At 38.2% G+C, this 125,911-nt stretch overlaps 1 protein-coding gene across 1 annotated transcript; it reads left to right on the plus strand.

The window, feature by feature from the left end:
• The first annotated feature begins 51,707 nt into the window (after positions 1-51,707).
• Positions 51,708-103,611, plus strand: GALNT3 (polypeptide N-acetylgalactosaminyltransferase 3). Its single transcript, XM_080799579.1, has 11 exons — positions 51,708-51,897; positions 79,765-80,385; positions 84,264-84,436; positions 88,965-89,114; positions 91,009-91,243; positions 91,742-91,859; positions 93,324-93,524; positions 96,161-96,292; positions 96,507-96,608; positions 101,503-101,655; positions 102,521-103,611. The coding sequence occupies exons 2-11, from the start codon at positions 79,874-79,876 to the stop codon at positions 102,641-102,643; spliced, it is 1,899 nt and encodes a 632-aa protein (XP_080655705.1). The 5' UTR covers positions 51,708-51,897; positions 79,765-79,873; the 3' UTR covers positions 102,644-103,611.
• The last annotated feature ends 22,300 nt before the right edge of the window (positions 103,612-125,911 follow it).

Here is a 125,911-nt window from a genome sequence, read left to right on the forward strand (position 1 = left end):
ATTTATTTAACACACAGAGAGCTATCACAAGTAGGCAGAGAGGCAGGCAGAGAGAGAGGGGGAAGCAGGATCCCTGCTGAGCAGACAGCCCGATGTGGGGCTCGATCCCAGGACCCCCGAGACCATGACCTGAGCTGAAGGCAGAGGCTTTAACCCTCTGAGCCACCCAGGTGCCCCACTCGTTGGTAATCTTGATTTGAATGTTACTACTCAGAAATATGCCCAAATGCTTTGTCACTTTTTTAAGGAATGAAGTTCTTTCTTTGGGGACTATGCATCACATGTAAATTTGTGATAGAGTCTTATTTGTGACTTGAGAGTGTAATAAAAATATGAGATTTATACAGAAGTATTGTCTCAGCATGACATCAGAGTTCACTGTACATTATTATTTAATAGTATTAAAGAAACAAAGATAGGAATTAGAGGATAGTCTTCTAATGTATTTTGTTCCTTTCACAAAAATAGCTTGTGAGCCCCTGAGAAAGGACCTTTCATTAATACTGATTGAAGACATTATTGACTTGGAGGGTGACTGTGGGAGTCCAGTGTATTGCAGTTTATGCTTTTTAGACCTTTAAAGTGTTGCTTTCCTGTGTACACTCTGACTGTGCTTTCAGACCCAGATTTGCTCATGTAGGCATTCAGTTTGTCCTCACGCTGCTCTGATGGCCATTTGATTTACTTGGTGGTGCCTGACATGGTGCACAACCCAGACCACCCAACCCTTCCTCAACTCTAGCAATTACAGTCCTGCAAAGAGGGAATGTGGCTGATACTTCTGGAAGCCCCTAAGTTGAAAGAATGCAGACCAATTCAGAAACAGTTTTACCACTGAGCTTCTGGAACCAGCCTAGTTAGTTAGATGTACCTTCTTTTATTCTAAGTAGGGCCAACTGGTTATTGTTATTTTTAATTTCCATTCTGAAAAATGAGGTTGAAATGTTTACTGGTTAAAGTTATTTTAAGGAGTAAGGGAAGGGGAATGGTTCTCTACTATTTATAAAGTACCTACTACCAACAGGGCATTGTATTTAGTGTTTGAAAAGCTTATGTTTGTAGGTCACAGTTTATGTGCTGTCCGCCATGATAAAACCTCAACTTTAGAGGGCCTCCAGTGAAAAGATATTCACTGAAATTTTATTACAGTTCTACTGCTGTAAGCATATATGTCTATAAGCTTATAGACATAGAGAGCTTCATTCATGAGGCTTACTCTGTGTATCTGGAGAGTAGCATCCTAATGAGAAAAAAAATGCCTGGGAAGTTTTATTCATATCTCTTCAGCTATGCTAAATTTTGCTGTTGCTATAGCTAAGACTTATGAAAATTCAGGTTTTATTAGCCTCTGGAAAAATTTGGAGTTAGCAGAAGAGAACAAAGGAAAAAAAAAAAAACACCTTATTTTGAACTCACTAGTATAATGCAGGGGTAGCACAATAAAATAGGTACCAATAAAATTTTATCTGGTGTTTTGGTTGATCACCTTGTAGAATGAAATGAACCATAAATTCCAAATGGGACACATTTACCTATTAGTGGTCAGGAAAACCCTAATAAAAATAGTGACAGTTTGATTTAAAATAATTTCAATCAGAAGGGATTTTCTAATCTGGGTAGCACTACTCTTTCAGAATTTGCCTTGGCTATTCGAGTTGGATATGCACACCAGGAAGTAAGAAAAAATAACTACTCTACATGGTTGTCACAAAGTCCGTGGATTCTATTCCGATGTAAAAGATGTGAACGTCGTAGGCATGGGGATGGCCAAGATAGTTCAGAAGAGCTAAAACAATCATAGCAGGAGGAAATGACAGACTGAGAAGGAAGATACCAATAAAAAACAGATAAGGATGGTAAACATGTGGAATTCAGGGCTATTTGTGTGATGTTAAGCCTTTACGCCCCAAAGGCCCTTACGGACATTGCTGGGTTACATCAGAATTGGTGGATACCTGGAGATCTTATGCCTAAAGTTGTATTATTAATTTCTACCATTGTACAAACTAGAAAATTCTACAGAAAGTGTTTACATTAAGAAAAAGATACGGGCGAACTAAAAAAAAGTAGTCATTGGGCTAAGTGACCCATCACTTACATAAAACATTTCATCATTCTCCAAAGGTATAGATAAATGGAGTAATTTCCTTTTTTTTTTTTAATATGGAATGCTTTGTGAATTTCCGTGTCATCCTTGCACAGGGTCCATGATAATGTTCTCTGTGACATTATATTTCTTACTCACCTTTTCTTTATCCCCCATCTATCGGCTGCTATTCAAAATAGGCAAAAATCATTTTCAGCCAAATGATAACATTTATTGTGGGACATAATCTCTCAAATTCATAGCCAACGGTGATCATTATATTTATAGCAAAGACATGTACCTTGTATTTTCTATTTTCATTTGCCTTGCTTTCATTGGTTTATTTGTTTATTCATTCATTCATTTATAATTTGTGACTTCCTAAGTGAGTTCTAAAACACCAGATTGAAAATGTATTCTGAACTACATGTCTAAACAATGTCAAATATGTGTAATGGTTTGGAAAAGACATACTTCAACTATGCCTTGTAATTTCTTCCCTGTGAGCTCAGACTGACTGGGATTAAAAAAAAAAAAAAAAAATCCACTGGAGTGTCCTGCCTTTTTGAGCTGGATATTCACATAGACCTCAGTATGATCCCACAGTTATTGGTTAGAGAATATAAGTGGGATGCACCGTGAAACGCAAGCTGAAAGTCTCTTTTGGCTGTTTATACATAGATAGAGTGTTATCTACTCTTAAGATTGCTCTGCTCGAATGTAATGATTTCATCAGATTCTCTTCCATTAAGACAAGACGAATGTGTAAGCTCTAACACCTTGCCAAAATATTTGTCATTGTGTTTTCCCCAAGTACAAATCTAAGAAATTACCCACTTTATTTTTAGGAAAAAAAATATCTCTCTTCCCCTCAGCATTTCAGTGTGCATTATCCTGATGTGATTCTTCTTTCCAGTAAAAAGTTGGCTATCCAGGGCACCTGGGTGGCTCAGTCTTTAAGTGTTTGCCTTTGGCTCAGGTCAAGATCCCAGGGTCCTGGGATTGAGTCCCGCATCAGGATCCCTGCTCAGCGGGAAGCCTGCTTCTCCCTCTCCTGCTCCCCCTGCTTGCGTTCCTTCTCTCGCTGTGTCTCTCTGTGTCAAATAATAAATAAAATCTTAAAAAAAAAAAAAAGTCGGGTACCCATATTTTAAATTCAAATATCCAAGATTCACATAAGGTCTTTAGCCAATAATAATAAAGCTTCATTCCACAGCATTTTTAGTTGTCTTTTGGGGGATCTCAAATGCTGAGAGATGTATTAATTAGTTCATAATTAACAATTATTAGTCTGGTCAAGACCCCACCTTTATTTTCCTTCATATTTTTTTTTCTTTCAATCTATTCCCTATCCCTCCCCTGCCACCTACCATCTATCTTTCTCTCCCCTACAGGCAGCCATTTTTAATGAGTTCAACACAGGTTATTGTAAATGTCTTCTAAAACTATATAAACTGGTTGTATGTATCCGTGTCTTAATATACTTAAGTGGTACTGTACTGTAGATCACATTCTCTCCTGTGCTTTTTATTCATTCAACACTATATTTTAAAAATGATGCTATATGTACTAATTCATTGCTTCTAACCACTGCATGTTATTTCATAGGAGATCTAACACATTTTAATTATCCATTCTTCCAATGATAGATCTAGGTTGACACCAGCTACTAGCTTCTACAAACTAGGTCGCAGACCCTAGTGTTAAGTCTTAAAGCTACGCATGGTGAATCTCTCTCCAAATACAGCAAATTGATCTAATCAGACTCACCAACACTTGCTATTACTGAATGTTTTAATTTTTACCAACCTGATGAGTATAAATGTTTCTCTGACTGCTAGTGAGGGGGTACTATTGAACTGTATACTTATAAGTCATTTGCAGTTCTCTTCTGTGAATTGCTTTTTTTTTTTTTTTTTTTTTGCATCTGTAGCAACCTTGCATTTAAAATATGGCATGAAAGTTAGAAATCACATTGTTTGGGGAAATTTCCAGGTAGTGAGAACTGTTAATTATGTATTTGAATCACAGTTTCACAACTTAATTGCTCATTGACTTGGAGTAAAGCACTCTCTCTCTGTGTCTCTTTGCATACATGCCAAGCATGTGAGCACACGTGTGTGCATAAAATGGGGGAAAATACTTATGTCTTATTGTGAAAAACTTATTGTTATTTAATATAAGATTATTTATATAAAGTTCACAGTACAATACATGAACAATTTTAAGTGCTCTGTAGAAGTCAATTGCTTCCTATTCTGTGTGACGTGTATGAGGAACTCAATAAATGGAACCTCATAATATTCATGTCATCATCATCATTGTCAGTGTATGTTTGGGAAGGTTTAGGGGCAACCTTACCTGAAGACAAACACAAATCACCTGTCTTAAGTTCTTAAGATCCTCTTCAGTCCTATATATTCACAGAATTCACCCATAAAAATTTGCCTATACCTCCCAAATCAGATAGATATTTGATGTTTGTTATTTTCTTAAAATCTCTTAAGGTAACTTCTTTGGGTGTTTCCTAAACTGATTTTAAAGTGACCAAATAAATCCTCTAAAAAAATCTAAGAACTTTAACTGAAGCTATATCCTTCCTCCCTCCCCCACATCTTTCCTCCCTCCCTTCTTCCCTTTCTTCCTTCCTTCCAATGGAGACCTAGTGATTTATGCAGCATCTTTACAAACTAATACTTTCTACTAGTTATCTCTTACCATGTGATGAATTACCACAAATTTGGTGGCTGAAAGCAGTGCGCATTTATTATCTCACAATTTCTGTGAGTCTGGAGTCTAGGCATGAGCTAGTTGGGTCCTTTTCTTTGGTTTTACAAAGCTGCAAGCAAGGTGTCAGCTGGGCTATATTCTTTTTTTTTTTTTTTTTTTTTTAACGTATAGTGCATTACTTGTTTCGGGGATACAGGTCTGTGATTCATCAGTCTTACTAAATTCACAGCAGTCATCATAGCACATACCCTCCCCAATGTGGGCTGTATTCTTATCTGGAAGCTTAAATAGGGAAGAATCTTCTTCCAAGTTTATTCATGTTGTTGGTAGAACTCATTTCCTTGTGGTTGTAGGACTGAAGATCCTGGCTTCTTGTTGAGTGTCCGCTGGAGCTGCCCTCAGTTCCCAGCAGCCACCCTCATTTCCTAGAGGCCACCTGCAGCTCCTTGACATACAGGCTTTCCCACGGCTTCCATCTTGGAACCAGCAAGGACAGCCTCTAGAGTAGTCTGCTTGCCAGGCAGTCTTATATAAGGTAACATAATCTCAAGAGTAACACCTCCTTACCTCTGCCATATTCTTTGGTTCAAAGAAGGTCAAAGGTCCTGGCCCCATGCAAGGGGAGAGAATTAGAGAAAGACGTGAACCTCAGGAGGCAGGGAACATGGAGGGTCCCCTAGATGGTGTCAGCCACATATCTCCAACATCACCACATGTAAATAGGCACATAAAGGCAAAGACAGAAAACTCTGTTAACAGTATTATGTTCTGTCCTACTTACTTGGAAATCCTAAAACTTTGTAAATTAATTTTTGTAATTATAAGTTTTAAATTATAATTGTAAATTTTATAAACTTGTAACTATTTAATTCTTTACAGTTTTTGTACCTCTCTTATTTGGCTCCTTCATTTGATAGAGCTCAGGTTATAGGGAATCAAAATTTAAATGACAACTATAATATAATGTTACAAATGTTATCAGAGAGAAAGCCAAGGAGATGGATAGGCACATGGGAAGGATACTCAACCTATTCTGGAGAGGAAAGGAAAGATTTCTCAGAGGAAGTGACTACAACATTTTAAACTGGAAATCTTGAATACTAGTAAAATAGCAGACTAAGAAAGTTTATACCGAGAACCAACATTTTTTATGACCTAAGCAGTAAGAAGAATTGCCTTTATTTTCACCTGTCTACTTGACGTCACAGCTTAAACCTCAATAAACACACAGTAAAGTTTTAGTGATACATTATTAAAAATGGGACTTTAAACAAACTCATAAAAGATTATATTATAATGTCCTTGAATAAAATTATTATTAGGTATCTAAACTTAGGCAAAAGTCTTCTCCATGGCTCAGTTACTTCCTCTATAAAATGAATTCAAATTGGTAATTTCTAAGATACTTAACAAGTTATAAGTGATTCTATGAGTTTATTGGACTGATTTATTGGATTGAGAATGGCTTTATATGAACAAGAATGATGGTGGTGGCATGCACTTCCACTGAGATCCAAAACTGTGTCTTTCAGCCTGTCCAAGCAAGACCTCCACCAGCAAAGACTTTGTGGGGATTATCAAAAGGCTTCCCATCCCTGGTGGATACATTACAGAAAGACATTCCTTCTTTAAGACCCAGAGTTTTTCAAGAGCAATGAGAGATGAATTTCAGGTCCTCGAATGCCACAATAACAAAAAAGTCTATGATGGTACTGAGTCCACTGTTATTTCTCATCCAGGTAGGACCATTCAAGGCTCCAGCTTCACAAGAAATCAGAAATGGTCTGAGAAAACCAACCTCAGATACATACGAATTCCTGAACACTCCAGTTTTAGAAAAATGAGGTGCTCTTGGATTTATTTTTAATTATTATTTACCTGGGCACCTAACATCTTTGAAGGCAGAATGGTCTGTTTGTTCGAAATAATTTGATTTCATCCCCCCCCCCCAATTCAGTCTGTTTTTCAAGCTCTGGTATAATTATACTTAAAACATTTGGGAGAATGGCAAAATTATGAGATTTATAAGGTGAAGGCTACCATCTTTCAAGGTGGTTTTCCCATTTGCCCCTTCTGAGTGATAGCTCCTGCCACAGCCCTCTCCCTCTGCCCCGAAGCCATCAGTCCACATCATCAGGCCCCTTCCAGGGAGCAGACACCCCCAGTTGGCTCCTCCCAGGGACTTGCTACCCACTGCACACTGTGACTCATCTCCCCAGGGGAGTCTGAGTCACTGGTTGCCTGGTAGCTATTCAGGAGCCATTAGGTCCATTTAATCCCCACTGGTCCCAAAGGCCCAACCCAGCAGGCATCTCTTCTTCCAACAAGGGATCATTTAGGTTCCCAAATGCCCTAGAAACTAAATGCCTTCTTTGCTGCCTCAGCAGCTGGCAGATGGGTGGACTATATTTTTTGTTCAGTTTTGGCACCAAGCTGGATAGTCAAAGGCGGAGCAGCTCCTGGAGAGAACCAAGCTCAGGCTGGAAGTCTTCCAGGATATGACACCCACCTCTGCCATTTAACAGAGCCCAAGGAGGGTCTAAACTGAAAATATGAGGAATACTATACATATTGAGTAATGTTTTATAGATGTAGGGGATAAGAAACCATTTCTTTGAAATAGCAATTTATTGAGTTTTAGCTCAGAGGAATGGTCAACTTTAACTATCATTATTATCAATACCATAATAACTAATATTTATACCTAGTAATCATTTACTATGTGCAGACTTTAGGCTAAGCACTCTCCTGAATCATCTAATGAAATCCTCACAGTGCACAGAGCTCCACCTGCTATTATTTTATTTCAAGGGCAATCTCCTCTGATTCACAAATAATTTTACAATAACTCATAAGTAAAAAGTTTAAATGGCTCCCTAGAAAGTGTTTAAAAATGAGATAGATGGATATGTACTGACACAGAAAGATGTTCAGAGGATATTTTAAATTGGAAAACAAAATGAAACAGAACCCGAAAGCTATTGCAAAAGTTTCTTTTCTGCAATTTTGAACTTTCTGCAAAAATGATTGCATTTATTTTGTAAAGAGAAAATGTATATCTATGTTACTATATAAACAAATAAATATTTACTTACAAGGAATTATGAATTAAACTGCTAACATAGTTAATTCTAAAGAATGGGGTGGGGAGGATGCCTGGGTGGCTCAGTGGGTTGAGCGTCTGCCTTCAGCTCAGGTCATGAACCCAGAGTCCTGGGATCAAGTCCCACATTGGGTTCCCTGCTTCTTTCTCTGCCCCTTCTCCCTGCTTGTGATCTCTCTCTCTCTCTCTCTCTCTCATAAATAAATAAATAAATAAATATCTTAAAGAAAAGAAAGAACGGTGTGGGGATGAGAAGGAAGGAGACGGACTCTCATTTTATTTAAGATTTTGTAATTGTACTTTAACTACAAACACTACATTGATTTTTGTAATGGAGAACTTTTTAAAGGTAAAAGTAAATAAGTAAATGAGGTCATAATTTCGTTAATATTTCCTTTATATTACTCAAACAAGCATTTCATCAGTTTTAAAGCATCGATATAATGACAAGCCTCTAAACATTCATAATTGACTAAAATTAAGTAAACCTAAAGAAAGTAATGAAGTCTGCATCTGTATTTTTATTGGCCTAGATAAACTGATCCAAGTAGATTGTGCTATCAGTTAGCTAATTCCTTATAATAACTAAATAATGATGATAATAATTATGACCAATATTTAGATTTTTAGATTTACAGATTAAGATTGTAATTTTCATTTGACCCTTAGAGTGGTCTTGTCGAGCTATTTTATCCTAATAATAATAGCAGCAATCAGATATTGACACTGACATTCCCTTGTGCCGGGAACTGTACAAAGTACTCGACATACACTATCTCATTTAATATTTAAAACCACCTTATAGATAAGGCATGCATTCGGTTCAGCAGCAAGTAACAGAAAATAAATACCTCAAACAAAATAGAAATATGCATTTTTTTTTTCTTCTCTAGGAGCCTGGGCAAATGATCTAGGGTGTGGGCAGTGATTTTGTAATCCTAAGTGACCTCGGTTCCTGTTCTTGTTCCGCTATGCCCCACACTTTGCTTACCTCTCATTTTTCAAAACCGGTGATTCAGCCCACCCGCTGTGTCTAAATCCCAGCCCGCAGAAGGGAAGAAAACGGGAAGCCAAAAGTCAATCTCCTTCTTTTTATGGAAACTTCCTGGAAGCTGCAGACACCACCTCCATTTTCACCTCTTTGGGGAGAAATTAATCACATAAACACATCTAACTGCAAGGGAGGTTGGGACTGTGGCCTTAACTTTGGGCATCCTAGTGTCTAGCTAACTTTTGGGGAGTTTTGGCTGATAAAGAAAGGAAGAATGGATATTGGGATAAAACTCACAGTCTCTATCATGGTATGTTGTCATTCTAGTTCTACAAGTACAGAAACTGAGATGAAGAGGAGTTAACAAAATATGCCCAGTGTCACACAGCTCATAAGCAGTATCACCAAGTTGTCTTGGCTGATGGCCACGCTCTTTTCACTGTGGCAGAGTCCCTTGGACACTCAGTTCATCTCCTTCTCGGGATAGTAAAGCAAACTTTACTTTGTTTGCTACATTAGCTATTTTGTTTATCATGAATAAACAGACACTTTAGACATATTTACTTTTGGTTGATGCATAGTTTAAAAGTAGGGTTCCTAGGATGAATTATAACATTCCATCTAATAGCTGTAAAACTAACATTCAGTCACTTTTTGAAATAAAGAATATAATCTCTCTATACATATATATATGAGTGTGTATATATATATATGTATATATATTCTATGTAATGTAATATGTATTATAAGGACTAATAAGGAAATCCTTGGATAAAGATAAATGACTTCCCTTATATCTATGGGGAAGACTGGCTTGTTCACTTACTATTAGAAACTATGACACACAGGGTGCTGGCTGGCTCAGTTGGTAGAGCCTGTGACTCTTGATCTCAGAGTCATGAGTTCATGTTGGACATGGAGCCTACTTAATAACAAAACAAAACAAAATCTATGACACACGTAAGACTGCATTAAATCAGATAAAAGGATGGACAGACAGTAGTCTGAAGATGATTGCAATAATAAGGTAATGCAGCTACCTGGTCAGATGTTATAGATCTATGTGTCTTAGACTGTAACAGAAGTAAAGATTTGTGTTCAACCTCAACTGCACTGCTGGGCACTTAAAATGCGACTAGTCCAAATTGAGGAGTGCTAGAAATGTAAAATAAGATTTCACAGATATTCAAAGACTTAGTGCAAAAATAAGAATGCAAAATAACGATAATTTCATATTGAAAAAATAATTTTCTATTGACTACATGTTGAAGTGATATTTTAGATATAATGGATTTAAAAATATATCATTAAATTTAAATTCACCTGTTTTCTCTTTACTTTTTAAAATATGGCTACTAGGAAATTTCCCTGCTCACATTTGAGGCTCATGTTATTATCATCTTTTTTTAACCCTGATGGTCTATATACACAGCAGTTAAGATGAAGACAAGGACAAAGGTCTCTACCATTGTCCAAGAGGAAAGAAGAGTCTTGCTCTGGAGTCTACTGAATTTCCCAGGCACTAGAGAGGTGCTCTCTGTTTCTGAATAGCAATATTTCAACAGGGATTCTAGACTGAGTTTACATCCTCTGGAAAACTATCCCATAATTAACCCATTCCCTTTAAAAAGACTCTATCTCAAGAAGGAGAAAGAGAGAAAGAGGAAGAGAAAGAAAAAGAGAAAGAGAAGAAGATAGAGGTAGAGAGGGAGAAAGATATGGAGGTTGGGTGGGGGGAAGGGAGAACCGTCTGATGACTAATCTGGCTCCCTAGATCTTCCAACATAAAAAAGGGGTGTCTAGAATAGGAGATAAATGCACTTCTGGTGCATAAAAGGAATTTGCTCCAGTGGAAGTAAATGCACTGATGTTGAACCAGCTGTGATGCTTTTAACTACAAATAATAGAAAAATAGATTGGAGCAATAAGGAAACACTTTGTCTTAACATGAAGGCCAGAGATAAGGCAGACTCTGGGTGATAAGGCTACTGCTCCATTTCTCTGCAGATTTCTCCAGATCTGCCTTCTCGGCATACTCGCTTTATCTTCAAATTATGTGGAATAACATAATAAATTAAAGACTGCATTTCTTCTTATTATTCCATCTAATTCTTGCCACATTCCTCATCATTAAAAGTCCCCAAAATAGAACTACATAAATCTTTTCACAGGTTTTTGCTGGCATTTATGTACTTACTTGCTTCCTTATTTATTTGGAACCTGCCGTATGCCACGGAGGCACAACTCGAGCTCTAATGGAGCTTGCTGTCTCTTTCTTATTAGGTAAAATAGACACTTGCAAACAAAGCATATCCTCAATGTTGTCAAAACAATCGGGTTCTTCCATATGCTTAAAGCTACCCATGACCTAAACACACCTCTAGAAGTTCATGTCTTTGAGAACCAGTGGCCAAATTGAGTGCAAGAGCCAGATTGGTCAGTCCAAAATTTTCCTGACAAGAAACTTGTATCAACAGGTTTTTCTGTTCTTCAGTGATGTAGATCTCTCAATGACTAATTCTTGTGGAATTACAAGGTGATTCCTGCGGGATGTCTTTATCAAAAGAGGAGAGTGAGGCTTTAATGCTCCATCAACTTTCTTGTCTCTTTCTACCCAGGAAAAAACATAGAGGTGTGCATCTCTCCAGGGCACACCTCTAGGATAAAGGCCAGGTGGGGCCATTTGATTTTACTGGGATAGCACCATTTCTCAAAGCACATCCAATAGCAGGGGGTCCATGCAGAAACAAATCATCCCCCCTTTTGAACTGGTGAAGCATTTTGTCTGACACTCTTACATGGTGTTTTAGATCCCTTGCCACTTGAAGCAGACCACCCTGGTTCAAATTCCTATTTTAGATGGGATATCTCACATTTGATGATCATGTTTCCTGTGGAAGTTCTTTCTTTAATTCGATGTAGTTTTGGTTTTGTCTTAAAGTTCATTTAAAACCTGGTGGTGGGGGGAACCCTAGAAAACCAAAGCCCAAAGAATGGATGACTCTCTGACCTTCCCAACTCAAGCTCTTTACCAAAAGCGTTTGGGAGGCACAGTGGTCCGTGACCTTGATCACCTCTCCTAGACATCCAAGGATCCAGGAATTCCCCGGTCATTGAACAATAAATCTTATACCTTCACCAGGAAGTTCAGTTGGCAGGAGGTTTCTAAAAATATTAGGAGGAAACAAAAACCAAGCCCGACCTCCATTTCCCAATTTTTCAACGTCAGGCACTAGAATATGAAGGTTAGGCTGCCACTCATTTTCTGCTTTAACCCCCAACAAGAAAACATGGGAATGCTGTGCCACCCACAAGTCAGCCAGTAAATATTTCTTGAAAGAATAAATGAATGAGCAAGTCCCCACTTTCTCATTCTGGAGATTGTTATGAAGTTTTATCTTCAAAGACTGTTTACTTCAGGCCAGTCTCAGGAAGAAAAACCAGTCGATACAAGGGCGTTAACAAGTTTTCAGATGAGGGATTTTTCTTCAAGCCCTGATTAAGTTTCATAACCATTTCTCCATAGCAGATGATTTTATCCAAAGACAAGGAGAAAACAAAATGTCTTTAGTGCTCCTCAATTTTACCACTACCTTGGCCAGGAAATGAGAAAATAGAAGGTAGTAAGGATGACTGGCTCACTCTTCAGTTCCAGAAGGAAGGTATTTCTTGTGATTTAGAACAGTTCTTTGGGCTCTACACAGATGAGTGAAATATGGGGCCATTCTTCTTGGCATTCTAAGTTGAATTGGCCATTGAAGCTGCTCAACCTTGAACGGAATACTTGAAGACTTCTTCCACTCAATTGAGTGTGGTTGTGTTATAGGAACGTTGACTTAGCTTTGAACCCTTCATCAATCATGGAAGTTCTCTCCTTGTGGTAGTTCATGAGGCCACCTGGCTCCATTTCCCAGCACTCTAGGCCCTTTGCCTGGACAGATGGATCTTACCTCATGATACAGATAACTGTCCCCATTGATGTTTAATGTTTTTAGTGGTAAATTTATAACACACATGCACACACACACACACAATGTTTACAGCAGTGAATTCATAACACACACACATATATGATGGTTAATACATAAAGACTAATACCTTTCTATTTTATCACTTGTAACAGTCCACAATTATTAACAATTTTTCCACAAGACTCTTGATCCTGAGGTGGACTCATTATAAATAAAGTGAGGGCCTCACCACAAAAGAGCATCTCTTTTCCTCCAAATGACTCTCTATCACACATCCTGCCATTCTATCTCTGTCTCCTTTCCCTGCTCTACAAAGGAGAAATACATAAAAGTTCTTCTAGAGATCCTTGTCAAGGATTAAAATTCACCATCCAGCATTTATTCCTTTGATACTATATGTTCTTACTTGATGATAATACATCTAGAGAGAACTTATAGGTTTGACCTTGTCATCTTAGCTTTTTATATGATTGTGAAGAATGCAAAGACTATGAAGAGACTAAATAAACCTTCACAGTGCTATCAGAGGCAGATAAGGTTTTAACAGGCAATCTGGGGTATCAAGGAAAACCTTTGCTTATTATGGGCAGGCTTGGCACTAAGACATTATCTTTTGCCTATTGCATATGGCTAGTGAGGAATATAAAAGTGTAATACAACCATGGGAAGCTCTTGGAATAGCATCAGGTCCCAACAAACTTTGTTGAAATTTTTAATAACTTGATATTAAGTGAGCCAAAATTTAATTGTTAAAATATATGTTACCAGAATTATTTTGCAGTAAGATTTTGGAGTCAGAAGCACTAGGATTCACATACCACCTTTGCCACTTGTTACATGTCAAGTCTCAGAGCCTTCTTTTCAGTTAAAATGGATTTAGTAGACCTATCTTACAGTGTTGCCTTTAAGTAAGACAATGTATGTTAATTATTTAGCACAATTCAAATTCATTTAAATAATACAGATAGTGATGATAATGAGTACAATGATGATGATGATGATGATGATGTTTTCTATTTGAGAGACACTTGTCAAGATTTTACCCTTTTCAGTGACTCTATTTGTGTTAAAATAAAACCCCTTAATCCCCCAGTTATGACATCTATGATGTCATAGCACTGAGTTATTTGAATATTAATTTCTTTTGACTTAATTTGTTAAGTCCAAATCTATACACAGTCTCAAGGCCCAACTTGGATCTAGTATTACTGATGACCTTCCCAACTTCATGCATGCTTTGAGCTCTTTTCGATATAAGAAGTTGAAGGATACATGTCATATTTATTTCCTCAGCACTCTGTCAGCCCTTTGGGTTCCACCTTGAGGACTTGGCTAGTCTGTGCTTTCTTCTTAACATTGATGATTTCCAAAGAATCAGCTAAGATGGATTCCTCGCCCAGGATAATTTGATTACACACACACACACACACACACACACGCACGCACTCGTATGCACGCACGCATGCACACACCACTTATGGGTCCTCATAATGGTTTTGATGGCTCTGTTTCAGTGGTTCTCAAAGTGTGGTCCCTGACCAGCAGCAGCAGCACCTGGGAACTGGTTGAAATATAAATTCTCAGGCTCCCCTCAAGACTGACTGAATCAAAAACCACGGTGGGGCCCAGAAATCTGTGTTTTACCCAGCCCTCCCGGTGATACTGATTAGTGTGCTCAAGTTAGAAACCACTGCTCTGTTCCACAGTTTACAATTGCTTTGACCACAACCCATAGCCGACACCCACTTCAAAAGGAGATCAAAGTGGTTGAATCATTTCTGAGGCAGTTTAAGATTTTAAAAGGTATAAATCTGTTTATCTTTGACTCTAAGTCTCTTACAGGATAGATACTCATCCTCCACGTATTCATACATCTAGCACTTAACAGCCGAAGGGTAAGGTTCAACCAGGGAATGGTGATGACAGTTTCAGTAAATGTCTTCCAGGCAACTTACACTAGCTCCCCATAGTTCACTATAACTGAGTAAAATGAGAATAGGGAAAATGTCCCCCACGAAACTAGTATGCTATTCATCTTAAACTTAAGAGTTTTGAAACATTCCAAATTAACACCAAGTAAAATTTTCAGTAAGTGTGGTTGAATTTGACAGTTACGTTCTGAATGGCCGATTTCATGGTTAGCAACTGTTTAAGTGTTTCAATTTGGATGCTTGGTTACCTTCTCCCCTGTGAGATCTCCTTGACTACTGTCTGCCTTTACCTATCCTTGTAGCTGTGAGTTCTTTAGGCGAAGATTAATCTCATTCTCAGTGGAGGAAATAAAATAGACAGTGAAATGTAAGTAACATCTATTGACTTGAAATAAATGTGTTTTAGACCCAAGGTCTCTCTCAAGATGTTCGAAGTCCAAAAATCCCTCTCACAGGGTAATAACTGCACTATAGCTTAAACAAATAGACTCCTGGCACTTACACTGCACATCATTTCATGCTGAATTATCGGCTTCTAAAAGTCAAGCCTTAATTCTTGTGGTCATCTCTTTTCAAAGAATTGTTTTAGCTTCTGAGAAGCCTTCTTTGACACTCTCACCTCATTTTCCCCCCTTAATTTGAAGTGCTCTTTTGAGTTTGCAAAGGAATCTCTTTTCTGAAATCCTGTTTCTGGCACAGGAATGAATTTAGATGAGTGAGAGAAGTGATGAGATGCAAAGGAAAAAAGAGTGTTATCGATCAAGATAAAAATGACATTGTGTTTGTTGTAGGTGGTTTATTATTATGCATTATCTCAATACTTAGGGAACAAGTGATTACAGTGCCTTAGAGGGACTTGTCTTCCTATACCTCACAGCTGTGATTCTACAATTGACTTTGAACGGAGGAGAGAGAAACATTTTTAATGTCTTTGGAGAATCAAACAAGGATGTTCTTTAGTAGACCTCTAGGAATAGAGATCCAGGAGGGGGTTTCTGGACAACTAAATTGTCTAGTCATCTGATACTAGCTGGGGTCCGTGCTCATCTTGGAACTCATTCTTCTTCTCTGTATTATTTCTCTGCTGTTGCATAGCTTAGTGGCATAAATCAACAGCACTCATTTGTTACTGTTATGACCTCTCATGGCTTTGGGGGTTGACTTGATTTGGTGAGGTGGGTGTCTTGTGGCTGCGGTAGTGATTACAACAGCTGGCCCTCCTCAAGCCCCTCTCTGGACCCTCAGTGTGGTCTCTTCAGCATGATAGCCTCAGGGAATTGCGTTTCCAACATGGCAACTAAGGGGTCCAAAAGTACACAGAGCTTCCATCGGTTTTTTAGTTCTTTACCCACAAATGTGAGCGAGCACACAGCCAAGGATCATCAGTTATCGGAGGATAACTGATGATAACAAAAGATGAAGACTAAGTCAAACAAAACCAGGGAAAAAAGGAACTCAGAGGAAATGGATACAATAACATATTATCTAGGTTTACCATTTTCCAGGGACCCTTCTAATTGCATAGTACCTACTAATGTCATTTGTACCTTCCAACAACCCTATCCAATGGGTAGTCTTATTATGTATATTTTACTAAGAAAATTGATAAGCAGAAGTCAGGTAACTTGCTTAAGGTCATCGGTCATAATCAATGGCACTACTGGCATTTTAATTGATTGTGGAGTCTAAGCTCCTTACCATTATACTGTATGTTATAAGCCATTCCATGGAGCCGTAGAAGTGTAAATGTCTCTCTATAACATCTTCAGAGACAAAAGTGGATATTGCATCCATGAAACGAGAACAAAATCCTTTTTAAAAGAAACATTAAAAAAAAGAGTTCTTAAAATTAAAAAGAATGTAACAGTACAAATAAAAACAGAAGAATTATTTTGAGGAACTCTTTCAGAAACTAAATACAAAGCAAAGAGATGCAAAATAGAACAGAAAAAAACAAGAACATCAGAGGCTTCATAGCCAATGAACAAGAGCTCCACAATCAGAGAAGAGATAAAGCAGAGGAGACAAAATTATCAAAGCAATAGAATAAAAAAGTTTGGAATTGAAGGACACATTTTTCAGATCAAAGAGGCACACGAAGGGTCTAGCACAAGAAAGGAAGAAAAGCCCATATTAAGGCTCATCATCAGGAAGCTTTAAAAGTTTTCCAGAGAGGGGCGCCTGGGTGGCTCAGTGGGTTAAAGCCGCTGCCTTCGGCTCAGGTCATGATCCCGGCGTCCTGGGATGGAGCCCCGCATCAGGCTCTCTGCTCAGCGGGGAGCCTGCTTCCTCCCTTCTCTCTCTGCCTGCCTCTCTGCCTACTTGTGATCTGTCTGTCAAATAAATAAATAAAATCCTTAAAAAAAAAAATGTTTTCCAGAGAGAAAAATCAGCTCTCAGGACAAGGATGTACGAATTGGGCTCAGATTCACTGAACTTCTCAACAACAACACAGGCCACGTTCCAGATGGAGCACTACGTTCAACATTCTGAGGGAAACTGATTTCCAACCTTGCGTTCTGTACTGTGCCAAACCACAATCTGACCTGAGGACAAAATAGAGTTTCTGATTTGTAGTACTTCAACATATGTACCTCTGACGTTCTCATTCTCAAAGGCCACTGAACCATGTGTTTCTTCAAAATGAGGGAGTTGATAAAAAAGAGGAGGGCATGAAATCCAAACTATTAAAATGGGTAGATTACAAATAAGCAGGATGGGGATATTCAGGGTACGGGCAGAGGAACTTTCCAGGACTGCCTCTGTGTAGCAGCCGTGAGTGCAAAAAAGACAAACATCCCCAGGAAGACTGTGTCCTTGAAAAAGCAGTACTGATAGTTCACTGATATGTCTAATTTCACGAAGGGTTTAACAACCGTGTCAGAATATTGACGGCGTGTGAAGGATTGGTATGTAGGAAACTAAGGAAACAAAACAGCACAGGGCCATTTGACGTCCACGTAAAACAAAAATAAACACAAGAAAAGAGATACAAGTTATAAAACGTGATGTGGTTCAGCTGTGAGTGATAGGCACAGTTATTTAATATAAATCTTAAACATGGACTTAACCCCAAAGTATGTTCTAACTATAGTGGGAAGACAGAAAGAGGGGACATGTATTTGTGGTGTGTGATGGGAGGGGTGCATTAGACTACTTGATCTTCATTTTTCATGCAGGGAAATCAATCAATAATGATATTTCAAATAGCCAAGATGGTGAGCAGATAGTTGAAAAATTGGGGGGGGTACATATCATGAACAAATATAATACTGCTTTTGAGAATGGGGTCATGGAGCAGGAGCTGGCTATTTTTATTAAAGGTCCTATGTACTCTTCTCCATATTAAAAGTATGCATACATGTATTACTTCGATAAAATTGAAAATTAAATAAAATGAAAGTTTTGTTGAAATATTTGTCAGTATTTCTCCACCAGTATCTGTAATTGTGAATAAAAACCAAGAACTGTTCTCTCACTTGGTGTGATTTCAGGTTTACCTGAAAACATCTTGTTGGAAGAAACCTGATTTCCCTTTATAGAAGGAATCTTTTTCCCACTGAGACATTGGAGGCCACTCTTTAATTGCTGTTGTTATCAGAAGTAGTAACACACTGAACTACCACCAGTCATTAATTTTCAAAGCAGTTCATCAGATAAGTCAGTACCATTTAGGAGTGCCTGAAGGAAACAAAGACTAAAGCATTTAGTCCTTGCAGAGTGAAAGCAATATGATCTTTGACTCACCCCACCGCCCCAACCCCGAGGAAGTCCTATCTTGAAAGGACAGAGCTGGACTGGAGGAGGAGAGACCTGCTGGGACAAAGTGGTGGCAGCTGGGGAGGTCTGGCACCTGAGAGAGGGTGAGCGGATTGAACAACAGTATCCAGAAGAAGACGTTTTTCTATTTCCCAGGTTTGCAAAACTATTAATGGTTTTAACCATTTATTTTTTAATTTTTTTTAATTTATTTATTTGTTAGAGAGAGAGCGAGCGAGCACAGGCAGACAGAGTGGCAGGCAGAGGCAGAGGGAGAAGCAGGCTCCCCGCCGAGCAAGGAGCCCGATGTGGGACTCAGTCCCAGGACGCTGGGATCATGACCTGAGCCGAAGGCAGCTGCTTAACCAACTGAGCCACCCAGGTGTCCCTGATTTTAACCATTTAAATCAACACACCTGGATTTAAGTATTTGTAGAAGTGTAAAAGGTATCTTAATTCACCTTGGAAACACTTCTAAATAATGACTTCCATTTGTAAAATTATTTTCTCCTCAAGGACGTTTGTTAACCAGATCTCTAACCTAGTCGGTTCTGGTCCAAACTGAAGATATATGGGGAAAAAGAAAACAACACATCTTTTAAGTACAGTAAGAGAAGGAGGGCTTGTTTTTCCAGCCCGTTGAAAAGTTGGGAGTATTATATTTGAAAACAGATTTAGGCACTATCTCTTGCTATCTGGTACAATCTCCTGAACAAAACAGTAACTTTCCAGCTCATTTGAGCTAAAAGTTCTGGGTTTCTCTCCTTTAGATAACTTGTCTCACATGAGTGGTCTCTCAGCAACTGCTTTAAATTGGTGTCTGACTTCATGTAATACCTAACCTTTTCCATTATTTTCATTATTTTTCAAAATTTTCAAAATTTTTCATTATTTTCATTATTTTTTTAAATCGCCAGTCTGCACTCATTTTTTTCTACCTTCTCACGGATGACTTTTACTTTAGGAAATACGTCTAGTGTCATCCCCATCTCCTGGTCCTCCACCTTTCCTCACCACTTCCTTTCATCGGAAGGCTCCTTCCAGGTAACTTTCCCGTGAAGTAGAAATTACCCTTTCACGATTTTGAAACAATACTATGCGCTTTTAACATTTTTGGAGGGCAAGTTGAGAATATATTTCAAACAGTTTACGTATTCATAGTCAGTAACCTTGAGGTATAAAATCTAAAGAGTCAAACAAACACGCATGGATGTTTGCCTTATATAACATTTGAATTGAAATTACTTAAATGTTCATTAATTGTGGGTTGGTGAAGTAACTACAATAGAATTCCTATACTATGTAGCATTATAAACAGTAAAGTGGAGACTATCTCCCTACACACTTACCTGATTATCTGTGTGTCTTAATGTTTTTTAAAGGGCTCAAGGGCATGTTGTTAAGAGTATGGTACTCCATTTTTGTCTTAAAAATGTGTGTGTTCCTAATGTCTACTCACATAAATGTCTGGAAAGAGGTATACACAAATGTTCATAGTGATTATCTTTGGGTGCTGAAGAAATGGTTGGATTTCTCTTTCTTTTCTTTTCTTTCTTTTTAACATTTTAAAGAATTGTCTTGAGTTTGCTTTACCACAAACAGGTATTATTTCTCTTAAAGATTTTATTTATTTATTTGAGAGAGAGCGTGAGACAGAGAGAACATGAACAAGGGGTGGGGTAGAGGGAGAAGCAGGCTCCCGCTGAACAGGGACCCGGGTGAGGGACTCAGACCCAGGACCCTGGGATCATGACCTGAGCCCAAGGTAAACACTTAACCGACTGAGCCACCCAGGTGGCCCTTGGTATTATTTTTTAATCACAGAAAGAATAAATGCTTTTCATAAAAAAATACATACTCCAACAAATTATTCTTTAAGTTCTTTTTTTTTTCTTTTATTTAAGTTCTTTACAAATCCTTCCTCCTTCCGGCAACGTTTGTTCCATTCTCTCATATATGCAGATTAATCTATGGGGAAAATAGCTACGCAACTTTTTGCATCAAAAAATAATAGTCCTGGAAGCAACTCCAAGAAATTGTCCCAATCTCTGAGCAAGATATTAACCAAGTTAAATACTGTTAAAAAAAAAAAAAAAAAACAGAATTCAACAGAATAACTTTGAAGAACTAACTGGCTTCGTTATGGTTCGTGAATCAGGCAGCATTCCGGCAGCAGATAGAAGGGTGCTTCCAGGAGTTGCAAAAAATGGAAGGTTTCTAGAGGCACCTGGGTGGCTCAGTCAGTTGAGCATCTGACTGTTGGTTTCAGCTCAGGTCCTCATCTCAGGGTCCTGAGATAGAGCCCTACGTCTGCTGCCCACTCAGTGAAGAGAGTACTTGAGATTCTCTCTCTCTCCCTCTCCTTATGTCCCTCCCCCTACTTGCGCTTTCTCTTGTTCTCTCTCTCTCTCACACACACACAAATAAATAAATAAATCTTAAAAAAAAAAAAAGGAAGGTTTTTATAGGAAGGAGGGTGGAGTATGAAAGTTATTAGCAGAAGAAGAGGATTGTTTCGACAAAGTCACCTTCCTGTAGGGGTGAGGAGGGATTCTTATCATGCAGTTTACCTCATCTTCCTTTGGGGGTTGAATAGGGTCCCTATGGCAGACTCCTTTGGGTTGATCAGAAAATGCCTGACTGACTGGTTAAAATACACTTAGGTGGGGGGAGTGGAAACTGAAATTAGAGTTGGTATTAAGCCCTGGTTTGGGGACATGGCCTAAGTGATGCCATTTGGGGCCTATGGTTTTCTTTTTAACAATGATTTTATCCATTTTCCTTGGGGACTATATTTAGGAGCAGTGTTGGGAGTGTAATGAAAAGGCCAGCCACGAATCTTAAATAGGGCAGCAATGCCCTTTAAACAGAAGCACTAACAACCACAACAAAAGCAGAGGCTGTAACTGCTTTCGTAAGCATGGTGAAGATCAGTGATAAGAGCATTTATTATATGGGCATAATGGAAGTCAACATCTCACTGTTTCTTTAACGAACTGGGGAAAAAACTGCCTACTTACCTGGAAGCTTGGAAATAACAGGTGTGAGTTTTATAAGTTTCCAGACTAAAACAGAGGTTTGTGCAAAAGTTTTGATGATACCACATAAATATTTTGTGCTCATCACCATAAGACGGAATAACTTGATTAGGAGCATTGGCCACAGGGAAACGAGCCTCTAGAACACAAAGAAAGGTTCCACTGACCTGCAAACCTCAAACCCATTGAAATGGAAATGAAGCAGATCTTCTTAGAGCTTTCAGGGCAATCAGTGACACTTTCTAGTTTTAGCCAAATTTCCTTTCCTGGCAATAAATATGTATTACCTTTGCAAAAATGTTTACTTCTATACTTGGGCTCATCGTTAACCGCTCTTATTACCGCTAAGGACAAGGAGCTTGGTTTAGGTCCAATTTAAGGTCTGTGAAAATTGGTTTGGTTTCCTTCCAGACCAAGCCAATGAAAATAACTGGTTCCATTCATTTATTAGTCCAGATAAACAAAGCCAGTTTTATTCTGGGCATAATGCTTATCTGTGTGACTGACCTGCACTGAAGCCGAGGGGAAGACAGAAACCATGAAAAGCAGAAACTGAAAAGTTGGCTTCTTTCCCCAAGAGCCAACCATGTTCCAGAGCAAAGAGAAATGTTACTCAAATGAGCTAAAGTTAAGTACGATAGGCTCTCTGGTGTCTTTGACCTTTAAATATAGGAAAATTAAAGCAGTTCTACTCTGGAGTCCACAAGAACACTGAGTTTGTGTTGGGTTTGAAGATCCACGGGAATGCAAATGGATTGCTCACTAGAACACTGCTCCTGTTTTGCAAACACCTCTCTCTTTCCCGGAAGTGTTTCCCTTTAAAACTAAGTTATCATTTATTCTCATTCTCACTCCTATGCATATTTGAGCTATTTGAAAATACCCTTATAAAAAACCAGGGCTGGGAAATACTGGCTTATTAATAGGGGAATTAATTTCAAAACAAAACTGGCTTCTCTCCATTACTTTTCTTTCTTCAATTAAATAATTTTTAATAAAACATACATTAGCGTGGTGAAAAATGTACAATACAAAGGATATATGATGCAAAGTATGCTTGTTGCCTAGTCCGGATTCCCAACCAGAAGTTTTATTTATTTACTCTTTCTTTCTTTCTTTCTTTCTTTCATCTTTTTAAAAATTTTCTGTGCATGCACAGCATTCACATGTAAGAAATGAATATATAAAACAAAGAGATAAATATTTATATGTCTTACAAATGGGAATTTTCTTCCTTATGCCTATTCTGTAGTTTTATTTTTCTCTTCCTTTATCTTTCATGGGTTTTTTTTTTTTTACTTAAAAATATGTCCCTGCGATCATTCCAAATAAGCCCATATAAATCTACATTATTCTTTCTAATGTCGATGTAATATCTAATTATATGGATAACCATAATTTATTTAATCAGTTTCCTATTGAAGGATAGCTGGGTTGTTACCTGATTCTTTCTTTTTTTTTTATTAAAAGATTTTATTTATTTATTTGACAGACAGAGATCACAAGTAGGCAGAGAGGCAGGCAGAGAGGGGTGGGGAGGAAGCAGGCTCCCTGCTGAGCAGAGAGCCTGATGCGGGGCTTGATCCCAGGACCCTGAGATCATGACCTGAGCCAAAGGCAGAGGCTTTAACCCACTGAGCCACCCAGGCGCCCCCTGATTCTTTCTTTTTCCTACAAACAATGCTTCAATAAATAATAAACTTTGAGATATATGTTTTCCCATGTACGTATAAGTATATGTAAGCAGGATAACATTCTAGAAATAGAATTGCCAGGTCAAAGTCTCTACCTCCTTTAAAAATCTCACTGCTTGGTAGATTTGACAGAATTTTGTTTTTTCAATAATTTCACAATGAAAGTATGAAAAAACAAAAAATTCATTATATGAAACAGAAACAGTGATGGACATTGATTTAAGGTTAATAAAATACTCATTTTTGAATGTCCAATGCCAAAAAATAAAAAATCAGCATTTAGCAGACAGAAAGGATCTCCACAGGCGTATGCTCTCTTAAGAAACACCCAATTTTCATTTCCTAAAAGAATTTGCTACCAAGTTGTGAAGAGGATACCTTCTAGAGCATTTAAGATCTCAAAGCAATTCAATTCTGCAATTCTTTATTGCCTGCCTCCTCTGTACCAAGCCCCCAGGGACTGTAGCAAGAATTATAAGCTGTTCCAGCCCTCCAGCGACATGGTGGTCAGAGGAGACCTCTGTACCAATACGGTATTCTGTGAAAGAACTCTGTTTGGGATCTCACTGTAACTTGGAAAAAAAATCTCGATTTGATAAATCTACGTCATAAGGAAAGGCTCATTTCTCTAACACGTTATAGCTATAAATACATATATTTTGAAGGAAGAAAAAAATGGGAGTAAGAGGAAGGCAAGGGAGAAAGGACACGAGAAACAGGAAACAGTCTTCAGGATGCGTCATCCAAAAAGACTTCTTACCATGTCTTATTTATCTCTGTGCCTCCAACAGTCAAGTGATGGCCCCAAGTTTACACCTCATGATCAGTCTACTTTGAATGACTGAGTTTTCTCTGCAACATTCAGAGCCCTCCCATGCTTCTCTGCCTTTGAACATACATGGTTTTGCCAGTTCATCTAGCAACAGTCCGCTTATCTTAGCATTGCTGACTCAAGGATCATTATTTCTCCTTCCACCCAGGAAGAAACACCCACTCCTTCCCCTAGGCTCTCAATTATAGTTTTACTTTCTTTTCCTGACCTCTTGTTCTCCTGTACAATCAATAGGACATATCTGTTCTTTTTTGCAACATTTATCACACACTGTCTTGAATATTACTTACAACTAGGGTATAATTTCTTTCATTGTCTTCTCTAAAAATACACGTTTATATTTCTCACAATGGTTAGCACAGTGGACTATATTTGATTCAAAAAACAAAACAAAACACCTTACTGCACAACTGCTATCCAGGCAGTATATGAATTTAACTGCTTATATTGTATCAAACTCTTGGTTACAATAGCAAATGATTATAAGGCTTACTATGTGTGGGCACTCTTTCAATTACATAATTAACTTATTTAATTCTCACGACCATGGGATGTAGGTGTACTTTTATTATCATTTCCATTTTCAGATGTGGAAACTGAGGCACTGAGAGCTTCAATAATTTTCCCAAGTTTAATAGCTCAGTGTTGGCACCAGACATGGAGCTATTGTGTGAGACCACCAGCGGCTTAAGCTGATGTTTACTTTAACACTTAGGGCGAGGCCTCACAATTCCGATTTCAGCAACAAGGCTCAGAGAGGCAAAATAACTTGTTCAAGGTCATACAGCTTGTTGGCAAAGCCAGGTCTGAAATCACATTTAGCTCTCACATCCATATTTTCTACTGCCTAGGCTTCAACTCCAATAAAAGTCCTACCTCTCCCTAAGGCATGACTAAAGTCTCAGTTTGCATTTTTCAGCAGTAGTTTCTACTCTCCCAGCATCCATCTCCCCTTCTTTTAATAGCACCCAGTTATCTCTTCAAGGATCTACCCCCCACCCCCCTGGCCTCAGCAACCCACCCCCCAACTCTCAGTCCACGGAGGTAACACACAATTTGTTATTCCATTATGTTCTCATGTCTTCTCCGTGGGAAGCTTTGAAGTTCCTTGAGAGCAGGGATTTCTCCTCCTCCTCCTCCTCCTCCTCCTCCTCCCCAACTCTTTCTCTTCTTTTTCTTGTAGGTGAATCTCCCATGCATGAATATGCAACTGAAGTTAAAAATATTTATTGAATGAATGTCCTGCACACGGTACTTGCTTACTCAATATTTGTGGGATTGAACTGTTTGTTGAATAAGATAGCAACTAAAATGCGCCTCATCAAAGTCTTAGAATCTCAGTGGGCAGAGAAAGGTCAAGTGTATGCCCCAGGAATAGTCTACTTCCTCATACCATTCAAAGACAGAGTATTTGACCCCCTGAAGATTTCTTTCTTTCTCTCTCTCCCTTTCCTTCGTTCCCCCTTCCTTCCTTCCTTCCTTTTTTTTTTTTTTTTAAGATCTTATTTATTTATTTGGCAGAGAAAGAGACAGCTAGAGAGGGTCCACAAGAAGGAGGAGAAGGAGAGAGAAGGAGTCTCCCTGCTGAGCAGGGAGCCTGACTCTGGGCTCTATCCCAAGACTCTGGGATCATGACCTGAGCTGAAGGCTTAACAGACCGAGCCACCTAGGTGCCCCCCCGCAATGAAGATTTCTGAGGTAATTTTCTCCCATGGGAGGGCCTGTATGGAATACCTGGACATAATCCAACCTGTTAGATATAAAGGAGCAACAATTCCACATCTTAGAGGAAAAACAAATCAGCATTTTCCAGATGGAGGAGTAAAGCAATTATGATACCTGTCTCAACAGCAAAAGGCAAGCCATCCAAATATACACTATTCATCTACATTTGATTAAGACATTTGGAGTTTCTAGCAGTAAAAACAATGGTAATGTCTACCGATTTCCACTTTTCCAAAAGTAGAATTTAAAAAAAAGGGTGGGGGGGACAAACCAAACCAAGCCCACAGACTGTACTCTATCTCATCCTCCAGGGATATCACACTATCACACTGCCTGTTATCATATAAAGACCCTAATGGGAAAAGAAGATGAACATAGCAATAATGTTGTTCCAGACAGCTGGCTCTCAGACACCACAATTACTAGGGAACAAAGGAAAACTGAAGGAGGTTAGTATAAATGCAGAAGGTAGACAAGATGCAAGCATTTGGTACTACACTTTAGTCCCTGCATTTGACTGAAGACCTTACTATTTCAATTAGTTCTTCTCCAGACTGTTGAGTCCAGTTCAGGAGAACTAAAACTGTTACTGTACAGAGAAATAAAGTGCTGAGAATAAAGGGTGGGGAATGGTATGAAAGAGGAAGTGTTTGCTAAGAGAAAAATGAGCCTAGATCACCATTACCTCCTTTTGCCGCCATCCGTACTTCTCTTTTTGCTAGTTTTGGCCTAGATTTCCCATGTTTTGCCTTTGCTGAAAGACAGCACTGAGAAGGATGGGGCCTGAAGACGATGTAGCCCAGAGGGCAGCTTTCACAATGGCGAACATTTCTGAAGTGCTTCCAAAGTGCCGTCACGGAGACCCAGACTGTCTGATTAAATCCAATGCCTCATGACATAGGTACTCCTAGTAACCTAAGTTTACAAATGAGGAATTGGAAGTTTAGAAAGGTTAAAAAAAAAACAACAAAACTTGCCCAAAGTCACACAGCTGTGTTTTAATCACTATCCTAAATGACAGATGAACAACGTAAATGTAATAAGCTGAGGTGAAGCAATGGCTGAGTGAAAAGGGTCTGCTCTAGGAATAAAACCCATCAGACTGAAGTCTTGCTGTTGCTTACACTTTCTGAGCCCTGGCACTGTAACATAACCACTGCTTATGTGATAGGGGTTTTGTGAAAATCCACTAGATAAAGTTTATTTTAAGGACTCTGTAAATGCGCACGAACCAAACACAACACATTACTATATTACATATAAAAATGAAGAGTTATGAGTTAAGAAGTTGCCATCAGAGGACTGAAATTGAGGGAGACCAGGTTGGATATTAAGTGAATGATGGCCATGTGGCAGAGTATTCTGATATCTGGAAGGTGGGGCAGACAGAGGAAGACCCACCCAGTATGTCTTCTGGGAGAGCAAAAGAGGAAGTGCCAAATGGAAGATGAGTAGATGACAACCAACATAGGGATATTAGACCAAAAAGAAAGGAGGGAGGGAGGGAGGGAAGGAAGGAAGGAAAAAATGAAGGAAGGAAAGAGAAAGAAAGAAAAAGAGAGAAACAAAAAGAGAGAGAGAGAAAGAAAGAGAAAGAAAGAAAAAGAGAAGCAGAAAGAAAGATCAGTCTGAGAAAGATAAATACCATATGATTTTACTCATACGTGAGATTTTAAGAAACAAAACATATGATCATAGGAGGAACATAGAGAAGCAAACCAAGAAACAGACTCATAACTATAGAGAACACACTGATGGTTACCAGAGAGGAGGTGGGGGTGGTGGTGAAATAGGTGATGGAGATGGAGGAATGCACTTGTGCTGAGCATCGAGTGTTGTGTGGAAATGTTGAATTGCTATATTGTACACCTGAAACTAATATTGCACTGTATAGTAACTAACTGGAATTTAAATAAAAACTAAGAAAAAAAAAACAAAAGCAAAAAAAAGGGCAAGGCCTTCAAAATACCATAACCCCAAGGGAAACAAAGCAAAACCAAAGACAGTAGGTTATAAATGAAAAAGATGGGCAAAGGCGAGTAACTGTAGAAGCTGGGTGATGGGTATGTGAGGGTTCCTTGCACTTGTCTCTTTGTTTGTGTGTACGCTGGAGAAAATTCTGTAATAAAAGTGAAAACAAAAACAAAAACAGAGTAAAGAAATAAAGCGGAAGAAAAAAAGGAAGGAAGGTAGGAAAAGAAAGAGAGAAAGAAAGAAAGAAGAAAAGAAAAGAAAAGAAAAGAAAAGAGAAAAAGATGGGCAAACACAGAGGAAATGGCTTAGCCCAAGCCAAAGCTACACACAGACTCACTCGCATGAGAGAAATAAGGACGTGGATTCTTCTCTGGCTACTGGATTGTTTACTTTTGCTGTTGCGGCTACTGGAACAAAAGCTAAACTATTCTGAAAAAAAGACAACTGCACCCTTGCTCTTCTGCATATTTGTTTTGGGGACTCACAAGTTATGTAGGTTATTTCTGTAGTTTTTTTTTTTTCTTTTTTTTTTCCTTGAGAGGAAACTCATGAAGTTGGATTTGACATTTTTGCCAAATCTTTTATATCAGCGGTTCTCAAATTTAGTAGGCATCACAAATCTGGGACAGGTTTGCCAAATTCAGCAATTAAAAAGGTAGGATGCAATGTGTCAACTGTACTTCAATAAAAAAATAAATACACAACACACAGCGAAATTTAAAATTCAAGATAAATAACAAATTATTTTTTAGCACAAGTATGTCCCAAATATTGCATGGCACATACTTACACTAAAAATATGCTTTATGTGAAAATCAAAGTTAACTGGAAATCCCGTATTTTATCTGGCAACTCTACACAGAGAGCCTGTTACAATGCAGACTAACCAGTCCGTACTCTGTAAATCTGAAATAGGGCCAAGTAGTCCACCAGGTGATTTCAATGCTGGCTTGTTCTTTTTTTTAAGATTGATTTATTTGAGCGAGAGAGAGGGAGTGCGTGTGCGCATTGCAGGGGGGAGGGGCAGAGGGAGAGGAAGAGAGAGAATTTTTTTTTTTAAAGATTTTTATTTATTTATTTGACAGACAGAGGTCACAAGTAGGCAGAGAGAGAGGGAGGAGGAAGCAGGCTCCCTGCTGAGCAGAGAGCCCGATGTGGGGCTTGATCCCAGGACCCTGAGATCATGACCCGAGCCGAAGGCAGAGGCTTTAACCCACCGAGCCACCCAGGCGCCCAAGAGAGAGAATCTTAAGCAGACTCCCATGTGGGCCTGGAAACAGACGTGGGGCTCAGACTCACAACCGTGACATCATGACCTGAGCGGAAATTAAGAGTCGGCCCTTAATTGACTGAGCCACCTGGGCATCCCTCAGTACAGCTTGTTCTTAGAGAACACTTTGAGAGATACTGGTTGAGCTTGGATAATGCCAACTTTGTGTTAAAGAACAGAAATTCAGCTGAGTAAATTTGAAGATGTGATTGGCTTGATTAAGCAGTTCACGAGTCAGGCAGCATCCCGTCTAACAAACAGGAAGGAGCTCTGAGGAAATTTACAAAATGCAAGATTTTTATAGGAATAAGGGTGGGGCAGGGATGTTAATAGCAAAAGAAAAAAAAGGATTCTTTCAGGCAAGGTCACCTTTCCCTGGGGGGAAGGGCAGGGGGTCTCATTAAGTGGATCACCTCATCTTCCTTTGGGGGATGGAGACGCTGATGTGATAGATTACCCCATTGGTGCCGATCAGGAAACTCCAGAATGCTAGTCTTAAAGTCCACTCTTGGAGAGGCTGAAACTGCAATTAGGTCTTGGCTGACTGTCCAGGGGTAAGTGACTCTACCTTGGCCTCTAGTTCTCTTTTTAACATTGGGAATGAAAGATGTCATAAGGCCAGAAGGGCGTCTTGGGGAGAGAAGGTGTGTGCACAGCTATGGAGAGCCTAGGGGATGCTAGAGGACCTGTTCCCTAAGTGACAGCAGACACAGGTTTGACCTTTACCCCAATATGGTAACAAGAGAATACATTCATTGAGCTCCACTGTCCTGCCATCTAGTCCTCTCAAAAGTCACATGAAGAAAACAACTATTATTATTTCAATCTCATTAGGTGAGGAAATAAAAGCTCATGGTTAAGTCACTTGCCCAAGGTCACATAGGTAGTATTTAGTGGAGTCAGGTTTGATCTGAGACCATCTGTTTGCGAAGTCCACACTGTGCACCAGTCCTATACAACAACAGGAGGCTTAGGCGATTTTGCCAGTACAACTACTTTTTCCCATTCACATCCCTTCTCAAATTGCTAATAAGCTAATTAAAGTATAGGCAGGGATATAACATCTGCATCTCATCTCACAAGAATTCCACATTCTGATGGGTAGGAGTCAAGGGACCTGGAAGTTTGTGGAAAGCTGAAGGATCTGAGCTGATGAAAAATATGGAGAGCTTTAGGTAGGATAGGGTATTTTTTTTAAGAAAAGCTTTTTTTGGGGGGGGGGTCTTGTACACTCAGTATCAGACAAAACCCATCATCCCAAAAGGGATGATGTGTGTCAAGAAATGCCCTCCTCTGGAGAATAAGCCAACAATTTTCTCACCAGGGGGCCTAAGATGGCTGAGCAGGCTTTAAAAGAGGGTGTTAGGTGAGAGCACTAAATATAGGGAACAGTTTGATGAAAGAATTGGAGCTGATTAGACTGGAAAGGAAACAGCTCAAAGAGAACATGACTGCAGTTTTCTAATACTTATAGAACTGGTAGGAAGAAAAGATGATGAACAAGAACCACAGGTGGGATGTTAGTTGAAAAAGGATTTTGACTCAATAAATACGTGGTAGATTGTATTATCATTCAAAATATTTGCTTTTTTGCTCTAGGGTGTTTCTCCCCTTTCCTTGTTCCACCCTGGGTTGGGATTTCATGGGACTTTTGCTGGCTAATGAAATGTAGACACTTAAAGTACAGCATGGGATTTGCCATGAACCCGTTTCCTCTTTACCTCCTTTCCCAGAGGGAAGTCAAAGTGGGGCGGAGCCAAGCTGACCTGGGGGAGGCACATACTGTAAGTAAGAAATAAGTATGTAAGTAATGTAAGTAATGTAAGTAAATGTAAGTAAGAAACAGCCTCTGCTGTTAAAAAGTTGCTGACAATTTAGGGCCTTTGTTTTTGTGGAATATCTCAGTTATCCTGACTGGCAAAGAACCAAACCAACAAACAAAAAAAGCTGTCTCCGGAAGAGTCGTCCAAAGTTGGAAAAGACTGTCTGCAGAAGTGGTGAACCCCCTGGACAGGAAGCATTCAAATATAGCTACAAGACCACTTTGGAGGATGTTAAGGAGGGATGAGTAGATGGCAATCCTGGCTGAGTGGTTAGGACCTTGAGCTCCTTTCCATCTAGGAGATTCTATGCTACATTAATAGTGAAGTAAAAGGAGGGGCAAATTGAGCAAGGCTTTTCCCACATCATTCTTTAAACTCCCTTGAAGAGGAGGAACACAGTGACATTAGGGCAGATTAATCTCAGCTTGTGGTTACTGAAGCTTAGAGCATTAACTCATGCTTGTTTGAGAACAGCCTTCTGGAATGTAACTAAAAGGAGAGTTAAATATGTATGTGGTTTGAGATTAACCATAAATGACCTTCAAGGGAGAACTGGAACACAAGAATAGCTAGGGAAAGTGTAATTCAGTCACTACCACGAGCCTCTCCCAGAATCTTGCTGTTAGAGGGACAATGCCAAGCCACATGCATGGCCAGAGATCAGAGAGAGCAGGGGCACCGAGTGGGATCCTGCCATTCCGTGGACCCACAGCCTGGAGAAATACCCCGTCGGTTTTCATTCCCTTCTCTCCCCTTTCCTGTTTGCTCCCTTCAGAATTCCATGGGATCTCTCTCGGCTCTCCTTCCACCGGTCCACTCACCTCTCGCTCTTAGCGTTCTCTCTTCATGATCTCATCCCTCATCATTTTATCATCTCCATAATCTGACCTTGTTCCCCTCTGCCCATTGATCTAAGTCACCGTGAAAAAGTTGGGAACGAAGAAGGGTAAAACAAAGCAACATTATGAGGGAGGCTTCTAGTCACAGAACAAAGCAAGCAGCCTGTGGTGGTGTGTGTGTGCTATGTGCAGGCATAGTTTTGGGAGAAGAGAGAGCTATTCCAAACTTCAGATCCATTGCTTATGACTTGGAGGACCTGGAACAAGTTGCTTAAACTCTCAGGGTCCTCAGTTTCCTAATCTCTTTTCTTTTTCAAGTGTTTTATTTTTTTTTATTTATTTAAGCAATCTCTACACCCAACTTGGGGCTCAGACTCAGGACACTGAGACCAAAAGTCACATGCTCTTCTGACTCAGCCAGCTGGGTGCCCCTCAGTTTCCTAATCCCTTAAGATGAGGTCAGTGACTACTTCACAGCATTGTTGGGAAATTCCAATAAAATAAAAACATGTTATATTGCTAATACATAATGGATATCAAGTAAAAAGGCTGACGTTATTATATAGATTCTATAACATTTTAGTTCAGCTTCGATTTGTATTTAGCTTTTATGTCTTGGCTTTGATGCCTTAAAAGCTAGAACTATTTTCTGTTAGTGTTTTTCAGTGGCTACAATTTTTTGGTCACAGGAATGTACAATAAGTATTCAAAGACTTGGGGACGCTTGGGTGGCTCGGTGGGTTAAGCCTCTGCCTTCGGCTCAGGTCATGATCCCAGGGTCTTGGGATCGAGTCCCGCATCGGGCTCCTTGCTCAGCGGGGAGCCTGCTTCTCCCTCTGCCTCTGTCTGCCTCTCTGTCTGCCTGTGCTCACTCTCTCTGACAAATGAATAAATAAAATCTTTAAAAAAAAAGTATTCAAAGACTTGGAATCAAAGTCTGCATATATATGTGTCATTATACATATTTATATATGTAAAATTGGATATTACTTATATATGTTATAGGTTAAATGTTTTTGTCCCTCCCCAAATTCCTATGTTGAGCTCTAACTCCTAATGTGATGGTATTTGAAAGTAGGACCCTTAAGAGGTAATTATGTTTAGATGACGTCATGGAATGGGGTCCTTATGTTGGGATTTGTGTCCTTTTAAGAAGAGTACTGTCTTTGCATCATATGAGGACACAGCAAGAAGGTGGTCAGCCGTCTGTAAGCCAGGATAGGTGCTTTCATCAGAAACTGGATCTGGTGGCATCTTGAGCTTGGACTTTCCACTTTCAGAACTGGGAGAAATAAATACCTGCTATGTAAGCCACCCAGTGCATGGTATTTTGTTACAGAAGTCTGAGCTAAGTTCTGTATAGTACCTCTCTTATTGGTACAATGCCATGAAATTCAGTGATACTGCCTTAATACATAGAATATAGTCCAGGGGCGCTTGGGTGGCTCGGTTGATTGAGTAACTGATTGTTGGTTTCAGCTCAGGTGATGATCTCAGGGTCCCGAGATAGAGTCCTGCATCGGGTTCTGAGCTCAGCAGGGAGTCTGCTTGTCCCTCTCCTTCTGCTCCTCCTCTCTTTCTCTTTTTCTCTCATAAATAAATAAATCTTTTTTAAAAATAAAAGATATAGTCCATATATCTCTATCTAATACAGGATTTATACCATCAACAATTTTTGTTATGACTTAAGTCCTGTATGTAAGAAAAGGATGAGACACAATCCCAGTCTTTACGAATTTTGCCTTCCAAATGATTAGGGCATTTAAACAGACCCTTTTTTGCTCCCAATCAAATATCCGTTCCCCACCTTCTTTGCTGAGAATTTATAGTTGTATATATTGACATTTATAGAAATTTTTATAGAAATAGTTGTATATATATTGTGTGTATGTGTGTATATATACACACATATATATATAGTATATATATAGAAATAGTTGTATATATTGACATTTATAGAAATGTCAATGTACCTACCCCTGGGCAATATCTCACAGTAATCCAAATCATGAGAATCTTGCTTCCTGCTTTCCCAGCCTTCTTTGAAACCTGTGGTGGCCCTAAGATGTAAGAAGTTGCTAAGGAGGTTTCTGGAAAAGCTTCTGCCTTTCTGACAAGAGACAGAAGTAGCTGAGAGCCCCTGCCTCCCTCTCACCTTAGCCTGAGCATGCATGTTTTGGTGGCCAATAGCAGTCATTTTGTGGCCCTGAGATGGTAACCAGAGGGAAGGAAAACCAACATCCTAATGACAGTGGGGCAGAAAAATAAATGTTATTGATTATATTACTGAGTAAACCAAAGGCAGCAACCACCTACTTCTAGACATGTTATGTAAGAAAACAGCCCTCTGTTTTTTTTTCTTCCAAATCCTTATTTAAATTTTAGTTAGCTAACATATAGTGTGATATTGGTTTCAGGAGTGGAATTTAGTGATCCAAAACTTACATATAATACTTAGTGCTCATCATAACAAGTGCCCTCCTTAATACCCATCACCCATTTAGCTCATCCACTACCCACCTCCCTCCATCAACCCTCCTTGTTTTCTGTAGTTAAGAGGTTCTTTTAAAAAAAAAAAAAGATTTTATTTATTTATTTGTCAAAGAAAGAGAAAGATTGAAAGAGAGAGAGCACAAGCAGGGGGAGCAGCTGGTAGAGGGAGACGCTCCCTGCTCAGCAGGGGCCCGATGCAGGACTCCATCCCAGGACCCTGGGATCATGACCTGAGCAGACGCTTAACCAGCTGGGGCACCCAGGTGTCCCTCATTAAGATGTTCTTATGATTCACTTCCCTCACTCTTTTTTTTCCCTTCCCATATGTTCATCTGTTTTGTTTCCTAAATTCCACATATAAGTGAAATCTTACGGTGTTTATATGACTGACTTATTTCGCTTAGCCTAATACACTCTAGCTTTATCCACATCATTGCATGTAGAAAGATATCATTTTTGATGGCTAGTAATATTCGATTATATTTATATATATACACATAAGTATATATTTGTATAATGTATATGTATATATGTACAATATATGTATAATGTGTGTGTGTATATACACACACAATATATGTATAATGTATATGTATATACCACATCTTCTTTATCCATTCATCTATTGATGGACACTTGGGCTCTTTCCATAGTTTGGCTATTGTTGATAATGCTGCTATAAACATCGGGGTGTATGTATTCCTTTGAATCATTATTTTTGTATTCTTTGGGTAAATACCTCGTACTGCAATTGCCAGGTCATAGGGTAGTTCTATTTTTAACTTTGTGAGGAACCTCCATACTGTTCTCCAGAGTGGCTGTACCAGTTTTCATTTCCACCAAGACCATAAGAGTCTTCCCCCTTTCTCTGCATCCTCACCAACATCTGTTGTTTCCTGTTATTGATTTTAGCCATTCTCACAGGTGTGAGGTGGTATCTCATCATGGTTTTGGCTGGTATTTCCCTGACGATGAGTGACGTTGAATATCTTTTCATGTGCCTTTGAGTCATCTGGATGTCTTCTTTGCAAAAATGTCTATTCATGTCTTCTGCCCATTTCTTAACTGAACTATTTGTTTGTTGGGCGTTGAGTTTGAAAAGTTCTTTATAGATTTTGGTTACTACCCCTTTATCAGACATGTTGTTTGCAAATATTGTCTCCCGTTCTGGGGGCTGCTTTTTAGTTTTGTTGATTATTTTCTTCACTGTGCAGTTTTTTATCTTGATGAAATCCCCATAGTTCATTTTTGCTTTTGTTTCCCTCACCTCTGGTTATGTGTCTAAGAAGAAATTGCTGTGGCCAAGGTCAAAGAGGTTGCTGCCTGTGTTCTTCTCTGGGATTCTGATGGTTTCCTGCCTCACATTTAGGTCTTTCATCCATTTTGACTTTATTTTTGTGTATGATACAAGAAAGTGATTCTGTTTCATTCTTCTGCATGTTGCTGTATCGTTTTCCAGAAAATAAACCTCTATTTGTTAAGTCACTACTGGTCAGATTTTTTCCCATAAATTGCAGTCAAACACATTCTTAATAGATACCAGATAAAAACATAATATATAGTAGGATTTTTGTTGCTGTGAAATTTCACATCAGGTAAATACTAGAGTGAAATATCACTAGTATGGAAACATTGAGGAGTTCTTTCTGTCATAACACAATTTATTTGAGCAAATAATATCTTTAATATTTAGAATATTCTTAAGGTAGTTATAGTAGAGAACATAAAACTTTGTTTTAATCCTGAAAGAAGAAAGAAAAATATAATATATACAGATTTTAAAGCATAAACAAAGAACACCTAATGTATATGGATATCTGATGATGACAAAATTATTTGGGAGAAATATTTTAGAGTAAATATTAGTTATGTAATGTTGGCAATTAATACACACCATTTTACCACATTCATATCCACATTTGTCAGCATCAGGTATGGAGTTGTTTAAAGGAAACTAAACATCAGTATATTTAAATTCTTTTTAAAGTTTGGCTGCAATCTGGTTTCCTATTCCTAACTTATCCTCGCTAACCACCACCTATCAGTTTGTGTCTCCATGTGGATTAGATTGTTTTGCTGTACTTACCTTAAAGTATTATTTTCTACTGAGACACTGTTATTGTAGAATAAATTCAGTAACCTTCTTTAGTTTTTCATTTCCAGACATCTCTGAGTTTTACGGTCCCAAGCCTCTAAAAAGTTTTACTACAAGCAGGTCTTACCACGAACATTTTTTTCATAAAGGTGATTGATTGTAGTCAGGTAATTAGTTTATATGCCTTTCCTACGGACCTCTTTGGAACTGGCTTTCCCCTATTTGTGATACTTCATTGGTCACTACAGAATTCTCCAACTCAAATAGAACTTCGTGATTTGTTATAGTTAGAGAAATTAGAGTCAAATTCAAAAGGTCCAAAGACATCCCCCCAACATGGGTATCGATTTAGTGACAGGAACAGCTTGTATTGTGCCAGGAACCAACCTGTAAAAAGTAGCCTTTGTCTTTTTGGGATTTATTCCACAGAACTCTGAGATGGAATGATAGGCCTTAAATCATCAATTAGCAGTTTTAATAGTGATTGAGATGAATTTTGTAAATCACCTGTGCTAGAAACTACTATCAAGAAAATGTTTTGCAGGGGTACCTGGGTGGCTCAGTGGGTAAAGCCTCTGCTTTCAGCTCAGGTCATGATCTCAGGGTCCTGGGATCGAGCCCCAGGATCGAGCCCCAGCAGTGAGCAGGCTCACTGCTCAGCGGGATACCTCTTCTCCCTCTCTCTCTCTGCCTGCCTCTCTGCCTACTTGTGATCTCTGTCAAATAAATAAATAAAATCTTTAAAAAAAGAATGTTTTGCAGATCTATAAACATAATCCCTGAAGTTCAGATTATGTACTTTTTTAAATAGAAAAAAGTTATTATTTAATACTATCTTAAAATAACTTTTAATAGAATCTCAAATTATTCTAAAGCAAAACCTTTATTTCTGAAAAAAAATCAGAGAAACCAAAGCATCGAATTCTTTTCTACACAGTTTTTGCCCCTGTTCTGAGCACAATCATCACTTTGTCACTGGTGATGACAATTGGTTTCTTTCTCTGCCATCAACCTGTAAGAGCTATGAGGGCAGGGAATGGACTGGCCTTTTTTCACTCCAGCATCTAACACAGTGCCTGGCACACACTGACACACTACAAATATTTGTTGAATGAATGGTGTCACTCCACACTTCAAAACCTTCAGTGCCTCCCCTCTGTCTAATAATTAAACACAAATTCTTCATCCCTGGCATCTAGATCTTCTTTATACATAATCTGTCCTAGCTCAACCAGGTTGAAATAGAACAAGTCATGCCCAGCATGCCTCGAGCTTTTGGCTGCAGGGCAGACTTTGTGCAAAGTCCTGATTTTCCCTTTCACCATCCTCAGAAGATTCATATTACCTATTTAACAAAGAAAGGCTCTTCACGTCCCTCTAGCCAAAAGGATTTCTTTGCTTCATGCATCACCACAATATATCTCATATGGCACTTGTCATATTTTGCTTTTATGTGTTTTTGTATTTTATCCCCCCACCCTGTCCCATCTACACTTGTTCACACTGAATGAGTCCTTGTATCACTCCCCACCTTGTAATATTCCCCATAGCACAACGTACACAGTAGTCATTTCATTCACACTTAAGTATATATATCTGTTTTGGACCATCAAAGTTCTTAGATGTGAGAAGGTAGCTACCAATGGAGAACTCCTACCATTATCTGGAATTACTCAGTGTGATTAAGGACACAAGCTTCTGTGTTAGCCTGCGTGGGGTTAGCCTCACTTTGCTCTTCAAGAGCTTTCTAGTCTGAGTAATTTACATAATTTTCTAAATCTCACTTTCCTCATCTGTAACATGGTAATACCGTTACCAGCATCATAGGGGTTTTGTGCAAATTAAATGAAATATGGTAGGTAAAATGCTTAGTATACATAATAAGCATTCGTTAATATTCACTCTTTTCTTAAAAAAAAGACTTATGCATTTATTTGAGAGAGAGAGTGTGTGCATGGTGGGGAGGCACAAAGGAAGAGGGAGAGAGAAAGAATCCCAAGCAGACTCCTGGCAGAGCACAGAGACTGCCTCAGGGATCTCAGGACCCTGAGATCACAAACCGAACTGAAACAAAAGTCAGACATGCTAAGCTGACTGCACTACCCAGGAACCCCTCATTAATATTCACTCTTAATATCATTATTATTTGAGTTTAAAATGTTTGATTTTTTGAGTGGCTGACAGATACGTTTGTTTTGCAATTTTGGATTGTAGATTAGAAAGCATCTCTGCACTGAGTAGCCCTCTATCAAAAAAGCAATTTAATAATGAGCAAATAATTTAGGACCCATATATATTTTGTTTGGAAATCTTAGAACATTTCTGTGATTCTCCATTTAATTTTTAACAGAGACATGTGATATATTTCTTACCATAGTATTCAATGTCCAATCATTCTTTATGAGCTTAGTAACAATGATTTCTTATAAATAACTCAGGTTACTCATTTAGTATTTACAAAACATTATTAGTGAATGCACTACCCCATTGGAATGAACACATCATGAAATATCTAAGCCACTGTGCCACTAATTGCGAGATAGGATTTTATAGCTTTCTGGTCCTAGTGTAAGAGATCATTAGGGTGCACACCTTAATCAGCTGAACAGATGAGCTGGGAGGGTACCACTCAAGGAATTTTCAAGATAATATCATTTCCTTGATTCTAATTTAAATAATTTGGAGTTCTTGGGGCGCCTGGGTGGCTCAGTGGGTTAAAGCCTCTGCCTTCAGCTCAGGTCCTAATCCCAGGGTCCTGGGATCGAGCCCCGCATCGGGCTCTCTGCTCGGCAGGGAGCCTGCTTCCCCCTCTCTCTATCTGCCTGCCTCTCTGCCTACTTGTGATCTCTGTCAAATAAATAAATAAAATATTTAAAAAAAAAAAAAATAAATAAATAATTTGGAGTTCTTTTTTTTTTTTTTTTTTTAAGATTTTATCCTTTGTTTACTTGACAGACAGAGATCACAGGTAAGCAGAGAGGCAGGCAGAGAGGGGGGGAAGCAGGCTCCTCGCCGAGCAGAAAGCCCGATGTGGGGCTTGATTCCAGGATGCTGGGATCATGACCTGAGCCGAAGACAGAGGCTTTAACTCACTGAGCCACCGAGGCACCCAATTTGGAGTTCTTATAGCATTAGGAAGCTTTGGAAAAGTAGGCTGTTTACACAAAGGCAGGTTTGGTTTTTTTTAAAGCCCCCCTTTTTTTAGCATTTTACAAAATGTTTCTTCTAAAGAACAACTCATTTTTATAGGCCTGCACTGATTAAGGAAATCTTATTAGATATAAATGAGAAGCATGTGCTTCTGGTGGTATTGTACCCAGAGGATTTTAGTTAAGTAAAGTCTAAACTTTTAGAATATTTGAAATACACCCAGTTGGACAGTTGAAGAACCCTCTTCAACTTAAAGTGGAGGATTATTACAAGAGAAAATAAAAAAAAGTACAAAAAAATTATGGAGGAGACAAAAAGACTTTAAAATCTTTTCCAGTACTCCCATTCTGATGATTTTTAGGAGTTATAGCTCAAGGAGAGCAGCTTTCCCTCCATGCCTGAAATTGGTTTCTTGCATAACACATTATTTTGAATGTCAGCAGTCAGCCCTTGTACTTCTGTAGCAGACCAAAGACCAAGAATGAGAATGGAGTGAATGCCTATTTCAGTCCTAGAAATGAAGACATCAGTAGTGTAATGGAAGGCAAATGAAAAATAAATACATTTGTTTTTCCATCTGTTAAGACATAACTAAAACATTCTTCTCATTTTTTTCATTAATATTTTGTTTCCTGGCAACAAATAACAAAAATTCCCAATCAACCACATCTTTCATAATTCTTGGTTCTTTGAAAAAGCAGCACTAATACTATTATTTAGATTTCTGGCATATAAAATTATTTTCAGAAAAGAAATGGTAGTTTAAAAGGAGTAATATATATAATTATATGTCTGTGTACATATATGTGTTTATATATAAACACATATATAGTATAGTTTAGTAAAGGAGCATGCCGTCTAAACCATAAGGATGTGTTATATAACCACTCTGGAAAATAACTGGGCATTATCTGGTAAATTTGCTATAACCTAGCAATTTCACTCCTAGATATTTATCCAAGAGAAGCTCTTTCATATGTACCAGAAGGCAAGTATAAGAATGTTCTTAGCAATATTGTTCGTAATCTCTCTCTCATACATGCACCTGGAAATTTTTCAAATGTTGATCAAGAGCAGAATGGATAAACCCAACACAGTGTGAAATTAAGTAGTAACAGTTACATGAGAAAACATGTATAAATGCCATCTAAATAGTGAGCAAAAAAAATCAAGCAGCAGAATATCATACATACATTTCTATAATATATAAAATGTAAAAATGTTGCAGGGATGCCTGGGTGGCTCAGCCAGTTAATCTGACTCTTGATTTCAGCTCAAGTCATGATCTCAGGGTCATGAGATCAAGGGCTCAGCAAGGAGTCTCCCTCAGATTCTTTCCATCTCCCTCTGCCCCTCCCCTACTAGTGCTTGCTCTTTAAAATAAATCAATCTTTCCAAAAAAATGTAAAAATGTATGAAAGGTGGTGGGTGGGGAGATGGATGAAATAGATAAAGAGGACTTAGAGTACACTTATTGCGATGAGTACAATGTAATATGTAAAATTGTTGAATTATTATATTGTACACCTGAAACTAATGTAACACTGTAGGTTATTCATACTTCAATTAAAAAAAAAAAAAAGAACTGACCTAGGGGGAAAAAGTACACAATTAACCAGTATTTTGTCTAGGCATACAAACATGTGTGGCAAACTCTAAAGAAAAGCAAAGGAACAATTAATACAAAATTCAAAGTTAGGAAAGGGTAGGATCTGAGAGGGTCCCACAGAAGGTATGAGTAATATTCTTTCTCTTTAAGTGGTAGGTACACAGCTGTTTGTTGCATTATCATTCTTTGTGTATTATATGTATTCAATACATATAATATGTATTGAAACTTTTGAAACTGCTCAGTATTTGGTAAAAACAATAAAAAGCAAAGACTGCTGTACAACCATTACCATTATTATATTTAAGAGAAATGTTTTGAGAATATAATGTTCAGTCGTTTGTAACTCATCTACTTGTGTGTGGCCTGGAACATTATTTCCTGATTTTTGTGAGATTATGATAAGGTTTAATTGCTGCTAAAAAAAAAAAAAAAAAGGCAAAACTAGTCAGTCCAGTTTGTTATGGCCTGTGATGCTACCAAAGGTCAAATTCCATGAAACAAACTGACAGGCTGTCTTAGGTGTTTTGTGTTTGGCAATCTTTAGAAATGAAGAGTTATTTTAAAAGCTCTCTCACTGAGATGTTGTAAAACATACTAATGTGTGATGATTCTTACTTTAGTCTACCTTTTTACTGAAGAGCTGTGTATTATATGCTTCTTGAATGATTTCTTGAGTACAGCCCACACACTGCAATTCCATAGATCTATCTGTTGTGTTGTATGGGCTCTAATACAATTAAATTACAAAACTCACAAAATTCCATTTTTTATATTAACGAATTTTACTGTATCTTCTCAATTCACATTTTTGCTTCTGTCAAGAGATTGATTTAATTAAGAATTATTGGCCCCAAATTCTTCACAAGTGCTTCACTTTTACCTGAAATTTGTATATTACTTAAAAATAAGAGAGACCTGTATTTTTATGTCAAAATACCAATTTGGAGATATTTTATTTACATTTTTCTAGTTATAACTAGATGGTCAAAATTATACTATTAAATAGTACAAAGCAGTACTTTGGAGGATTTTGTGATTTTAAATGTAACATTACCAATTATTATACAATCATACCAGAATTTTAACCACTTTTGGGGAATCTTTGTTATACTTAAAGTTATACTTAAAGTGCCCAAATAAACAACTTGTGTATCTATTGTTAAAATGGAAAGCTGTATTAGCTAGCTTTGGCCCTCTTTTATCCGCCTGTGTTATCTAGAGATTCCTGTGATCCTCAGTGCTCTGACTGTAGACAGAAATCAGTGGCTCTGTTTTGTGGTATGACATTGTTTCACAGCATCTTATATTTAAAGGAATCTCTATATGAAACAAAATTGACAACTTTGGATTTAACATATTTGAAGATATTGTAAGATATATATGTGGGAAAAACCCGTATATTGCTTAACTCTTCCATATGTCATCATTTACAAATGAAATAGAAACTGTGAAAATAGAATTTGTCAATGAATGCTTTAAAGATAAGCTGAAGATACAAAATCACTTACCCTTTGGTTCAGGGCAAAATAATCTCATAACTTTTATGACATGATGGGCTTGACAGAGCATGGGTTTTAGGTCTGACAGACCTGCTTTCCCAGTCCAACTCGATTAGCCATGCATCTTTGATTGAGCTCCTCTTGAGGTCTCCTCACCCTAGAGATTATACAGGGGTTTTGTGGAAGCTAAATGAGATAATGTACGGAGAATTTCTGGGACAAAGTGAGTACTCGGTAAACATTCTCCCTGCCCCACATCCCAGCTCAAAGCAGGAAGTAAAATTTTCTCAGTAAAAGAACATAAAGTCATCTCAACAGGTTAGAAGCAACTTCCTTTTCATTCAAAGCTCTCACCAGTTTTTTTGTGACATAAACCACAGACCTCAGAATGCCTGCCCCACTGTCTCTTCCCACTCACTTAATATATGTTTCCCAACCACCATTCTCTTTCACTTTTGAGGCTGGGAATAAGAGAATGGTTGTCTCAGGGAATTTAAAGAAAGAAAGAAAGAAAGAAAGAAAGAAAGAAAGAAAGAAAGAAAGAAAGAAGGGAAAAAAAGAAAAAAACTTACAATGGGGGGAAGGAATGGAACTAGAAAGGAATGTGCATCAGCATCATCAGAGAAAGCTTATATAAGACATGAGTTGTGAATACACACTTCCTATACAAAAAGACAATGCTGTTATGAAGTTTTGTAAGGTAAGAGATCAAAGGAAATCCTACTGAGGCTGAACCTTCAACATAGATTTCTTGCATCAATGCTGTGCTTGTTACTATGGAAGGCCTTGTAGTGGGTGCTAGTTTCTGAAGACAGAATCAGATACATAAGAAACTCAATGTAAAATTATTTTTTGATGTCTATACCTATGTCTAATTTCTCTTTCAAATCCCTTTAACACCCAGTGGTAGTAACTAACTATCAGTAGTTCTGGGACTTCTCCTGTTTCATGAGGAACACAACTGCATTCCATAGGTTCTTCCTAGAATGTTCCAAGGTATGGGATGGGAGTCAGAAAATGCACTTGTGTGAGACAACTGGCATTAGGCCATCATAGGTATCCAAGCTGTCATCTGCTGATACTACATCCTGGTCTCAATGCACCTTTTAGTCATGGTTAGAATTTCATTTTTGTTATGTGTCATTGCAGAAAATTTAGCTTTTCCTAGCTCTCTGTGCTTAATCTAAAATAGGAATTGGCAATTTTTTTTCTATAAAAGGCCAGGTAGTAAGTATCTTGGGCTTTACAGATCATGCAGTTTCTGTCACAACCACTCAACTCTGACTTGGTAGCATCAAAGCAGTCACAGATGATAGGTAAAGGAATAAGCATGCCTCTCTTCTGACAAAATTTAATTTACAAAGATATCCAGATCTAAATCATTCTCTCCTGCATTGGGAAACATTTGGGGGGCTCTCTGAATCTTCCTGGGGCATAAGAGGTCTTGGGGCTGTCCAATACCCCATTTAGAAAAGTTTTCTGTTCTTACCATTCTTCAACATTGGCCAAGAAATAAACCCTGGGGTCTTACTCTTCTCCAGTGTAGCTTCTTTTTTGCTCTCAGAGTCCCTTCATGGCCGGTTTTTTAGGGTCAGGTGCGCATTCCTGCACATCTTCTTCTATGAATGGTGGCCCAGGTAGTTATGAAATACGGCGTTCCTCCATGGTGACATTCCAGAGTTTCTGCTCAGGCATGCTGGCAATGCCCACTATCTCCAATCCCCCCTGACTCTCTTCTCTTTCCCCATTCTGCACAAATTTTATCAAGATTTAGGGTGGGGATAGAAAGCTGATTCAGACTGAGCACATATTCTTTAAAATATTTGGTTTATACCACATATTTTGTGCAGTCATTCAAGGCTTAGACTTTCAAAATTCTAATAAATCCAAGCTTTTGCATCTCAAAACCTTTCTCTGGAGAGTACAGAAGGTGCACAAATGTAAATGGTGCTTACATTCTTGTTCTTATTTAGACACCGAGTTTAGATGAAATAGTTAAATAAATTTTTTAAAATTCCCCCTTAACTTAGTGGCTTAAAACAGCAATGAATTAATATTTCTTATGGTTTTGTGGGTTGACCAGGTGGTCCTTCTGCTGGTATTTCCCTGGGATCAGTCACAAAGTTGCATTTAGCTGGTGGTTGGCTGGGCTCTGAGCTCAGCTTGAACATCTGGGACAGCTGGACTTCTCTCTACATGGTCTTTCACTCCAGGCTTCTTCACACCATGGCAACATTCCAAGAGAGTACAGGCAGAGGGTAAAAAAATCACTCAACGGGTAGCCATGGAAGTGGCATAACACCACTTCTACCATATTCTGTTGGTTAATGCAAGTGGCACAGACACTCCAGTTACAAAAGATGAGGAAACGGATTTCACCTGATTGGACACCAGGTTGTTATGCTGTGCCCTGCATAAAAATATCCTGCCAAAGGTCAAGTAGGGTTCACATACAGCCTGGGTTCCATTCAGATCATTGGGTGCCCTGAAATAGATTTGCATCTACTTCGAGGAAGAGGTCATCCACTTGCCAAGCCATGTACTCACGGACTCTCTCTGCTCGTGGATGACATTTTCTACACACAGGACACTGTTTAGGCTAGTAGAGGTCCTGCTGGATATCATCTTACTGTTGAGTCAAATACACACTCTATCTCAGTGAATGCTAAGATCTTTACCACAGAGTTTAGCTAATCATTCCAAAGCTGTACATAGTTTGCAGTGGTGGGGAGGAAGGAAGGGGATAGGGAAGAAACTGGATGATATTCCTTGTTTATTTCCTCTCCCTATTCACTCCCAAGAGTGAAGCCACATTACCAGGCCTTGGGGGAATATGTCCCCAAAGATTCTCCTTAAGCCTTGAAAGGATGTCCCACAAGGGAGATTCCTCTGTCCTCTACTCTTCTCCTTCCCTGCCATTTCTAAGCCATTTAACTTCTTTCTATAATATCTCCATTTCCACTCCCTTTTCTCCCTTATTCACAAACTGCTCCAAACGTCTTTCCCTAACAGTGATTTTTTTGTGTGCAGCCCCAAATGTCTGTTACATGTCAGGAATCCCTCACTTTGCAGAAGTGAGGAATTCACCGTGGTCTTAGAGTCTGCTGAAAGCTCTGGGAGTGGAGAACAGGTACATTTTGATTTTTTGATTAAATTAGAGAAGGAGGAGGGTGCCTGGGTAGCTCATTTGGTTAAGAATACAAATCTTGATTCCAGCTCAGATTATGGTCTAGGGTAGGGGGATCAAGCTCCAAGTTGGGCTTCGTAGTCAGCGGGGAGTCTGCTGGAGACCTTCTCCCTCTCCCACTCATGTGCAGTGCATGTGCATGCTCTCTCTCTCTCTCTAATTAAAAAAAAAAAAAGGAGTAGAGAAGGAGGTATTATGATAAGACACTACCTTGGGCAGCAAATTACTTTTCTGTTAATAGATTAAAAACCAAGACACTACCTGGTGCCTGGGTGGCTTAGTCAGTTGAACTTCTGACTCTTGAATTCAACTCAGGTCATGATCTCATGGTCATGAGATCAAGCCTGACATTGGGCTTCACGTTCAGCCAGGAGTCTGCTTGAGATTCTCTCCCTCTCTTTCTGTCCCTCCCTCTGCTCTCTCTCTCAAATAAATAAATCTTTAAAAAAATCAAAGACACTGAAAAACATAATTTCTTTCAAAATTCCCCTTCTAATATGCATGAAAAATCAATATTTCTCTCTTGATTTAGTCACAATGATGCTATTTCTTTTGATATAATACCTGAAAACTATTATGCTAAAAGAACATTCCTATCTTCTGTGGCTTAAGTTATTTAACAAATTATCATAACTTATTTGGCAACAAATGATATCATGGCCAGGTAGTGTCTCTCCACAATTCTCGCTTCTTGATACTGGAGAAAGAGGGAGGCAAGGACCAAGGGAGGAGGGAAGTTTACTTTATGACACTGCACTGGAATTAAGAAATACCAAGGTGATTTGGGCTGGTCTAGGAGGTTCCGTAGGAGCCTAGAGCCTTCAGTGGGCTGGGCTGGAGGGGATTTGAAGTGAAGAGAGACACACAGATTTTCAGAAACTAAGTGTGCTATGATCAGGAGAAGGTAAGAGATCTGACTTTTCCATATTAAGGCACACTCTACTTTCCTATTTCTAAAATGATAAAGTTTTTAAAAAAATATTTATTTATTTAAGTAATCTTTATACCCAAGTGGGACTGGAACTCATGACTCTGAGACCAAGAGTCTCACCTTCTTCCAACTAAGCCAGCCAAACATCCTTCTGATAAGGTTTTAATTATAATAAGCATGCTTTACATAAAGTTTAGGTAACTAGAATTAATATTTTTACAAGTAAGTAGTGCTAAATCATTAATATACTTTCTATGATTTGCCTTTGTGATGTGATTCTTCTAATATCATTATTGTTTAGGCTCTTGGGTGGCTGATACGAAGTGGCTTAATAGAGTCAGAAGAAAAGCAGTGTAAATGTTTCCACAGATGAAGATAGTGAGCACTAAAGAATGTGAACATCACAGCACTGTTTGCAACAGCAAAATTTAAAACAATCTTCACTGTCCAATAAGTGACTGATTAAATACATTCATACAAAAAGAAACCATGCAATAATTAAAAACAATGCTGTAAAAAAATGAATTCATTGACATGGAAAGCTATGTTAAGTAGAAAACACTGGCTACAAAACAAGATCCCAATACGACCCAGTTTTTATTTTAAAAACATGTCTCTGTCTCCTTCTATATCTTCCATTCCACTCTCCTTAGTTTTTCAAAAATATCTGGAGAGATAAACAGTAGAAACGGGTCTGGTAGTTAGCACTGATTCATCTACATGGGAGGAATTTGGGGTGTTTCCAACTGGTTTCTTTTATCTGTATTTTCTGATTTTTCTAAAATAAATATGAATTGACTTAGAATATAAAAAGCCATTTTACAGAAAAAGAGAGATCAGTTTAGGAAAGAGTGAGTCAGGGACACCTGGAGTACATATCTGAGGTCAATATCATGCAAGACTATCACCATCTTTTCCCAGAAGAAAGCATTTGATGCCACTGTCAGAATTTAGAGCTAGCTAGATTGAATATTAGCCTGACTCAGCATGGTATTTCTTTTTGCTCTTATGCTAATGCTTAAAAGCTTGAAACACTGCAGTCTACTCAATCCATTTCATCAAATATTAATTGAGCACCTACTATGCACCAAGCATTAAGGATACGAGATTAACAAGACATAGATCTGTTGCCTTTTAAGTCAATAAGCACACTCACAGAAATCTGTACCTCTTTGAAAGTCACAGATGGTTGTTCTATTGATATTCTTGGGGGGGGAACCCTAATAAGCAATCTTCATGTAAGACACTGGCCAAAAAAGTTCATACTAAAAATAATCTATTCATGTTTTTTCTGTTTTAACTCTTAATATTTTAAACACAATGTAGCATTATGCTGGATAGTTACAAAAAATACCCACATATTTGTGGCTCTTCACTATGATACCAACACTATTCTCCTTTTAAATCAATAGCCTTTCAATTCTTTTCGTAGAAATTATTTCAATCTGTTTAGTCTTTGAGCCAAACTCTCAATTCGACTTTGAGATCTGACTGGAGGCTCCAGTTTCCACATAAGACAAAATTGTTTTTTAATGCTAAGCCAGGGAGGCAGTAAGTTTCAAGCTAAAGTTGCTAAGCTCTGGATAACCAACAACTAAACAATTAACAAACTAAAAACATTTAAAGTTGGACGTAGTGAATCTGGATAATTTAACTAGTTACATTATATGTTATAATTGATTTTATGAATTAGAGTTTCTATCTTAGTTAATAATTCCCATTCCTTCATCCTTGTTTTCTATTAGTTGCTATTCCTATATCCAGAGGATGTTTTTTGCATGACCATTATCTCATCATGGAGTTTACATGAATCAGTGTGTAAAGGAACTTGGTGATCACCTTGTAGCAGTATTATATTTTGGGGAAGAGGAAATTTAAGCCCCAAAGTAAAGTAACTTGTGGGAGTGTAAGTTGTTTTGCATAGTGCCTTTTGAAATATCAGTATATGATAACTGATAGCTGTTATTATTAGATGCTTGTCCCTCAAATTCTTAGTTTATGACTCTTACTTGCCTTACATTATTTCTCCATATTATTTGGTAAAAACCATTCTTTGAATTTGTATTCGGCCTAAGACATTATGCATAATGGTTTTTTCATGGTACTTATGCATCAACTTATTAATTCAACAAATATTTATTGAGTACTTACTAAGTGTTAGATACTGGTCTTGGCATTAATTTAAATGTTAACAAATATTATTAAATAGTGAACATTATTTTAAATTTATATAAATAAGCTTTTTTTTTGGCTAGTTCTCTCTGTGTGTCTCTCTCCCCCCTCTCTGTGTGTAGATAGTTAAGTTTCTTCTTTCCTGTGTGAAATCTTCTTAATTTTCTATTTTAGCTGCCATTTCATGCCAAACAGGCAGTATTGAAATAGGCTTGTTTCTGAGAAGCATGTCTAAACTAAGACTCCTGGGTTTTATTTTTATTTCATAAAGAAATACTAATTTCCCCTTTATAACACAAATTCTTTATTTCATAATCTCGAATAGGATGATACTTCCAAAAACTCTTTAGCTCATTGGATTTAGGGCATTAAAGATTGTAGCATAATACTTTTCTTCTGGGCCTGCAGCATTTTGATTTTACTGTTAAGTAAAAACTTTTATTAATTTTAAGACTTTGCTTTCAAAAAAAAAAAACAAAACTTTGCTTTCAGAATGAAATGCTGGTAGGTATGCCAGACCCCAAAATACTGTTTTCCTTGTTTAAATGATCTGTCTCTATTGTAAAACTGGCAATTTTTAGTAACTTCTGATTCTTATATTTCCTCTGTTCTTTTTTCACCCTTCATGCACCATTTTGGTCCTATTTGCTTGCTCTCTTTTTGTACTCTGTCCTAGCTTCTTTTTCCAGTTATTATTTGACTTTACTTGTCTTGCTGCCAGTGCATCTCAGTCCTTGGATGCCAAATTGCTATTCTATATCCATTTGCTCTGTTCTGCTCTTGTCAGCAAAAATTGTTGTTCTTTGCCTGGTGGGACCTCAAAACTGATAATCTTTGGTTCCTGCCTCATTCAGAGATGAGTGACGCAAGACATGGGATACAGATTCTGTGGTTATACATTTAGGATTTCTCCCAAATTTCCCAAAGACTGAGACTCTAATCTCCATCTAGAGGCAAACAACAAAGAAAGCAGCAGAACCTCAAAAAAAGGAGGGGGTGGTAGGTGGATTTAGGTAGGTGGTATTTTCAGTTCTGGACCTAAGAACAAATATTATCAAGTTAGTATGGTTATACACATAAGTAGGTCCTGAACTTTTTGCAGGGGAGGAGAGAGGGAAAGCTTAAAAATTGTTTGTGGGTAGTGATATTAAAATGTCACAAACACAAAAAAGGTTCCTTGATGCTTGCAAAACAAATACAATACAAAAAACTAACTGAAATTTTAAAGCTGATACATAGGTGTGGTATGAAAGAGCTGTGGTAGGGGGCACCTGGGTGGCTCAGTCAGTTAAGTGTCTGCCTTTGGCTCAGGTCTTGATCTCAGAGTCCTGAGATGGAGCCCTGTAGCAGGCTCCCTTCAGCACAAGTCTGCTTGTCCCTCTCCCTCTGCCTTTCTCCTCCACTTGTGCTCTTTCTCTCAAATAAATAAATAAAATCTTTTTTAAAAAAGGAATATTATTGCAGATGCTAAAACCAATGTCAGACTAGCCAAGTTCTAAAGTTACACCTATTGATACTATACTAACCATATTTTCAAATTTCAGTTTTAGGTGTCACATAACACTAATCTACCAATAAAAAGAAACCATAAGTGTATGTGTCAAAATACAGGAGGAAGACCACAGCTAAACTTTATAGAAAAACCTACCATCATGTAATTAAGCATGCTACTAAAACATTTTCGGCTATTTTTCTATTTATATTTCTATATACACTGAAGATAGAGCCAAATAGTGAATGAGTTTATAGGAAGGTATAAAGGTCATTTTTAAGTCCTGGTTTTGGGTGTGTCAGTATTTGTCATAACAGAAGGAAGGCCGAAACAAGGTTGTAAATATCATAAAAGGAAAAAAATACTGTTGAAAAAAATCTGTCTTTAAAATCAGTGGCAAAACCCCCTGTCTCCCTAGAGTCTGCATTGTCAGCCTCCCAATGGATGGGGAGCTTTCAAGCAAACCTACAGTAGAAGGAAAACCTCTCCAGGATGCCAGTGTCTTTCCAAACAAGGACAGCAGGTTTCTTTCTATTGTCGCTGCTTTCTCTCTCGTCTGGGAATTGGTTTCCCTTCCGATAGCAACCCAGGAAGGGGTGGTGCGCCCCAAGTTAGCAGGGCTCTGCCAAATACCAGAGGCTCTTCTCTGGAAGAGGGAGGCTCCTCCTTTGGACGTGAGGCGCCCCTACCAGAGCGCGCGCTTACAGAAACGGAAACCACTAGCTGTGCCGAAGTGAGTCAAGTGATGAAATCAAGACTAGTACAAGGGAAGGAAGCTCACCCAATAGCTCACGAACCTAACTGGTGACAGAAGCTGCTGAACCTTGCTCGAGGAAACCATACGAGCTAACAGTTGCAGCCGTCATGAGGTGGTTCTCGGGGGCATTGGGCCCCCCAGTCTCCGGGCAGCGCACTCCTTCATTTTGGAGAACCGCAGAGAAAGGCAGAAGTGTGTGAGGGAAATACAGACTTCTGGTTCCCCAAGGACCCAGACTGAGTTCTGGTTACAAGGCGACCACTGCCACCAGGTCAGTGCAGGACTCCTCAAATGTAGACGGGCGGAGGCGCGCCTTGCTTGGAGAACCAGCCTCCCTGTCCGCGGAGACAGAGCGGCGGCTGCGCTCCGCCCGGACGGCGCCCCTACCCAGCGCGCGGCGCGCTCTGTCCTCACCTGGAGCGCTCAGGTAGGGCTTGGGCGGGGCAGGAGGCTGGCGCGCAGGCGCGGGACGGGGGCCTCGCCCCTGCCGACGTCGCAGGCTGGAGCTCACCTGGGAGACTCCAAGAGGAAGCGGAGCCTCGGTTCGGCCTCTCCTGGCAACGCAGGAGGCCCAGCGGGAAGGCAGGAGGCGGCGGCGGCGGAGGAGGAGCTGGACTGAGCGGCAACTGTAGCGACAGCAACCAGAGGCGCCGCCGCCGCCACCACCTGCACCTGGCTCCCGGCCCAAGTCCAGCGCCCGCCCGGCCGCTGCTTCCCGCCGTCCTGCCGTGCCCACCCGCCAGGTAAGCGGGCGGGCCGGCGCTCGGGCCAGGGGAGGGGGGCCAGTAGACCCTGGGCAGCGTCGGAGGGGGCGGTAGGACGGACTCCGAGGTTCACGTGGTGGGGAGAGGGGTACGGTTCCAGCGGCCGGTTGGAGGTGGTCTCGAGAGCAGTGTATCAGTTGGCCCTCCCGAGACGCGGAAAGGGGCGCCCGAGGCCGGGGCAGGTAGCGCTCCGGGGGTAGCCCTGTCGCCCCTGACAGTCTCTGTAGGGAGGCCCCCGAGGAGCCGGACCCAGGCAGAAGTCCCGGTGGTCCGCAGCTTGACCCTGGGAGAGTCTCAGAGTGGGGGTCTCGGGGGCTGGGTAGGCGCGGGACGGCCGCGTTTCCACGCGTGCTAACAGGTTGCTGGTCTCCTCTCGTCCCTGTGCCGGGGCGGGCGGGGAGGTTTGGAGAGGGGAGCAAGTCCGCGACGGGAAAGGGCATGGCTTTGCCAGGCAACTTTCCCAGCCGGACCCCAGACAGTCCTAGGCTGGAAACCGCGGCCGCCTGAGCCATTTAAATGGTTTCCGAGTGGTTTGGAAAGCGCTCTGTGGTCGGGACGCGGACATCTCTCTCTCTCTCTCTCCCCCCCTCTCCCTCCCTCCCTCCCTCTCCTTCTTTCTGGTCTCTACACTTTTCCGGGTGCACTCCCTAAACCAGAGCTGCGCCCACTTTCCGGTTTGATCGAGAAGAGTTATTTTCTTCGTGGCAGGAAGAAATCCAACTGCCACTCACCAACCGCACACCATCTCGTTAAAGGACCTGTTGACTTAACGACCTGTATATCGCGGCTCTGGTTTGCCCGTGGCATATGACTCAAAGGTTCAGAAAAACTTTTGTTTCGGGATCCTGCCACGACTGAACCTGGGTGTGCCAGGCCCAAATTCCTTTCCCTGCCTAATTAGGCTTTTGAAGCTTAAGAAATGAGGATGAAACTGGTCCTTACCTTAGCCTTTTATTTCCTTCTCTCTCAAAACTCATCAAAAACACTTCAAACTCATCAAATAACTATTTCTGTTTTTAGAACCGCATAGAGTTAACTATTTTTCTGATTTTTAGAAAAGTGTTATTAAGCCAATGTAACTTGCTATAAAAGTTATACTACATAATGAAGACATTTAAATTCAAATTCTGTTGTTAAAAACTAAGAAAGTTGCTGTATTTTCATTTGAGAATTTATGGTTGTAAGAAAATATGTTGTTTCTTTTACTGTATACATGTTCTTTGAGTCTGTGGCTGAAAGACATGAGGTTAAAGTCATACCCTACAATTAGAATTTCTTTAAATTTAACTTTTGCTTTTAATACCCGAAGTCTAGCATACATATTAGTTTAAACATTCTGACAGTTTATTTGTACCAAGCAGCTTTCTTTTTATATTGCTTTAGCTACAGCATTTTTACGTAGAGATTTCTAATAATAAATGGCAAGTCCAGTGCCTACATTTGTTTACTGCCATATTTGCTCATTTAAAAAAATGTTTTAAATTGCACATTTAACAAAATGTCTTAGGCAAATCGTATAGCTTACTATTGTTTTTATTAAATTGTTTGTTTAAATTCAATTTAATTAACATATATGGTATTATTAGTTTCAGAGGTAGAGTTCAGTGATTCATCAGTCTTATATAACACCCAATACTCATCACATCATGTGCCCTCCTTAATGCCCATCACCCAGTTACCCCATCACCCACCCCACCCCTCCAGCACCCTCAGTTTGTTTTCCATAGTTAAGAAAAAACTTATGGTTTGCCTCCCTCTCTTGTTTTTGTTTTATTTATTTTTATTATTTTTTTTTAATGTGCAATTAAAGGTAAAAAGTCAACCACACGAACAGGGTGTAATTATTTTTTTAACATTTTTTTTAAAAAGATTTTATTTATTTATTTGACAGAGAGAGAGACACAGCGAGAAAGAACACAAGCAGAGGGAGTTGGAGAGGGAGAAGCAGGCTTCCCGCTGAGCAGGGAGCCCAATGTGGGGCTCGAATCCAGGACCCCGGGATCATGACCTGAGCCAAAGGCAGATGCTTAACAAATGATCCACCCAGGCGCTTCAAATTATTAATGATATTTTCAACCAATGCTTTTTGCTTTTGTCAAAAGAGCCTAGCTGGCCCTCTTAATCTTATCTCCATTCAGAGAAATGCATATGTTAAATACTATTTAATAATTAGAGGTAGGCGTTGTTCCTCGAGCTTAGGGTATTAATTTAAACTTCATGGATTATTGAGCCAGATGTTATTACAATATCTTTACTCTTAAGGGAGAAATATAACATGTTTACATTAGAGTACCAGTGTGCCTCTGTTAAACTATCTGTAAAATAGAAAAAAAAAAAAAAAACCAAACTTCCCTAGATTGAGTTAATGAGGCCTTAAATCAGGAATCTCCTCCTGTCCTAGGATTATCAAGATCCCCTTCTCACTTTGGATACTCAGTCAGTCCAATCAGTTGGTGACAGACCAAGGCTGAGAGAGAGATTCTAAGGGCAGTTCAGCCAGCAAGTTAGTGGTAGATGTGGCATTATTATTCCAGAGACTTCACTCAAGGCCCGTGTTATTCTTTGACCACCCTTAATCCCACTTATCATAAGACGTTTATCTTTTTGTCTTTCATACAGTTTGTAAGACCTTTATGAGTACAGAATAGTCCATTGTTCTTTGTCCAGCTCTGATTTACCTTAATTTCTACTTGTCCAGAGGATGCCTGACTCCAGGGAGAATGAGTGAGGATGTCATTCTTCTCTTACTGTGGACCACATGCATATTGAAGATGCCATGTGGAATGAGATGTTTAATCCTTCCTTGGTATTTCAGAGCCACAGTTAATTTTTGAGTCAACACGGACAACATAATTTAGTCTTCTGATCTTTTATTATATTGGCTTAAAATATATTTTATGAGGCAGCAACCCAGGGTCATCCCTCCATTGGCAACACTCTAGATTTTTGACTGGCAAGCACACTTCAACATTAGTGTTTTTAAAACTTCTTTTTGGACTGCAATCCTCATTAAGAAATGTATTCTATGCTTCAGTGCAGTATGTGTGTGTGTGTGTGTGTGTGTGTAACAAGGCTTACAAAACAATATTTAACCTCACAATGTGGATTTTCTCTATTTTAAAAAATTCTGGTCTCAACACACTGGATTGATTTTTTATGACCACAAATGGCCTGGAACCTACATTGCAAATTACAGCATTCTATTGAATTGGGATTTTGAAGGCTGATTTTTCTATTAGCATACTACATCATGTACATACACATATTTGAAAGAAAGAAAACCAAGCTGTACATTTTTTAAAATATAAAATTACACTCTAATCCTCATTAAACATTTAGGGCTTGAGACTCTAGGACCTGATGCTAGACTAAATCTCTCAAACATAGGAACTGCATGAAACTTCACTGTATGTTAGCGTATTTTAAATGGATCCTTCAACCTCATGTAGTATGTTTGGACAGGGAAAACTGGAAGGGTTTTTCTCAGGGGATTTTGATGGTAACAATTATCAAGTGAAAGTTTGAGAGAAAAATAATTCTTTCCAGCTCTGTTCTAAGTCCTAAATTTTATGGCATGTTAATAGTGCTTACATGGGATGTTAAAAAAAATTATTTGAGTAAACATAAGCCAGTTTATTGTTGGTTTGTAGTCTGTTAACATTTTATATATATTTTTCTTTTATTGTGAAACAGATATAAGAGACAAATTCTAGAAATCAGACTCCTAGCCCCTAAAAAGACTAGACTGAGAGATTGAGAGATTGATTGAGATCCCTAAGTGACCTGTAGGGATATAGACTTGGAAACTCCGATGGGATGATTAAGCCTTCCATAGAAGCTTTTAATTTTCACTCCTGATAGAAGGAATTTTTTTCCAAAAGAGAACTAGTATATTTAATATTTTGCAAATGATCAATGCCCAAATCATCTTGAGAACATATTCAGTTCTCTGGTTCATAAAATGTAGAAATGCATTTATTATGACAGATCTTTTATGGCTTGAAAATCTGATTGAGAAGGACGTATTATCAATCACCTAATTATGCATCTAGTTAATATCAGAATAATTCATTTTCTGTAATTTGAGTAATTTTAACGTAATTAATGTACTGCTAATAGCAACATTGAACTCAAATCAATGTCAGCAATGGCAAGAGCCTCAAATGCATTAATTTATGTGGTAAAGCAGAGACAGGTAGGACTCTGAACTGTAGGTCATTAGTGACTATTGACAGATGAAGTTTCCTTGAGTCATTCTCTGAGTTGGGCTCATATTTTTGGCACCAAATAGAGAATATTTCCCCTAGAGTACATTTTCCCTATAATTGTTTTAGTTTTAAACTGTCCCAGCCAGTTTGTTCATCTATCCCATTGTCCACTGGACATCTTTAAGATGTCATAATTATCTGAGATTATACATGAGTAAACCAGAACCTTCATCCCACCAAAGACGAAAACAAAAACAACCTATTTTACTTCCTATATTTTATTTATAGGTGTTACTACTTTTAACATTTCATATCCACAATTCCAACCTCCCCTCCCCCCAAAAAAATCCCTGAAAACCAAAATGTTTTGGTAACTCATTTGTCAGCAAAACTTGAACTCAATTTGCTACAAAACCTAAATGCACTGAAAGGAAGCTATTTATCATCTATTCCACTTGGTGGAATGTGTCTTGCTACAGATACACTGCTATATTTGATTACATGGTACTGTTCCAGGCACTGCTGGGGGTACACTGTTATATTGGATATGTAAACCATATCTCCTTTCTAACATCCAAAATATTCTGATTTTTTTCAAAATATTCTGAGTTTAATTTTTTTTTAAATGATAGGACTTTTAAAAAAGATTTTATTTAGTCTTTTGATAGACAGAGATCACAAATAGGCAGAGAAGCAGGCAGAGAGAGAGGGGGAAGCAGGCTCCCTGCTGAGCAGAGAACCCTATGCAATGCAGTGCTCGATCCCAGGACTCTTGATCCGGACTCTGGGATCATGACCTGAGCCAAAGGCAGAGGCTTTACCACTGAGCCACCAAGGTGCCACAATATTCTGAGTTTTAAAATGTATTTGACTCCAGGAGTTTTTGGAGAATGGCTTATGGATTTGTACCACTATCCAACTGTCATGGCAGAAATTCGGAGGTCATTTTTTTACTCTTTTTTTTTTTTTTTAACCTCCACAACTATCAGATCACTGAATCTGTTAACATTTTCTGCCTTTCCTTCCCCCACAAATTCTACTTCTGCTCTAGTTCAGGATCTTATCAACTCTTAACTGGGGTACCATAGCCACCTGCTACCTAATATCTTAGCAGATGGCATTAAGCTCAAATCCATCCTCAGCAGAACCCCTCAGCTAATGATCTCTAAAAATGTAAACCTGAATTTCTCTCTCCTCTGCTTAAATATATTTTTTAAAGATTTTATTTATTTATTTGATGGAGAGAGCGAGATCACAAGTAGGCAGAGAGGCAGGCGGGGGAGTGGGGAGCAGGCTCCCCGCTGAGCAGAGAGCCCGATGTGGGGCTCGATCCCAGGACCCTGAGATGATGACCTGAGCCGAAGGCAGAGGCTTAACCCACTGAGCCACCCAGGTACCCCGAATCTTTTAATAACTTCTCATTGCTCAGGATAGAACTCATGGCCCTTCAAATGGTCCCACAAAATCTGACCCTTGCTTAACTCTGGATCTGTCCTCTGTAAACCAAAATTTTATATTCCAACAACAGATTTCATTGTTTTTTCCTGCGTGCTTTTCTCTTGTTAATCCCCCCTTCTGAGATACCTTCCTTTTATCTTTACCTCTATAACTCGGATTCTTAAGACTCAGTTCTCACGTCACTTAGGAAATTTTACCCCCCCACACACACCTCAACCTACACCTGAGCTGGGGGGAGATGTCCTATGCATAATTCTGTCATGCACTTTACATATATGATTTAATATAGTCTGCTTTTGTGCCTGTACACACATACACATACATACACACACACCTTTAGATATTTGCAAAGCATGGAATATTTCTTTCCTCTAAGCCTATTGTGAAGTAAAAATATTAGGGGATGGGTGCCTGGGTGGCTCAGTGGGTTAAGCCTCTGCCTTCGGCTCAGGTAATGATCCCAGGGTCCTGGGATCGAGCCCTACATGGGGGGGGGGGGTCTGCTCAGCAGGGAACATTCTCCCCCCCCCCCCGCCCCCGCCGCCTGCCTCTCTGCCTGCTTGTGATCTCTCTCTCTGTTAAATAAATAAAATCTTTAAAAATATATATATATATGTTTGGGGAAAAGTGGCCCAGGGAGGGGAGTGACATCGGGCAAGCAGGATATTTGCTTTTTTATGGGCCACAACCAAAGAAACTGAGGAGTTAGGAAACTTGTTTCATGTACTTAGTCTATTGAATTGAGATTGCTGTTATTTCCATCTTATTCCTTTGAATTCAATATTATTTTTGTGCCTTTTGGTTTTGTTCCAGGACCTGGGTTTTACCATTTAGAAGTGAAGAGTTAACTTTGTGATTGGAATGTCTTATAGTTTTTGTTTATGAATGTTTTACTACTAAGAATATTGCTACTGGTGAGGAGTTAAAGGGGGCAGCTTTTACTTAAATCATAATCAGACTAGACCAGAAAAAAAAAAAAAAGGCTCCCTATCAGTTTTATCTCTTACGTAAATACTTTTCAGATCTCTCTTCTTTTCTCCATTCCTGTCACTACCATCATCTCTTGCCGGGATTTTTGCAAATGGCCTCCCTATTGATTATCTGAATTCTTCCTGATTGGTTCCCCATGCTATACCCAGAGAGAGCTTTTCAAAACATTCAGAACTGCTTAAAGCCCTTCATTACCTTAGGATAAGGCAAACTCCTTGACTCAGCGTAAAGGCCTGGCACAATTTTACTCCTGTGTAGTGCGCACACCTCTGCCATGTTACTCCCTGTTCTGGCTCTGCTCGCCTTTTTTTATTACCATGTTCCTCCTGCCTTTTTGTCTTTTCTTTGAGTGTCACCGTCCCTTCCTGGGACTCTCTTCTCCTCTTTTGGCCTATCTAGCTAAAACTCATCTTCAGATTTCAGTTTGAGCTCCCCCTTTCCAGCACTAAGTAGAATTTTTCACCAGTCTTCCCCCTCACCCTCACCCCTAGCTGTGGATTAAAGTGAAGACTGTAGGCTCAAGAAATAAAGTCCGACTTAGTACCTGGGAGTGTTAACTTTGTGAGTTTTCTCACAAAGGGAGCAGACCTTAATATGTGGTTCATGTTTTTAAAATTAGAATTTAGTCGTTAATGTCTTTATATTTTTTATTAAGTAACAAAAGTTAATATCTGTTGTCTTAATAAGTTTTAGCCTTTATTTACTATTTTACTATTGAGCACCTATGTGCCAGGCATATTTTAAGCAATTTACATGAATTAAACATTTAATCTTCAAAGCCACTTAATGAGGTACATACTGTTTTTCTCCCTATTTTAGAGACAGGAAAATTGAGAGATTAAGTAATTTGCCTCTGTCTACAAGGCCAGTGAAATGTCGGAGCCAGTATTCAAATCCAAGCTGTCTGATTCCAAATCCTGTACTTGTATCCTACTTATATGTAAATAAAATTAGAAAGAATTATTAAAAGGCTTACAACAGCAACAGTAACAAAAATTCAGTCAACTCTTTTTTTATTTATTTATCTTATTGTGGAGATAAAAATGATGCTTTAGTGTACAGAGTTACAGGTTATCATTCTACTAGCATACTGACATATCTGTGGGATCCCCAGGATCCCAGTGTTGGGCTCCCTGCTCAGTGGGGAGCTCAGTGGCTTCTCCCTTTCCCTCTGCCTTGCCCCCTCCCCTCCTGCTCTCTCAGTCACTCTCTCAAATAAATAAATCTTCTTAAAAAATTAAGAATAGAAAATAAAAAAAATCCAGTCAGCTCTCATCTTCCCCAGTCCTGCTGCCTCCAGGCAACAACTTTAAACTCTTTTAGGTGTTTCTTCCAGTATTTGCCTTTTGCAATAATATGCATATACTGCTATTTCTTAATTTATCAATATTTTATATTATTTACTGACTTCCTATTAAAATGGATAAATATCTAGCTCTTTTACACATATATCCTTGCTCTCCCTTCTTCTACCTCCCAATACAATTCTCACATTTTTGTTTCCATTTTAGTATTTACTAATGATTATTATGTACATATTGTTTGCTAATTAATTACGTGAGTGTATTGTGAGTCTGAGTAAAATTTTTTTAATCATGGAGTTAATAATCCATTTAAGAAAAAGATAGCTTCGTTTTTCCACATATCAATTTCTATTTCTATATACTCCCACATCATCTCAGTATGATTTTTCTACATAATCACACCAATTTATTGGTTTCTTCTGAAGCTCTCTATCCTCTTGTAAGAATTTGGACTATTGCTTTCTAGACCTGTTCCACAGCAGTTTTTTGGGATTCCTCTTGACTGACATTTCTGATGGAGTCCCTATTTCTTAGATATGGGTGAATTTGTTGTTTATTTACTTTTTCATATGGATGGAATACATTCCCCTGTAGCGTCTTGAGAAATGATGAATGGAATTAAGAAATTTGAGATATTATATGTCAGAAAATCTTTATTCTACCTTCAGTTTTTTTTCCAGCTTATTTTTTTAAGTAGTTACTCTATTCAGATGGTCCAAAATTAAAAAAAAAAATAAGGAGGGGGAGGAGTCAAGATGGCGGAGAAGTAGCAGGCTGAGACGACATCGGGTAGCAGGAGATCAGCTAGATAGCTTATCTAACCATTGTGAACACCTATAAATCCAACGGGAAATCGAAGAGAAGAAGAGCAACAATCCCAGAAACAGAAAATCGATCACTTTCTGAAAGGTAGGACCTGCGGAGAAGTGAATCCAAAGCGACGGGAAGATAGACCCCGGGGGGAGGGGCCGGCACCCGGCAAGCGGCGGAGCGACGGAGCACAAAACCGGGACTTTTAAAAGTCGGCTCCACTGGGAGACATCGCTCCAGAGGCTAAACTGGGGGGAAACCCAGGCGGGGTCAGCATAACCCCAGGACCCGCGGGGTCACAGAAGGACTGGGGGTGTCTGAGTGCCGCAGAACTCGCAGGTATTAGAGCGGGGAAGCCGGCTATAGCGACAAAGCCGAGGAGTGAGCTCTAAGCCCGGGGTTACCTTGTGCCGGTCGCAGGCTGGGTGGGCTCGGAGCGCGGCCGGAGGCCACGGAGACAAAAGCGACCCGGCGCTTTTCTCCAGCTCCAACAATTGACTGCTTTCCTCGAGGCGCGACCGCAAGCCAGGGAGGCGGGGCTATTGGGCGCTTTGCTCTGAGAGCGCACTGAGGAGCGGAACCCCAAGCTCTCGGCTCCTCTGGGCCGAGAGATTGGGAGGCCGCCATCTTCATTCCCGTCCTCCGGAACTCTACGGAAAGCGCTCAGGGAACAAAAGCTCCCGAAAGCGAACCCGAGCGGATTACTTAGCCCGGCCCCTGGCAAGGGCGGTGCAATTCCGCCTGCGGCAAAGACACTTGAGAATCACTACAACAGGCCCCTCCCCCAGAAGATCAACAAGAAACCATCCAAAACCAACTTCAGTCACCAAGAACAGCGGAATTCCACAGCAGGAGAAAGCAAATCCTACCTGGACAAAATGACAAGGCGGAAAAACTCACCTCAAAAAAAAGAACAAGAGGCCGTACCGAAGGCTGGAGACCTAATCAATACAGACATAGGTAGCATGACAGATCTAGAGTTCAGAATGACAATTCTCAAGGTTCTAGCCGGGCTCGAAAAAGGCATAGAAGATATTAGAGAAACCCTCTCCGGAGAGATAAAAGCCCTTTCTGGAGAAATAAAAGAACTAAAATCTAACCAAGTTGAAATCAAAAAAGCTATTCATGAGGTGCAATCAAAAATGGAAGCTCTCACTGCCAGGATAAATGAGGCAGAAGAAAGAATTAGTGACATAGAAGACCAAATGACAGAGAATAAAGAAGCTGAGCAAAAGAGAGACAAACAACTACTGGAACACGAGGAGAGGATTCGAGAGATAAGTGACACCATAAGACGACACAACATTAGAATAATTGGGATTCCAGAAGAAGAAGAAAGAGAGAGGGGAGCAGAAGGTATATTGGAGACAATTATTGGAGAGAATTTCCCTAATATGGCAAAGGGAACAAACATCAAAATCCAGGAGATGCTAAGAACGCCCCTCAAAATCAATAAAAATAGGTCCACACCTCGTCACCTGATAGTAAAATTTACAAGTCTTAGCGACAAAGAGAAAATCCTGAAAGCAGCCCGGGAAAAGAAGTCTGTAACATACAAGGGTAAAAACATTAGATTGGCAGCGGACCTATCCACAGAGACCTGGCAGGCCAGAAAGAACTGGCATGATATATTCAGAGCACTAAACGAGAAAAACATGCAGCCAAGAATACTATATCCGGCTAGGCTATCATTGAAAATAGAAGGAGAGATAAAGAGCTTCCAGGACAAACAAAAGCTGAAAGAATTTGCAAACACCAAACCAGCTCTACAGGAAATATTGAAAGGGGTCCTCTAAGCAAAGAGAGACCCTAAAAGTAGTAGATCAGAAAGAAACAGAAACAATATACAGTAACAATCATCTTACAGGCAATACAATGGCACTAAATTCATATCTCTCAATAGTTACCCTGAATGTTAATGGGCTAAATGCCCCAATCAAAAGACACAGGGTATCAGAATGGATAAAAAAACAAAACCCATCCATATGCTGCCTACAAGAAACTCATTTTAGACCCGAAGACACCTCCAGATTTAAAGTGAGGGGGTGGAAAACAATGTACCATGCTAATGGACATCAGAAGAAAGCTGGGGTGGCAATCCTTATATCAGATCAATTAGATTTTAAGCCAAAGACTATAATAAGAGATGAGGAAGGACACTATATCATACTCAAAGGGTCTGTCCAACAAGAAGATCTAACAATCTTAAATATCTATGCCCCTAACATGGGAGCAGCCAACTATATAAACCAATTAATAACAAAATCAAAGAAATACATCGACAGTAATACAATAATAGCAGGGGACTTTAACACTCCCCTCACTGAAATGGACAGATCATCTAAGCAAAAGATCAACAAGGAAATAAAGGCCTTAAATGACACACTGGACCAGATGGACATCACAGATATATTCAGAACATTCCATCCCAAAGCAACAGAATATACATTCTTCTCTAGTGCACATGGAACATTCTCCAGAATAGACCACATCCTGGGTCATAAATCAGGTCTCAATCGGTACCAAAAGATCGAGATCATTCCCTGCATATTTTCAGACCACAATGCTCTGAAGCTCGAACTCAATCACAAGAGGAAATTTGGAAAGAACGCAAATACATGGAGACTAAACAGCATCCTTCTAAAAAATGAATGGGTCAACCAGGAAATTAAAGAAGAATTGAAAAAATTCATGGAAACAAATGATAATGAAAACACAACAGTTCAAAATCTGTGGGACACAACAAAGGCAGTCCTGAGAGGAAAATATATAGCAGTGCAAGCCTTTCTCAAGAAACAAGAAAGGTCTCAAATACACAACCTAACCCTACACCTAAAGGAGCTGGAGAGAGAACAACAAAGAAAGCCTAAACCCAGCAGGAGAAGAGAAATCATAAAGATCAGAGCAGAAATCAATGAAATAGAAACTAAAAAAACAATAGAAAAAATCAACAAAACTAGGAGCTGGTTCTTTGAAAGAATTAATAAGATTGATAAGCCCCTGGCCAGACTTATCAAAAAGAAAAGAGAAAGGACGCAAATAAATAAAATCATGAATGAAAGAGGAGAGATCACAACCAACACCAAAGAAATACAAACAATTATAAGAACATACTACGAGCAACTCTATGGCAACAAATTTGACAACCTGGAAGAAATGGATACATTTCTAGAGATGTATAAACTACCACAACTGAACCAGGAAGAAATAGATAACCTGAACAGACCCATAACCAGTAAGGAGATTGAAACAGTCATCAAAAATCTCCAAACAAACAAAAGTCCAGGACCAGACGGCTTCCCAGGGGAATTCTACCAAACATTTAAAGAAGAATTAATTCCTATTCTCCTGAAACTGTTCCAAAAAATAGAAATGGAAGGAAAACTTCCAAACTCATTCTATGAGGCCAGCATCACCTTGATCCCAAAACCAGACAAGGATCCCACCAAAAAAGAGAATTACAGACCAATATCCTTGATGAACACAGATGCGAAAATTCTCACCAAAATACTGGCCAATAGGATCCAACAGTACATTAAAAGGATTATTCACCACGACCAAGTGGGATTTATTCCAGGGCTGCAAGGTTGGTTCAACATCCGCAAATCCATCAATGTGATACAATACATTAATAAAAGAAAGAGTAAGAACCATATGATACTCTCAATAGATGCTGAAAAAGCGTTTGACAAAGTGCAGCATCCCTTCCTGATTAAAACTCTTCAAAGTGTAGGGATAGAAGGCACATACCTCAACATTATCAAAGCCATCTATGAAAAACCCACCGCAAATATCATTCTCAATGGAGAAAAACTGAAAGCTTTTCCGCTAAGGTCAGGAACACGGCAGGGATGTCCGTTATCACCACTGCTGTTCAATATAGTACTAGAAGTCCTAGCCTCAGCAATCAGACAACAAAAAGAAATTAAAGGCATCCAAATCGGCAAAGAAGAAGTCAAACTATCACTCTTTGCAGATGATATGATACTATATGTGGAAAACCCAAAAGGCTCCACTCCAAAACTGCTAGAACTTATACAGGAATTCAGTAAAGTGTCAGGATATAAAGTCAATGCACAGAAATCAGTCGCATTTCTTTACACTAACAACAAGACAGAAGAAAGAGAAATTGAGGAGTCAGTCCCATTTACAATCGTACCCAAAACCATAAGATACCTAGGAATAAATCTAACCAAAGAGGCAAAGAATCTATACTCAGAAAACTATAAAGTACTCATGAAAGAAATTGAGGAAGACACAAAGAAATGGAAAAATATTCCATGCTCATGGATTGGAAGAACAAATATTGTGAAAATGTCTATTTTACCTAAAGCAATCTACACATTTAATGCAATCCCTATCAAAATCCCATCCATTTTTTTTAAAGAAATAGAACAAATAATCCTAAAATTTATATGGAACCAGAAAAGACCTCGAATAGCCAAAGGAATATTGAAAAAGAAAGCCAAAGTCGGTGGTATCACAATTCCAGACTTCAAGCTCTATTACAAAGCTGTCATCATCAAGACAGTATGGTACTGGCACAAAAACAGACATATAGACCAATGGAACAGAATAGAGAGCCCAGAAATAGACCCTCAACTCTATGGTCAACTAATCTTCGACAAAGCAGGAAAGAATATCCAATGGAAAAAAGACAGCCTCTTCAACAAATGGTGCTGGGAAAATTGGACAGCCACATGCAGAAAAATGAAATTGGACTATTTCCTTACACCACACACGAAAATAGACTCAAAGTGGATGAAGGACCTCAATGTGCGAAAGGAATCTATCAAAATCCTTGAGGACAATGCAGGCAGCAACCTCTTTGACCTCCACCGCAGCAACTTCTTCCTAGGAACATCGCCAAAGGCAACAGAAGCAAGGGCAAAAATGAACTATTGGGATTTCATCAAGATCAAAAGCTTTTGCACAGCAAAGGAAACAGTTAACAAAACCAAAAGACAACTGACAGAATGGGAGAAGATATTTGCAAACGACATATCAGATAAAGGGCTCGTATCCAAAATCTATAAAGAGCTTATCAAACTCAATACCCAAAGAACAAATAATCCAGTCAAGAAATGGGCAGAGGACATGAACAGACATTTCTGCAAGGAAGACATCCAGATGGCCAACAGACACATGAAAAAATGCTCCACATCACTCGGCATCAGGGAAATACAAATCAAAACCACAATGAGATACCACCTCACACCAGTCAGAATGGCTAAAATTAACAAGTCAAGAAATGACAGATGCTGGCGAGGATGCGGAGAGAGGGGAACCCTCCTACACTGTTGGTGGGAATGCAAGCTGGTGCAACCACTCTGGAAAACAGTGTGGAGGTTCCTCAAAAAACTGAAAATAGAGCTACCCTACGACCCAGCAATTGCACTCCTGGGTATATATCCTAAAGATACAAACGTGGTGCTCCGAAGGGGCACGTGCACCCGAATGTTTATAGCAGCAATGTCCACAATAGCCAAACTGTGGAAAGCGCCTAGATGTCCATCAACAGATGAATGGATAAAGAAGATGTGGTATATATACACAATGGAATACTATGCAGCCATCAAAAGACATGAAATCTTGCCATTTGCGACGACGTGGATGGAACTAGAGGGTATCATGCTTAGCGAAATAAGTCAATCGGAGAAATATAACTATCATATGATCTCTTTGATATGAGGAAGTGGAGATGCAAGGTGGGGGGGTTTGGGGGGAGGTAGGAAAAGAAAAAATGAAAAGATGGGATTGGGAGGGAGACAAACCATAAAAGACTCAATCTCAAGAAACAGACTGAGGGTTGCGGGGGGGAAGGGGGATGGGAGAGGGTGGTGGGGAAATGGACATTGGGGAGGGTATGTGCTATGATGAGTGCTGTGAAATGTGTAAACCAGACGATTCACAGACCTGTACCCCTGGGGATAAAAATACATTATATGTTTATTAAAATAAAAAAAAATTAAAAAAAAAAAAAAAGGAAAAAAAAAAAAAATAAGGAGGTGTATATAAGTCTTCCTTTCGCTGTTGCCCTCTGACACCTGGTTTTCCTCCCTGTGAGCAAACAATGGTTTCTTTATACATATGTGCGTGTGTGTGTGTGTGTGTGTGTGTATACATATATGTATATAATATATAAGTTGCATACATAAAAATGCAAATTAATCTTTTTTAAATTTAACTTATTGTGGAGATGCCCTCATATCAGCATATAAAGTGCCTTTTTTTTTAAATGATTTTTTTTTTTTTTTGACAGAGAGAGATCACAAGTAGGCAGAGAGGCAGTCAGAGAGAGAGAGAGAGAGAGAGAGAGGAGGTGGAGGATGAAGCAGGCGCCCTGCTGAGCAGAGAGCCTGATGTGGGACTCGATCCCAGGACCCTGAGATCATGACCTGAGCCGAAGGCAGAGACTTAACCCACTGAGCCACCCAGGCACCCCGCCTTGTTTGTCTTTAACCTGGCATAATATTCCATCATATGAACCTATCATGATTTATTTATCTATTGCAATTTATTCTTCTGTTGGTAGAGTTGTCCGTTGTTTCAGCATTTTGATGTTGGATACTAGCATATTAGCATATCTGTGGGGTAAATTGTTAGACGTTATCCTTACACCTGATTGATTCATTGATGGAGGCAAGTAGTATGAGATCTTGAAAGTTTGGAGTCAGATGGGTTGGGGAAAGTGTAAAAGAACACCTGATACTAAATACCTGGTGGCACAGTGGGTCCTGCCGGAGACCGTTAATAGTGCAGAGAGGGCTTCTGATGCAAATTATTATTTTCTTTGTTTTATTTGAGCTTTTTGACCATGACCTTTGTTTTTTCAGATATGACCCATCTTTTTGAACTTGTTAAGACTTGTTGCTGTCATTACCTCAGTCTCCTTCTCATACTCATTACCCTCTATCATTTACCTCTTTCAGCGTTTGTGGCCTCTTGCCCTGTTATTTTAGCTCCAGGTCTTCCTCTGCAGATAATCTAGAGCAGAGAACACACAAGTCAAGAACCCTTCTTCACAGACTTCACCATTAACGACCTTCTGAGGCTTCACATTGATTCATTTGCTGAAGTCATCTAACCCTAACTTCCAGATCTCTTCTCAAGACTCCACACACCTCTTACTCAGTCTCTCACATGGATGACTTTTAATAGTCTCCTAACCACCTTCAGTCTTCTTTCTGGCATGCTTCCCTCTTCCCCCAAAATCCATATTCAGCACAGCTTTGAGAATAACCATTTTAAATTTCAGTTGTGGAATTAGGTCATCACCTTACTTAAAATCCCTCAGTGCCTCTCCCCTTTTCCTAAAGAATTAAGTACAAATCCCACAGAATTAGGTACCCCTCTCTTCCCTATATGGAGCTTGGCATTCAGCATTTTTATTGGCCTCACTATGTAATTGTCTGTGTATGGTCCTGATGAGAATTATTCTGTCTGAGGTCGGCTTTTGAGAAAAGTATTAAAGTTTAGTCTGGCACTGGTTTATTTCCATCTGAAACATGTTTTAATAAGACTTTTTCATTCTTTCCCTATGAGGGGTGGGTAATGTCAGAATTTCAGATGGTGACTAGATAAGTGGAGGGATATTGTATGTTTTAGAATAGGTGCAAAATCACCTAATCTCAAAGGAAGACATTGCTTTTATGCCTATTTTTTAAATGATGTTATGGATTTATGAAGGACTATTTGCTTCTTTTACATCTGGGGATGTGAACGTTAATGAAGACTGGGTAAGTATAGAGAAATATGTAAATTTCAGGTTGAAGCCTTTCTGGATTTCTAGACCAGGAACTGGCAAACTACAGCCTTTGAGCCAAATTCTATCCACCGCCTGCTTTTATAAACAAAATCTTATCAGAACTAGCTGTGCCCATTCATGTGTATGTTGTGTATGATTGCTTTTGCAAAACAAAAATAGAGTTGAGTAGTTGTAATAGAGACCACCCAGTCCACCAAGTAAAACACATTTACTATTTAGGCCTTTGTAGATAGCTTGCTGACACTTTTTCTAGAGGAATGGAAGCTGAGAGGTGAAGGATGAGGACCACTGAGTTGTAGATAAGCTTGTAGAAAGTGAGTGCTAAGTGACAACCATGGAGCAGCGAGCAGTCTCACTCACTTGCTCCTGCATTCCTCTCCCCCTTAAAATTCTGAGGCCTCGAAAGGGAGAATGAGTAGATAGAAATTGTCTACTACTTGTGAGTTTTGGGACCCCTTCAAAAAATGAATGTTCAGTGAACTTATTGTGTGGAACCTGCATCCCCATCCTCTAACTATGTTCCATGACAAGGCCCAGTACACTCTCCCTTTGCTAAGATATGAGAAAAACATCAGTGAGGGAAGTGCCTGCATTAGTGGAAAAAAAAAAAAATCTCTGGTTGTTCTCCTTTGTAGGCCATTAAGATTGGCTCCCTGGTTTCAGTGGAGATGGTAGGATACCAAAGTAGCAGAAGACAAGTAGCAGCATTTATTTAATCACCAAGACAAAGTAGGGATATATACAATAATGGAAATCAAGGACAGAGATGTAATCAGAAGGCATTTGTTTTGCAAATGGGATGAATGAAATAAATGGACAGTACCACAGTATCACTTTGTGTATATAGCAAAAAAAACCTCTAGGCGTGGTGGCTGAAACATTGACTTTAGTTGGCACAGTTGAGCATCATTACCTCTCACCCAGTAAGTGTCGTCACCAAATGTAAGTCGGTTCTAAGACCCAGTGCCCTTCGATTGAATTTGAGGCCTAGTCTTGAGGAAGGCCCTACAGCTGCTTCAAGCATACAACACAGATCTTCCTCAAAAGCCTTCTCCAGATGGACCTGTAGCCATGCTTTGGGGAGAAGAAAATACTCAGACCTTTCATACCAATTCCTAGGGAGCCAAAATACCATTTGTGGCCCTCTCATCATAATGGGGAATTACAGTAGTTAGGTAATAGATGGAGTCTTCACTCAAGTCTGACTCATAGGGGGCTTAGCTGTCAGAGATCTACCCTGTGCCCATTTCCCCATTTCCTTAATGTATAATTGGGGTAGACATTCTGGATGACTGGCAGAATCCCTGTATCGGTTCTCTAAGTCATAGATTGAGGACCATTGTGATAGGAGAGCTAAGTGGAAGACCTTAGAACTTCTCCTCCTTCTAAGATAGTAAATCAGAAATAATAGTGTTTCCTCAAGCGAATTGTTGAGATCAGGGCCACCATCAAAGCTTCAAAATAAGACTTGAGATACCTATCATATCTCATTTAACTCCCTTATTTGGCCTGTGCAGAAGTTGGATGAATCTTAGAGAATGAATGGACTATTGTAAACTTAATCACTGGATGATTCCAAGTGTGCCTGCTGTCCCAGATGTATTATCTTTACTTGATATAATCAACACAGCCTCTGGCATTTGGTGTGTAGCTATTGACTTGGTGAATTGATTTTTCTCTGTACCAGTTTACAAGGGCCACCAAAGACAGTTGGCTTTTATCTAGCACAGCCAAGGCCAGGTCAGTTCTCCTGTCCTAGAAATTTCAATTATCCCAACAATCCACAAAATATCACTTTGATTTGCTATGTTGATAATATTATATTGATTGTATCTGATGAACAGGAAGTAGCAAGTACTTTAGATGTCTTTGTGAAGTATATGGAAACCAGAGGATAATCAGACCCACAGAATTCGGGAGCACTTCAGTAACATTTCTGGACATTCAGTTGTTACTATGCTTAATAGAACTTTATTTTTGGAGGCAACATTTTCTTTTCTCCTTCCCATTTTTTTAAACAAATTATTACATTGATGTTGTTAGATACTAAGTTTATAATTTAGTCTTTAAGTAAAAATATTAGGTGGGATTGTGACTGAATTTGAAAAGTAATTCTTACTGTCACGGTAATGGGTACAATGGCTGTTGGCACTCTGCATCTCATTTTGAGGTTTCCTCTGCACTTGTAAGGAGGATCCTTGCATCTTGTTTGGTGGAATATAGAGTTGTTTTGTAATTGTACAGGAGTTCAAATGTGTGAGAAAGTGTGTGCATATGGAAACTGAGTAGTCAGAAGGGTGGACTATGCTATTATCAATTTATTGTCTCTCAGTTCCAAATATTCTCTTCTGCTCTACAGTAATGGATGAGGGCCCTGTAGATATTTCTCCTTTGCTGACTGGTATTGATGTTAAGCCTTATCAATAGAGGGCACAGGAGGGACACTGAAAGTAAAAGGTGTTTCCCTTTCTGGTTTCAGGGTGGCTTCCTGGTTAGGCTCTCTCTGGACATACTTTTTCTCTACTTCTCAGCCTCCACATAGTTTTCTCTAGTGTTAGGTAATTGCATGGTGCATCTTTCTCTAGAGCTGGCACACCCCTGGCCCGTCCACTTTCTCCAGAGCTTGACTTGGGCAGTGATGTTATATCCTGGGATCATAGACATCATGGACCTGTTCCCTAGCCTAAGTCACCGATCCCCACACATGTGTTTAGCCCCACACATGTGCACACTGGGGGCCACACAAAACTGGGTTTCTAGGGAGCCTGCTTCCCAAATTTTATTCCAGGGACCAGTTTGGCACCATAGTGGCCCAGGCTATACATGAAAGTGCACTAGACTGTAGAGGACAGCTTCTTAACTCCAGGGGCCATCCGCACCCAGAAGCCAACAGTTATCCTCAGCACACAGCAACTTCCAGGGTTTGATACCTCCCTATGAACGGCTTCTTCGGGAACTCCAGAGGGCAGATTTTTTGGATGAGTCTCACTAGTGAGACACATCTGTCAGTTTTCCACCATCAGGAAGCCAACACTGTGCTCTCTCGGTAGAGATCTCTGGTTCTCAGTGTTGGTGAGGGGAGGGTTCTTCCTTGGGCCTTCATCTCAGCCTTGTGGATAGTGGTTGCCCCTTATGTCTACTAATATATTATTTAGAATTCTCTTTCACTCACTAACCAATTCCCTGTTACTCCAGTCCTCTCTTAATAATAGATTAAACTTTCCTTTTTCAAATCACTATGTAGTTTCTGTCTCCTTACTAATCTGAGGGCCATCTATTACGTTTACCAGGTAAATACACAGACAAATCTTTTAAAATGTAGTCCTTCTGTCCAGGGGAAGTACTAGGTAAGTGGGTAATCTGTAGGACCACTCAAATCACTCCTCAAAATTACTGTCTACTATGCCATAAATTATCCGTATATAGCTTTCATAGCTGCAGATTCATTCACAGTAGCTGGAGAGTAAGTGAGCTCCCCTTCACCATCATCCTGCCCTCTCCCCAAAGAGTATTATAATTCCTTAATTACTTGTTTGCTCCAAGCTGTAAAGGTAGAATTGGCTGGTCCAGAAATCAAGAGCCTTTCTATAACCTTTCACCTTCAAAGATAATATTGCTAATGGAGATACTTATCTGACCAGGTTTAGCTGAGAAGTTGGATGTTTGACCACATGCTTTTCTATATTAAAACCTGTGCCTCTAAGTTATTGGAAGTCGGCTCTGTCACTAGGCTATTTGTCACATAACCTGCAGAGACGACTGTTCAGAAAGTCATCCTCCTCTATGACAATTACATGCAGTTAGCTGTCTGCTGGTGGCATTTTCCAACCAGCCAGAGCAACTCTGCTTTGTCTTTAGCTGGGATCTTTGGGGTATTTCTTTTTTTTTTTTTTTTTAAGATTTTATTTATTTATTTGTCAGAGAGAGAGTGGGAGAGAGAGCAAGCGAGCACAGGCAGAGTCGCAGGCAGATGCAGAGGAAGAAGCAGGCTCCCCGCTGAGCAAGGAGCCCTATGTGGGACTCGATCCCAGGCCACTGGAATCATGACCTGAGCTGAAGGCAGCCGCTTAACCAACTGAGCCACCCAGGCCTCCCTCTTTTTTTTTTTTTTAGATTTTATTGATTTATTTGACAGAGATCACAAGTAGGCAGAGAGGCAGGCAGAGAGAGAGGAGGAAGCAGGCTCCCTGCTGAGCAGTTAGCCCAATGCAGGACTCAATCCCAGGACCCTGGGATCATGACCTGAGCGGAAGGCAGAGGCTTTAACCCACTGAGCCACCCAGGCCCTGCCTTTGGGGTATTTCTGCCTCCTCCTCCTAGGAGGCAGCATGTAGCCATCTCAGTGCAATTTGCTTTGCATCAGTGTTTGTCACCTGTCATACATCCACAAGTCACTTCCTGCTCAGAAGAACTGCAGACAAGGATGTGGACACGGACTTAACCATAATCAAAACTAACAAACCACAACAGCAAGTCACCGTGAAATTTGATTTTAACAATGAATACAAGCAGAATGACTTCCTGCCACTCCTCCCTTCCCTAACCAGCAGATGAGGGCACTTAATAAAATTTCTGCCCAAGCACATAAGGTTAATTATTAGGGCAAGTTTTTTGTTGTTGTTTTGTTTTTTTTTTAATTTGATTAGGAAATCTAGATGATAATGTGTGGCAATGATCCAATATGTATTAATTTTGCAATGGTATACTTTTCTTAATCTACAGTCTATACTACATTATAGGTATAGTATCTTGTAATTTTTTGCTTTTTTGTGATTACCCTTAACCCTTTATAACATGCTTTCATTCATGAGGTAGCAAGCGAGTTTCATATACCAATTAGGCTTTGTGCCAGTTAAAGTCACCTGGAACCAGACCCTAAATCCCTGAGGATGTAAAAAAAGGTTTATTGTGAGGAATATAGGAACAAGAAAGGAAAGAAACACTTTCCTCTTCTTTTATTAAATGTTACTTTCATGTGCAGTTATGAAATGTTCTGTTTTCACTGCTTTAGGAGATTGCTTCAGTTGGAATTTTTAAATTAAACTAACAACTAATGTTTTTGCAATGTGTCCTTTCCACCCGGAAGGGACAACAGAGACTAAAGATGGATTTTATCTTGATCTTTTCCTATTTGAATCTGTATTTAAACAACATCCTCAGGTGATTCATTGTTATAGTAGAGTTTGAGAAACCATAGTCTACAGAACTGGTAGCCACAGCCTTGTAGTTATTTTAATTTGTGATATTTCAGTTCTTTCTGTTCAGAGAGAAAGGTATTTTTACCCCTAAGAATAATCCATTGATTTTAACCCAGTCTCACAGACTGTTAGATTCATGCATATTGTTTTAGCCTTTTAAAATATCATTTTGTGGATATTTTTATTTATTATTAATGCCCTCTTGTAATGTCTACATATAATATTAGGATAGAGCTTGATACTCTTTAAGACCAGAGGCCTCGGAATTTTATTTTTTTTTCTAATTTTAGACATTTATACTTTAGAATTTAGAAGGTCTTTGAATTTAAATTAATTTTTTCTAGTTTTAAAAAATGATTTCATGGTATTCCTATCTCCTGTGAATCTGATGTTTTATAATTAGCAAATGACCATTTTAGATAGGTATATTTAAAGGTTTAGAATGTATAATAAGAACAAGACCTTCACCTGATAATCATTTCTATATCCTGAAATTGCTGTTGTGCTGATTTTTGTTTTTTCATCTCTGAAACTTCTGAGTTTAATTGGAAGTTGATTCTAGGAGAAATTTGTTTTGTTTCACTGGCTGTTTTCACATAGGTCTTCAAATTTGCTAAGTAGTGAGGTCTAGGAACATGATGTTATTCCCAGGAATGGGAATTAAGAATCCTAATTTTCTTTAATTCATTCATTTATTGTGTTGTATTATGTGTTTTATTGTTCAGAGTCTGATGGGAGTAAAATATTTTAAAAATGATTTTACAGCACTATAATTTGCAATAAAACCCCAGTGCCTCATTTATATCAGCATTAATCTCTAATGAGCCTTTTCAGGAAACTTTGGGTTATTTGTGCTTTGGATTTCATCTAATCTCTCTAAGTCAAAATAACTTTTGCTCACTTTATTTTTTTATTTTTTTAAAAAGATTTTATTTATTTACTTGAGAGAGAGAGAAAATGAGAGGAGAGAGCATGAGAAGGGAGAGGGTCAGAGGGAGAAGCAGACTCCCTGCTGAACAGGGAGCCCAATTTGGGACTCCATCCCAGGACTCCAGGATCATGACCTGAGCTGAAAGCAGTTGCTTAACCAACTGAGCCACCCAGGCGCCCCACTCTTGCTCATTTTATATCATGAATCTATTTTGAAAAACCTGTCCTTGGAATATTAGAAATTAATAGTGTGGTTGCCTTAGGATAGATGCAGTCCTTTTCTTTTCAGGTGCTAGTTTGATTTGCCCAAAGTCTTCTGACCTAGACCAGTGATTCTTAGGACCTGCTGCCCTTTGGAATTATCAAGAGAGCCTAAAATAACAACAAAAACAGGCCCTATGCCCTGCCCCTTGAACAATTAAATCAAACTCTCTAGAGGGGAAGCCTGAAACACTCTTTTTTTTTTAATTTAAAGATTTTATTTATTTATTTGACACAGAGAGATCACGAGTAGGCAGAGAGGCAGGCAGAGAGAGTGAGAGAGAAGCAGGCTCCCTGCCGAGCAGAGAGCCCGATGCTGGGATCATGACCTGAGCCAAAGGCAGCGGCTTAAACCACTGAGCCACCCAGGCGCCCCTGAGACACTCTTTTTAAAGAGCTTTCTGCTACTGTGTACCCAGAGTTGAAGACCACTGGTAGAGATGCTTGATGTGGAGTATAATTTTCATTAATGGAAGCCTAATAGTGCACATTAGCAACAAAGGGCAGAAAAGTCATATAAAAATTCCTGGGAGATTTATGTTGGAATCTTCAAGTGATCAGCAACTGATAAAAGTAGACTTTTTCCTTCTGAAATAATATGAAAAGAGGAAAGAATCCTGTTCCAACTTTAGTAGACTCTTGCTACTCAAAGGTCTCAATCTGTGAGTCCTCCATTGTTAAAATCCACAGTCTCATCCTGAATCTTTATTTCTAAAAATATGCTCTGGAAACAGTTTTTTTTTTTTTTTCTTTTTAACTCATTTGTCCAGAAAACCTTACCTGACATGAAGCTATTTGTAGTTCTTTCCTTAGGTTTTCCCCTTATGTCCTTGCATTTAGAGTATTAAAAATTTTTTAAGATTTCTTTATTTTAGAGAGCATGCGAGTAGGGTTGGGGCAGAGAGAGAATCTTCAAGCATGCTTCCCACTGAGTGCAGAGCCTGACTCAGGCCTCTCTCCCAAGACCCCAAGATCACAACCTGAGCCGAAATCAAAAGTCAGCTCCCTCACTGACTGAGCCACCTGGGAGTCCCTAGAATATCAACTTTTGACCCTTAAAGGTCTTATTTCAGATAACGTCAGTTAAAAGCTTCGTAATTTAGATCAAATTTGAACACAGCTGGGAGAATGCTACCGTTCCACTTAAAAGAATGGCGTTGGCCAGGCCCCTTAATCTGTTTGAGTTTCTGTGTGTGTCAGTAAAATGGGAATGACTTCACAAGATTGTTGGAGGACTAAATGAGAACCTGTGTAATGTTAAGGTATCAGGGACCTAGTCAACATTTAACAAAATTGAGTTATTGTTTTATTATTTCTAATACTATATGAAATCTTGGTCCTTCTTCTTCCTTTTCTAGTCAAACCTATACTGGGTATTCACTGTGTCACCAACATTCTGGTAAGTACCAGAGAAACAACCATGAAAAAGGGAGACACTGTTTATGTCCTTCATGAGTTTTCCTTGACTCCCTCATTGGATACATCCTAAACTAAGACTGACTAATTGAGCAACTTCCTTAGATAGACAAACACACACAATGATAGGATTGTTTGCCCTATTGATGAAGAACTTCTCTAGTTTATAATTTATTCCTAAAAAAGAACTTTCTTCCAACTACCTCATTAATTCCATCCTTCTTTCTCATTTCCCACCCTACCCACAAATATGATTTCTGCCGTATGTTTTGGGAAAACCATCACTGTTACAGAAGTATCTAGTTCTGTCATCTCCCTTTACTCTATACTTTCTCTGCACCCTTTCCTGGTTTATGTGTTGTTGAAACATCCTAAGGAGAACAGCTCATTCTTTGTCTAATTCCTGATCTAGTTTACATCTGGTTGCTCAGGAGATCTATATCACTAGCAGCACTGCAGAAGGGGATTTTTGGCGTTGACTCAGGGATAGGAAGGAAGGTGAACATAGGCTGATTTATATCTATTTATCAAACTGTGGTTAAAGGTGATCAGGTAGTAATTCATAGGTGACAATTATCCTATGAAGCTCAACTTTTGCCTGTTCTTATCTTCCTAGAATCTCTTAGATCAGGTTGTTGCCCCATTAGTCTGAATGCACCCTAGATCCTAAGCCCTAGATCTTGGAGGCAAGGCTGTAATGAGTCTAGTGGATTCTCTGCCACGGTTCATTCCTGGTGTTGCACTAAAGCCCATTGGACTAGGTCTAGTGCAGTTTACTTTTAAAGATGAACCAACTGTCAAAGAATTAACATCTCTAAAGGGTTAACTGCAAGTTGTAGAGTCTATATCCACTTGACATGGATACTTTATCTATTAACCTGTTTTCCCTTGACTGTCCTCTATTTTGTTTTTATAATCCCCTTGTTCTTTCTTTCTGGTTTATCCTTTTCCCACCTACCCCTTAAATGTAGCTATTTCTCTGGCCTCTTTACTGTATATACTGTAGGTGAACTCTTCTATACCCCAAGACTGACTCCCACATTTTCATCTCTAGCACAGTTTCTCTCTGATTTTCAGTCCTGTATATCTTTTTGCTCATGAGAACTCACCTTGGAAGTCCTATCAGCATCTCAAATTTGTCTCCCCAACAGAACCGATTATCTAATTCCCACCCCCAAGTCTACCCTTCTTCCTGTATTCCCTGGCTCTTAATGTCATCACGTCAGCCATCCACCTTCCATTCTTCGCTTTCTCTCACCAACTTCTATTTGATTCTACTTTCTGGGCTCCGGATTAGTCCTCTCCATCTTTTCGACCTTCCTCATTTCTTTGGTATTCATCGCCTTTACCAGTGCTGAGGAAACTGACTTATCTAAAACATAAATATGGTTATGAGTCTTCCTTAAAATCATTCATTTCCTTCCACTCAGAGTAAAATTGGTGGATTCCACTCTCACTTTGTGTGCTGGTTTTTAAGTGACGTCCCAGTGTCCCCTCCTGCTATTTCCTATCTGTGTCTTCCACTTGGACTGCCCATGTTTTGCCTTGCTTTCATGTCTTTGCATCAGTCACTCTCTCTCTCTCTTCTCTCTTGTCCATCTGCCTAAAAATTGCTTATCTTTTAGGATACTGCTCACCATTGTTATCTTTGGCAAAAATTCCCTAACATTTCTGTTTACCTCCCATATTGCTTTCATAGTCTTCCATCTTAGCATATGTCACACTGTTTTGTGGTTGCATGTTGACATGCCATATTTCATGCTAATCTCTGCTCCTTGAGAGTAAGAACTATCTTTAATTTGGTAGCTAGAGCCTAGCACAACATTTGCTACATAAGAAATTACACAGCAACAATTGTGTGGTTCTGAAACTATTTATATTATGTCTTCAAGTAATTTAAAAAGCTTACCAGGTCATTTTAATTCTTACGTGAGTCTCCTGAAGCAACAGAAACTCAGAAATGTTAAAATCTCATTTTTATGAGCAATATACATTATAATTATCTTTTGAAGCCAAAGTGTCTATTCTATACATACATACATACATGTATCTTTCCAAATAGAAGCAGTATATAGAACTAAGTTCTGCCTATTTTATTTATTTTGCTTAAAATGTCTTACTAAAGGCCAGAGAATCCATCATAAAACTTGGTTTTTTAATTTTAATTTAGCAATATCTGTGGAAACTGAATAAAGTGTCAAATACAGTTTTCACTTATTTAAATTAAATTTGACTTAAAATACCTAAAATATGTTTAGGATTTAGGGAAAAGGTCATTTTCCTTCCCCTTTGCCTTGCAAATTTGATTGTGTATAATGGTGCATAGTATGTAATTATATACTGAAACCCTTCCATATACCTTTTTTTTAAAGATCATTGTAAAGAAAATCAGCTTTATCTGTGACTCAGGCTGTCATCAATGTTCTCTTTTTTCTTTTTCTTTCTTTCATTTCTGGTGGCCCATATTAGAGTTTAATAAACATGTTACTCTGTTCTTAGGGTCAACTGCAAGCAGTATTTTATTAAACCAGACACTGCTTTTGTAACTCAAAGTAAGGCAAATCTCTGTTGCCTCTTTAGAGTCATTTCAAGTAAAGCTTAGTGCCATCTTCTTTTTGCTGTTAGATTTTGTATTTGTGTGAGCTGTTGAAAATAGCTGTGGAATAACAATGAGATCGATGCTTTTAATTTTCTAGTCTTTATTGGTTCTGTCAGGATTCACAAGTATTATCAGGCAAACAAATTTGAGAACATGCCAGTTTATGAGTTTTTGAAGTTGCTTTGTAATCTTAACTGATTCATTTGGAGTAGAGGTTCATAAGTTGAGGGCAAATTCCATAAAATAAAAGCCACTATTTTAGATGTATGCCTAACACTACCTATATACTTTTGCTTTCTTATGGATTTCCCTCTTTCTTTTTTTTTTTTTAAAGATTTTATTTATTTATCTGACAGACAGAGACCACAAATAGGCAGAGAAGCAGGCAGGAGAGAGAGGAGGAAGCAGGCTCCCCGCAGAGCAGAGAGCCCGATGTGGGACTCGATCCCAGGACCCTGGGATCATGACCTGAGCTGAAGGCAGAGGCTTTAACCCACTGAGCCACCCAGGCGCCCCCCACTTTCTTTATAATCAATTCAGTGAAGTCCTTTGGCCTCTTGGTTGTTGAGTTAAGATATCTTTTTAAAAATGCTCTAAATTTGTTTATAAAAATAATTGTGTGCCTATAACATAATAGATATTAGCCACAGTTTACAAGGTATTTTTTTTTTTTTTACTGGAGAGAAATCCCTAATATTTTATAAAGTCAGTAGATTATAGCTAATTATACCAATGTGTTCTTCCAAAAATGTAATTTTCTTGAAGGCAAGATATCTTTGTATTTTTGTTAACCATAAGAATACATTGTTTATAGCTTATGTTTAGTTGTTGGTTGAATGAGTGAATTGAGCCATGCCTATAGGAATGAGTAGCTGCTAATGCCATTTATCATTTCTGTTTATAGGTATTACCCTTTAATGAAATCTTCTTGCCAGCAAATCTATGATAAAAAATATAAGTTACAGAAGAAACTATAACTGTTATTTGTCAAGTGGCACGCTTTTAATGTCAGAATGGCTCACGTAAAACGACTAGTAAAATTACATCTTAAAAGACATTATCATAAAAAATTTTGGAAGCTTGGTGCAGTAATTTTTTTCTTTATAATATTTTTGATTTTAATGCAAAGAGAAGTAAGTGTTCAATATTCCAAAGAGGAATCAAGGATGGAAAGAAATATAAACAAAAACAAGGTGTTTGATTTAATGTTAGAAGCTGTAAACAATATTAAAGATGCGATGCCAAAAATGCAAATAGGAGCACCTGTCAGGCAAAACATTGATGCTGGTGAGAGACCCTGTTTGCAAGGATATTACACAGCAGCAGAATTGAAACCGGTTCTTGACCGCCCACCTCAAGATTCCAATGCACCTGGTGCTTCTGGTAAAGCGTTCAAGACAACCAATTTAAGTGTTGAAGAACAGAAGGAAAAAGAACGTGGAGAAGCAAAACACTGTTTTAATGCTTTTGCAAGTGACAGGATTTCTTTACACCGAGATCTTGGACCAGACACTCGACCTCCTGAGTATGTTGAAGAATATTTGTTGTTTACTGTTTAAAATTGAGGTTTCAGGGGAGGGGGATTAACTAAGGAATGTGCTTGTTTTTCAGCCACGCCAAGGCAAAATGTCAGCAATTGCTGTTTAATTTGTCTAATTATGCTTTTCCTTATTATTGAGGTTGTCCATACCTATGCTCGATGAGGCACTGTAGATGTGAAAATTTGTTACCTTACAAATTGGAAAACTAAATTTTAGATCTGATTTCTGTGGAGCCACATAGAAATCCTCTATTCTTAAGTGCTTTAGTTTTCTAATCTATTAAGTAGGGAATAGGGGGCAATTTTACGGGAAATGTGGGAGGCAGAGGAGCTGTTTCTGTTCCTCTGTGTATTGTTATGAAATAAATAGAAATGTTTAAAAAAATGTCAAGACTTTGGAGCTATTAGATAAGAATATTATATGAAGTAAGTCACAGACTTTGTGGCTACTTTCAATATTGTAATTGTATTTCACAATACCGTGTAACATTTTGTAACCTTTCTTTTAAGGAACAATATTGTTAAATTGCTTATTCAATTGTGATTTTTTTTCCTCTAGCATTTTGTCGAGTATCTTATGTATAGAATTGTCTCCCTTTAGCTTCTGAGAGGCCAACACTGCTTCCATGTTATCTCAAGTACACAGTATTTTTACTATGGTTTCCCTCCAGATCCTACTATGCTCTCCTTACTTATCTTTGAGGTAGTGTTCAAATGCTCTATTTGAATTCAAATAGGCTAAGATAAATTCTACCACTTTCAAACCACCTGTTGATTTGTTGAAAGGGTAAGGTAGACAAACTACAAGTGATGCCCGCATATTTGCTTTCTGGTTATTGTAGAATTATATTGGAAGTGAACCTGAAGAAAAGAACTTTTATAGACAAGTCTACGGCTTCACTCATATTTTTCTAGATTTACGATCATGAATACCTGGTGAGAGACCTTCTCAGTCTCACTATGAATCCCTCAATATTGAAGTTGTGTAGATTATACTTCTGTCTCTCTATTCTAACCTGTGTGATTCAAAGTTAAGGTGCTCATCATTTTTAAATCAATGTGTGAAGAAACAATGAATATCTGTAAAATATTCTGCCTTTATAACAAGGCATAGAATAGTTTCTTTCTTATGTTAGTAGTTAAAATGCAGTATTGCATTTGACTGATTTGGGGAGAGGTCTTAATGAAAAGCAATCCACATCACAAATTAAGAAGCATAATTTTTATTCTTTGATGTGACAATGTCAGCTTAAGATACATTTTTCCCTTCCGATAAAGCATGATGAGCTACAATAATATTAATTAATGAAATCATTTTAAGTGAAAAACAACTAAGCACTTAAAACAACCTTTTTTGGGTAGAAACTGGATACCTAAAACTGTGAAGAATTGGTGAAGATTTAACACTTTCTTACTTTAAATTTAACCTAGATGAGCCAGGAACACATTTTCTGAAGAATTGCTGCTCTTTTCTGTGCTCATTAAAAGTTTAGATCCAGGGTCTCCCAAAGGCAGATGTTCCTATAATTGATAATTTAAGCACCCATCTATATCCCAAATTTTCTGAATGGTTTGACTGGGAATATGCAGTCAGTTTGGCAAGTTATTTGATTTCACTACCTTAAATGATATGTGAAAAAATGTCTAAAGCATAAGTTTAACATGCTTTTTTTTTATTGTTTTGGAGTAATTGGGATTTATGAAATCGTACTGTGAAATTCTATTATCACTTGCATTAATGGTATAACATGATACCTGTACTTGATATTAGTAGTTATCAGTTAAGCAGATAAATCCCAGCTTAAACTGAGGGGAAGCCTTGTAAGAGTAAAGTGATCATATTTTATGTGAATTTTTGTGAGGTTTTATATTTAAAATTTCAAAGCCTTTTGTAATTCTCAATTAGTATATTAATTAGTCACATGACAAATAAATATAGGGGAATTTCTTTTTTAATCCCAAAACTCCCTTCCCAAAATGCTTATAAGACAATTAAGTCATAAGGGTTGTTTTTTCTTTTAAGGAAAATAGCATGGAGTTTTTAGTAATTTTTACTTTTACTTTATATTGGTTTGTAAACCTTTATGTCCTAAAAATACAAGCTTATATTTAGTCATTTGTTTCTGTGTAATTGTGAGTCAAGAGTAATTATGAATAGGTAGTTTGTGTTTGGGCTTTATTTCTAATTGAGTTTATCCAAAATTCAATCTAAAATAAATCATTTGCTTTCATCTGTCAGTGAGGATGAATGTGGTTATTTGCTTCTGACTATGCATATTTATTTGAAATCATGAAAGCATGAGAGAGCAAAATCACTTTCACTTATAACCTTCCTCTCCTTTTCTTACTCAGCAGTGTTGACATACTCTGTTAATAACTTTATCTTCAATCTAACTCCTTTTTTTATCACAACAAATATTCCACCCTAAAGACCTCTTCTCAGAAAAGGATCTGAAACACATTCATTTTGAGGTATGGCTATGAGAGTGATTCATGAGAGTTTATAGGATATCTCTCTCAGGGTGGCTTTCCCAGGCCTCTGGTATCATAGTGGGGGGCCTGGTTTCTCCATTGACCCTCACAGAGCATTTGAAGTGCGCTAGGCTCTTATCTCCATAAGTGAATGATTTGCGTCCTTATCTTTGGGCTTGAACAACACGGTTGGATTGTTCACATACTCTATTTGTTGTACCTTTTGACTGTGTGGGAGGATTTTATACTCTGTTGTCTAAAATTGTACAACCATTTATGATTTTTAAGTGAACTTAAAGATAGTTATTTTATTTATCTTTACCATAGACCACACATCTTTTGTGTCCCAGGGTCACTTTGGTTTTATAGTGGTCTGAAGCCCTCTGTTGTATGTTAAATCTTTTGATCTCACTTCCAACTCAGTAGGCGAGGGACTGTGGTCAGCTTCAGTCTCAAAGGCTGGAGACCATACAGAGCCGTCCACACCCAGTGGCTTCAGATGAAGATTATTTTCATTGAGGAACACATTATTATAAAAGTGAATTCAAGATCAATTTGTAACTAATATGTTTAACTAATGGGGGTAGTACCATTAATCAGTCAAAAACTACTTAGGATCGCTCTCCTTGTGCCTATCAATGTTTCATAAGACAAAAGGATCACAGGATTTTTAACATGGACTTGGGATTTTTATTTAAAATTCTTAAGTTTAGTATTTTAAGATGCTAGGTCTTAGTTAAGTAAACTATGGATCGATCAGATTATTGGAGCAAAATCTTTAACACGGCATGGCATATGGTAGCAACTTAATAAGTCTTGCTGAATCATGAATATAGATTATATGGTAAGCCATTTTTTTCCCTTTTGGTTCAAGTATAGATTAAATTGATTTTAAAAACTTGAAAATTATTACATACTTAGGAAAACAAGAATCTCTGCAAAGATATATATTCATTTAATAAAGTTGCACTGTTTAAAAAATTGCAAGTAATGAGAAAAATGAATGATTTCTACAAGGAAGGAGAAAAACTTGGTTTTTATTTGAGCAATTACTAGTATTTGCTATTTTTACAGGTTGTCTCACTTGTAGGTTATTTTACTTTTTTATAAAATACTATTTGTGTTTTAGAATTATCTTGTTGAGAAAACTTACAATAGCCTATTTTAATTTTTGACATGTCTGTATCAGTGGATATGATCTCTGTGTAGAAAAATTTGTTGTGATCTATTTATATTTACATAACATTAAGATCAACTTTCATAGAAAAAATTTGTCCACTATTGTTTCTATGGTGATAAAAGCTAAATAATGATGATATTAGTAATGACATAGCTGTGAAATAAAGTAATAAAATTCATAATTGTTTTTCTACTTCTTTGACTTCTTCTAGATGTATTGAACAAAAATTTAAGCGCTGTCCTCCCCTGCCTACCACCAGTGTCATAATAGTTTTTCATAATGAAGCCTGGTCCACGCTGCTTAGAACTGTCCACAGTGTGCTTTATTCTTCCCCTGCCATACTGCTGAAGGAAATCATTTTGGTGGATGATGCTAGTGTAGATGGTAAGAAAGCACATGCAAATTAGATTGTTTCCCAAGTAAATCCATGTGATGCTGTCCAAAGTCTATTTTATTATGTTGTACTCTCTGTATGCCACCTCAGAACTTGAGTATAATACCCTGAATGGTAGGTATGATGGATGAAAGTAGAATCTAAGGGTGTCCATATTTAAATATTTTAGAGTTCAGAAATGTATGAAGTACCATGATCCCTAACTTTGTAGTCCTCAGTGTAAGACTTTTATTGTAAGGCGTAGTGGTTAAGAACACAAACTTGAGCCTTGACTCAGGCTGCCTTGGCTTGAATCCCAGCTCTGGTCCTAACCAGCTATGTAATTTGGGCAAATTACTTAATCCCTCTATGCCTCAGTTTCTTTTTCTTTAAAATGGGGAAAATGCCATATTTCATCAAATTTATTGTATAATACATCATTAGTTTGTTTACCACTTGAATAAAAAACACAGCCAATTAAGCAAAGATGCCGTTGATTATAAGAAGTATCCAATTGTGCAGCTTAGGAGTGATGAAATACATAAGTAATGCGTAAGTCCTGGGGTTGTTTTGAAGATAAGATGAGTTAATATAAATAATACATTAATTAGTAATATAAATGAGTAGATAAAAATCATTAAAGAGTCACTACATTCTGTTTTATTTTGGCTGCTAAATATTCCAATATTGTTTACAAAGTTAGCTAAATTCTTTAATGCATTTATACTTAAAATTATAAGTCAATTGTCAGTTACTAAATTATACATTTTCAATTGGAATCACAAGGCTAATCAAATACCCTAAGTTGCTAAATTTTCAAACATTACAAGTATTTTAAATACCGATCAGATACAGATTATTTCAATGGTCACAAAATTTATTCCTCAATGAGCTGGGTTTGGATCCAAATTCTTTAGGGTCAAATTCCAACTCCAATTCTAACTAACTATTTCCTCATCTATAAAATGGGAATAGTAATACTCTTTCATCAAATCCAAAGCAACATCTATTTTAAGATAAACCATTATTTTATGTACTATGAAAAAAGATAAAGTTACTGCTTATTAAGTGACATGTCACCAATAACAAGATTTATCCAGACTTATGAAATGATAATAAGTGAATAGAGTGTAAGATTATTAACTTGATATTTAACTATTTCTTCATACAATCCTCAACATTTCTATAATTTCAAAATACCATGAATGAACTGAGATTATGTTTTGAAGTTATATTAGCATCTAGGTGGAATAAGATTGCTTATCACCAGAGATTTTTGACCTGGATGTGAAACCTATTCACCGAATGGGCAAGTTTTTAAATTTAAGTCCCCTCTTTATGGGTAACACTACATATGGATCTCTGACTTGAATTTCTAGTCCTTTTACCCAGGTTATATCACCACTTCATTGTAATCAATGAATTTATTTACTGCCTACAGTTTTCTGAATTTTTTCCAATTCTTTCTACTTGATCTGCAGTCCATAGAGTTTTAAGAGATTAAAGTTCTGAACGACTCTCATATGTTTTGTCATTTAAAAAAAAAAAATCTAAAAAATTCCTGCTTTGGTTTTGTGAGCTTTCTTCTCCAGTGATTTTTATTTTGTTTGATTTTTCAAGCAGTGAGAAATTAGGGCCACAATAAGGCTACTTGTAGTAAGTCTTTAGTTGAAAGTAACTTCTGTTATTTAATTATAAATTTAATTTATGTTTTTTATAAAAATACAAAATTTAATTTATAAACTTAATTATAAAATAAAATTAGTAGACTTAAAGGAAATCAGAAAGAAAGGTGCGGACCCTAGATGCCTCAGTTAGTTAAGCATCTGCCTTTGGGTCAGGTCATGATCCCAACATCTTGGGATCCCGCCCAGCATCGGGCTCCCTGCCCTGAGGGGGAGCGTGCTTCTCCCTCTGTCCCTCCCCCGGCCCATGCTCTCTCTCACACATGCTCTCTCTCAAATAAATAAAATTATTAAAAAAAAATAAAAGTGATATCCAGTCATAACTTCCTATTTCATTTTAATTTTTCTATTTCTCTTAATCACTGCTTAAATAAACGTATGTTTATCTAATTATATCCATGCAAGAAATCAATTTTGAAATCTGACATTTTCACGTAATATTCTTATTAGCCCATTTCGTTCACTTTCAGAACTTTATTTTTGATGACCATGATGGACTAGATGCCTTTCACTTAATCATTCACTTTCACTTGCTCCACAGTGTTAGTATATATCATACTGTAATGAATATCCTTGTGCTCATGTTATTTTCCTCTATTTGAACTGTGTCTTTAGGTAAGTTAGACTGCTTAGTCAAAGGGCCTGGATATTTTTTGTAATTCTTTATTATAATTAATAATAAATTTGCAACCATTTTCTTGATGAGGGATATCTTTACATAATAATGTCATTAATTTGTCTTATTGAATAAATGGTCTAATGTTGAGTACCCATTGTGGAAAATGTGTCCCTAGTCTAAAGAAGTATGTGAGGTAGAAACAATAATCCCTGATTTCAGTTGGTTTAGGGAAAAGCAGCAAAAATATGTGGATAATCAAGTGACAGAGATAGGTAAGTCCCAACGATAGTAAAACAAAAAATAATCAGCATTTTCAGAGCATAGACCATGTGGTAAGTCCTGTCTTAAATGCTTTATTTGTATAACAGTCTTTCATTTTATCTTCCCAGCAATCCCTGGTGAGGGTGTTATTATCCCCATCCTTTAGAGATAAACTGAGGTATAGGTAAAATAAAATAACTTACCTAAAGTCATGCAGCTAAAAGTAATGGGTGCTATAAATAGATAAACCCAGGAGATCTGATTTCACAGCTTTGCACTCTTAACCTCACAAAAAGATGGTTATGGACGGGGATTGAATTTAAGGGGCAGGTAAAAATTTATAGGAAGTTCAGAAGTTGTGGGTAAATAAAAAATGCCTTAACAAATCAAACAGTGGGACAGTTCACTAAAGAAATCTGTAGTGACTCCATTAAAAAAAATCAATCTCCATTAAGGCCTTTGAAATGTTTTTATATAAGTTTCTATTTTACAAGTCAAGTCTGTGGTTAAAACAGGAAAATCCATGATTTATATTTTAAGACAAATTACAATCCTGCTTGTCTTTCAGAGAATTAATTCTGAGGTACTTAGAAGATGGTTAAAAATTTAGTCTCTTACTCTGTGGCAACAGTGTTTAGACTTATTTTCTACAGAAGTTGTTCCTGGGCTCTCACCTCCTTTATAAATGTTTAGGCTTTGAATAAGCAACTCATTTATCTGTACCACTGAAGAATAGGAAGAAAACATACATAATCACAGATAAAGTCATCTATCATTTATGCTTCTGAAATCTGGCAGAAGCAAGCATCTACCCTAGGACATTTTTGAAAAAAATTTTAAAAATGTATTTATTTGACAGAGAGACACACAGGGAGAGAGGGAACACAAGCAGGGGGAGGAGGAGAGAGAGAAGCCAGCTTCCTGCTGAGCAGGGAGCCCAATGCGGGCTCCAACTCAGGGCCCTGGGATCATGACTTGAGCCGAAGGCAGATGGTTAAAGACTGAGCCACCCAGGTGCCCCTACCCTAGGACATTGATTGATGTTCTCAGCATTCCAAGATCTTTCTGAGGCTATAGTATGGGCCTAAGAAGGCTACCTGAGGAACTATATTGTATACTCAACAAAGAATTATGAATTTAATGGTGAAAAAGCAGACTTATGAAGTTGTTTCAAGATATGAGCAACACCTGACTAACATGATTAATGTGTTTTCTTTTACCTACTGTTTTAACTCTTGCTTCTCATGTCTCTTATCCAAATTGGAATGTTGAGTATCTTAAATTATATACCCATTAATAAGATTTAGCCTGTTTTAGCTTCATTCCTCACTTACATGATCATTTATTCTGTCATATTTTTACTGGAAAAAAAGATTTTGTGTCAGGGGACTCCAGAGCTTTCAAAAAATTTTATGCTGACTCTTTGTAAAAATATTTCCAACTGTTAAACCTTGGACTTTCCTATTTGCCATTTTTCTTAATGTTTTGGTTTTAAATTATTTTGATCACTAAGTATCAGAGAATCCTTTGATACTTGTCATTTTTCTTGAAATTTCCAGATTTAAATCCCAGTTTTAAAAAGTGTCAAATATGTTTTTGGCCAAATTCAGTTTCCCTCACTCCCTTAACTAATGTTCTTAGACCCCTAAATGAACTGGGGTCTTTTTAACTCCTGAGATCTACTCCATTTGAAGTCTCTGCTTCCCCCCAAATATATTTATTGATATTGCATGTACAGGATAAGTCTGTGTTATAACATTTTGTGTTATAGTAGTTCAGAAGTTAAGATTTGTGTATATGGCTATTTTTTTCATTAAAGAGCTAAAGATGCAATTTTCATCTTAATGGAAGAATGTGTGCAACTGTTGAGATGATGAATGTAGAGATACCATTGCTCTGTGGTTTCTTAGCTTTCATATGTTATGTATGAATATAAACTTAGGAAGAATTAATCCTGATTTTTTTCCCTTACAGAGTACTTGCATGATAAACTAGAAGAATATATAAAACAATTTTCAATAGTAAAAATAGTCAGACAAAGAGAGAGAAAAGGTCTGATCACTGCAAGGTTGCTAGGAGCAACAGTTGCAACAGCTGAAACGCTCACATTTTTAGATGCTCACTGTAAGTATGTATGTATAGACATAGTTGTAACATTTTCCTTCTGCTTCCATATGATTTAAAAAGTGAGGAAGACTTTTCTTTAGGTGACTAATTGTATTTTCTTTAACATCATTTTCAACTGGTGATTATAGCAATGATGTCTGAAGCAGATTACAGCTCTGGGTAGGAACCTACTTTAACTTACATGGAGTTCTTACCTCCTCTGTGTTTTGGGCTTCTCAACTCCAGTATCCTTCAGTGACCAACTTCCCTGGCAAGTTATCCTTGCCTGGGCATTTTTTTCAGATGCACATTCTGTCAGAAAAAAAAAAAAATGTTTTTCCTTATTGTTCTTGATTCTTCAGTTTAAAATGAATGAAAGTTTTAAGTGCAATGAATTCTATCTTTAAACTTTGTTCTGGTCCTGATACTTTCAATTTCTGTATTTTAGTTCTTTTTTCAAAGATTTGCACACTTCTCTTGTGCTACACTAAGGGTACCCTCTTCCAACTTCTTCTGGCATTTTTTAATGAATATTATCAGTTTTTATCTTATTGCTACTGTTTCTTTCCCCTTTATTTTTAATGGTTTTGTTCTCCAGTGTCAATGATTTTAAATAAAATATATAGCATATAGCATTTTTAGATTCCATATTTAAAGTGCATGTTAGGAATTACTAAAATGTCAGTTAGTCCCCCAGCTGTAAGTTTAGTGGGTTATGCTCTTTGTATGAGTATTTAGTTTTGAATTGAGTTGGCTAGCCCTTTGATTATGTTTGACCTGGCAAATGGTTTTGGTTATACGCTAGTTGTTACAGAGGGCTTTTGGATTTGCTGAGTCTCTTTAGAGCTCTCAAATCCAGTACTCTCTTAATACCTGGTTCTTAAATGAACAGAGAGGTCTGAAGGTAATCCAAGAGAAGTGTTTTAAAAAAGGAAATGGTTCATTCTCCAATATTGCCTCTTATGGTCCAAAATTACAATTATGTCAGACTGGGCATTCTTCCTCTCAGGCAAATGTATCTGATGTATCTCCTTGATGCCAAGTGGTCCTCCTAATAACTGCCAAACTCTCCTGATGGGGACACCCGGATAGGACTGACTCTCCTGAATTCTGTGTGTTAAGTGAGCCTGGCCCACAACCAGGGCCCAGACTTTTTTATAGCATTCTTTTGTCCCCACTTTCCATTAGGGCTGGGGCAGGTTTGAATGGTCCTTCTCTAATTGCTAAAATCAAAATATTCTGACTCCTTGACTTATTTTCTCCTAAGGCTAAGATAGAGAAATGAGGATTTTGATTACTATACCTTACTTAGGGAGACAAGTTTAAGTAAATCAGAACATTTACAGGGTTAGGTGGCACGAATCAGCAAATAGTTACCTTTGACTCATGCCCATTTCAGAGGGAAACACAGATCTGAAACTTAAATACTCCAGTGTCATTTTACCTCCTCACTAAGATAAAAAAAAAAAAAAGAAAAAGAAAAATCATCTCCTATAAATAAACTTTCCTAATTATGCTGAATCTTGCTTTACCTTTTTCACTCTACCCTCATCTCATCACAAGAAACCTTTAAGAAATCTCCTTGGGGTGCCTGGGTGGCTCACTGGGTTAAGCCTCTGCCTTCCTTTCGGATCATGGTCTCAGGGTCCTAGGATAGAGCCCCACATCTGGCTCTCTGCTCAGCAGGGAGCCTGCTTCCTCCTCTCTCTCTGCCTGCCTCTCTGCCTACTTGTGATCTCTCTCTGTCAAATAAATAAAAAATCTAAAAAAGAAAAAGAAAAAAGAAATCTCCTCAATGTTCAATGCTCAAAATACAATTGACTATTATTTGTTTCTCTAAACTGTCTTCAAAAAACAAAATAGAAAACCCTCAGTGTTTTCATTGGCTTGATTAGAATTGTGTCCCTTCCAGGTGAGTGTTTCTATGGCTGGTTAGAACCTTTGTTGGCCAGAATCGCTGAGAACTACACGGCCGTGGTGAGTCCGGATATTGCATCCATAGATCTAAACACGTTTGAATTCAACAAACCTTCTCCTTATGGAAGTAATCACAACCGTGGAAACTTTGACTGGAGTCTTTCATTTGGCTGGGAATCACTTCCTGATCATGAGAAGCAAAGAAGGAAAGATGAAACCTACCCAATTAGGTAAGATGATTGCTCTCAAAGTTGTATATGCAGTTCAGTTACTTAAATACGTATTCACTCTTTGCTTTTTACGGTTTTTGCCTCCAAGGTCATTCACACTAACAAAATAAAGAACACACACATTCTATGTAGGGAATAAAAAAAGCCATTTATGTATATATATATACTTATTTACGCATGATATTACCAAGTTGGAATTAGAAGTATGTGAGGTCTTTCGTCTTCCTCATAATCATTACTTCAGAATCGTAAGGCTTGGTTAGAAGACACTTCATAATTTTATTCTGCTGGGAGAGGATATTTAAACTACTTCCCTGTGCCCCCGCAAAACTTGACTCTGAAGATAGCATTTTTCGTTTTCATTAATCTATGTAAAACCTCTGAAATTGTGATCTCTCTTTAAATTTGGGGGGAATTTATTTCAGTTGGCTCTTTAAGTAAGTTCTTTTTTCTTATTTAATTTTTTTTAACAAAGTTTGACAATGGATTATTTTTCAGAACACCCACTTTTGCAGGAGGCCTTTTTTCCATATCAAAAGAATATTTTGAATATATTGGAACTTACGATGAAGAAATGGAAATCTGGGGCGGTGAAAATATAGAAATGTCTTTCAGAGTAAGTTTATAAATATAGTACATATTAAACAATAAAATAACACATTTCATCCTAACTGGCTGATACGGATTGTCATAGATGTGTGCGGTCTTTACTTTTTGTGCTTTCTAAAATTTAATTGCTAAAAATTTTAGAATAAGGGTATTTCTCTTAAAATGTAACTTAATATATTTACTTGTTGCTGCCAATGTAACAAGAGGAATCAGTTAAACGCCTGTGTCCAGCCAATAGCACCAATTAATGCACTTGTAGCTACTGAATTCCAGCCAAGATAAATATAATTCAATCTAGTGCTTCAGGAAATGGGTTGATTATCAAGGGAGTCAGAATGGAAAAACATTTATGTATAATTTTAAAAAGACATTAACTCTTTGCATTAAATGAGCTCCTTTTTTCCTATGCATATTGAAAGTTAATATGAGAAACAAAACAAAAACTTTGGATGGTCTCCAATATACTTATTTGATTTCATGAGTTCATTTTCTGCAATGACTCTATCATTCATTTTTCATCTATTAGGCTGGAATGTAGTAGGAAAAGAACTGAACTAGGACTAGAAGATTTAAGTTTTAGCTCTGGCTCCAACACAGAACGGCCATGATGATCTTAGCCAAATTTGAGCTGCTCAAGGGAAGGGCCTTTCTTTATTCACTTAAGTATTCCCAACCCCTAGCACATGTTAGATTTCAGGCACAATTTGTTGAATTAAAAATACCACTGAGTTTTCTCATTTGTTTAAAAGAGAACATGACCTCTTGCCCTAATACTAGCACAGACTATTAAACATGTCTTCATTTTAGGATTTTTGCTTAGAGACTATGGCAGAACTGATTGCCAAGGTATTTAAGTGAGTAGGTATTGATTTAATAATTTCCCAAATAAATTTTTTGACCCACTATCTCTAAATAGGTATGAGTTTTTTAAAACAATGACCAACTACTTCATAAGATTGTACTTGGGTATTATCTGGAATTATTTTCTTAATTACAAAATTGAATATGCAAGGGGTAAATGTAGTCTGGGTCCATTACTCCGAGACTGCTAGTTCCTGCCATAGAAGAGAGAATCTTTGTTTCAGGTGAACTGGCCATGTATCTTATATAAGAAGATAGAAGTCAAATACAAAAGAGCCTTTGGTCTTTGGTATATATTAGAGTGCTGGCATAAGTGTTTGCAAAAAAGGAAATGTAGGGTTTGGTTTTTATGAAGGATCTGAAATCACTATTTTGTTAAATTACTTTCTGAAAATATGTCCTTGTTGTATTTAGTTTTTGTACCATTTCATAAAATTTTTTTTTTATATTTAAGAATTTAAGTTGAACTGGCCAGGAACAGAGACTATTTATAGTTTTAATAAATTTTTTTTCTATATTTTGTTTTTATTAGTACCTTAAAGATGAATTTAAAAGCAACACTTGGTTTTGTAAATATACTGTAAATTAAACAAATATCATTAATTATCAGGTATGGCAATGTGGTGGGCAGTTGGAGATTATGCCTTGCTCTGTTGTTGGACATGTTTTTCGCAGCAAAAGCCCTCATACCTTTCCAAAAGGCACTCAGGTGATTGCTCGCAACCAAGTTCGCCTTGCAGAAGTCTGGATGGATGAATACAAGGAAATATTTTATAGGAGAAACACAGATGCAGCAAAAATTGTTAAACAAGTAAGTTAGAGCTAAATAATTAAACCATGATAAAAATCCACACCAAGTTCTCATATTCTTTTACTTACTTGAGTCAGTTCAAGTATAAAACATTGTAAAAAATTATTTCTGGAGTTGGTTTTTAAACTCAAAATATATAACTTATTGATGCCAGTTTTTTCTCTTTTTAAGGAAAAAATGAAGTAAACGGCTTTTTTAAAAATTTAGGCATTCCACTTGATGTTACTCTTTAAATATGGAAGATACTTAGTTTTTGTAACTGCCTTGGTTCAGGATATTCCTCAAAGAAAAGTAAGATTCAGTGGAACTACTTGTAACTGGTTTGAGGTGATGCGATTAACACCCAAAGAAAGGTGCTAAGTGGCTTTTTGAACTGGGGATGGAGACAGTGTCAAAATGTGGCAGGAGAATAAACCAGGAATATCAAGGCTTTTAAAAAAAATTTTTTTTTAAGATTTTATTTATTTGTTTGAGAGAGGATAGAGAGAGAGCATGAGCATGAGCAGAGGGGAGAGGCAGAGGCAGAGGGAGAAGCAGACTCCCTGCTGAGCAGGGAGCCCAATGCAGGGCTTGATCCCCAGACCCTCACAATCATGACCTGAGCCAAAGACAGACACCTAACCAACTGAGCCACCCAGGCGCCCCAAGCCTTTTTTTTTTTTTTTTCCCAAGTTCTAGTTCCACTGCTTGCTGGAAGGGTTTACCCTGGCAAAGCCCCTTTGAGATGTAGAATGGGATGACACTTCAAACGGTGGTTGAGAAGTTGGCCCAGCATGGGGTGTATGCTCAGCCAACCTTCTTCTCTCTGCTTCTCCATCTTGAGAGATGACATACTTGCATGTCTCCCAGAGTAGTTACGAAATAAAGAAGTAAGTGTTCACAAATGTATGGCACTGTTGTTACTGACCTGTCATGGATAAAAGCTCTGCAGAATTGTGATGCTTAATACACTGGCCCTGAGGTCCAACCGGTTCAGTATTGGTTGTGGTAAATGAACTAGACATTTTAGGAGTGTGCCTCAGTGGATGGCCCCCAACCCTTTGGAAGAAAAGTGCTGATTTGCAGGGGGTATATATTGAGATTAAAGGGTGTCAACATTATGACTGTTACAACAAAAGGTCTGGTTACCTCTTTCCGCTTTTCTTTGGTCTCCAGTATCTCCCTGCAACATGTTAGTAAGATGCAAAGTCAGAGCACTAGTGGCTTAGCTCGCTATCTTTTTATCCAAGGCCACCAGAACAAATTGGGCAGACTGTGTACTGCACACGGGTACGTGGCTGAGCAGGCAGGTGTGCGCTGACTGCAGCTTACACTCACTCCCTTGTCACCCACAAAGGGGCAAGCGAGCCGGTAAACCCTTGTTTTTACCACAGGGCAAATGGATCTTGTTATAAAATATGTAAGTTAGCCAGAAGTCCTTTAGAGTTTTACACTTTTTGCTAAAACCCCTGGATTGAAGACATTGGTGTTGGCAGAGAAAATATTTACCTTAACTGAAATAGTGAGCTCGAGTGTTTAAACTTTTCATCTATTTAGGTACCAAATATAATTTTTCTTTAAAATTTTGCCTATAGACCCAATACCTTTTCAGTTTAATAGTGTTCTCTAAAAAATTTTTTTTCTTAGTCTTTTCAAAATAAAGGAAAATAAAATGCAATTGATTAAAAACTTGCCTTTTTCTGCTAATACATTGTTATTGTTAAGGTGTAAGTGACACTCTTAAAACTAGGAAAAACTTATGCCCAACTGTGTTGTCTTTTGTAGTCTTGACTAGGGAAGAGATAAAAAATTAGACTGTATTGGCAACCGTCTCTTTATTTCTTTATTTAACTTTTTTGAGAAAGAGAGAGAGTGGGGGAGGCCAGGGACAGAGGGAGAGGGAGAATATATATAAAATATGTAAGTAGTTTAAATACTTAAGCTCATCATTTCAATTAAGGTAAATATTTTCTCTGACAACTTCAGTCCCAAGGTGGAACTTGATCCCACGACCCTGAGATCATGACCTGAGCTAAAATCAAGAGTCATGCTTAGGGGTGCCTGGGTGGCTCAGTGGGTTAAGCCTCTGCCTTCAGCTCAGGTCATGATCTCGGGGTCCTGGGATCGAGCCACGCATCGGGCTCTCTGCTTAGCGGGGAGCCTTCTCTGTGCCCCCCACCCCGCCTTTGTTATCTCTCTCTCTGTCAAGTAAGTAAATAAAATCTTTAAAAAAAAAAAAAAAGTTGTGCTTAGCTGACTGAGCCACCCAGGTGCCCTAGCAACTGTTTCTTTATACCTGCTTCCTCACACCTCACTTCACAGATCATTCTTGGGTGTAAAATCAGAATCAATTTTGGATTCTCCAACTACCATTTCTCTAGAGATCTTTGCCCCAGTGAGGGAGGTTTGGTAGCACAAAGAAAGAATAAAATAGCATTATGTCACCACCCGCGCTGGTAACTTGGTTCTCTTTCAAGGAAGAAACAAGCAGGGAAGCGTACTTATTTGCCTGAATAAACAGTGAATTCAGTTAAAGTGCATCTTGCATTTTGGCCAGAATTTTTTTTTTTAAGGCCCAAATATAATACAAAACATTTGAACTCTTCTACTAGTGCTGTTTTGATTAAGCATTCGTTTTACTTCTCATCTTTCTCCAGAAATCGTTTGGTGATCTTTCAAAGAGATTTGAAATAAAACACCGCCTTCAATGTAAAAATTTTACATGGTACCTGAACACTATTTATCCAGAAGCATATGTGCCAGACCTTAATCCTGTTATATCTGGATATGTGAGTATTTTCCAGCTCCTTTTTGCTTGGTATATATGCCTTGCCACAAACATTTATGTGGTCCAGGGAAAATTTCTGACATACTTTCTGGCTTATGGCTTTTGAGATTTTACATGTACTATTTATTAATACTGCTTCCTGAAATGAATTGAAAAAAATATGTATCAACCACATAGATTACATTTTTTTTTATAACTTGAAAATTTTCCTTTAGATTAAAAGCGTTGGTCAGCCTCTGTGTCTGGATGTTGGAGAAAATAATCAAGGAGGCAAACCATTAATTTTGTACACGTGTCATGGACTCGGGGGAAACCAGGTGAGCCCTGAACTAAAAGTCCTCCCTTCTCACTGACGCAAACACGAGTAGGTTGTCAGAAGTCCCAGATCACCTTTGTATTTGGGTAAACAGGTGTTTAAAATGTTTTAGGTTAAGTTTGGCAATTAATATTTAAGTTGCTGGGTGCTTGATTTTGACTCTCAGTCTGGTTCTGAAAACAATTTGAAGTGGCTCACTTACTCAGTAGAAAGGCAAATGAAAAAATAATAGGATAAAGCCATTTGAAATTTAAAAACAGGATCTTCTATGTGGATCTTTGATGTTGGGGGACTACTGGCAAGGCAATTTTGCAAAACTATACGTAAAGGCTATATTTACTTAACTGCATTCAATAGCAAATTGTATTAAGTGTAAATACCAAAAGAGTAGTATTAGAAGTTATCTTTGTGGGTCATGATATTGTTTCAATATGTTGTTGAATAAGGGCATGTTCTTGATTACCCTTCACTGGTATACCTGCTCAAATGTTACGTGTGAGTATTTGGCCTGCCATGGGTACAGAACTTACAAAAATAACATTTCTAGTATTTAGCTTCCTTGCCTTGCCTTTTAAAAGTTTACTCCTGGAAAGATTGGACCCTCTCATTTGTTCATTCAACAAATTCGCTGAGTAACCCCTGCGTGCCAGACGGATATTCTGCTGGGTTCAAGCAATTTAGATTCTAACTCCTTCAGGAAATCTACCTTTCACAGCCAGTGGTCACAGTCAGCATGGGAAGGTCTGGAATAAAGCCTTCAGAGCGCTTCAAGAGTATGAAGGAGGGCATCTGAATGAATTAGACTGGGTGCCCATACATTTTCCTTGGAGAGAAGACATTTGAAAACATTTTTTGGAAGGTGCATTGAAGTTAGTGAGGTAGCTGGTTGGAATGAGAACAGGATGAGAAGAGAGAAGAGTATGAAGAGGGGGTTACAAAGGAGAGGAGCTGGTATGTCTTTTTTTTTTTCTGTGAATTGCAGGTATTTTGGGAGGGAGTCCAAGATGTGTGTGGACGATTTTTACAATATTAAGTACTCATGATGTCCTATTTTAGTAGGATGGAACTTTAGTGATGTCGGTTTTAAGAAGAGTCCATTTATCTCCTGGTCTATCCTCTTCCATGTTTCTTCTTACTCATTAGCCTCAGCTAAATTTAGTTCCAATCCCTACTCATCCAAATGAACCAGTCTACCAAGGGTAGGTGGCACAGAGGCCCAGAAGCCATAGCTAGTGAACAGGATCCATTGCTGGATGATTAAGCTGTAATTCTGAAATGGGATGGAAATACACATACACAGATACCCACACAAGCATATGTATCTATATATCTAGATACATATATATCTACACATGTGTATATGTGTATATATATAGGAAAATTTAAAATATGTATATACAGGAGCACCTGGGTGGCTCAGTGGGTTAAGCCTCTGCCTTTGGCTCAGGTCATGATCTCAGGGTCCTGAGATTGAGCCCCGCATCAGGCTCTCTGCTCAGCAAGGAGCCTGCTTCCCCCTCTCTCTCTGCCTGCCTCTCTGCCTACTTGTGATCTCTCTCTGTCAAATAAATAAAAATAAAATATTTTTAAAAATAAAATAAAATATGTATATGTGTAAATACAGTTATGAATACATATATAAATACATTTATATATATACATATTTTAAATTTTCCTTCTATATATTAGAAGAAAAATAATTATATAAATAATTGGATTCTTTTGGAAATAACACTGTGCTAGTTAAAATTAAGTTTTTAGACAATGAGAAGTATTTTGTCATTTGTAAAAATCTAATCACAGATTTTCCTCAGTCTTCCTCTATCATTACATTTATTTTATCATAAACGTTGAAAATACCTTATGTGTTGTTTTATATGTTTTTCTCTTATCATTGCCATAAAGATGTTTGTATAGTCTTATCTCCAAAATAATTTGTAGGGTGCCTGGGTGGCTCAGTGGGTTAAGCCTCTGCCTTCAACTCAGGTCATGATCTCAGGGTCCTGGGATCGAGTCCCGCATCAGGCTCTCTGCTCAGCGGGGAGCCTGCTTCCCCCCCCCCCTCTCTCTGCCTGCCTCTCTGCCTGCTTGTGACCTCTCTCTCTCTGTCAAATAAATAAATAAATAAATCTTCAAAAAAAAAAAAAAAACTTGTAAATTATAAATACAACGGCTGTCTTTTAAAAATTCCATTGGGAATGGAGAAGTAGTTCAGATATTCTTTCAATAAATATTTGTCTATAATGTCTATAATGTCACTTGCACTGCTACAGTAGTGAAAAAGGAAAAATCTCTACCTTGTGGAGCTTGTGTTTTTCAAGGAGAAGGGGAAAAAGAGTAATTTGGGGCATAAAGAAAAATGAAGCAGGATAGGTGGATAATGTGAACCTGGGGAATGGGACAGGGGTTTGTTTTTGGAGGTTCAGGAAGACCTCTCTGAGAAGGCGACCTTGGAACAGAGGCCTAAAGGAGTTGGAGAGGAGCCGCGTTCCAGGAGGGGAGCGGATGCTGGCAGAGGGGGTGCAAGGCTAGAAACCAGGGGCAGGTCAGTGGAGCAGTCAGAAAGCCAGTGGCTGCAGCAGAGTGGTCTGGGAAGACAGGGTGGAAAACAAGGTCAGAGACATCGATAAGAAGCCTGGTCATAGCAGGCTTTGCAGGCCTCCCCTAGGAACTTGGATTTAATTCTCAGTTTGACAGAAGCCATATGAGGGTTTTGAGCAGGAGGATACTATTTCCCAGTTTATATTTTAAGAAAATGACTCTGATTTCTAGCACTGTAATATAGCCATCGATTTTATTTTAGTTTATTTCCTTTAAATTTTTTTTTTCAGTCAAGCACTGCATTTAAACTGCTTTGCAAATTTTAGTTCCTTGAGTGCTAAGCATTTTGAGATATCATCTAACCTGACCATTTCTTTATGTGCCCTTTTACTGTTTTGACCAGATAATGATCTTTGTATAACATAAAACTCCATTGTAACAGTATTTGTATATGCCAACTAAAAGTAAATATGTTGATAATGTGGCTATATTGATCAATATACTGGTGCAGTGCCGTGTAAGCCATTATGGCTTTGTAACACTGGGCTTTGTTCCTGTGGCTTCTTATTCTAGGGTATTTGTCCTGGTTCTAGGTTATGTTTCTCCAGTGTTCCCAGGTAGCTAATTGCATATTCTTTTTGGTTGCCAAAGTATCTTCAACTATTTCCTATTCCTTATAACTAGCCTTTTAATGATTTTTTTTTTTAAAAATAATGATGTATGTGAAGTAAAATATTGGACAGACTTTCCTACTATCTTTGAGATCCTAAGATTTATCTCTCTTCAAAAAGTATAGCCAAAATCCTGTTTTCATGATCTACACTCATTTTCATTCAGTGTCTTCATCTGAAGAACTATCAGTTATAAAAGTGATGGATATATTTGTGGAAGGAGCTAAATTAAGCATGAGGCCAAGACCAGGGGAACTCAAGATTAATTCAGCTAATGTTTGTGGAGTGCCTACTCTAATACACGTAAAGGGTTTAGAAAAAACCCTGCTTAGCACATAAGAAGGGCTCAATAAATATTAGTGCTAAGACTAATTACTTCATTATTGAAAATCCATTATGTTCACTTATTTTATCTTTGGAATGTCAACATTATGGAATATTTGATTTGTAAGGGATGTTATTACTAGATACGCTGCCTGACTTTGGTCTATGGTGAAGCCAGCTAGCTACATGCACAATTACAATGGAGTGCTATAAAAGTTATTTCTGATGTACTACAGGAAGCCTGAGAAGGGTGTGATTTAGTTCGGTAGGACAACCTCAGGGAAATTAAAGAAGCAAAGTAACATTTGAATTGGCTTTGCAAGGATAAAAAAGGAATTCGCTAGGCAGAGAAGGATCCGGAAGTATATTCCAGGCGGAGCACAGTAAAGCAGTCTTAGACTTATGGATGCATATACTCTACATTGGTAAAATTGTGTGAGAAGAACATGGTATACGGTTCAGGCAGTGGTTGATGTAAGATTGAAAACGGAGGAGTTCATGTGCTTGTTAAGGAGTGTGAACTTCCTCTTAGCAGCAGTAGTGACTCACTCGAGGAAAGGAGGTAGGGCATCAAATCAGTGTTATGAAAGACCAACTGGCAGCAGAGTGAAATTGCAGAAATTGCAGGTAGCTGGAAGTATTACAGTGGAGATTCCGAGTGCTGGAATAAGAGAAGTGAGGTACAGAGCAAAGTGCGATGGTGACATCTGGGAGGGAAATTCAGTAGAGCTAAGGGGCGATTAATAAATTGGACATACGGAGAGAGAGAAACATTAATCCTAGTCATAACAGCTAAGATGAATTAAAAGCTTACCATGTACCAGTTTTTGTTCTGAATGTTTTACATAGATTAGCCCTCTTATCCTCATAACCCTGTGAGGCAGGAAAACTATTAAATCACCCATTTCACAGGGAAGGAAACTGAGACATAGAGATTACCTCATTTAATTGTTCCTAGTGTAAGTGAAAATGCCATTAATTGAGATGAATAAGAGAGAGGGAACACTTGTGGAGAGGAAGGAGAGGTGGTTAGTGTGCTTACTAGAAGTTTCCAGGTCCTTTTCTGTGGTGTACCTGTCCTAGCTAACCTCCATTCCACCTGATTTACTTCCCTGTTTCTGACATGGGAGGGAGACAGTACCTTGTTATGTAACTACCTGCTGGTGACAGGCTGGGAAGGGGTTATAGCATCTTCTGTCATAAAACTCATATTTCTAACACCTATTTTTATTGTATTATTTTGTTGAGTACACAGGACTTCATTATTCAGTAAGTTGCTGATTTTTAAAAATTTTTATTATTGGACCATTATTTTGCAACTGAGGATACAGGTCAGTAACAATATTCTTCTTTTCACAGTATTTTGAATACTCGGCTCAACATGAAATTCGGCATAACATCCAGAGGGAATTATGTCTTCATGCTGCTCAAGGTCTTGTTCAGCTGAGAGCGTGTGCCTACAAAGGTCACAGAACAGTGGCCAGTGGAGAACAGATATGGGAGATCCAGAAGGTACCTCAGTGCAATTAATTCACCCCTTCCCATAATTATTTTGATTAGCTTGAATTGCTTATCTGGGAAAATGCATGAAACATAGCATAGTAATGTGATCCGTCAGTATTTCTCTTTGTTAACTTTGTTATTGTTTCTGTCTACCAATGTGATGAGAGAATGTTTCTATGAATTAAATACTCGTAGGAACAAGTTGCTTAATGAAAGCATGATTTATACAGTTGACACTTTTGTGAATTATTAATAATAGTTGCTCATGTTTGTCTTTTTAGAGTTTCTTACAATGCTTCTGGCAACAGTCGCTTTTTTTTTTTATCATAGGAGAGAAAAAAAAATCATTATCTTTTTCATCCCTAAAGTGATTCATTTCTCCTGTTTTTGTGCTTTTTTAAATGAATTTAGAATTGAGAGAATACATAAAAAATCTTTGCTGTTTTTAAATATATGTATTAAAGCTTAGCTGGAACATAGCAGTCCTTACCTGAAAATTGTTTTGTACCCTACTAAAATACTAAAAGACTGATTTTTATAACATTATTTTTTAAAGAGTTTGTCACTTATGGATATAACAATGGAATGGTTCTTATTTGAAAACTTGATTCAGACCTTACTCTCTATACATCTCTTTATTTATGTAATACCTCCTGTGAATTGAACAGTAGTGGCATAAATGATATGGTTTACACCAGAAACCAGAAAGATTTTATCAGACAAGGTTGATCTGCAAAAGATTAAAAGTCAAGAACTGTGTACATTTGGTTGTGAGTGTCCTTTAGCTTCGATGAGACTATGATGTAGTTTTCATATTTCTCAGTTAACCATGAGTCTTGAAATTTAATGTCTGTTGTGTTTCCTTTTATTCTAGGATCAACTTCTATATAATCCATTCTTAAAAATGTGCCTTTCAGCAAATGGAGAGCATCCGAGCTTGGTGTCATGCAATCCATCAGATCCACTCCAAAAATGGATTTTTAGCCAAAATGATTAAGTGTTCCTTAAAATTAAGGAGTTGAAAAGGAGATATTCTTTCTCATAAAACTGTGACTAGGCATACACTGTAGTTTTTGAAAATTATGCAAAAGCAGCTAATTGTAACTTATTCCAAGTGCATTTTTCTTATTTATGTCTTAAAATGTCTATGTAGCATTGCTACAGAAATCTTTTAAGTTTCCGTTTCAAAGCACAATAACTAATAATACCAAAGACTATTTTGAAATGCCCAGATGTAGGGGAAGAGATGTTTACAGTATGATGAAAATAATTTTCTAAGTAAAGTGATATTTGTGTGTTTTGTACACTTAAAGATATGCATAGCTACATTCACACACTCACACTTTAAAATATTTCTTCTAGTTTTTTGGGGGGAGGGAGAAAGATTTGATACTGTATTTTTTTAACTACATAGAAATGGATCAATGAAGGTCAAGCATTGGCCTTTGTGTATAAACCAGGAAATTTTTATAGATCTAGAATTTATTATATAAAAATGCAGGTAAACTTTTTTTGCCTTTTGTTTTCTTATCTGTCATAGGTTTCCTTAAACATGAAATTAAATGAGTAAGAATATTTTTAACACTTCAGTATCTTGGCAAATTTTTAAATATTTTTTAGTCTGAAGTCCACTTGACTTAAAGCACTTAAATCTTGCTTAAAATATATTTCTTAAATAACTATACTGTGTGTTTTCCCAAAGCAATTAAAAATTTAAAAAAAAAACTATAAAGTGCTATCTGTTGAAAAGATGTCTTTTTCCTTTCTGCTAGTCCTTTTTCCTTACCAAAATTCACTAATCTTGAATGTTTGTGGAATTGAATTTCAAATGCAGAATACTTGACTCACTTAAAAGCTAAATTTTGTTTGTTACTGTTTCAATTTAGATCATCTTTGTAAAGAATTTTTTTCATCAAAAAAATCTATGTGGAAAACACAATAAAATGAATCCTTATCACTGTTGTTAACTTTTTTATTTAAATTTCTTTCCTCTTTTGGATAAAATAGATAATTCCTATTAAATGGGGGGAGCATGAATTTTGTATACTTAATTTAAGTACCTACTGTAGAGCCATCAGATATTTCTTAAGGAATACTCAAATATTTCGTGATGATGGCATAAAAGATGGGGAATGGAGATTTTGTGTGTTAGATATTTTGAAAATTTTGTACTAATTTCTGATATTCCTTGAGCATCTGATGGAGTAATTTTTTAAAAATGTGATGCCTACATAGATTTAACACTTTTCTTTTTGGTCCATCTTATATAGAGATCTCTTGTATTCTTATTTAAGAACTAAAGTATGATTGGCTTCATATTTTAAATGTTGCTGATCCTCAGTTGTACAAAACAAAATATTTTTAAATCATTGGCCCTATCACCTCATTGTTTGTAACTTTGAACTTGCGTTAAAAGACCTGCATTCTTGGGGACTTGTGGCACCTGGGTGGCTTAGTTGGTTAGGCGACTGACTCTCGGTTTCTGCTCTGGTCACAATCTTGGGGTCATGATCTCCGGTTCTGAGGTTGAGCAGCACTAACTTCCAGTGTCAGGCTCCACACTCAGTGCAGAGTCTGCTGAAGATTTTTTCCCCTCCTCCCTTCCCCTCTGCTCCTCCCCAAATCACTTGCATTCCCTCTCTCTCTCTCTCTCTCTCTCAAATAAATAAATGAGATCTTAAAAAAAAAAAAGACCTATATTCTTTAATTTATTATAGTGCCAACATTTATTTCAATTCAACTAATATTTATTATATGTCTAATGTGCCAAAGTTATGGTAGGCAGAATGAGTCTTATATTGTCTTCGAGCTTAGATCTTATGGAGCAGAGAGACAAATGATTTTGAAATAGCATAGGGGCACCTGGGTGGCCCAGTTGGTTAAGCGTCTGCCTTTGGCTCAGAGTCCTGGGATCCAGCCCTAGGTCGGGCTCCCTGCTCAACCAAGAATCTGCTTCTCCCTCTAGCCCATCCCTCCCCAACACTTGTGGGCTCTCTCGCTCTCTCAAATAAAATCTCTAAAAATTTTTTTGAAATAGCATAGTAACATTATGATTTAATTTCATGACATGACAGATTATTCATATGTGATATTTCTTTAATAAGATATTTTTATTACTACAGCTAAATACTAATATGTATTGTGAAATATACACTGGTGTCCACTCACATGAACAATTTCTGTTTCTCAGTTTGTTACTCTAGAGTAAACATCCAGGAGCAAATACTGCTCTTAGAGTTCATTATATCTCATAAAACAAATCCTCAAAGATATTTTGTAAATAAAAATCATATTTAAAAAAAAATTCGAGTGCCATCTGTGTATTAGGCATGCATTGTCATGTCAAGATTCAACCCCAAGTCTATTTAGATTAGTTGGTTTTATTATAGCTGTATTAAATGCATCAAAGGTAGGGTCCTTCTTACCTGATTTAGGAGTGTGTTCAAGTGTCACAAAACTCATTTCGTTAGGGATTTACACTTCTGGATATGGGTAGTATCTTTTAAGTCTGAATTTTGAAACAATGCTAAAAGGAACCTGTTTATGGAGTCTAGTTGCCATCTACCTGAGAGATCTGATTACACGCAAGTATGAAATTGTGGAGCTCTTGCTCAATTTCAAGCGACCATAGCAAATGGTCTAATTGCTTCACAAGACCTGACATGTTGCCTTCATTCCAGAGGACTCAGTCCTGAGAACTCTAGATTGGTAAATTATGCTGCCATACCTGCTAGGGTTAACCTGATGGGTGGGCTCACTTAGAACTGGATGTGACTAGCCACAAGAGAAAATAAGCAATATACTAAAATGGCCTATTCTTAAAACCAATAATGACGAAGTATTAAGTCCCTATATTGCCAGGTAGTTGGCCTTCCTATAAGACAATTTAATTAAATACTACATAAGCCATCAAAATATAAATGCAAAAATACAAGGAGTTGTTATTTCTGAGAAAACAAGGTTGGATGCTTTGGGACAACAACAGATGTCAAATTATTTTTTAAAAAATGCTAAGTTATGTGTGGATGAGAACTTTAAAAGAGAAAACAAATACCTCAGAAGATTCTGCACTCAAATTGCTTCCAATTTACTTTTTAAAAAAGCAAAACAAAAGATCTTCAGACAATGCATTTTTACTGTGGTTTGTGCAGGAAAGAAGTTGCGTAATTCTCATAAACTGATTCATACTCAAAAGGCCTTGGCCTTTCAATAGAATGTTTGTGAAGAAATCAATATACATACAAGAATAGGAATGAATGTGTGTGCTTTAAGTTGAAAGTATTTGATACATATCTTCTTATGGCTTTCTATTTTAACTATATTTTTCAAATTATTAGTCATTTATCAGTCTGACTGCATTGGAGGGGAGCTTTTTCTGCATGCATGTAATCACTATTGCTGTTCAATATTCAACAATATTTAGGAAATATCATTGGTGTTTTTGTGACTGTAGTAGGCATCAGAGACTAGCGATACACAAAATGGTCCTTATCTTTAAGAAGTTTGCAGTCTAGTAATGATTGACAACAATATTTTGGAAAGAAACACCTTCAGCCTACAGTGAGTCCATTGCCAGGAACGAGAAGAGAAAAAACAGTGTCTTGTATTTTAGAGGTAAATAGCTAGAGAAATGCTTCTCAAACTTTATTGTGCACACTGGTCTTATTAAAATGCAGATTCTGATTCATTACATCTGGGTAGAACCTAGGATTCTGTACTTCTTTTTTCTCTTCCTTTTTTTTAAATTCTGTGTTCCTAATAAGCTCTTAGATGAGGCCGAGGCTGCTGGTCGTGAAACCACACTTTGAGTAGAAAGACTGCTCAGAGAACCAATGCCTGGGATTCTTTGAGACTATCACAGTGACTTCCATTATGCTTTACATCCTGATTATTTCAGGCATCACCGTAGAACAGTGCTCTCTGTTGTCCTTTGTTGCCATTACGGTTCTCTGGCAATTCCCACATTTTGTGTATTTCCCTAGCTTGGTCAACTCCCCCACCTTGTCTATCACCTTCTACTCTGCCAGCTTCTACTGGGGCTCTTTGATCAGAAAACTCCCTTGTATCAACAGCCTCATCTCTGAAAGTTCTATTCTTTGTCTTGCCTTAACTTAAGCTGGACATCTATGGATACTTCTTCTTATTCCTATCTAAGAGCTGTTGTTTTTTGTTTTCTAACATTCTTCTTGGGCTTCAAACTGAGGATTTGAAGTAGGTGTGTCCTTTCTACAAAAATGCCCGGTGAAGACCATGCCGCGTGGATATATTATCCTCCATCTTTTCTAGCTGTTGTCGGTTGTAAATCTATAGGTTATTTCTTTATTCTACCCTCATAATTAATAGGTTGCCAGAGGATAGGTTTCTTGGTTGGAAATCATTAATTGATAGTTTGAAAGTATTGTTCCATTTTCTTCTAAATTCCCGTACTGAAAAATCTGATGCATTTTTGACGTTTGATCCTTTGTTAGTAATCTTATTTTTTTCTCTCTGAAAACCCACAGGTCTTCTATTTGCCTCAATGTTCTGAAACTTCAGAGTGAGTGTTACATTGATTTACATATTTCTGTGTTCCTTACATAATTATGCCTTTCAATTCTGAGGAATTTTCTAAATGTTTCTTAATTTTAACTTTTTCTATTCTTAGTTTCTTTCTGGAAATCTTATTATATCAGACCTCTAATATATTGATCTTCTAATATATTTGGAAGGGCACTTTGCTCACTTCATCCCATGTCTTTGCCTATTCTATTTTCTAGGAGCTATTCTTGATGTATTATTCTAAGCCTTCTACTAAGTTTTTAAATTTCTACCATTTATAATTCTCATGAGCATGTTCTTATTCTCTGAATGCTTCTTTTTTAATTTTTTTTAAGATTTATTTATTTATTTATTTATTTATTTATTTTTAAGATTTATTTATTTATTTGACAGACAGAGATCACAAGTAGGCAGAGAGGCAGGCAGAGAGAGAGAGGGGAGGATGCGGGGCTCGATCCCAGGACCCTGGGATCATGACCTGAGCCGAAGGCAGAGTATTTAACCCACTGAGCCACCCAGGCGCCCCTCTCTGAAGGCTTCTTGCATAAGATTTTGTTATACTCCATGAATGCAATTTTTTCCTTCATCTTTTTAGGAATATTAATGATAGATTTTTTAAAATTGTATCTATTTGCATCTAATTTATCACTATTTGCATGGACTGTTCCCTCTGACCTGTTTTACTCTCTGCATTTCACAATAGATACTTTCCTCAAATGTCTGGTGATTCTTGACTGCTTAACAGAGGAGTATTGAATGCTTATTGGAAATTTCTGTAGTGTGGGGAAGACTTGTTGACTGTGGTCTGTCTTTTAGGGTGACCTGATGCGCCCCTTATACTGGGAAACAAAACAACTAGTTGATTCCACAGAGAAGAATCTTCCAGTCACTTTTCTGGAGGATATAAACCTAACTGCCATTGGGAGAGGCTTTCAATATAAGACTCCTGTCCTCAACTGTGCTTGATATTCCCTGTTCTAGAGACCCTCTTGTTTTACACTCTCCAGTGAATGACTCTCTAGATTTCTTCTTGGGTATCAGACTGGTAGAATCGTAACTGGTCCCCCTCTCCCAACTCTATTTTCTCTCTCACTTCCAGAGGCACCTGTTTCCACCAGTTCTTGATCTTTTTAATGGTCTTGCACTGCAAAATGGATTGATTACTGCCCTGCTTGCTCCACTACTAGCTTCGGATAAACCTTTCTTCATTCTGTTGACATTCACTACTAACTGAGTTTGTTTTTCAAACTCCAAACTCCAAAATGTTGTTATTGAACTGCTCCTGTTCTTTCTCCTTATGAATTTGTGAATTTCTGTTTTATCTCTATTATCATTTCATGGAATTTTGGAAGGGACCAGAAGAAAATGAGTGTTGAATCTGGCATTCTGAATAAAAACAAAAACAGAGCCCTCCATTCATTCTTCAATGACCTCTAATGTATCTTCTGTCACTAGCAACTTCCAAGTTGTCAAATCCAATATTCCTTTTTCTGTTCTCAAATATTTAAGCTCTGCAGCATTTCAAATGATTGACTGCAATCTCATTTTTGATGTTTTTGAAACTCTCTCCGCCCTGGGCTTCTATGGCACCCCAAGCTCCTATCTCCAGTCAGGCTCTCCTCCAAACCATCATATCTCACATGGACCAAGATGGTCTCTTAACTAATTTCCCCTGCTTTTTTCTCATTTCACTAGCTGATTTTTCGCCTCCACAGAAACGGAAGTTTGTTCTTTAAATAAAAGACACATAAAATAAATTTAAAAAAATAAATAAATAAATAAATAAATAAAAGGCACATTGCCTCCTTGCCGTTGTAATCTTCCAAGAGCTTCCTTGGAAGATCGTTCTTAGATCTTCCTTGGAAGCTCTTCCTTGGAAGATAGTGTTCCTGGCTTTAGGCTGCAAGACCCTAGGTGACCCATTCCTTGCCTATTTCTCCTGCCTCATCTATGACCACTTTTCCTCCGGCTCACTATGCTCCAGACATAGCAGTTATCTCTCCTATTCATCTCATATGTCAAGTTTGTTCTTGCTTCAGAGTCTATGTCTTCTTTGGATGCCCTTCCTCCCAGTATTTTTATGTTTCAGGTTTCAGCTCAATGACATTCTCAAAAGGGACCACTCTTTATAATGTAACTGAATCATTACTGCATTACCCCATGCATTTCCTTTATTAAATTGACCATACCTAAAATGATTGTCTTATTTTATGTGTGAACTTGTCTTTTGTCTCCACTAAAATGGAAGCAGCGATATTCATGTCACATTAAAATTTAGGTAATTCAGTATACTTGTACATGAAACAACGCCATATTTTTCAAGAATGCTTATATTAAATGCAGAATGTGTAGCAGTGGGGAAAGTCTATGTGCACAGGAATGGAAGGTGAACAGGAAAAATGGAGGAAAAAAAGAGAGAACAACATAAAAAGGGGATTTTGCTTTGACTGATGAAGACAGATCCAAGTTTAAAAAATATTAATGGAATAAATTCTCTGAGTTTATGTATTATTTCTTCAAAAGCTGTTTCACAGAGTCGCAGATTTATTTATAAAATTCTGTAGTATAAGAGTAATAGAACCAAAACATAGAAGTACTAATTCACATAGCAAAGAGTGACTTCACAAAACTCTTTACCTAGAGAGTTTATGTAGGTGGAAATTTTGAGTAGATATGGAGTATACTCAGTAAATTGATGGCTGATAAATTCACAATTGATAAGGAAAGGAAGGATGTTTAGCATGTCTCGAAGCTCTTAGAGTGACACAGAGGACAACAGGATCCTCCCAAACATATCTCTTGAGTACTACAACACAGACAGAATATTCCCTTGAGTGTTAGCTATGTGAGTATTCGTTTTTACTTAACAACTTTTTTTAACTTTAAGGTTTTCCTTTAGAATCTCAGTCATCCACTATGTAAATTATTGTGGGAATAGTCTAGTTTTTTGCCAGGGATATTTTGAAAATGTCTCCTCTTTTAAAGCATAACATTAACTATGAAAAATACTTTGGAAGCATGAATTGAACTCAGGATGTTAAATTGTTGAAATAACTTAAAAAAATTGTTTTTAAAGACCAAATAACTTCTACTTATTTGTAAAATCTCTGGTAACTGGAAGGAGCATGATTTCTGTTGTTATTCTATATTAGAGTGTTTTTATTATTTTTCCAACAGGGTCTTATCGCCAGCAATAAAAATTAACTCTGAATGATTTCGGTGAAAAGGGAATTTTTTGAAAGGGTATTGAATAGATTATAGAATCATCTGAAACACCGGAGAAAAGGCTAGAAAAATGGCCAGGAGAAATCAGAGCACACAGTTCTGAAGTGATCCTTACTTAAGCAGTAGAACTCATCTGGTGAGAACGCTGCTCCCGCCGTCACCAAACACCAGATGAATGGTTTGCACCTGATTTCCTCTGGAGGTGGCATTGCCCACTGCCGACACAGGCTACAGGAAGCCCCTCCTGCTGCCGGAGCTATGAGCGTACCCTCCACGCTGCTCCCCCTGCCACTGCCAGAATGAATTCCCACAGCCCGCTTCTCTTCTCAACAGCTCCCAAATCAATCTCCAGCTGGATGCAGATGGTCTGAGCCTCTTCATGCACCCTCTCCTCCAAGCACCAGAGCCTCTGAAAGCCAGGAGCCAGCTTTGGGACTCTGCAGCAGAGGACAGACATTTCACAGACTTAGGAGAAGAGTTCAGATGCCAGGAAGCTTAAAAAAAAAAAATGCAAATGACTTTAGTACAAATCCTAGGATTTGTAAACTATAGCATGATTTGCATTCTTTCCTTACTATCTTTTGCTTTAAAGTGTAAAACACATTTAAATGGCTATGCATAGAGTATATACGAACATGCTTCCACTTAATCCATTATATTGTGAACGTTCTCACTGTTTTTTGCCTCTCGATTAGGTCGAAGTATTTTAAATTTCTTTACTGCAGAGTTAGATATCATACTCATGTTTTCTTGCAGCAACAAGTTTTAGTTTGTTTTAGAAAATTAACTTTATCAAGATGTAATTAATAGACAATACATGGCACAAATCTTAAGGGTTTGGTTTGATGAGTTTTGGCTTACAGACTTCCTTGTAACCACCACCCAAAAGTAGCTATGAAATGTTTCCATCACACCAGAAAGTGTCCTTGTGTCTCCTTCCACTCAAACTTTCAACCCAGGAAACGACCACTTTCTGATTTCTAGCTGCATGAATTCATTTTGATTTTTTCCACTTTATATAAACGAGATCATACATTATATATCCTTTTGTATCCGTTTCTTGTTCATCACACTATTTTTGAGGTCCATCCATGAAGTTTTGTGTGTCTATTCATTGCTGTGTAATATTCCATGTATGGATATACCACTATTTGTTCATCTTTCACTGATGGACATTTGAGTTCCAAGTTTTGAGCTCCTTTGAATAAGAGTGCTATAAACATTCAAGTATAAGTCTTGGGGGGGGGAGTTTACCTATTTATTTGTCAGAGAGAAAGAGGCAATGAGCACAATCAGGGTGAGCAGCAGACAGAGGGAGAAGCAGGCTCCCCTTTGGGCAGGGAGCCCCATGTGGCCCAGAACCCTGAGATCACGACCTGAGCCAAAGGCAGCTGCTTACCTGACTGAGACACCCAGGCGTCCCAAGTATAAGTCTTTCTTATGGTTTTACTTCTCTTAAATTGAAACCTAGGAATGGGTTTATAGAATTCATGAGTGTTTGAAATATACTGTCTGATGTGTTGCTGTTTTTTTTTAATTGTTGTAATCGTTTATATTTCCACCGACAGCCCATGAGAGTTCCCAGTGGCTCTGCAGCCTTACCATTTGCTATTTTCAGTCTCTGATTTTAGGCATTCTAGTGAGTATAGAATGGTATCTTATGGTGATTTTTGTTCTTCTTTCTCTGATGAGTAATGAACATCTTTTCATGTCCCTGTTGGACAGTCATATGTCTTTTTTGTAAAGCGCTTTAAGTTTCTGTGCATTTTATTGGGTAGATTTCTTTATTACTGATTTGTAGAAGATCTTTATATATTATGAATGCAAGCCCTTTGTTAGACATATGTAACTATTTTCTTCCAGTCTGAAGTATGACTGTTTATTTTCTTAATAATGTATTTTAATGTGTAGAACTCCTAATTTTTAATGAAATAGAATTTGTCACATTTTATTTTATGTTTAGTGATTTTTACATACTGAGAAATCTTTGCCTGCTCCAAGGATGTGAAGCACTATTTCTACATGTCTTCTAAATGCTCTTCTAGATTTTATTTTGGGTGAATCTTGAAATAATTCTTATCTTGCAGTAAAGTTTGGAATGACATGGAGGTTGAGACTTATTTAATTTTCCATAAAGATATCTAGTTGTTCTGATACCATTTGTGATCTTTCTTTCCCAAAAGAATGGCACTGGTGTCCTTGTTGAAAATGAACGGATGCTGTGTGTCTCTTTCTAGACTCTATTTTATTGGTCTACATGCCTTTCTTGGCAATACAACACTGTGTTGATTTTTGTAGTTTTGTAGCACGTTTTGAAATCCTGTGGAATAAGTTGCTCAACTTCATTATTTTTTTCAAGAATGTTTTGACTATTCTAGTTTCTTTGCATTTGCTTTTGTATCCTGTATTTGCATTTGCATTACCTTGTATCCTACATACTTGCTGGACTTGTTTATTAGTTCTATTTTGAAAGATTAAATTGGCCAATACTTTGTTGGGGATTTTGTTTCTGTGTTCAGGAAAGATATTGGTTTGGAATTTTCTCATAAGGGCTTTGTCAGGTTTTGTTATCTGGACATTATTTCATGTTAGTCTCATGAAACTGGGAAGTTATTTTCTTCTCCTTTATTTTCTGAAAGACATATTAAGGACTAATCCCAGATCATTCATTGCATTTAGTTCTCATATTTCTTTAGTCTCCTTTAGACTGGAGCATCTCAATGGTCTTTCCCTGACACTCATGTAGTTCACAGTTTTAGAGTACAAAGAATCTCAATGAACATAAGGCCTTGTGATATTTCCAAATGGCCAGACTCAGTCCATTCATTCTTATCAGGAAGAGCACAGAGATGATGTTGTCCTTACAGTATTACATCAAGAGTCCTTCTGTGTAGATCCTTCCTACCACTGGAGATTTTAACCTTGATAACCCATTCGAGTTGGCAACTTCCAGATTCCTAAGCCATAAGGTCATGATTTTCCCCTTTGTGGGTGGGCTTTGTTAAGAGATACTCCAAGACTATGCAAAGGTATAGTTCTTCACGAAGCTACTACCAACTGGCTTTAGCATCCATTGATCACTCCACTGTGACAAGTGTCATCATTCCTTCTCCACACATTGGTTGGCATTATACTAAAAGAAAAAGCCTTCCTTTCTAATCCATTCTTTCCTTCTGGCCTGATGGATTTTTGCTTTATTCAGTGGATTATAATCTGATGACTAGCATATTTATTCTGATGCTCTGATTGTCCCAAATTTGGCCACTGAAGCCTCTTCAAGCCAACTCCTGTGATGTCTTTTTAGTATGCTCCTGTCATTGTTTGAGAATTTCTGTGCTTTCTGACTCATTTTGTATTTTCTCTGTCTTAGCCTTGGAATTGACCATTTCTCCACGGAACTTGATTCCTTTTTTGTTGAGCCATGTAGAAATCAGTATCTGGGAGCTCAGTGTGTTCATTACTGGTAGGGTATTATTACTTCTTGTTCTCTTGGCAGACAGAGGTATGTTTATATATCTATATTATTTAATTATATATCTGTACTTACTTCTTTATTTATTACCATATATCTCTCTATCTCTCAGTTGCAGTCCAATACCTTATCCTTCCCTATTTCCATTTTTATAAAACCCTTCCACGATCATGAGAAACCTGGCTCCCATTATCTTCAATGTATTTACGTATTAGCTCAATCTCCCTGCAGGTGGGCAGCCTCCTGAATCTGCCATGACCCTTCTTGGCCTCCATTCCCACCATCATCTCCTCAGCCCCTAGCAATGCCATTTCCTCCTTGTCCTTCTAACTTCCTCAGCCCCCAGCCACCTCCACAAGAAGGGAAAGGAAAAAGAGAGGAGGAAAATGAGAGGAAACTATCTCTCATTTTTTTAATAAACACTTCTCAAAACAGAAAAAAATATATATATATATGCATATATATATATTTTTTGAGGAAAAAATATATATATATGCATATATATATATATTTTTTGAGGCCAAACTAGACCACTTGCATTTTTTATCAGATTTTATTGTTTCACTGTAATTGAGACTAGAAGGAACATAGTGAATACATTTTTAAAAACACAGTTTGACAGCTTTGTAAAGGGTCTGTGTATAAAAAATTGGGAAAACATTTGCAACGTGTGTATCCGTTTCCTATTGCTGCTGTAACAAATTACCAGACACTTGGTGGTTTAAAACGACACAGATTTATTACCTTAAATTCTTTTTTTTTTTTTTCATTTTATTTATTTGACAGAGAGAAATCACAACTAGGCAGAGAGGCAGGCAGAGAGAGAGGAGGAAGCAGGCTCCCTGCGGAGCAGTTAGCCCAATGCGGGGCTCGATCCCAGGACCCTGACATCATGACCTGAGCCGAAGGCAGAGGCTTTAACCCTCTGAGCCACCCAGGTGCCCCAGATTTATTACCTTATAGTTCAAGAGATCAGAAATCTGAAATGGATCTCACCGGGCCAAAAACAAGCCGCTGCTTGGGCTGTGTTTCTTCTGGAAGCTCTGGGAAAGAATCTAGTTCCTTGCCTTTTCCAGCCTCTAGAGGCCACCCACATTCTTTGTTTCTGGCTCATCAAAGGCAACAATGTAGCATCTTTCAATCTCTCTCCACTCTGTTCCTGCCTTTGTCACTCTCTTCCACTTCTACAACCCCTTGTGATTACATTATGGGTTCACTGGATAATCCAGGATAATCTCCCTGTTTTAAGGTCAGTTGATTAGCAAATTTAGTTCCACCAAAAACTTTAATTCCTTTTTTGACATATAACACAACATATTTAGAGGTTCGAGGATACTAGGAGGTGAAGATTTTAAGGAAGCTATTATTCTGCCTACCACAGTTTAAGATGGACAAAAGGTTGACATCTTTATATAAGTAAATCTTAGAAATCAATAAGAATAATAATGTTCTATCAGAAAAACTAGCAAAAAATATTCACAAGTAATTAATAAAGGAAAAAGTAGAAATGACTCAAAACAAAATTTATGTTTGATTACACCGGTAATTAAAGAAATTCAAATTAGAGGAAATATCAAAGACAAGTTTTCACTAATCAAGTTGGCAGAGATTTTGTTTTTTTCATGATAATGGTCAGTATCGGTGAGTAGAGAGAAGGACACTCATGCATTCCTGGTGAGCATTCAAATTGGCAAAACCTTCTGGATGGCAGTTCAGCAATATATACTAATGACCTTAAAATTATGCAAGTCATTTGACTCAACAATTTTATTTCTAGAAATTTGTCCTAGGATAACCACAAACATATTTGTAATATGGTTTAGTGTAAGAATATTCATCAGTTTTGTTCAGTGAAAGATTGGAAAAATATAAATGCTTACTGGAAGGAGGTTGCTTGAATGAATTTGGATGTATTCTATATTATAGTTTCTTTGTGTAAAAGTTTTATAAATAATATAGATGGTAAAAAAATAATGAAAAATATTCATGTCTTCAAAATTGTGGCTACAATCTTCTCAAATCCAATCCCCTTTCAATAAAAACACCCAATTTTCTGAATTTTGTGTTCATTTTCCCTTGTCTTTTATTATGATTTTATTAACATGTATAGATTCATATACAGACATTAAATATTACTGCTTTAGAAGTACATTTATTGAGATGAGAAGAAACCCAGGGTATACTGAATGAAAAAAATCAGGTTGAAAAACAACATAATCAGGATTATCTAAGTTTTTTTGTGGAAAAAAGATATATTAAACCTGGAAGGATATATAGCAATGTAACGTGGTTAATTCTGGGTGATAGGCAGTATCTGATAATCTGGATGTTTTCTTTTTACTAATTTTTTAAGGCTTAGTTAATAGAGTAAAGATACTTCATCATTGAAAGCTATAGTTAGAAAGCTTCTTTAAAAGGTAGTAGCATTCTTAATATTTTGTTCATCTACTGTTCAACCTCTAAATTATGAAAGTAAAACAACTTCTAGCTGTGCTATTATGAAGTAGAAGGAGATGAGAAAATCAAATTCTAAGTTATTCAGTACTCAATTACACATGTATTTGGTTTTAGGGATACATCAAGGTGAAAAATATTTTTTAACACCTTTATTTCACATGTATCACTGTGGAAAGGTCTCGTTACCTGTCCAAGTGACCCAGTCACGGGAGTATCAGCCTGAGATGTGACATGCCCGAAGCCAAGAGAAGGCAAGGAGAAATCACCATGGGGACTTCAGGGAAACTTTAGTGGAAGACATGACTGTAAGCTGTACTTGGAAGGACAACTTAGATATGGCCAGACTGACTGCCTTTCAGCTTCCCACCAGTAATCTGGAGTTTATTCTTTGGATGGGACAAAAGAAGGTGATCTTTCACCTCCTCTTGAGGGCAGGGAGTGGGCCATGGTGAACGAAGAAGCAGAGAAAACAGAGCTGCCCTCTGTCCTGGCCCATCACCACCAGACCTCCAACTCCAGACTTACCCCCTAGATGCCCTAACTTGGCAGTCCCACTTTCCCAGTCTATTTCCCTCTGCTTCCATATCAATGACTTATGTAGACTCCCAGGGAAACGGAAGCCGTGCTAGGATGGAGAGCCCTCTGTCAGCATATTTTCTGCCAGGAGATGTCTTCTATCAGTGGCAATATTGATTTCTTTTTTCTTACACGGATGGGCCTGTGATTGTTACAGTTTTAACACTAAATGATGTATTGTTAGAATAGCAGAAGTCCAGATTAATGCAAAAGTCAGTGGTTAACACAAAAGCTGGGACTGTGGTTACCTTGGAATGTGGAAGAACAGGGATGTGGTTGGGAAGGGACCCGCACGGAATGTCTAAGGCACATTCCATTTCTTAAGGTGGGTGCACAGGTGTTCATCTTATTATTATTCTTGAAAATGACGATTTATATTTTATGTGGTCTTGGGTGTACATGAAGCATTTCATAATTAAAAGAAAAAAGGTTAGGTGAAAAAAGCAGGGGCTTAAAGATGGTGAGGGGGGGAAGGGGGTGCGTGGAAGGAGGCGTACCCATCACTCACCAGGATGGTTTTCTTTGCTGACCATTATTTGATCCTTATTCTCTCTAAAATGGCCTCGTCTCTAATTTATCACCGAGCATGAATTATAAATATTCGTTTATCTGTAGAAGAGCTTTTGCTAAGGAAAATGCTTTATGAATTAGATGTGGAACTTACAATACTTTAGAAGAGCTCCCCGAATTCGACGGCTAAAAAGCCAAAGCAATGAGCATTGAACAAATGCAGCATAAAAGGATTTGCATCGTGTTGCCAGCAGAGAGCAAGTGCATTTACTGGGGTTATAAGGGAGTCATGGGAATTGTGTGTTTAGATAGCGTTCAAAGCGAGCTCTCACCGGGTCAGGGAAGAAAGGTTCTGTAGCGGGGGCGGGATGGCTGGAGCCAGCTGATAGAAGCAGGAGAGTTTGAACTGGAGGGAAGAAAATGTTTCAGGCTTTGAATTATTTGTGGTCCTGTTGCTCTTTGGACTCATACGGAGCGGGAGCCGCCGGCCTGGTGATCACCCGGGCCTGCCGCGGATGGTCCAGGAATGCTCCGCGGCGGCCGCCACCTCTTCTCTGGCAGCCCTTTTCCCAAACCACAAAACCCAAATGAATGTGTTTTTCTTCTAAACGGGCATGGCTTTGAATGTGAAACCAAAATTTCTGGTTTGAGAAGAGTCAACATTTTGATGGCATTTATATTTCTGGTCTCTATTTGTCAAGCCTCGCAGCAAAGATAAACTGTCCTCCCCCATCTGTGCTTAACATCTTTTTATAGTTCACTGCAAAGTGGACACCACAGTGCTCATCGTGGTCGTCACTCGTTCGTGTCTGCTCGTTACTTATTTTTAGATCCGTTTCTCTCAACAATAGAAGCCTGCCTGCCCCTCGGCATTGCTATTGGCTTTGTGATAGGAGAAGAGAAAAAGTTAGGGAAGGCCTTACGAGCCAGGGTCCAGGAAAAATGACTTCAGCCTCGTCTCCCCAGCTCTGCTTCCTGCTTCCTCGTCAATGCTCTTGTCCTTTCTCCTGGTCCTTCCTCTCCCCCACCCCCACCCTGCCACGTCCCAAGCTCCTCTTGTTCTTCCTCCCTCCCTCTAGCCAAAGGTTCCACATTTGGAAAGGCTCTGAGAAGTTCCTCACTCCCACCCTGTTACTTATTACAGAACAATTTTGCCTGCACCATCCACAGGATGAAGGACGTAATTAGAAAGAGAAGTTTAAACCATTGTTTAAAATTGGCTGCAATAAAGGAGTCATTCATTTTTTATTTTTTTTAAGATTTTATTTATTTATTTTATCAGAGAGAGAGAGAGAAAGAAAGAAAGCACAAGCAGGGGGAACAGCAGAGGGAGAGGGAGAAGGTCAGCTCCTGCTGGGCAATGAGCCCAATGTGGGACTCAATCCCAGGACCCTGAGATCATGACCTGAGCCAAAGACAGACACTTCACTGACTGAGCCACCCAGGTGTTGCTCAACTTATTTATTTTTTATAGAAATTTTGTCCAATCATGGTAGAATTAAGAGGGAATTATTATTTTTTTAAATTTTATTTATTTATTTATTTGAGAGAGGTGGGGTGGGGTGGGGGAGGGGCAGAAGGAAGGGGAAAGAATGTCAAGCAGACTCCCCACTGAGCACATAGCCCAATGCAGGGCTCCACCTCCCAATGAGATCATGGCCTGAGCCAAAACCAAGAGTCAGTCACCTAACCGACTGAGCCACCCAGGTGCCCCAAGAGGGAATTATTTTTGTATTCCCCATGTAGAAAATGACATTACAAAATCATATGAAGAGAGCATGCTGCCAAAAAAGGCAGGAGAAGTATCATAACAGCATGTTAATTAATAAATCTAGTCTGTTATTTCTATGATTTTGTGATATTTCTGCTATTTGTCAGCCCCTCAAAATCTGCTTATTTGTTGAGGTTTAAATTGTCTCTATAGACAGGCACTTGGGTGACTCAGTGGGTTAAGCCTCTGCCTTTGGCCCAGGTCATGATCTCAGGGTCCTGGGATCGAGCCCCACATCGGGCTCTCTGCTAGGCAGGGAGCCTGCTTCCTCCTCTCTCTCTGCCTGCCTCTCTGTCTACTTGTGATCTCTGTCTGTCAAATAAATAAATAAAATCTTTAAAAAAATTCTCTCTGTAGATATATTTACCTTGAGACTCTATGTGCATAATCTTATGTTTATTTTCATAATAAGAAACCCCTGAACTGTAAAAGCATCAGCAGCCACAACACTTAGCTCTGCCCTTGGTGCTCAAAAGAGAATGAGCAATTGCAAATGTGAAAGGCCCACAATCAATGAAGGAAGATTCTTTCCACATCAACACAGGAAGGTACGTAGCTTCTCTGATGCTATCCTTCTGATGTTTCTGGTTCTGATTTATAACGTATCTTTTCCTATTCCCAGCCATTGTGTAGAACCGTTTTTCCAAACAGTCAAGTGCCTGTTACACACTTATTCTTCCCAGAGCATCAGTTCCTAATTCAGAACTGTGCTTTTTGATTTACTGGAAACCTGCCCAGTGGGCATTGCCCTTGTGTACCCATTTGATATAGTGCTTCCACAAACTGATGTTTAGTAAATATTTAATAGGGTGTGTTCAGCTGAATTAGGTCAACAGCTAAGGTGGGAGGGGAACAGTATTTTTTTTTTTTTTTTTTTTAATACTGGAACAGCTTTGGAGGTCGAAAAGCATGTAGAAAGCAGAGGGCCTGACAGGAAAGACAATAGTTACTGCCCTCTTTTTCTCAAGAGGCTCCAGAAGCTGCTCCAAATTTCCCGAGAGGATGTTCCAGTCAATAGATGCTTGGGTCTAATGTTGATCTGAAAGTCTTGGGAGAGAGGCATTCTAACACTCCCGTCTGTGTGCCTCAGAGGGTGTGGAGACTCACCTGGCAAGCACAGAGAGTCCAAATCACTGTAAAACATTGAGGGATTTACTGGTGAAAGGACATCATTTCTGCAACGTACTGCCAAACTTTTGGGAGGTGCACAGTGGGGAGTGTCGGAGAGATAGAGCAAAGACAGTAAAATTTAACATCTGGGTAAAAGGAATATGGAAATTTTTGGTCACACTCTTGAAACTTTTCTTACATGTGGAATTATGTAACAATTAAAAGTTAAAAGAAAACTGCTACAACGTCCTAAAAAGAGGACACAATGAAAAAACAGTGAATCTCCATTTTGACTCTATTTTTCTGCTTAGCATGATGAAAACATTGTGACACAAAGAATTTAAGTCAAAGATCATCTCCATGTCTCTTTACCTGGTGTATTATGAAAAGCTGGGTGGGACACCTGTGTGGCGTGTGGGTTAAGGGTTAAGGGTCTAACTCTTGGTTTCTGCTTAGGCTGTGATCTCTGGGTTGTGATATTGCGGTCCTGGAATGGAGCCCCGCATGGGCTCCACCCTCAATGGTGGGTCTGCTTGAGATTCTCTCCCTCTGCCCTTCCCCCTCTCCCTTGTGCACTCTCTCTTACATAAATAAATAACTTATATACATATGAAGAAAAGCTGAGTGTTACTGAGATTTTGGTAACTTTAATTATTTTAAGTGCCGCCAATTTTTTAAGAGAATTGGGACTATCTGTGAATGAAAGAAATTGGAGCCTTTAAAGACTCCATAGACAATTTCATATTTCTAACAGCACAGATACTACACTCAGTGTTACCCCTCAAGTTTTTTTGAAAACTGGGTTAAAACTAGAGGCCCTTGTATTCCTGCCGATAGCCCAACTTCACTGTTGTTATTGTTGTTCTTCACTGTTTTGTGTCACCTACTGTTCCATAAGTTATATATATTATATCTATCTTGGATGACAGCCTCCATAAAACATGGTAGGTTCCACGGCAATGCTAAAAGTATAATGTATGAGATCAGAATTTTCCTGCTGAGCTGAACTGGGACTTTTGCATGTACTGGAGGTCCAGGGTGTGTGTTTGCTAAGTAGAGGAGAACCTTGACTGGGTTAGGGTTGGCCTTCTTGCAGTAGAACTCTGAGGACACTGCAGACCAGTGGGGTGGGGGAGAACATCAGTTTAAGAGGAAAACACATTGTTGTTATGGGAAACCCCACATTCAAATAAGAAGAGGAAACACACTTTCCCTTTGTTTCCCCTTTTCTCACCTCTTTGTGTTTGCTGCATTCTTTCCATGGCCTTCTATTTCCAGAACTTAAGATAGGTCTATTTGAACTGTTCTGCTATGTTATTTCAAAAAGATATTTAATATGCTACAAAAATCTAAAAGTATATTAACCATTTGCACCAATTACTATAGCTCTTAAAAGATATTTATGTAGTTCTAAGCAACTAGTCTAGAGCTAACTTTGGGAACAAAGATGTAAACTAAGAAATGTGTTATGCATTTTTACTTTTGAATTAAAATAACTTTCCATTTTGCACAAACTCAATTAGGTACAGCTACAGAAGAGGAAAACTGATCTTGGCTGGGAATTGGGAGGCTTGAATTTCATGTCCTATAGGCATTAGCATTTGATTGAGTGTGTCCCCAGCAAATCTTTGCCTTCCGTGCTTGGCACAATAGGTCATTAGCAGCCCATTCTTACAGTCCTGACAAAAGTCTCTGTTAAATTATTTAGCATCATTTCTATCACAGTAGTTAAGCCAACTGCAATCTGGCTATTTTTAATGTTCAACTTTGAGCTTTGTTAGTTTTTCTGGGAAAGAAATAAAAGATACAGCATCAGTTTTCTGTTATTTTTAAAGGTTTATTATTTGAGAGAGAGAGGTACAGGGGCAGGAGAAGTGGGAAAGGAAGAGAATCTCAAGCAGATTCCCCACTGAGCACGGAGCCAGACTTGGGGCTCGATCTCAGGACCCTCAGATCACAACCTGAGCTGAAACCAAGAGTTGGATGCTTAACTGATGGAGCCACCTAGGTGACACCTAGCCAATCACTAGGAGCCTTGGGGAGCTTGTTAACACAGAGATCATTGTGTTCCTACCTGAAGGTCTGGAGTGGACCTTCATATCCAAATCCATGATGAGCCTTATTTGGTTTTGCCCTAATGTCCTTTCTTTTGGTAATCTTTTACCTGATTTCTCTCTCTCCCACCCACCATAACAAAGCTGTAGATGAAACAAACATTTAAAGAGAGGAAAGCAGCTAACATTTACTGATCACCTATTGTAAGAAATGCAGTATTAGATATAATACTCTTTTCAATCCTAAAACTCTTCGATAAGATTGCATTATTATCCCCATTTTCCCAAAGATGGGAGAGGGACTAAGGTAAATTCATCATTTTGCCGAGGTTCTACTGAGGTGAGTGACAGAGCTTGGATTTGAATTTAGATGTATGAGACTACTGATAAATGCTGCTAAAATGCTGTTTTCTTGGGAGTGATGTACATTCAGACCCTCTTTTCTCTCTGTTGTAGCAATAAAATAAACACATATGACAAACTTGAAATTATGCAAGAACTGAGCATGAAATATTCACTATGCTCATTTACCGGGGCAGGAAGAATGAAGGCACCTTTTATTTTTATTTTTATTTTTTTTTCTGATTTAAACTTAAGCTAGTTTACCACATTCACTGAGTTAGTTTCTAGAATGTGAATTACTTCTGATAATTTCTATTGAATATGAGTACATTTGTGGTTTGCCAGATTTTCTTAAAAACAGGAAACAGAATAAAGAGGCTACCCAGGGGTTCTGATACTAGACAACCTAACAATCCCTCTGGAAAGTTTTTAGGTAGTTTTTTTTCATATTTCACAAAAGATGTGAAGCAAAGTAATGTAAGTAGAAACTGAATGGTGTGGATTGGAGGGTCAAACAAAGACTCTCAGAGATCTGAGTGGTAAGAAGGCCACCATTCAACCATCCCTCCAAACTTCTTTGGAGCTGTGATTTCTCCACTCATTCTTGGTCCTAAGGTTTGTTGCTGTGAGAGAGGGGACTCTGTAGTGGGACTGATGACCTAAAGTACACAAATGAATCTATGAAAAGGAGAAAGATGCTGGTTAATGCCTGGGAGGTATGCTCCAAATTCTGGACCCTTAACATTAATCTAAGAGACTGTTCTCTACAATAAAAAAGACAATCAAACTAAAAAATAGGCAAAAATTTGAATAGACATTTCTTTAAAGATGAACAAATTGTCAATAAAGCACAAGAAAAGAGGCTCAGCATCATTGTCTACTAGGGAAATGCAAACCTAAACCATAATGAGACACCACTACATGCCCACTAGAAAGGCTATAATTTAAATAAAAAAGGAAAATAACAAGTGTTGACAAAGATATGGAGAAATTGAAATCCTTATATATTTCTGGTGGGAATGTAAAATGAGATAGTTACCAAAACAATGGAAAACAGTTTGATCATACCTCAAAAAGTTATATAAAGGTTTTTATAAGCTCCAACAATTCTACTCCTAAGTATATACCAAACAGAATTGAAAACACATTTTCACACACCCAAAAAAAACTGGTGCACAAATGTTTATAGCAACATTATTCATATCACCTAATAAGTGGAAACTACCCAAATAATTTTCATCTGATGAATGGATTAAAAAAATGTGGTATATCCATTTAGGAGTGTATTATTCAATCATAACAAAAAATGAGATTCTGATACATTTATGGATGAACTTTGAAAACATTAAGCTTAGTAAAACAAGCCAGCCACAAAGACCTCTTACTGAATGACTTAATTTACATGGAACAGACAAGTCCATAGAGAGATAAAATTGATTAGTGGTTGTCAGGGGCTGGGGCAGGGCTGGGAAGCAGGGAGAATAGGGAGTGTCTATTAATGGTTCAAGGATTTTTTGGGAGGTAATGCAAATGTCCTGGAATGAGTGGTAATGGTTGCACAACTCTGTAAGTGTATTGAAAACAACTTTACAATGGTGAATTTTATGGTTTGTGGATTATGTCTCAATAGAGAATATGTGTCAAAAAGTCTGTTACTTCACTGAGGTGGAAATATTGAGGTTGCCATCTATAAATCAAGTAACTATGTATGTTGTTGTTGTTGCTTTCATTTTGTTTTGTTTTGTTTTGTTTTTAGAGCAAGGAAGACAGAGCATGGAGGGGCAGAGGGAGAAGAGAGAGAATCCCAAGCAGGCTCTGTGCCCAGGGCAGAGCCCAACACGGGGCTCGATCTTATGTCCCTGAGATCATGACCTGAGCTGAAACCAGGAGTCTGATACTTAACCAACTGAGGCCCCCAGGCACCCCAAGAATTTAATTGCTGAACAAAGAAGGTATCTATTTATACTAACAACAAAAGTAATTCAAATTTATTATTTAAAAGTTGTTAACATAAGTTAAAGATAATTCATAAAGATATAGAACTTAAAAATCAAGGCACTTGACTTAGACTACAGTTCTTTAGTCATCCATTCCTGCCTCACTGTTACTTTAGGGAAAACTGGCAAGCCCAGAGCTAATCAGATTATCAGACTGAGGAATTCATAGATTCACTGGGGATTCTTCAACCTGATCTCTAAAGAGCAGTTACACCAACACCAAAGAGGTCAGAAGTCAGTGCTCCTCTGACGCAGGATAGCTCGGGGAGAGGCAGGATTGACCCTGAAGGAACCTCATTGCTCAAGAATGCAAAGACTTGAGGAGGGAAGTATATATACCAAGGTAGTGAAATGCATATTATGTGGCTTATTCGGGGGGGGGAAATGTATCTACTAGTTTGCTTTGTCCATAGGAACAAAGCTAGAGGAAGAAGAGGAACGTGCAGGAGAGGCTGGGCTAGATCCAAAAGGACAACTTGAATGCCAGGATAGAGTAGAACCAAACTAAGAACCACTTTTACCCTGGACTTTCCCCAAATCTGAGTGAAGTTGGATAATTTCCTTCACCCTTCCTGTTCTAGGTTCCTGTTCATTATAGAAAAAGAGGCATTGAACTTGATTTCTATACTGAGTGTCTTATCTGGGTTAATGTTGTATTTCCTGGATCACTGTATTAGTTTCCTATTACTGCTGTAACAAATGACTACAAATTTAGGAGCTTAAAACAATATAAATTTATTATGTTTACAGTTCTAGAGCTCAGAAGTCTAAAATCAAGAAATGCTAGCAAAACAGCATTTCTTCTAGAGGCTTCAGGAGACAATCTGAGAATCTATCTCCTTGCCCTTTTCAGCTTCTAGAGACTATCTATATTCTTTGGCTCATGGCTCCTTCCTCCATCGTCAGAGTACAGCACTGCCACCACTGGTCCCAATGTGACATTGCCTTTTTTTGACTTTGACCCTCCTGTTCCCTCTGATGAGGACCCTTGGGATCACTGGGCTCACAGAGAGAACCAGAATAATCTTCCCATCTCAAAATTCTTAATTTTATGACGGCTGCAAAGATCCATTTGCCATTTAAGCCAATTTATTCACAGGTTCTGAAGGTTACAGTAGGGACATCTTTAGAGGACCACGATTGAGCCTGCCACAAGCACCTATCAGAGTTTACTGGAATCCCTAAAATACAGATTTCAAATGAGTCCCTTTCT

This window comes from Martes martes (genome assembly GCF_963455335.1).
Source record: "Martes martes genome assembly, chromosome: 3".
In the NCBI taxonomy this organism is placed as follows: domain Eukaryota; kingdom Metazoa; phylum Chordata; class Mammalia; order Carnivora; family Mustelidae; genus Martes; species Martes martes.

What these genes read in the sequence shown, in the direction of transcription:
- GALNT3 (XM_080799579.1), top strand. Translation starts at nt 79,874, where the DNA reads ATGGCTCACGTAAAACGACTAGTAAAATTACATCTTAAAAGACATTAT. An exon ending in ATATAGAAATGTCTTTCAGA is followed by an intron (nt 91,860 to 93,323) that starts GTAAGTTTATAA and finishes ATTAATTATCAG; the next exon opens with GTATGGCAATGTGGTGGGCA. An exon ending in AGATATGGGAGATCCAGAAG is followed by an intron (nt 101,656 to 102,520) that starts GTACCTCAGTGC and finishes CTTTTATTCTAG; the next exon opens with GATCAACTTCTATATAATCC.